The sequence below is a fragment of the Centruroides vittatus genome, unplaced genomic scaffold (assembly GCF_030686945.1).
Source record: "Centruroides vittatus isolate TY-2023 unplaced genomic scaffold, ASM3068694v2 contig_453, whole genome shotgun sequence".
NCBI classification, from domain to species: Eukaryota; Metazoa; Arthropoda; class Arachnida; order Scorpiones; family Buthidae; genus Centruroides; species Centruroides vittatus.
In genome coordinates, this window is record NW_027122249.1 from 1,334,680 (window position 1) to 1,467,866 (window position 133,187).

The 133,187-nt window shown below is 31.9% G+C and overlaps 2 pseudogenes; one reads left to right on the forward strand and one right to left on the reverse strand.

Annotated features, from left to right (window-relative positions):
• Positions 1-904: 904 nt before the first annotated feature.
• Positions 905-50,003, forward strand: LOC136977331 (ATP-binding cassette sub-family C member 4-like; annotated as a pseudogene).
• Positions 50,004-54,737: 4,734 nt separating this feature from the next.
• LOC136977332 (ATP-binding cassette sub-family C member 4-like) lies at positions 54,738-109,471 on the reverse strand (annotated as a pseudogene).
• Positions 109,472-133,187: the final 23,716 nt, after the last annotated feature.

Below are 133,187 nucleotides of genomic sequence, written 5' to 3' on the forward strand. Positions count from 1 at the left end.
CATATGACATGTAGTGTAAATTATCACATGATTTTCGTTTTGCAATTATTTGATTTACTCACTTCTTATTATTTTCTAATCCCCTTACCCGATCTAAACCAAATTTCACATCCTTATTCTCTGAGACCCCGAGAAAAATACACACTTTCATGAAATCTGGACACACCGATATTTTCCCGATTTCATCTTTTTGCTCTTTTTGTGATAAACATAACCATACTTTTCATTTTAACCTTATCCTTTTTACATTTTGGCTGGAAAATGCCAGTCATATTTGTTGATTAGTAATAACAACAAATAATTAAGAAATCTAATACAAAAATACATTTTTAAAATACTCAAAACTAATCTCATTATTTCTAAACACTCGTGGAATTTCCAATTAAGTTCAAATTTAGATAAAATATTTTATGAAAATCTCTACTTATAAAAGTATAAAATTAAAGTTTTGCTTATGGAATTTTCGTTAATTTTATTTACTGTATGAAGTTATTTAGGGGATATTTCAGAGAATGGAGTACTTGAGAAATGGAGATTTAAGAAGAGAAAATTTACATTAGAACTAAACTGTATCATAGATTCAAATTTTGCAGTCATACTGTATAATTGAGGTTTCTCACTGTTACATATTCACCTCCTTATACAATAACTTTATATAACAGAAAATATAGCAGTACATTTGTTATGATAGTAGTCAAGTAAATGTAATTAATACACACAATACTGTTTAATTTAAAAGGTTTTAGGCAACTCGCTTTTAACGAAAATTTGCAGTGATTGTCATTAATGATGTAAAGTGATAAATATAGTTAATTATAATAAACAAAACAATAAACGAATTGTTTACTTTCCAGTTGGATTTTGCCGTTAATAAGGAAAGGAAGAAAGAAAGTTTTCACAGAAGATGATTTATATGAAACGTCAAGATATCATACCTCAGAGTATCTTGGAGATCTTCTTCAAAAGTAAGATTATATAGGTTATTAAGGTTATTTATAATTTAAAAATGAAGGCTATATTAAATATTTTTCAAATTATACAAGATGCATTAATAATAACTGGAAATCTGGTAATGTTAATTATAAGTATTCATATAAAGAAACTGGAATTACAGTGAATTATTTACCGTGGTTTTCTCTTGAAATAACGTTATTTATATATACTCCAATAACCACCACCTTATAAGTTGCTGAGGGAATTTTTAATTAAGAAAACTAACGTTTTCGATCTATTCCATAGATCATCTTCAGGTTCGAACTGACGAACAAAAATAATTCCAAAGAATGGAACACAACATATTTAAATTCAAAAAACCGTCATCGGAGCAACTAATTAAAATTAGAATTAAAGCGCAAAAAATACACAAATGTAAACTAACAAACACATAACAATACCAAAGTTATTAGTACACGCTAACATCATTTAACAGATAATAAAATATCAAGGTTCTCCAAATACGAAACACATCGCAAATCATGAGCCATTTGTAAGTCTCTTAATTGCAAACTTCCAAGCTGACGGTACATTTATGTATTTTTTGCGCTTTAATTCTAATTTTAATTAGTTGCTCCGTTGTCGGTTTTTTAAAATTTAAATATGTTGTGTTCCATTCTTCGGAATTATTTTTGTTCGTCAGTTTAAACCTGAAGATGATCTATGGAATAGATCGAAAACGTTAGTTTTCTTAATTAAAAATTCCCTCAGCAACTTATAAGATGGTGGTCATTGGAGTATATATTTTTGCTGAGTACGTTTATGTTTAATGTTATTTATATAAAGCAAATAGGCTGAATATTACACTGTTTAGTTTGCAGTTAAACCATTCTTGTCAACTTATGTAAAAGATTCAAAAGTTTATTTATTTATACAATAAAACATCTCAATTTTATCATAAAATATTTTAAGAAATTTATCTTTCTAGAGGAAATAAATAGAGTAAATTTAAAGTCTTTTAATAGTCTCAACAAACGGTGTTAGATATATTGGGTTTCGCAGACTCGGGGTTTTTATTGTAAAACTGGGAATTACAGAAATTTCATCAAAAATTATAAATATATATTCAAATTCTACATTTTGTTCTCTTTTCAATCATATAAAAAGGAAAAGTGTTTAATGATAAGTACTTTCTACCCCTTCTATCACGGATAAACAAATAAATAATAACAAAAGTATTCAACCAATACATATAACACATAAACTACACAATTAAAATATAAAATACATTTTTAAAATGGAAAGATGTACTGTACATCGCATATTAGTCATAATTACAAATTGTTCAGAACAAAATATAAAAAATTATACAGTGAAACCTCGGTTTTCGTTGACTTCGGTTATCGTCGGTTTCGGTTTTCGTCGATTTTTTTCGTGAAAAACTTGTCTCGGTTTTCGTCGGTTGTCTCGGATTTCGTCGGTGTGCCCACGCGATCTCGCCGAAATCAGAGGGTGTCTCACGTTTTCCTCTGCATTATGGCGTTGTTCAAGCATTAACCCGCACGTCTAGCGAAACAATTCAATTGCTTCCATTTCCTGTTCGTCGTGGTGGCTCGTGTCTCGTTAGGATTGATCAAATCTGGACCAATATGATTGTTCCATACAATCCGTTGGATTTGAAAGAGAAAGCTATAGACGAGCGGGGACGCTGATTGGAGGACCGCCGGCCACCGGCGGCAGGACCGAAGAAAGTTTCCAGAGCCAGCAGGCCTTTGAAGAAGAAGGTGAGGAACACGATTGAATTGAGAAAGGAAATCATAGAAAAATATGAGCGGCATTAAGATTGCTGAAATCAGCCGCATGTACTGTACGAGAAATCGCCATCCACAATAAGTTCCATTGTGTCGAAAAAGGAAGCGATAAAGGAGGCGAAATGTTGAACAGTTATTATTAATTTGGATCAAACAAAAACAGTTATATGGCGATTCTGTTTCGGAGACAATGTCGAATGGCATTTAATAATAATTTCGATCGTTGATTCCAACACTTCTCGCCGTCTTTCATACGCGAAGAAGAGTCTTCACAAAGATAAATAACATGTTAAATGTTCATTTATTTATTATATTAGTCTTATATATTCATTTTATGTTCATTTCTTATTGTTTTTAGTATTAAACGCTATATTCATTCTCTAAAAAATGTGTTTTTGGTGCGTATTTTGGAGTCTCCAGAACGAATTAATCAGATTTACATTGATTCCTATGGAAAAATTTGTCTCGGTTTTCGTCGGTTTCGGATTTCGTCGATTGTTTTCGGACGAATTATCGACGGATCACTGTACATCGTTATGTTACATTTTAGTTTAAAAATTTTTCAGATTCGGAGAAAAATGATGAAAAAAGCGTATCGAGATATAGTCAGAGAAAAAAAAAGTAAAAACGAAAGTTGAATGGAATATATTTCTCGGATGTATTTGCAAAATAACCAATCTGAATAAATGAGAGCATTAAAAAGTTGTAATATAAGCTATAAAAAATGTAATAGATTTGGAAAATGATATAAATCCTAGCCAATAGGGTAATAAGGCTAAGATGTTCAGTATAAAGAAACATATAATTTGATGAAAGAAAAACATACCTTATCCATAGCACAAGAAATCCTATCCAAAAGGGAAGGTGCTGCAATTGTCGAAATAAGTATTTCATAAATAATTTACGATTTAGTTAAAACAATGTCTTAAGTGGAGAGTGAGAGTATTGCAGAAAATTTAAGGTTGTACAGTTGTAACTAAGACACTTATTGATTTACATAAAGTAAATCCTTATCATAAATAGCTAACCTTAACTTAAAACGAGTTTATAACAAGTGATTTACGTACTAATTCTGTACAATAATCAGTTGTATTTTATTGGTTGATTATTGGTTATGTTTTAATGTAATTTGGTTTGCTTTCACGAGAAAATTGCAGTGAAATCAATGAAATTTTTTTAAATCAAAACTCATGTTGTTCAATCCAAAAATTTTTTTATCGTTACAAAAGTGAAAATTTCAGAATTTTAAGATATAATTATATTTTTGAAACGACCGTAATAATTTCACAACTATGCAATAAAAACTAAGGTTTGTAAAACTCTGCAGAACTAAAGTTATATGCAAATTACTTGGACTAACACAAGATTAATGTAATTTTATTCAAAAAACACAAAAAACTATAAACATACTAAATTTCAATTTGGTGTAAATTATCTTAATGAAGTATAACTGTATTTTGTGATCCCATTAATGCTCTTTGGCAGGTGTTCCTACAAATTAATTTTTATTTAATATTTCTGATATGGTATACTTTTTGAAGTAACATAAGTTTTCCGTGTGTTGTAAGATGTTTTCTGAATATTATTTTCAAATTGTGACATTTGATTTCATATATTTTTTACTCTACAATACATGAAAGATGCATATTTTATCCTGATTCAAAAATGGCTGAGAGTATACAAAAAATTGCATGAGTCATCTATAATTATAATTTGTATAATTATAAAAATAGAATGTTCATACATAAAATGTACAATATGAAAGACGTATTTTCTTACATTTAATAAAGTGAATAAGTTGACATTCAATAAAGTGAAGCACAAATTCACATTTGTGCTTTACTAAAATTAGCAAATGTAAATTCAATACAATGATAAACATGATATAGTCCAGAAGCAGATAAATCTGCAATAAAGTTTATAAACATATAAAATATATAAACTTTATTGCAGATTTATCTGCTTCTGGACTATATCATGTTTATCATTGTATTGAATTTACATTTGCTAATTTTAGTGAAGCACAAATGTGAATTTTTCAGATTATATTTCCTCAATGAAACCTGTGACTTTTTAAGTGAAGCTGGTGAATCTGATAGGGGACTGCTTAATGTAGCTGTTCTACTTCCAATTGATCATTCCGAATCTGAAACAGACGAAGATAGCGATTACAGTGATAATGTATTACGTCAAATACTGTATGATACCATAGTTTGACATCAGATAGATACTATAAAATTAGACTTATATTTGATATTTTGAATAAGTTTTCAAAAATTCTTGTATCCGGAAACATCTCAGTATAAGTGAGATAATCGTGACTTACTATGGAAGACATTTATAAGAGAAAAACCAATTACTATCAGATTCATCTTCTTCATTCTATACATTGTAGATGGCTATTTATTACACTGCAGATAACTACTTATTATATGTTGAGCCAAATTGTAGACACAGTACATATTTTCTTTCTTCGGGTATAAAACTATTATGATTTGGTTTTTTGGCTTATTGAGGCTTTTGTCATGTGTACAAGGAGGTTATGTGTTTCTGATAACTACACTATTGCACTTCTGTTGATCTTTTTCTGGCTGAAAGAGGACTTGGAGGAAAAACAATAATGCGGAACAACAGAATATATAAGGCACGTCTAACAGAAAAATCAAGTATGCAGCAGACAGAAAGGCGAACGTAAAAAATTGTTGTTGGAAACATTAATTTAGTTTGATGAAACGATAGCCAAATATAGTAACAGTTGTTAACATTGCGAAGAGTTCACCTGCTCTCAGGACGAAATGTTACAGTTTTAAAGAAAATAAGTGGATATTTAAGCCAGCCAAATATAATCTTTTTGTACAATCACTTCATAGATAGCTTTGGTGCACATGATCAATATGTGACTATCTATAGAGTTCTCATCAGATGAAAATAGTGGTGGTTGCCATATTTGCTTGATGATTGAATGCTACAGTAATGAATGCTTAAAGAATTTAATACTCTCGACAATAATAGTCCTTTTACTTTAGTCATCTTTTTGTAGCAACGTGTCCTACAATTACTTGAGCAATATAAAAAGGAAGATAACTCAGACTGTAACCTTCAAATCTGTAGATCAGCCCACAGCTATATCCGTTAAAACAGAATTAATCACTCTGTCATCAGAAGTGTCAAATCGAATTCTAATTGCAAGCACTGAGCACTTCGAACAAATTTCATACGTAACAGATGCAATTTAAAAACCGTTTCATACATTGTGAATTTAATATTGTATCATTTTGAAAGTCATAATTCCTGCCTTAATTTAAATTGGAGAACAAAATACAAATTTCTAGAAAAGAGTATCATTATTACCCAATGGAAGGAAAACCTACCAACTGAAAATTTTATCTAGAATGCTGGAAAAAAATGCAGAACCATGCGTATCATTAAGATATGCTTACTTTTATAGTTTCTAATAAAATTAATGTATTAGGCCTAGATGCACTATAAATAACTTGTAATTCATGATAGTTGAAAAATATTGATTTATATTTGTTTTTAATATTTTTGCTTCATTGTAATTTTTATTTCAGAGAGTGGAACAAAGAACTAAACAACAGAAGTTCAAGCATACTGAAAGCTTCATTACGATTTCTTGGATTGAAATACATAATAATATATTTACTTGTACTCATCCAGGTATTACGAACAGATAAAACATTTCTTAAGAGAAATGTTAGTACTAATATTTATACATTTTTTTCAGGAAACAGCGTTAATTGCAGGACAAGCATACTTATTGAAATTAACAATACATTATTTTGAGAACGGGCTAGAATGGAATCAATATAATGTTTATATAACTGTAGCTGGATTATTTGGCTTAACAGCGATTTTTATGTTTACAGCTAATACTAACATGTTTATGTCAGAATTATATGGAATGAAATTAAAGGTAGCTCTTTGCACTCTTGTATACAGAAAGGTAAGTATCTATTATAACATTATAACATATAACATTATACAATTATAACATATCTTAAATAGAGTATTATATTTATATTCTTCATATAATAATATATTGTAATATAAATGAATCAATAAAATTTACATTCATAAATGAAAAGCGTTTATAAATGCAATTCTCTATGAATTCTATGTTTTTATTTTTGTTTTTCAAAATAATATGATAAGAATTTTGAAGGAATGAAATCTTACTTCATATATTTCAGCATTGTGAATTAAAAATTACTTTCTTCTAAATGTTTCAATTATGAAATTGATACTGTTGTTTTGTTGTTTATTCACTTACTTCAGAATTATTTCACTTCATATTACTTTTGACATGCTACATCGTTATAATAGTATAAACAATAAAATTTAGTTAACATGGATACGAGAAGATACATTTCATTTTTGTCTATTTTGATGTTTAGTGCAGAAATTTTTCAGTAAAATTTACTGTTCTCGATGATTAAAATAAACATGCTAACGATAAGAATGTCACGCTATCACAACAGAGATGGCTTTAATCTCTGGCGAAACATAAAAACTATTAATTCTATGACTATTAATTGCATTTTGACAGTTACAACGACTTACATATGAAACACCAATTTTGATAATGAAAATTGGTGTTGACTAAATATTACAATAGTACAAACAGCAAATTCGACCTTTCGAACCTTGGTGGCATTTATTCTGATACAAAATCTAGAAGTAGAAATATTATTGGGTTGACTAAATATTACAATAGTACAAACAGCAAATTCGACCTTTCGAACCTTGGTGGCATTTATTCTGATACAAAATCTAGAAGTAGAAATATTATTGGGTTGACTAAATATTACAATAGTACAAACAGCAAATTCGACCTTTCGAACCTTGGTGGCATTTATTCTGATACAAAATCTAGAAGTAGAAATATTATTGGGTTGACTAAATATTACAATAGTACAAACAGCAAATTCGACCTTTCGAACCTTGGTGGCATTTATTCTGATACAAAATCTAGAAGTAGAAATATTATTGGGTTGACTAAATATTACAATAGTACAAACAGCAAATTCGACCTTTCGAACCTTGGTGGCATTTATTCTGATACAAAATCTAGAAGTAGAAATATTATTGGGTTGACTAAATATTACAATAGTACAAACAGCAAATTCGACCTTTCGAACCTTGGTGGCATTTATTCTGATACAAAATCTAGAAGTAGAAATATTATTGGGTTGACTAAATATTACAATAGTACAAACAGCAAATTCGACCTTTCGAACCTTGGTGGCATTTATTTTGATACAAAATCTAGAAGTAGTTTAAAGATAGAAGGTTTTACTTACAATGCTTCAGTAGTGCTTTCGAAGGAATCACTTTTACCTAACTCTTTGGTGTCATTGAATACAGACATAGTATAATCATTTTATTTCTTATGCTGAATCAATGAAGATGACATAATCGACTTTATATGTAACAATAACACTATTACAATTATCCCAATCTCAAAACATTAATATTTTATTCATCATTAAATGTTTAGTTAAATAAATAATTTAACTTTATTCAAAAGTACAAAATTTAATCCATTTTTACTCTGTTAAATATTATATTTTTAATTAAATCATAACATGAGTTTTCGAAAATATTTATTTACTTTTTTATAATACTTTATATGCAGGCAATTAGGTTAAGTCTTTCGTCGCTAGAAAAATCGAATGTGGGACAAATTGTAAATCTTGTAGCAAATGATGTCAGCAAATTTCAAAATGTAAGTTGAAGAAAATTTTTTATAGATTGCAAACACATTTATTATATTAATACATTACGTGTCCTAAATAGAGATTCGGGACGATAAAAATATCTCTTATACTGAACTCAGAAATTAATATGGACTTTTTAAAGTTTTAATGCTTCATTTGCTTTCAATGTAATTTGAATTTGTTCTTGTAGATAATAATAAATCCGAAGTCAGAATGGCTATCAAGTCGATCTGTAATACATAAAAATATAGTAGAAGCTCGTTAATTTGACATCTGTAGAACCAGTGCTGTCAAACTATCGAAAATGTCGCAAACTTCGATATGTTATACGCATTCTGAATTTTGAACACATTACTATATAGTTTGTACAACTTCTCATGGTACTACACTCTTTCTGTTTATTTCTTCACAACCTTTGCTTATTCTGAAGATGATTTTCATGGCTACAGTTTGTTAAGTTTGATTGAAAAACTAGCAAAATGTTATTGTTCTGAAATAATAACACTTGAAGTTTGCATTTAACTCTCGTGCCAATATTCAATTCAAGTGTTATCAGAAACCTTATAAATTTTTACCTATAAATATATAGAAACCATCATCATAAGAAGTCATCATGAAATTCAAATAATGATATCTATGTATTTGCTCAAAGCAAATACACGGAGATCATTTGAATTTTAAAAGTGGTAGGTTCGAAATATTTAAGTTTTTATTGAAGATATGGTAATACTTTATAATAAATGTCCACCTCTTCTAGAAATTTCATAGACTTTCGTAAAAGAATTAACAAATAGTTTGGTGTCAAATGTTAATTTTGTCTAGTATCTATTCCTAAAATAAAGCTGTTCTCATTTCTCTGATATTTGACTACGGGCACATTTATCTCTTCAGGATACGACTATATCTTCTTAGTTGGGTATACCAATTGTCTGTCATCACTCTTGCTTCTTTTGTGAATGAAATTCGGTAATGCTGTTTTTCAGCTCCCTCTTGTCTATACAAGATTGTCTATGGTGCTAAGTTTTTATTGCTTTTTTTTCTGACAGATTATTCAAAAAGTTCATTTTGGTTTATCTAAGAAACACATCAGCTTTTATCGTTTGTTTATATATGAATTCCGTTTCATATTGCCAACGTTATCGCAATGTTTCAAGAGCTTCTTATGGAATCTGACGAAGGATATTGTTTTGTAAATGTCTCATAAAGTAAATATTGTAAAAATTGAAAATTAATCGTGGACAGATTATACTTTACAAGGTATTTCAAAATTGTCAGAATTCAGAAACGACCAACATATCTCAGCAACGTTGATGTTGAAAAGATGATGATGTTACTTGTACTGCAAAACTTCTTCTATTGGTAATGACCAGAATCTCCAGATAATTTTCATTTTTCAAAACAAAAACAAAAAATATATATATATATTATTTTCATTCTAATTTGTTCTTTAAAACAATAACTTTTTCATATTAAAATAAAAATTAATACACACTTGCATGTACAGTATATGGAACATGACTGAAAAATAAATGTTGTATGTCCATGAATTATTAGAATCGATTACGTGATACAGCATGTTCATTAAATTTTTTTAAGGTTTCGGATCACTTTAAAGACAGTATATTGTGAGAATACGGGCGATGGGGGTGTGGCCATCTTATCATCAGATCGGGAGGATCCGCTCACATTGTCACTGGATGACTTCAATTGTAAAATGATCTGAGTGGACGGCGGCGCGTATTCTCTATAAGTCGTCGGAGGAGGAGGCCATCTGAGTCACTTTTAAATAATTTAATCAAATAAAGCATAAACTAGAGTTAAATACATTAAATACATGGGTCTGCGATATAGGATCTAAATTTCCTAGTAACAAAGAGAGAGAGTTTACAAACAAGTTATATTACCTTGATGGACATTGCTGTTGATAGTGGCACAACGATGCTGTAGGACACAACCAGGAGGAGAGTGGTGAAGCACTGTTAGGCTTTTGCACACAGGTCAAGAACTCCGACTGAGTGGAATTTACCCATTTTTATTTCCGAATCTATCCAATCACCACTTGGAAAATTCATCATCTGACCGGAGGATCAGATGTGTCATTAGGACAGATGGTGTGAGAAAATCAAGATAAGGTGTAAAAAAAGGAAACTGAATTTCCCTTTTTCCCGAAATATGAGTTAGTCAGCAGCTTTTTTCTTGATGTTGCTTTCCTTTTTTGGGTTTCTTTTATTACATTACAATTAAAAATAAAATTTAATTTATTTAAATATTTAATAACTTGGCCTTAAAATATTTAATTTATATAAATATATATTTATATAATTATATAATTTATATAAATTAAATAAATATTTAATTTATATAATATTTAATAAATTGGCCTTAAAATATAGAATATTATTGGAAACATTGGAGGGGGTACATTAATAGGCTTGTCCAGCTTCTTACAATATTCATGCTTTGTATAATCATCACATTGAGAAAATTATGAAACTAAATTATTCAAAATCACATAGCAACATGTGCATGTTCACTAGGGTTTCTCCAACGGTATCCTGGGATTCTGTTTCTTAACCCGGAAAGTATCCTGGGAAATTCTTCTCATAGTGGAAAATCTTGCAAATTTCTTAAAGTTCACTTTTTTCTTATTTTGTGTTAAGGTTGAGGAAATTTTGCAAATAGAAAGTATAATTAATTCATAAACTATCAGAATATATTTGTATTTACCCCTTAAGACCTTAACCTGAGATATCTCGGGCTGCACGTGCAAATGCGCAGAACTTAATCCAGTTGTCTCAGGCATAGGCCTTAAGAGCCTTAAAAAAAAGGGCCTTGACTAATAACTTTTTCAAAAATGTATGGATCAGCATATATACATCGTTATCTATGATCTCTGCAAATTTCATGAATTATTTTGGCCGCGAAAATATTTTATGACGATTTTTTAATTAGATAATTAATCCGCGCTATTAGTTTTTTATGGGAGCTTTTTTATCAAATTAATTAAATTTTTCTAAACTTCTATTTTACCGATTTGACTTCTGTAAATTTTTTTAAAACACTATTGGATTTTTTTATGACATCAGCAGGATTTTTTTGTTTTTTATCTAGTAAATTTTTTCCCATACCTTTTTTTCGGTTCCCTCGTATTTTAGTAGCATAAAAATCGAAAATGTTGTTATATTTAAACAGATGCGGTAAGTTAGCTCCCCTCCAGCTTTATACCAATATTCCCCTGAAGAGTACATGAGAACTACCCAGGAAAGCTGACTGCAGCTGTTCTCAAGATCAACCTGTTTGTTTAAAATGTAGACCTCGTGTGAAATTTCACGCATTATTAAATGAAAGAATAACAATAAGTGCAGCTAAATTTTTCAAAGAAAAGCATTCATTTTAAATTATTTTTAATTTTTTATATAGTTTTTCTGTAAAACCACTTTTTTGGGGTGTTTATTTCGCGGTAATTATTTCCCGGCAATTTTTTTTACTGTCAGATTCGCATTTAAGTCGAAATAATTATTTAATATAAAAAATAAATTTCTTAGAAAATTTCCAAGTGCCAACAAAAAGGCCAGAGGGGTTTATTAATTTTAAGCCTGCTTATTAGTTTTTTAAATTTAATTAAAAATTCTTAAATTAAACTGGGCAAGGGTACAAAGGAAGTATGCAAGTATGACGTTTTTTCATAAACCTGATTATTAAAGCAAAACGAACTGACGAATTATCGGGCTATAAGCTCGATGTCGCTATTAAAGCAGCTGAGATAGACAAATCAAGAATATGGCCTACCAGTGGCCAAGTAGTTTCCGTTGCCGCTCATAGCGGTGATGACTGAACCCTAAACACTGGAAAGTTCGGTCGTGGGTTCGCGCCGCAATTTGACAGGCTGGCTGCTTGGAGTTTTCCGGGTTTTCTCCTTGCCGATAACGATTAAATAGGAGGCCAGTTCCCTATAAAAAGTCCTCCCAGAACGCATTTTTCCCCTCGCATGCGTTTAGGCCGTTCGGATACGACTGGCTCGTCGGTCGCATAGCGATCACTAATGTCTATCGGTATCGGAGAAAGGCCCTATATGAGCTAGTATTTTCATATTAACATTCAGAAGAAGAGAAAGGAATCAAGAATACTAGAGAGCAAAAGAAGTACTGCAACACATCTCGAAAACGAACTAGAAATCTTCGAGGCTACGGGTGAAAAAACACAAAATATCTGTCTTCTCTTAAATCTATCTGCATTAAATAGGATTTCACCGACATCAATTTAATCGGAAAAGGCATTTGCGGTAGCAGGACTTTTCATTTTTAAAAATCTTATTATAAAAATTTACAATAATATTTTGTATTATGTTATATTTACGATTTATATAAAAAACAAAAACTACCTTTTAAGTTTGGAGATTGATCAATTTTTTTCTTTAAATTTTCAACTCTATTCAAAAGTATTTTTTGTTGTTGTTGTTGTTGTTGTTGTTGTTGTTGTTGTTGTTGTTGTTGTTGTTGTTGTAAACAGTTTACAACAAACGTTAATAATTTTTTTCTATTTGCGAAAATTTCGATTTAATTCAAAGGTACAGTACTTTTAATACATATTTTACACAGCATTATTCTTATTATTTTGAAGATTGTAGGACGTATCAAGTTATTAAAAAATGGGAACCAGGTCACTTTTATCTCGAAATCCTGGGACAAGCAAAAAACCGGAAAATGAGAAACCATAATGTTCACAACACACAACAATGACTGTCACATTCAATACATATATAAATTATATAAATTGTTGAAATCAACTAGTAATTCGTCATTTTCAACAATCTGGCAACAGTGTTTTTGTAATTTGCAAATTAGTGGAATTTTACTGTAAAAAAAAGATCCTAAAAACCTAATATATTCATAATACAGTAGAGACTCGTTAATCGGAACCCCAGTAATCGGAATCGCCGATAATCGGCACGATTTTCAGTCGGACTGTGTCGTGCTGAATCGAACGTTTTTGATACTAAATTTACTTCTAAAGTATAATTTTCATGTTTTTATATTCTTCAATATATTTATTTTGTTTGTACAAAATGCAGAAATAATTTTTAACGATACGATAGCCTCGATTATTATTATAAAAATTTTCGTTAGGCTTAAAATCGACGAAAATTCAACACGAAGCGACACGCAACGGAGAAAAATTTGAACATCAGACAGGTTAATATATTTATTCGTACATAATGTGTAATCGGAACAAATCCTTAATCTGAACAACCCCAGTCCCCAATTGATTCCGATTTTCGATTCACTACTGTATATTTTTTATGATTTCTAATATACTTATACAGAAATTTATATTAATTACAATTGTGCATATGTAACATTTTCCTTTATTACAGAAATTTTTCACAATTCCATATTTATTTGCAAATCCTTTTCTCAACATTACAATGCTAGCGATGTTGTGGCAATATTTTGGATGGACTATTTTAGTAGGGTTCTTGGCCATATTTCTCTACCTTCCTGTACAAATTGCATTGAGCAAAATCTACTCAAAATTGAGGTGATTATTATAGTCAGTTATTTAATTATAAAATATCTAAAAATAAACATTTAATAAAATAAAAAATGCATTATTTAATGTTTATCAGTAAAAATGGAATATCGATACTTAACAATTATAAAATGTTTAATACTTAATCGAAATCTATGCCGTATGAGCTAATATTAAGAAGGTATTACAGCCTGTAAAGTTGTTGTCAGGTTACCGAGGAATTAAAGGCAGAGTGCATAGAAACGGACAAAGTATCATTAGCAACCTGGATAAATTCGTTATGAGAGTCTTTTTCACAAAATTGGATGTTATTCTATTAAAAAAGTAATCGAAATTTTCAAAACAGAGTGGATTTATTGAGTGGTGCCAAAGGTGGACACTTCCACTGTGTTAATTAGTGTGGAAAGTAAAACAAGCATACCTTTAAATTGACATAAGAATGTATGATTTTAAGACTTATGACGATATCATAACAACGCAATTTACTACTTATTTTGTCTATAATACTAAAATACCAATAGGTAAATTTTAATAAATTTGCAGTTTATTTACAAATAATGATTTTTAGTTCACAGATTTCAATTCAAAATTGAAATCTGTAATACTTACAACTTCGAAATGCTCGAAAATGACTGTTTCAAAATAAAATATCCTCGATTAAAAATTTAAAATGGAAACAAATTAAATTCCAATCTGCTCTGCAAGTTATAAGCAAAATGTTGCCCTAAAAATTTGCTGTACAAAATAGTGATAATAAATTAAGCAAAGAAATAGACTGCTAGTCAGCGATTAACCGATTGCACATAAACTAGGTCTATTGTATATAATGTTAGTGCAATAGAAGAGATTAAACTAATGAATTTTTTCTTATTTTAATGTAACGTTCGCTTTTAATGTTAGGTAAATTTTTAGCAATTAATATTTATTAGTTTATAATAAATAATAAATACACAGGGTAATTTACCAGTGACGTCAAGTAGTTTTCTCAGGAACTGTTACAGATAGGAAAATGAGACTAACAAGCAAGTTAATAAAGCTATAGTAGGACAGTTTTTGGTGACTTTGAATGACCTTGAAAATCAGCGGTCTTTCTGATGTAAAACAAAGTAGCATTTTTTGAATTATAAGGGATGATTTTGAGTCATAATATAGACTGAGTGACATACGAACAACTTTTTATATTAGATCACATTTTCTGAAACGTAACAGTTTTCAACAAATTGGCCAGTATTGCCCTGTAAACTAAGTTTATCAGTTTATGTATGAGAAAGCTTTACATTACAGAAACAAGATAGTAATGTAAAAATTTCAAAATTTATCTAAGTTAGAAGCTGAGAATATCTACCGTTTGAGCATAGACAGGCATTTACTCTTCCAGAAAAAGAATTTAATTCATTTTGTAATTTACATGTACTAATTTTTCCTAAAACATTCTGAAATTCTGACGTTTATGTTTTTAGTTAGAGGATGATGAAAGCAAACCATTTTCTTAATTCGGATTCATAAAGTCTGGCACAAAGATTTACAGCTTGTAAATAATTTCAGTGGCATACACCTGAAGCCATCAGTATATCAAACGCCTCTTGATTTCAATAACTCATTTTTATGAAAATAGGGGAAAAACGAAATACATGGAATACATGGAATTTCTTAACACCTGTAATAAAATTGCTATTTAATTTATTCAAAGCCTGCTTGTTTAATTATTTGATATAAGAAACTGATGAACTTAGTATTTACCATAGAAACTCTCAGGGGACAATTCAAATTTTAGCAGACACTGGCCAGTATCTTGAAAACTGTTTAAACAAATGTGACCTATTAAAATGTGTTTATCCTGACATGTACAGTTAATATAATGACTCAATTGCACCCATCATAATTTAAAATAAAAATGGCTCTTATTTCAAAAACTGCCGATTTTCTAGGTCATCCAAAGTTTCCAAAATTGTCCTGTCTGCTCTATAAACTCGATATTAGTTTCGTCTTTCTATCTCTGATAGATTTCAAGAAAAACCTACTTACCGTCGCCAGTGAATCAGCCTGTATATTTTTACAAATGTATATACCTATATTTAATACATATGTAATAATTATAGATTAAAAGCAGCTATATTAGGAGATGAAAGATTGAACCTGTTGAACGAGATACTTGCTGATATGCGATTAATTAAAATGTACACTTGGGAATTGCCGTATGCAGCATTAGTTGAAAAAATCAGAATGTATGTGCAAAATTAAATCTATGTAAAACCTGTCTAAAACGAACCCTTCGAATAAAACAAACACCTGCGTAAACATCTATTCAGACAATTTTTTTGTTAACTTGTTTTAAACCTATACGTTTGCCAAATCAGTGGGAAAATACTCGTTAACATGTGATTTCGATTTACACAGGTTTTACTGTATATTCTCACACTAATTTGATTTTTATTAATTAATTATTTTAAAATTTCTGCAATTTGTATTAATTATATATTTATATTTGCAGGAAGGAAATGAAAAAAATTCGAATGTTATTATACACACGGGGGATATCATTAATGATGGCATATCCTATATCGAAATTATTTACTTCCCTTGCCTTTCTTGCGTTTTTTTCTTATGGAGGAGAATTAAACGCCCAGATTGTTTTCGTCACTATGACATTTTCCATTTACATCTACCACAGCACTGTTAATATATTTTCTCAAGCAATTAATATATTCGCGGAAATTTTGGTTTCACTAAAGAGACTTCAGGTAATGAACAGGTTTAAATTCTTCCGTTTATTATATAATGGATTTCTTACATGAATTGAGTTAGGATACAAGTAATGTAAGAAGTTAAGTCTGTAACGGATGTAGTCTGGAGGGTCGTCGCTCGGATTCTTGATACTGTCAACTAGATTTTTTGTCTGAAATCTGAAGCGCTAGTAGAAGCTCTGGGGCAGGTGCGAGAAGACTGCAGTCAGACAGAATAAAGTGGACAGGCGTCAAACGGCACTTAGCGTTCACAGAAAGTTAGAGCAAAGCAGGGGTTAGAGCAAGTCCGCGGCTCCAAGTGTAGCACACAGGTAACAATTCACAGTTAGGAGATATTGCCTCTTCTGATCTTGAATTTTTGGTACGTTTCCGCGGCAAATTATCATTTGTGATTGGTCCTCAATCTCCTATCTTGCTTCCTGATTTGTCCTATTACTGTCCTTCGGTGAAAACCGGGACCAGTTCGGGTAGAGAAAGGTCCGTTTTGGATGGTCTATCTGACTCCATTCTTCAACTCTGACTGGGAGATGTTGACAGAACCAAGGAATCTGTGCTCGTAATTTAGCTCGTTGTTTCCATTCTCCTGTCTGAATTTTAACCATCAGGAGCAATAACTCCCTAACAATTAAGGCACCGGTTGGAAGACATTCAGCGGTTCCGACTCTCCCAGATAGCAAATGATCGTCGCATACAGCTCTCCATTAAGACTGAGAGGTATTTTGGGGCTAGAGAAACTTGTTAAAATCTCTCTCTGGGATATAGAACTAGGCACGCGACATAGCTTACAGATTAGTCGCCAATTTTGTGTAAATAATATAGCTCATAACCGCATTTAACCTTAGAACTTATATAACCTCCTGTAATCTAGATTTAGTTATTCAACAAATGCTTGTTTTTATGTTAAAAACCTGTTTTATTCGGCACCTATCGATTTGCTTATCTCCCTTGCCACTCGATTTAAACCATCCAAAAGACAAAGTGGGCGAGTTTTACCAACTCGACGTGTAAGTGGCAATTAGGGTACTGACCCTGTGCCCTCGTATTCTCACATAAGCATAAGGGATTACAATAATGCCAACTGAAATTTTTGTAGAAGTTTGTCTGTAATTCAGAACAAGTCAACAAAATTTTTTCCAGAAATCCAATCACAGTAACTAGCTCTATATATTACTGTAATGCGATTATAATTTCCTGCGTAAAAACCCTGACACTATACGTTTCTATGTTTTTCGTAAACTCTCTTTGCCCTTAAGACTACGAAATGGCTCATTTTCATGCCCATTATGAGTTTGGCCAAGCTTACAATGTGAAACACCCGGTTGTAAAGTATTTTCATAAGAGATCCTCTAAGTAGATTTCCTCATTAAACATTTTTTTGGTACTTGCTATTCCATGTTTGTTTCCACGTTCCACAGAATGGAGGTATTTATGTCTTCCAATCCGGCAGCATCAATAGCAAAGTTTTTTTTGTTTTTGCTCTCGTTTGTCCATTGTGTGATGCGTTTATAAAAATTATATCGAGAACGATTCATATTCGAATACACAGGACTAAGTGCATAGTATATCTGATTGCCGTACAGTGGCGTAACGTGGGTGTCAGCCGTCCGGGGCGGAGGAAAATTTTGCCGCCCCCTTATTTAGGTATTTTTACAAGATATTATTATTTATTGTGAAATTTTGCCGCCCCCTAAAAGTGTTGCCCGGGGCGGGCCTCCCCTGCCGCCCCCACTACGCTACGCCACTGTTGCCGTATACAAACTTTCATTAAAAACACTAATATTTTTCGAATTTTAATTTAGGATTTCCTTCTCCTTCAAGAGAACGAGAACAATGCTGTCGAAATTGTAGAAGAAAGAGCAAGTTCAACTAAATGTGGAATATGGATAAATAATGTCACAGCTGCATGGAAAAAAGTAAGACTTAGCTTCTATTTTAATTATACTCTTTACCTCTTTATATACAAAGGATTGCAGAATATAACAGAAACAATTTACGAAATAGTGCAAATATTTTAAATTAAAAAATACTGCAATAAGAAAAATGTTTGAAAATTATGAGACAAGTTTGCAAAAAGTGAAAAAAAAAATTGCATAAATATACGGCCATTTGTCATAAATGAAAAACATGGTTGAATATTTAAAAAAATTTATACCAAATTAAGAACGTTTCTAATATCTATGAAACTAATCATTAGCCTTTTTATATTCTTATTAGCACTGAAATAGAAGATTAAGTAGGCAAATGTCTGGAAGCAGAAGTTGTAATCTCATTTCTCATTGAACTCCACAGATACACACCAAAAAGAGTTATTGCTAGTATTACCACTGTAAAAATAAAAATAAATAAATAAAAATATGGATATAATAGTCATTATAGGTGTTAAACGCCATATCATGTTTCGTTTCATTAAACTTGCAGTCAATGCATAACTTTCTCAAGTTTTGAAATATAATAACCAAATATGGTAACCATAACCAAAATGTTTCTCAACGATCTTATTTTCACTATGTATATCCAATTTTCATTCTAGTTTGTTATCCATCATAGTGTCATATTGGCATATCCCGTACTGAAGAATAAATAAAGTTGTAATGTTTTCCTCAATTTTCACCTCAACTAAATCAGTTTAGAAAGTGATTTCTGTGGTTAAAACAGTTACTACAACTTTCGAGTATGCCGTAGAAAACTAACGCTCTGATTTCTTCTCGTATGAAAACAGTAACTAGCACCACGAATAACTAATAAATCATGTGTATATTTAACACATAATGGAAATTTTATTACACACTGAAAATTTTATATTTTATAATTTTTATGAAGTATTTTAGATATTTTAGGTTAATTTAATATATACATTATCGTGGAGTAATTTATAGTATGTTAGTTTTCTTATTAATAAGGTGTAAGATTAGTTTTATGAAATTTAGTAACTTTCACTTTTAAAAGGAAACCGACACAACTTTGAATGGCATATTTTTAAACGTGCAGCCTGGAGAATTATTAACTGTTATAGGTCCTGTTGGATCAGGAAAGGTAAATGTCTTATTTTTGAAGTTTTATTTTAAATCAATTACCTGTTTTTCAATTTTAACAATATTTACCAAATTTATAAGATTTACTAATGAAAATGTAACCATTTATCAACATATAGTGCAAAAACAGTTTCCAAATTTTTGAAAGTACTTGTCTTCATTCACTCATTTTATCGAATTTATTTTCTTTTCATTTTAATTCATTGCAGGTAAGTAGGTATTCTATGTCATCTTAGTCAAAACAGCGAATCTCAGATAATTGGGCTGTAATTTGAACAAAATTGTAGAGTTATAAATTTCCACTATTCTACATCTGTTTGTCTGTCCATTCTTAATGCCGAGAACGGTGTTAGATATATGAAAGCCGAGACCAGAAGTAAAACGCTTACGGGCAGTAGGCCGCTATTAACTCTATTTGAATTTCAGATTTTGGCTGGAAGTCACATTATTTCAATTCAAATCAATATTATCTGGGACAATATTAGATATACGACCAGCATGATTTCAGAGTTAACAACAAAAGGATGATGTAGAGGGACAAGACACTGCTAAACTTAAATTTATTTTGACGAAAATTGCAGCCAGGTATTGTAACAATTTTAAAATAAATACTCGCTCGTTCATTTTCATTATCTTTGTTTGAGGAATCTATTATAGAATCTATCATTTATTTATGTTATTTCAATTGTATGTCATTGATCCGTATTTAGAACACTGTTGAATTTAAATTTTAAAAACTATTCTATTATATGTTCGTTCCTGATGGCGGCTGCATAGATAGACGAAAAGGTTGGAAAATTAAAAAATTTTTGCTGAAACAGGCTGAAACTTTTTATTTTTACATTTATTCCAGTTAAGAAATTTTATTATTATTATTATTACTTCCTTTACTCTGTTGTTCTGTTAAAAGGTTATGTTACCTATGGTTAATGTTACCTATGGTAGCCAAGATGGCGATGGGGAAATTCTAGAGGCCGACGGGGAAATTCTAGACCGCGGTGGGGAAAATTTTTCACTCTCCGTTCGAGATTGCGACCGCGATTACGTCATGATTTCGTCATCAACTGAAGATATCCGTAGAGGGCGCTTTGATTCTTCGAATTGCGTGTTATCGGAATTATGCAAATTTTTCCTCCGAGTATGAGTGGGCGTCTTGTCGTGCCGAGAGATTTCGTTGGGTTTTTCTTACTTCTGGAATTTTTCTATTACGAGGTAATTTGTAATGTTCTTAATTTTATTTGCGAATTTAGGCTGTTGGAAAAGTTGTTTATATTGAAAAGTAGGCTAAGCGTTTTCTGTGATTTTTGGAATAGATATTTCGCAACCGAGTCATGGCGGATTGTGATTTAGAATCGGACGGATTTTGGAAACAGTGTACTGGACGACGTTTTTATCAGTTAATCGAAGCGGAGTATTCCGAGTTGGGATTAGACGAAAGAATTGATGGCGGACTGAAATTCGCCGTGAAATTAGGCCTCCAACACGCCGAGGAAGTTTGCGAGGAATGCGGCCAAACATGCAAATTGATTTATCGCAGCGACCGGAATTCTTGCGCGATGCGTTGCCGAAAATGCAGGCGGAATAGTTCGGCTTTCGATGGAACGTTCAAAGGGAAATGCGGCAATGTTTCGTGGGCCAAGCTGTTGGCATTCATATGGCACTATATTGGTTTGGAGTGCACGACGAGTAATTCGGCAATTTCCTCGGGCGTTTCTAAAAAGGCAGGAATAGACTGGGCTAACCACGTACGTTTCGTTATGTTAGTGTCCTTACACAATCTGACATCGTTTAAAATAGGAGGCGTCGGCAAAACAGTGGAAATAGACGAAACAGTGATATGTAAACGAAAATACGAGAAAGGAAGAAAGATGAAAAGCACTAAATGGGTCGTCGGAGGTTTGTGCCGGGAGGACAAGACTTGTTTTATATGCCAGGTTAATGACAGATCTGAAATAACTCTCAATTGGATCATTTCGAAATACGTTAACTCCGGCAGCTCAGTGTTCACAGACGAATGGAAGGGATATAACCACATCGACGATTTAGAAGGTATAGAAATTTCTCATAAAACAGTAAACCACTCTGAAAATTTTGTCAACCCGATTACAGGCGTTCATACTCAGAATATCGAAAGATTGTGGGGTCACTTAAAAAACAAGAAGAATTTGCCGAAACATTACACAGAAGATTTGTCGGATTCGTATATGTACGCATTCATGTATAAGAAGTATCACAATTGGACGTTAAAAAATCCCGGCGAAAAATTCCACACCTTTATCAAACACGTCAGAATGATATTTCCCGGTCGCGGAAAAGTACCTAGTTGGAAAGAACCGGAGACCATTCCGGCCGCTCCCGCACCTATTGCCAAGAAGAAAAAGGTGGAAAAAAACGAGAACATTGTTAAAAGAAAAGCGCAAAAGAGATCCTCTTCTCATGCCGGAGAATCAAGTTCAGTCGACGGGAAGCGAAGAAAAAGAGGAAAGGCTCAGTAACAAAGTAAGTGCTCTTGTTTTTTCGTTCGTGTTTTTTAGTATTCTTAATATAGACCGTCGGGTAGAAATAACCTTCACGTCGCCGTTTAAATGTACGGTAGAAAGAAAAAATTTCGCGGTCGCCGCGTGCAATATACGGGGGGAGGAAAAATCCCTGCCGCCGTCTAGATTGTAGGGTAGAAAAATTTCCCCGTCGCCATCTTGGATACCATAGGTAACATTAACCAAAAAGACTAATTCTTTAAAATTTAAAAATACCACTTCAGATCCAGATATAGGTCTAAACAATTTCGTGTTCAAATCTTTCTTGACGTAACATATCTAATCCCAACGTAAATTTAATGTAAAATTATTAAATTAATAATTTGTAATTTTTTGTCTCGAAACTGTTATCTTAAATTATTCATAATATAAACGTTATTCTTGTTGCATATTTAGCAATAAGGTCTGATGATAACTAATGATTTTTGAAATGTCTAAATTTTGTTATGCTAGTAGCTTCATACTACCGAAGCATAATTTATGAAATACAGAAATGTAAGTTTGTGCTTGATTAACGTACCCGCAATCGAACTGAGTTCGATCGGTTTACATAGCGTTACACAGAAAATGGTGTTTTAGACCCTCGGAGAAAAAAAATCGGCGAAAAAAAAATGTTTTTTTGGACTTTCGGATGTATTTTCAGTCCCCAAATTTTTTGAAAAATTTTTTCCCGCGCGAAAAATTTTATTGCGATTTTAATTAACCCTTAATGACGGGCAATTAACGCTTAATTGTTTTTTTATGGGATTTTTTTATAGAACTTTATTTATCCTTCTAAACTTCTAGCGCACCGATTTTACTTCGGTAAAGTTATTTAAAGCTATTTTCTGATGTAAAAAACAACATCCAATAGTTTTTTAATTTTTTTAATTAATAGATTTTTTTATAATTACGTTTAATTAAGTCGGGGGGGTCGGAAATTTCAATAAAAATCGTAATTAAAAAAAAAAGTTTTGAAATATCCAGCCATCTAGTATTCACCCTACTTTTTATCCTTCTCCTCCCGAGAGTTTCATGAGAATGTCCCGCGAAACACGACACCAGCTGTTCTCAAGGTCATCCAGCTGTGTAAACAATGACTCATCAGTGTCAAGTTTCGCGCTAAGGCGAGAAAAAGGAAATTGTACTTTGAAGTGTTTTCTTCAAAATTAACACATTTCTTTCGTTTTTTTTTCGTTTTTAATATTTTTTAATGTAATTAAACATAATTAATTCAAAAAATTTAAAAAAAAAACGCAGCGGAAGGGGTTAAAAAATTTAAAATTTCAGTATACTGATTTTCAAAAAAAATTAGTTTTTTGTACACATATTATTACTTAATGTGAAAAGTTTTCTCAATATGTATTCTTCATGTCTGGATATATAAATAGTAAAACATTTCATAACATAAATAAAAAATAAATTTTCTCACACATGTAACATTACCGGCATAATATTCTGCACACACAATTTACCACTTTTTATGGTTTAATTATTCGTACATTCATATTTAAAAGTTTCTTTTATTAAGTTATGGCAATGCAACATTTTGACAATCTGCCTAGGGGGATGCCTTTTTAAGAGTAACTGACTCATATTCAGGTATTACAGAAATGGAGAAAACCCAGAAAATTCCTCGTGGCCAGTTCGTTCTGGCAAGGAGGGAACCCACGCGTGAACTTTTACGGCGATTGCAGAGACAGAGTTTACGTTATACGACGTTTAACAACAGAACAGCCTACAGACGTTGGCTGGCTGAACCGCGGTTAAAAATGCATTGCAAAGACGACGACCGTCTATTTCTGAACGTCATCTAAACGAATCTCGGCAAAACATTGGCTGTTACTTTCTTCGCCATTACTCCCTTGTTTTAGGAGTAATTCAGCCAATCAGATTATTCGTGTGACGTCAGAAACATGGCGACTGTGTCGAAAACGTGTAGGAACTTTTCGGAAGAAGAGAAGAACGTCCTGGCGAAAATTATTAAAAATTATCTCGTAATTGAAGAGAAGGGGTATGGTAACCGTACTCTAGCGTAAAAAAAAACCGCATGGGAGAAGATTCAAAACGAATTCTCTTCGTCATTTCCCTGTAGAGTAGCTCGTACAATAGTACAATTGAAAGGCAAGTATGAATGTAAAATATTCATTTCAGATTATAAGATGTTAGTTAATATTTTTAACATTAATAATATCGAAGTAGAATAATAATTCAAAATTTTAATAAAAAGAAAATAGAAAGTTACGACTATTAATCACCTAAATTAAATTTATTACAATGAAAATTACTTTGTACAATCTATATTTATGTGAAAGAGTAAGGAGAAAAAGTCCGAATTGTAGAACTCTATTCTGAATCAAGATTTCATATCCTACTAATCCCTATTTCTATTTATTAGATTAATAGATTATGTAAATATACAAATATTAAAATAGCATATTTAATTTAAGAAAAATTTACTAGAAAAGTATATCTTATGATCTATGTTATAGGTTGCTGGAAGCGATTAAAAATAGATGCCAAAAAAGAGGCAGATAATAACCGACGTACTGCACATATAACAGGTGGAGGACCAGCACCATTATCATTGAATCCCTCCACACAAGTGGTTTTATCTGTTTTGGGTGACAATATTGAACCATTACCCAATCCAGATGATCCACCATCGCCACTTATCGTTACATATCAAAATATTGAATCACTTACAGCTACAAATGGACACTCTAATTCAACAATATTTTCACCTGTAGTGATAAGTGATGTAGCTGTCAGGGAAAATGTGAACGTGGCAGATGATCCACCACCACCCAAAAGACAACGGTAAATAATATTCAGATAAAATAATACTAAATATTAATAATTACTTTCTAAAAAATAATGATTTATATTATATTTATAGCATCAATTCATTAGAGAAAGCCCAAATCCAGCTAATAAAGAAGGGCATAAAAACAGAGAAAATGAAACAAGATACAGAGAGGAAAAAGCAAGGAGCAGAACAACTTAACATAGAGTTATTAAGTTTAAAAAAGTTGAAACTTCTGCAAGAACTAAAATTATTAGAAAATAACTAAATGTATTTAATAAATATTAAAACGGCCCTTTTCAGGGCCAACAACTTTAGTTAAGAGTGGTCATATCATATTAATAAACAATTAGATGATGGGAGAATATCAAAGAAAAAATATAAGAAAATAAAGATTATAATTATCATGACTAGGGTGAGATGTCATCATTTTTAACTGTCATGGTGGCTTTTTTGAATGTTTTATTAAATGTTTTATTGAATGTTATATAAACATTTTCAACAATGCCTGATGGAACTGTGCTTAAGGAGCAAGAAATACATAAAATTTATTATTTGAGTGGTTCAGGCAAGTCTCTGAGACAAATTTCTGTTGTTGTAAATAGATGTACGAATGCTATTCAAAATGTTTTCCAACAAGGTAAAAATTATGGGCAAAAAAGAAAGTCAGGACAGCCTAAATGTTTAACATCAAGACATGAGAGAGAAGTTTTTAAGCTTATAATTAATAAAAGCAAGTCAACAAGGCAAGCTGCTGCTGAATTACCAATAGATTTATCTCATGTGACTGTTTGGAGAACTTTAAAAAACAATGACAATGTAATTTATTTAAAAATGAAGTTGAAACCACCTTTTAACTGCCAAACACAAATCAATGCATTTAAACTGGGCTAATGACAAGATGGGATGAACTGAAGAATGGTTAGAAATAATGTTTAGTGACAAGAAGAAGTTTAATTTAGATGGCCTTGATGGGTTTTCATATTGGCGTAATTTAAGAAGAGAAAGCAACGTTAAAATAAGCCAGCAACAAGAGGCTGGGTCTGTAATGATTTGGGGTGGTTTTGGAGGTGAGTGGAATGGATGGAGAGGTAAAACTGATTTAGTAATTGCTGACAAAAATATGTTTTAAAACATATAAAACTGTTTTCTATCAAAAAGTTTAAATAAATTTTGAAAAATCACAAAATTTGTGGTGTTCCTTATACTTTTGTAACAGAATGTAGAACAGATTAAAAATCAGTAATAAAATATGAAAATTCCATATTGTAAAATATCTAAGTAATGTGCTAAGTCCAAAATGTAAGTTTTAAACAAAATTTTGAAATTTGTAAATAAAATGAAGACATTAATTTATATTTTTAGCTTAGCTTTCTATGAATAAATTCTATAATGACTTTAAAACTGTTTTTAACCACATTATCAGATTTATGTTGACATTTTATGTATTTAATTTTAGTGTAAAATAACCAAATATATGGTAGAACAAACATTAAACATAGAAATCATAATTTAAATCTTTTTGAGGAAATATGGATGAATAAATGGATGAATGTATGAATGTTTATCTAATTTGTTACATAGGTTATGTTAAGAAATATTTTTATTTAAAATGAATAAAAAGAGAATTATTTTGTCTGTGATAGGCTCACTCTTTATCAAAATTGTATGGTCCTGAAAAGGACCTTTTGTGAAATTTCTACAGTACTGTTTCATTTAAGTGAAATGTTGCAGTACAATAGATCTTCGAAGAGCAGACCCTGAACTTGATTGCTCATTCATGTTGAACTTTCTTCCTCTCTCTCTTCATTTGAATGCTCAATCAGAAACTCCTCCTCTTTAAAATCAATGGCCCAATTATGTAAAATTGCAGTGGCTATTATTATATTGAGCGTGTTGTCTAATTTCGTTCTTAGACAACTTCCTATGCAGGGAAATCGTCTTTTCCACACCCCAAATAATCTCTCCACGATATTTCTTGCTCGTGAATGAGCTTTGTTGTACCGTCTTTCGCCGTGATTCTGCGGATGTAGAAATGGGGTCATTAAATAAGGCAAACAAGGATAGCCACTGTCACCAACCAGATATCCATTACAATATCCTTGATGAAGTTTTTCTTTGATGCTACTGTTAGAAAAAATTCTACTGTCATGCGTTGAACCTGGCCACCGAGTAACAATATTTCTAATTTTCATCTTTCCATCACAGATGACCTAAAATATACATTTAAACATGCATCAATTGTATATTTTCATTAAAGTTATCAGGTTGAGATATCAAAGATATTATTTGATATTTTTATTTTCATATGTCAAAGAAATAGTCAAGAATATAACTGTTCATAACAAGGCATAACAATTTAGAACGTTAGAAAAATATATAGGCCATTGCATACTTAATAGTCATTTAAGCTACAATAAATTAGTTACAAAAATATTTGTGGAGAACAATAAAATTGTATTTTATTGAAATTTTACTTAAATATGTTATTTTCTTAACCTCATAATTAAGTAAAGATGATGATATATGTAAATAATTCTCACCTGGCAGTTAATAGAATAATAGGATTTTCTATTATAAAAAACTTGAGCTCTACTGCTGTCAGGACACTGGATAGGTATATGGGTGCAATCAATTGCCCCAATAATACCAGGAAAGTTATCCTTAGACAATACCGAAAAATCATGTTTAATAGATGGAAGTTCCGATTCTGTCGGAAATACGATTTCGGCATTCTTCAAATGAACCAATGCCTTTGAAACGTTTTGGATGGTTCTGATAAGGATATAACGATAATTAATAAAGAATGCAATATATAACTTATACAAACGTTAAATAAGACCTCATTCTTATAAACGTCTCTAACACTATACAAAAACTTTTTAAAATTTATTTAATAATAGTTTGATAGATACCTGCATACAGTAGAGACGTGAACTCCGATAAGATCACCGGCTACCCTCTGGTAGCTTCCGGTGGCATAAAATCGTAATGCCGTCAATAATTGTTGTTCGGTAGTTAACGGCAACCCTCTTCCATCTAGATGCCTAATTTCGTCGCCAATACGATTTAAAATGCGAACGAATCCAGATTTAGAAAATCTATACCGAATTCGAAATTCGTCTTCGGAATAGATTTTCATAGGATTATTCCGATCTCACATTACCCTCTCTCTTCGTAATTGTCGAGATGAATAATGTTCTTGATTCGTCCCGTTTGTAAGATGTATTAAATTGAGAATATCCATTATAACACGACCAACAAATGAATATGGCGTCTTATACTCAGGTAAAATGCTCTCTAAACCTGCTATCGAGGGATTCTAGAAAGTAGGTCAAATAACTTGTTTCTAATCGCTGTCTACATTGTGGCAAGCGTGAAACTCTGTCTCTGCAATGAAATTTTTCTGAACCGCGGTCTACCCGATCTGTAAACCGCCGTCGGCCTCTAAACGCTGTCTCTGCAATCGGCCCTTAGGTTTCAGGGAACAGTGCCGCTTGGCCACTGGTAGGCTATTAAAAGTTTGTTTTACATACAAAATAAGAAATGAATAAATGTAATTTTTCAGCTTATGTTATATTTTGATAGTATATGTTACTTGTTTAATATATAGTCGATTCATAATAATAACAATTAATAATTTTAATAATTCTGATATTAACACGTAAGTACATTTAAAATATTTATATGCTCATATTATTTATACAAAATATTTCACATAATCAACTGATTTATTAATACCATTAGACGTCTTTGTTAATGTCCATGTTGGGAGAGATTCCTATTACTGCTGGAAAAGTTGAAGTTAAAGGAAAGTTTGCTTATGCTTCTCAAGAAGCTTGGGTTTTCAACGAAACGATAAGAAAAAATATCTTGTTTGGTGAAGAATATCAAGAAGAAAAATATAAAATAATCTTGCATATAACGGCTCTAAAAAAGGTAATAGAAGTATTTTTTCCTTTCATTAGAAGAATTTTGCAGTACTTTTGCCTGGAAAAAAAAAATCGTTTGATCTCATAGACGAATTTTCACTCGTCAGTGTGATCAATTATGTATTATATTAAACAGAAAAAGATTGATATAATACATAATTTTAAGATATCATAATATAAAATAATTAAAAAATAATAATTTTAAGGACACCTCTTCAGTATCGCAATCATGGAAAGCTATTTAGGAATATTTATAATACAGCATGCAAAAAGTCTAGATCTCATTTTTTTTTGTATCTTTGTGTGAAACATATTTGTGAGATAAGTAGGGGGCCGCTGGGACGATCCCTAATGACCATTTATTCCGACCGGGGTGGTAAAGCCCGATCTCCATGTCGTCGGATGGCTTAAAATGATAGGAAAGCAAGTTATTGAGTGAGGAGGAGCGATTGGTAAGCCAATAGGTGTCCATTTCTCAAATAGAGAGGAGACAGGTTTTTAACGAATAACAAATAAAAGTTTATTATGTAACTAATTCTATCACACATACCAGATATACGATTAAATGCGCTTAAATGCGCTTACATATAAACTCCTAGAGAGTGGAGCGACAAAAATTTCTATTCAGCTCGCGATGTGCATGCCTATTTTCCTATCTTTGATGCTAATCTCGGAGAGAGAGAGTTTACAATAATCTACAAATACCTCTAGTTTTGTTATTCGAGGATATGACGTTCGCTCGATCGGAGGGAGAAGGATTCGAGATCGATGACAGTACAGCTTATGGCAAGAGTCCTCCTTGTCGAGTTGTATGGGCTGGAGCTGTCCGTTTATGGATGTCCACTGATGTTGGCACCTTGTCGTCGACTACTTTAGGGGACTAATTAATATCTTCTATGAGAAATCGCCTTCCTTCTGACTTTGTATGGGACGAACGCCCGGAACTTCGGTGTCTCCACCTTTTATGCAGTTTGCCTGGGAAAATGATCATGTGATCGACTGTTGAGAGAGTCAAAGGTTTATTCTCAGGTGCGAGCAAGGTTTCTATCGATGACGCTTGATTGCAGCTGTCCCTCTTTCACAATCGAATGTTTTCTTTTTGACACCTTGTTGACAAAATTCCCACCCACTTGTTTACAGCGAACATCATTTGATTCATATCTAACGCGATTTTTTTTCTAACGATCGCTTTAAGAAATTAAGTTACAAATTTTTCGTAAATATGCGCGAAATCAGAAAAAAGGCCTACGCTCAAGCCCACGGGCTCACATATTTATTAATAATAATTATTGCATTTAGCACAAAATGACATTTTAATTCTTTACTGCCAAATTACGCATACCGGATTACCGAAATGGTAAAGAGCAATGCAGTGGCGTAGCTAGGGGGTGCGGTAGGTGCGGTCCGCACCGAGCCCTGGAAACCGATAGGCCCATGGGGGCCCCAAAATCACGAAAAAAAGACCCGAAAAATTTTTCACAGCAATCAGAACAAAGGAAAATTTGGCATTTGGATGCTCGAGCTAGGACCCCTATTATACAGGAAAACCAGCAATTCAACTGTAATCTAGTTATACACTATATAAACCACTACCAAAAATATTTTAATCCGTTTACGTAAACAAAACAAAAAATAACTAACGCATCATTCATCAAACGAAAGAAATTGAACGTCCAAACGCAATGTTTTTAACGGAATAAATAAATTCAAAAGCCGAAATTTATAGAAAAAATTACTTGTTTTCGTTTGCACGTTCCCGATTACCATTACGGAAAAAGGACACCCCTGCCGAAAAAATTTTTCGGGGGCCCACAAATCTGGTTCCGCACCGGGCCCGGAGAATCTTAGCTACGCCACTGGAGCAATGCTCTGTAATTGGTGCTCAAATTTTAGGCTCAAAAAAGCTTATATTCAACTTGTTATACCTCGTTATTCTCTAATTGTACTACCTGTCGTAGTTCTAAATGAATATTGATAAACTTGACTACAAACTCCTACAAACACTCAGAAAGAACACCTTAAAGAGCAGAAAAACTGCTAGATTAAGATAAATTGCTTAACTTTCTATTGGATGTGTATAAAAATTGTATTTAGTTTGAATAGAGGCGTCCATGCATATTGTGTCTAACATAATTATATTATATTTTTACTTTTACAAATTTTAGGATATAAGCTTATTTCCTAAAAGAGATCTCACTGTGGTAGGAGAAAGAGGAGTGCAACTGAGTGGCGGTCAGAAAGCAAGAATTAACCTGGCAAGGTAGGACAGGTCTTACACTAATATTATACAATAATATAAAACGTCTGTGATATATAATACAAATATTGAAAGTACCAATTTAATGGAGATACCACAGATGTAATGTAACTATAAATACATTTAAATAAACTTATAGTAATGTTATATGTATTGTTTTTAAATTTAATCATTGCGTTCTGACAAAAAACTTTTTCCAAAAATCGACATTGCTCTCTTCTAATCGGTAATGCTTTTTAAATTGATTCTATTGAAACCGTGTTGTAATTTGTGTTATGGTATACTGGCACAATGAAGTGACTTTCATTCAACACTTGGCTGGTTTTTCTTCTTTTTATTCAGTTAGTTCAGTTCTAACTGAATAAAATGATGAAAAACCAGCCAAGTGTTGAATGAAAGTCACTTCATTGTGCCAGTATACCGTTTTTTAAATTGTTGCAGTGATAAATTCTTGTTAGTGAATGCTACTGGGAAGAGAAATGAAAATATGAAATATTGTATTAAAAAGCATTCTTACTTGTCATGTTAGATAATGCAATCTTAGATTAAATACTTCGTAAACAATATTAGAACCGTGATGTTCTTGTTTTCTATATTACTTGTGATGCCACCTATTCCAGCTCATATCATTCTACATTAAAATGTTCATGACGTGAAGGAACTTGAAGAATTCTATTTCTTTGTGCAAACTGTTAAATTTTCGCACATCTAGACATTTATATTATACTGCCATGCCCTCATTCACAGGTATAAAAGCACTTTAGTTTACTTTGACAGAAACGTGATGCATCTGCTATATGCATTCACCCTTGTATTTTCTGCATGTAACTCCAACTATTCTATCTATATCACCCATACAATTCTATTCTTTGCTGCATTTAATAGTTTTTGTAGAAAATGATAAATTTTTACAATTTCGAACTTAGCAGTTTACTGTTGTTTAGCTTCACATAGGTGAAGTGAGTATGGAAATGAAATAAACTTAAATGTAACTGAGAAAGGAAATAAAATGTATATAAATAAATATTTGATTTTCTTATAGTTTGGTAACATATCTAGCGTTTTCCGGCAATGCTATTTTATCATGGTGTAATATTTTTTATATATTTCAGAGCGTTATATCTAGATGCTGATATATTTCTCCTGGATGATCCACTGAGTGCTGTTGATGTTCCAGTCGCAAAACATATATTCGAAAAGTAAATATTTATGTGATATTTATAGTATAGTACAAAATATTTCAACGTTTTCTTCATTACAGATGTATAATAGAATATTTGAAGGACAAAATTTGCATTCTAGTTACACATCAAGTACAATTTTTAAACTGTGCAAGTAAAGTTTTAGTATTAAACAAGGTAATATATTAACTGTTTACTGCTTTTGTTTTTTAATTAATATTAACACTATGAATCTCAGAAAAGGTTAGGAAGTTGATTGAATTGATTAGGTAATGCCACAAAAATATATATACGTATATGATAGATGTTTATTAATATGTATGACCAAAATATATATATTTGATATATATATATATATATATATATGCTATATATCAAGTACAATCACGGTAAAACTATTTTTGTTAGTATGTCATAAATTCTATTGTAAGTACGTTTTGAAATCGTGGAAAATCTATCAGGCCAGTCTGTTGCTCAACTACAAATTATTAACAGTAATGATCAGTAATTGACATCCCTTTGGACACTGGTAATTTTCAGAAGACTTATTTATATTTATATTTTATATATGTCAATACATATAAAATAAGAATTTCATTACCGGTTAAATAATATATTCGTAAACTAACCAGTAATTAAATATTTGTTCTCAGTACATTTATAAAAATAAATAGACACATTAAAATTTTGAAGCCAAATAGTTATTTGTACATATTTTACTGTATGTACTGTACATATATGCCACTTAATTTGTCCGTTATGACCCTATATATATACATACGTTACTGTGAAAGACCAAAATTAGAGAATGTCGATATTCTCCGGTGAATGTCGACACACAAAATACATCGGCGAAAGACCGAATATTATGTTATATTATTACATATTCGAACAATCGCTGGTGTATGTTGAATAGCACAGATAAGCTTTGGTGAAGGTCGAAAAGACAAGCCGAGAAGCCGATGTCGACAGAGAGGATTTAGCGACAGTCTGTCGCTAAATCCTTTGTTCTGCCGCGATTGAAATCACGTGGCATTTATTTCTATACTCTGGAATACTGCTGTTTGTCAGTCTCATGCACGTTTTGCTGGTGCGTGCAACTTTTTATTAAATTTATATTTTTTATCCGATACCCTAATTTATATTGAATGGATACTGCAGTGAACCATGAACTTTTTTTTGAAAAGTTACGTGCATTAATTGCAAGAAAACGAGAAGACAATTGTTTTTAATTTTCTGAAGAAAAGTACTCTAAAATACTTTTGAAGTGATTTCTGCTAAAACTAAGTGCAGCACACCTTTGGATTACAGATGATTAAAACGTTTTGATGTTTTAGAAAGTAATGATGAAGAGAAATTAATTGTACCATTAAAACCAAGAGAAACGAATATACAGTATTATGTTTCCATTGATGAATTGTTCAGTATACTATCTGAAACTCACAACAGAACAGGCCATGGAGGAAGAACACGTATGATTAAAGAATTGAAAGTTAAATACAAAATATTACATATGAAGTTGTAATGCTGTATGTCGGAATTAGAATCGTCTGGACGTACGATTCCCGCCTTTTTCTATTTCAAACGAGCAACGGTTGACGTTGGAGAAACGACCGTTGGTTTTAATCTACGATCGCTGATTGACCGCGGATCATCGGACCATAGCCGGACCTACAACAAAGCTAGGAAGCGCTGATTGGTCAATCAATCCTAACTTCAATCCATATAAAAAGGTCGAGTTTTGGCGGGAGGAGGTTGGTCAAACGAACTGGACTAGGTTTTTGTCTCGCTGCTTTATTATCGGACGTCGAAGGAGTTTGCGACTGACTGAATTGCTTCTCAGGGATTGCTTCGCAAGGTGTTTTTCCGACAGACCTGTAAGGATTTTGGTGGACTATTCGAACTTTAGTTTACTTTTGTGTGTTAAAACCTACATTTGTAAATATTTTAACGTTGTAATTGTCATCGTTTGTAATCATCATTAGTTTGTAAACTTTAATTGACGTTATAAAGTTCTTGAAGTTTCATGGTAAACTCGACTCTGTAGTTAAATTTATGCAAACAATGTCAAATGAAGCATAGTGCATGTAAAAAAAATATTGTTGTGAAACTAATAGTCAGTTCGGAGTTAAACTCAAGATGTCAAGTCGATCTGATAGAGCTGCAGTTACAAAGGGGTAGCAAATATAAGTTCATAATGGTGTATCAAGATCATTTAACGAAATTTGTCCATTTCGTTTTAAACACGAAATTTAACTTTTGAAAACTAAAACAGACTGAAGAGGTTCGAAGAAATTCTTCATACTTTTGAAGAAAATTTGAGCAGTGGCCGTAACGAATACCATATTCAAAAGGAAAATATTGAACAGGAGCTGCAACCCACCACATCTTCATATCAAACCCCGACTGAACAACACGAATTTATTTCTATAAAAAGAGCGGCTGCGAAAGACAATCTTCTACTGCAAGCAACAAAATGTTACGAACCTCAAAAAGAAAATTTCCTCCTGCTGAAATTGGTGATACCGTACGAATACAAGTCCCTGATGTCAACCGTGGCCGTACGGATGCTCGAAATTTGTTGGCAATTGTTGTAATAGAAGACTCCGACTTTTATAAATTAGCAAACGAAAAAAGTACCTTCAAGCAGTTTTATACCCGCAATCAGTTCGTAATTTGTAAAAAAAAAATTACTTTCCATAGATGAGATTTCTTCTCAAGAAATGTTGCTGAGAGAAGCAGCTGCAGCTAATTCGAAAAGTGGAGGGCAAGGCTATACACGCTGTGATTGCAAAAAGAAGTGTTTCACGACTCAATTGTGTTGTAAAAGCTGGGGAATCTTCTGCAATTCATTGTCATAACAGGTTAAGTTGTTGCAATAAATAAGATTGTATAACGTTAATTACATAATATATATGTAAGTTTATTATTGGTATTATTTTTCTTCTCTGATTAAGAATGTACTGTTCGTTTTAGATTCAACAGTTTATTTACATGTGCTGTCACTTAAGCTTTCTCCTACTTAGACATAAATCATATATTAAAAAGTTGTATTTTTATTTAACATTCACCATCATTGCATGCAGAATGTCGACATTTGCCGGTGTAAGTGAAAAGTAATGATATTTAGCAAATATTTCGTACATACACGAAACAACTACGTGAATGCAAATGTTGAGATTCACCAGAGAATCTCAACATTTGCCAGATATCGGTCTTTCGCAGTTACATGTATATGGAAAAATGCGTTTATGGTATATATATACATGTTATGGACCAAGTACATAATTTATCAAACTGACCGGTCATTATGAATACTGCTATCACCTAGTTGGGCAAAGTGATAACAATACGTTGAGGAGTGATCATACAACATACGCTAGCCATTCAGCACTCGCATCTGAGTTGCGCGTGCGTATTGCGTTTAGTGCCGAATTTTAAATTTATGCAACCAGTAGTTAATCTTGTTTAACATTTTAATTTTACTGGAGGCCAAGTCGATGCTGCTGCAACATTTGTTGCAAATCTAATACATGCAAATGCTACAAAGATAAAAATTATGTAATTCCAAATGTCATCAAAATCTTAATTGCTCGAATAAATAAACTAAAATACATTTAATTTTTTAAATAATTTATACCAAAAATAAAATTCCAGACGTTTCTTGTAAGTTGATTTTTCGTTAATATTAGTTTAATTGGTAAAATTTTACTTATGTGCACCATCATGGCAGCGGTCGCGACTGTTCGTGCTCTGACAGACTCCTCCCGGAGGGGAGCTGCCAGCAGACCGTCAATTGTTATAATGTCACTAGTTTTTGATTCACAGTAAGTCTTCAACATACTCATCATTAACTAGTATGTATCAATAACTAGTGATGTTAAACAATCGGTAGCCTGCCGGTAGCTCCTCTCCGGGAGGAGTCCATCAGGAGCACGAACAGTCGCGATCGCCGCAATGACGGTGCACATAGGTAAAATTTTACCGTTTAATTAATATACTTAATAGTACTTAGTTTTAACAGATTACATGTTCTTTTTACTTTGAAATAATTCACAAAAAATAAATATTTCTAAATGAAATAAGTGGAGTTTTTTTAATCAAATCAAAATGTCGCACACAAGATTAACTATTGGTCGCATTAATTTAAAATTTGGTACTACACGTAATACGCACGCGCAACTCAGATGCGAGTGCTGATTGGCTAGCGTATGTTGGATGATCACCCCTCAACGTATTGTTATCACTTTGCCCTACTAGGTGATATCAGTATTCATAATGACTGGTCAATTAATCAATATTTATTAGACTTTAGTCATTATTTATAACGACCGGGCATTATGAATAATGCCCTATCAATCACTTGGTCCATGACATACAACAATTTTCTCTTGTCTTGCTTTCCCTACTCTCGACCCCACGACTACGACTGCTTCTAATATGGCATATATGTATTGTTTTAATTAGAAAAAGAAGTAATTGTATTATATTTACTCTTATCATTATGTTTCAGGGAAAATGTGAATACATTGGTAACTACACACAAATGAATAATTTTAAAATACCGACAATAATTTCGTCCGAGCAAGAACTCCCTGAAAATAGCATGGAATTAAAAATGGCACTTTTAAATGATGATGATATAATTGACAGTACTCAATCTGATGTATGTGATGGCATTGAAGATAGAAACACCCGTAATGTAGTAAGAACAACTTGTTTATAAAACGCTTTTTAGTGAATATTTTCGCAGTAGAATAACTAATGTGTGACAGCTTGGATTTCTTAACATCTATAGCTTGCGAATTTCTAATTATAAAACGAATTATTTCAGGAATACAATACACTTTATAAATATATATTATCAATGTATATTAAATTGTGCCAGCCATTAAGGAAAAGCAACAGATATAAGAAATAATATTATTCTAAAAATAAAATCATTGTACGTTGATATTTTGAGAAAACGTGCTAATTACATCCCATATGCACAAATGACTTCCTGTACAAATTTACTGACCTGTTTTCTGTAAGATTCTAGCATATTTTCATTCTGAATCTACGCGACAGCACATTGCCTGTGTAATGCGTTTTTCTGCAACTTGAAAAATCAGAAAGGTTTTGAGTTTTTCAGAACTTTTAAATTTTATAAAAATTCATTTTTTATGAAACATTCGCGTGACGTCACTGAGATGCGACACATCTGACAAAGGGTACAGGATCAAAATTACAAGTTACAGTGTATTTGAATAGAGAAATAGCTTTACTTTATTATTTATTCTTCTACTGTCAGTGTCACTAATAGTTTTTTTTACTGTTCTACATTTATTATTTTTCTTCTGCAATTTTTCATTCAGTTAGTGCATAATAACAAAAGTTCAAAATAGCATTGAAAACTTCCGATCATTATGTGTAATGAACACAAATGTAATTTACAATTCTGTAGAGAAATTACACCTTTCTTTCTTTTATTTCGAAGAACGATTTTAAAATATTTTGTACGTGACATAAGCATGATTTAACGTATAATTTACAGAACTTTTCAAATGATTTCTTTCAGGAAGTTGAAAATGATAAAATACCACATGACAATGAAGCAGTTGAAACAGTAGGAACTTCAGTTTATAAAGCATATATGAATGCCGGAGCCGGTTTTTGCTTGAAGATTTTTATATTTGTTATGCTAGTTATATCTCAATCCATTATAAGTGTCAGTGACTATTGGCTAATCGAATGGTATGCTATTATTTAATTAATGTACGTTTATATAAGTGAACTGATGTTTTCATATAATGTTTAGCGAGAATTTTATACACACAAAGAAAAGTCACTTTTATTTCAGGATGTTAACAAGTTTGTACATTATCAATTAGAAAGTTATAACTTCAATATACAGTAGATCGTCGATTACCCGAATACCGATCAACCGAAACATCGGTTAACCGAAATCGTTCTAGTCGGCGAATTCAAATTTCCACTAGTGCTGTTTAGCGCCGCTTTCCTGTAAGCCTACAAGTTTGGCAATGGCGTTTGGAAAGTCAGTGGAATCATGCTCGACATTCCAAAGGCCATTGCCAAACTTCTAGGCATACATTAATGTCGCGCCAAATGTCCGACGTATACGTTTTCGCGTTGAAAAGTTTGGCCTCAACCTCGCTAATAATATTGAAATATTTTCTCTACTGCTTCATCAAGGTATGGTAGGTTTTATGAACAGTTCCAAAATATATCTGCATTACACGATATTTTGTTCCAATTTCTCGTTTCTCAGGAACAGTTTTCAACATTTGATTTCTCAGAAAATTAAAAAAATATGAATGTCTGGACTACGCTTTCCATTAATTCTATGTAAACTTGATCTACTGCAGAGTCAGTGGATTACATAAGAACTAGGAATGATATTAGCGGGATAGCCCTCTTATACATTTCATAACAAACTTGTATAAATCTATCAATCATTTTATCTATTTATGCGGATTCATTAGGCCTAATGTTCGGATATTTAGTAGAATTAAACATTATTCAAATGTAGCACTTTTATTTAATGCATTTAACTAACTTGCTTCTATTTCAGTGTAAAGAAATATTGAAAAAGTTACAAAATTCAGTTATTTCATGTTTAATTTTAGGATGCAAGATAAAACGCTCTATAGCCAAAGTGTAGATAAACTTGAAAATATTACATACAATACAAGAATGTTCGACAATAGTGAAGGAATAAATTTCTATCAAAGAGAAGTGTTCAACATATATGTTTACTTTGGATGGATATGTGCAGTATTACTAACCTCATTACTTTCTGGATTATTATTATACAAATTCTTTATAGTTGCATCTACCAAGCTTCACAACGATATGTTCCATTGTATTATTCGAACTCCAATATCATTTTTGGATAACAATCCCGTTGGTATGTAAATTATATACGTTTAGTTCATTTGAATAATTTGTGCTATCATTATTCAAATGTGTTCAAACTTTATTATTTCAGGTTATATTGTGCCTAAATTGTAGATACGCAGACTAAAATATTTTTGCACATTTTATATAAAGATATAGGCTTACTTTCGTCATATATTGATGGTGTGCTTTGTATGCATGTAAATCAGATTAACGTGCAATGAAGGCTGAATTTTGACACTACTGATTTAGTTCATACTGAAACACCTTTATAAATAGTTTAGAATTAAATTTATTATAAATAATAATCATATCAAAATAAATGTTTTATACAAGTATTTATACTAATAATATATTAGTAATTAACATTTGAAATTTTTACATTTTCTAGGAAAAATTTTAAACCGCTTTTCGAAAGATGTTAGTACCATGGATGATATCTTACCTATCAGCTGTTACATTTTAATAAGAGTAAGATTAAATTAATTTAAACCGTTTAAATTTATTTTTAAAAAATCATAGAAACACAGTAAACATGCAAGAGGGATGTACTGTACATTGTATAAAATATATAGTATATGTATGTACTGCATATTATATATATATATATACAGGTATCCCTTGGTGAAAGCAGTTAATCAAGTTAACCTCTCGATGCTATCGCGTTATCAACATCGCGTAAATTAAATACAGTGGTATCTCGGTACTAAACTAAATAATCTCGAACCGTTAGAACAAATTTTTGGTTAATAAATAATATTTTTATTTTTATTTTTTATCAGTAAAAATGTTTTCTGTTATCAAAATGAGTAACTAGTATTTAAAAAATGAAAACCATGGAGATCCCTTAGGAATTAAAAAAGGGCAGCCAATGACAAAGGGAAGCATGTTCCCTGAGTGCCCAATGTACCGGTGAGCCTGGTACTATTCAACATATTAATTGCCAATATTAAAGTACTTGTTTCAGCAAATAACAAGTTGATGCATATCGTGTTTGAAAAATTGTGCGAAATTTCTAAATTATTGCGTTTTTTCTTGAACTTCGTTATTGTTATCAGTTTCTTTTTTATCAAACGGCTCAAACATATGCACATTGGTAACAGTTTGATCAGATTGTGGGGAAGATGATCGAGATTCTCTTTTTTGGTTTTCTAAAATCAGACACTCCTCTGGTTCGAAGTGTGGGATCTTGTGCATTTCCGTGCAACAGTTCGTCTGTTTTTGTTCATATGCTTCGTTATCGATTATTTACGAATTTCCGTAAGTTCTTTATTTCCATGCAAAACTGGAAACGTTACCTTAAACCATGTTTTGATCGAAATTGGAATGTTGCGGCTATCACTGCACACGTACAGTACGATTAAACTTACTTTTTATAACTATACGATTATTTTTACATTATTTTTCGTATTAAACTTGATTTTTAACCACCTGAAAGTAAATACAGAAAGAATATTTCACTCCATGCATTGCTTTAAAATAAATTTCAGCGATTTCACGCAAAACCTATTTCAAAATTCTACATTTTGCAAAATTTACTATATATAGAAGAAAAAGTACAACTGACGTTTTAATACCAGTGTGAGAAGCTGGAAATTGAGACGCGAGGTTTAACCTGTTTCTCCGGCGTCAAGTTAGACCCACTCACTGTGTCAGTGGATGGCGTTCTTCGTTCTTGGCTTCTCTTATAGTTGATGCGAGTGGGAGGGGCCGCGAGGTCTCTTAGTGATTTAAATTAAAATTATACAAAAACTTTAGCTTGTATTTTTGGCAATGGAAAAATGACAAACAACCCTGGACATATTTAATAATTTATTTTATGGCATACTGAAATGATATCATATTCATATCATATCTGAATGATTCATACATATTCATTTATTTCAGGGACAATTTCTTTTAGTTGGCATGGCTGTTCTTCAAGTATTTCTCTGTCCTTATCTCTTCATATTGACATCTGTCCTTTCAGTATTATTTTTTGTTCTGTGGACAATCCACAGCCGACTGTTGAAAAGCCTAAAACAGATCGAAGGAAAATGTAAGTATTTGGAATATACACCAGTTTTTCTATTTAACAATGCAATTGTGTCTGATGGACACATTTTTAAATTGATACACATACAATTTCAAAAATGCGTATTTTATTATGAAATTTCTTTGTCTAATTGATGTGCTTTGTTTTATTTTCCAAATTATCCTACTAAATCTTGGAAATTTGTTTTCTCCTTATTTTATTAAGTTTGAGTAAACAATATAACAAACAGATGAAGTGCAGGATTAATCAATAGACAAATAAGGCAGGTATTTTTACTTCAAAAATGCTTGTGCTCTGTAAATCGTTTAACAGAATGTCATACTGACTGTGAAATTAGGAAGGTATTAATTTTTTCTGATTTTTACGAAATTTTAATATAAAACAATAATCATATAAATGATGTCATAAAATATTTTAAAATTTTACTGATGTGTCTTTGGGTTTCTTAAACATAAATATTTTAATAAAAAATTTATGCAACACATTCATGGATTTGGCATTAACGAATGACCTCTAGACAAACCCATATAACTTTTCATATAGTATGAGAGACAAGTTGCATCTAGTCAGATTCTCGGACAGCTTCAATATAATCTTGATTATTAATCGACAAATGTCCTGATAGATCATATAATGAAATTTGCAACTAGCATCTATTCGCACTGTAAACGTGTGAGCATGCAGGAATAAACCAAATGATATATGACACTTCTCCGTGAAAAAGTTTTATGAACATGCGTAATACTTATTCTTGTGTTTGCTTTAGCTTAACCGAGATGAAATTTCTCTTTCTTAACTGTTATTCTGCATAAATGTTGCAGTATTCATTGCTTGTATTTCATGTTACATGCAGTTCTGGTAAGTGGTTTGTTAGTTATAAATAAATTGTCATAAAGTATAAATTATATGTGTATTTTTAAATGATCTTTTCAAATTTATTATAATTTACTTAAAACATTTTTAAAAATTAATAAATCATAATAGTAAAATGCCTGCATCTTATTCAAACATATTGCAAATATATAAATAAAAGAAATTGTTCAATATATTCTTTACTTAAAAATATTTTTTTGTTTTTGGTGATCGTTTTCTGACATTTTTTAAATGTAATAAGTAAATAATTGTTGTATTTAAGAACGTTTTGCATATTTAATTGAATCATATGTAGAATTTTTTTTGACAGTGAGAAGTTCAGTATTTTCCCATCTAAGTATATCTCTTTATGGACTTTCAACAATTAGAGCCTTTAAAGCTGAAAGTAAATTTAAATCCACCTTTAATAAGTATCAGGATAAGCACACTGCAACTTGGTTCATTTATGTGACTTTAACTGTTTGGATTTCCGTATATGGCCACATTATTTGCTACATAAATCTGATTTTTACTGTTATTATTTTCAGTGTTTCGACTAATGCAGGTAGGTGAGTAGACTGTATTTAAATCACTGTAATTTATAGTAACATTTTATTTGTAATTTCAGCTTTAGATGATTCGGGAAGTCAAATTGGACTTGTTATTAATTACGGAATAGTAACATTCCTGTATTTCCAACACCTTATTGGATTTACATCTGAAGTGGAATTTCAGGTATCATATACATAACAAAAATGACAATTATTTAAAATGTTAAACGAAAAGCAAAATTTCTTATCAGACAATGTCAAATTTTCCGAACAAGATCATCTTTTTCCAAGATCGCATGTTGTTATTAGCATAAAGCTCACATTTTCTAATTATTCTTACCAACATATTTTAAGAGAATAAACCCTGATACAGAAATCCGGCTGTTCGTTTTACATACTAAGTATTGTTTAATTAAAATAGTTATTATTCACATATGTAATAATTAGTAAATATTATAATTATATCTAATAACATTATTATAGGTTTCCTACTATAAAATACATTACTTTTCTCAAAATTACCAAAAACACTTCATTTTTTAACCATCCACACTTATGTTTCAACAACATTCAAGACTAAATTCTACTAAACCACTAAATTATCTAGAAAATTAATAAAAACTATCAAACTTTAATTTATTTTAAAAACCGCTAATCATTATTATAACCAAAATTATTGAAATTAGAACAAGTTCATACCATAAAAGATTAAAAAGAAAATTTAATGATATGTGCCAGTTTTTTACATATTTTTGGTTTCCTTAAAACGCAATTTCCCATCGCTCGATTTATTATTAATAAACGTTTATAATACAACATATAATATTTACTTGCTGAAATTATTAATTAACTTATACATTTATCTTAGTTGAAAATATCGATCTATTCTTCTAATATACAATCTTTGTTAATTTTCTTATCTCATCGATAATACAAACAGCGAAATCGATAAGAAAATATGTTCATTTTTCTGCTATTTAATAAAGCATTATATACAGGTTGAGTCTAAAGTCACTTGAGTCCTTTTAATTCAGAAAATTACAGAATATATATCACTTTTGACAATGTAGTTATACAGTAAGACCGCAATATAATTTTATTCCATATTATATGTGGTTATTCTTCTTATAATTGCTACAACATTCTAGCATATCAATAGGAAAATTTTTCACATTTACTGCAGTTGCAACTACAGAATCACTGAACTAATTGTGTATATTTAAACCCTTTATTTAAGTTACCACTGTTTATGCTGGAAATATCCACGGTTGTATTTCACTGAATTATTCCATCACCTGTTCTGGTATTTCAATCACTTTCAGGATACAGTAATACTCAAGGAATAAATCATCTTCCTATAAAAAATTTAATATGTCTTTACTATCAAAAAATTATTTAATATATAATATAAAATAATGTCTGTAATGAGGGATTTCTTTAATTTCCGATTTATAATTACCGAAAATATTCAATATATCACAGAATTTTCATATAGGTCTAATGCAGAATGTAGCAATAGAAAGTAATTACAAAAATTAAGAAAACTATGTTGTCATTATAAGCCAATTATTACGTAAAAACATAGTCTGTGCTTATGTACAGAAAATATGTTTTTTAAATTGTAAAATATAAAATTTGAATGAAAAACTTACTAATTAAACTAGGACAAAGTGCAATAAAATAAATACTTCACACCTTTTATGCAAATCAAACAAAGTAAGAATACAGCTCCTGCTAACAAAAAAGTTTTAGTATACAATTTTATAAATGTTGCAAATTCCATTACACGCAATTAAACAACAATAACTAATTATTTACAGATAAATTTAACAAATGATAAATTAAATTTAACAATTTAATTTTTCAGTGTTTTATACACTGTGTTATTAAATGTATAGTTAATTTTCCAGATGAACTCGGTAGCACGCATACTGAACTACACCAAACTGAAATCAGAAGCATCTTACGAAAGTTTACCCGAAAAACGGCCACCGTCAGATTGGCCGCAGAAGGGAGAAATTCATTTTGATAATGTTTCTTTACAATACTCCAAGGACAAAAATACTGTTTTAAAAAACTTAACATTTCATATTCACTCGGGAGAAAAGGTAAAATACTTGCAAAATTCGAAAAGTATTACTAGTAATTATTAGGTAATATGTTTTTATTCCTTATTTTCAGATAGGAATTGTTGGAAGGACAGGAGCAGGAAAAAGTTCTATAATTGAGTCGTTATTTCGCATGACAGAGCCAACAGGAACAATTACCATCGATAGAGTTGACACTAAAGATATTGGTCTTCGGGATTTACGTAGTAAAATATCCATTATTCCCCAAGTAAATAAATCATTTAGTCAAAAGTAACTCCTAGTCAATAACACTTGTGTTCATTAATTATAAAAATAACTTTTTTTTTCTTTTCGTATATAAAATGTAATTATTTAAATAAGGTAAAATACATCCTTTCATGATATATACTATTTAATGGCTTGAGTGCTAAGCAGTTAACGTCGTGATGAATCACGCTAATTACGTGCGATGCCTAAGAGTACAGCGCATTCACAATTCCTGCAGATTTTTGCACTACAGGGTTGCTCTTGTCCGTTAGATGCCAACACTTTTTTATGTTTGAAAGTTGGCCCGCTATGGCAAATGTAGTATTACGCTCTTCATGAGTTAGAAAATTAGAAAGATATTGATTTTTTCACTTTTTTCATACTTTTAAAAATCAACATTTGAAACAACGGCGCATGATAACTGACTAATGCCATGCAAACGATGGAGAGTTAAATACATACCTTCGTTCTAACTATATTGCATGAAATTTAATATAAAAACTAATTGTAAAATACAAGTGTTTTATACAGCTTATGTGTATTTTTAGGATCCGATGTTATTTACTGGGCCACTTCGAAGAAACCTCGATCCTTTTAATGAATATCCAGAAGAAATGTTATGGAAAGCAATAGAAGAGGTTAGAAATAAATAATTATTACAACTTTTCTTATTTCGTTTTTTAAAATTCTTTTTAATGAATAATAGGTATATTGTATTAATTTATAAAAGTGTTTAAATTTTAGGTGCAATTAAAGCAAGTTATTGCTAAATTACCTGGAGGGTTACATACACATTTAACAGAAGGAGGAAGGAATTTCAGCGTAGGGGAAAGACAGTTAATTTGCCTTGCCAGAACCATTCTACGTCAGAATAAAATTCTTGTTATGGACGAAGCAACATCGAATATAGATAAGAGGTTAGAATACATGATATTCAAAAATTACTGATTTCAAGCATAAATTATTTTTGTTTAATATTTGTGATGTGTAGACAGTTGTTACAACGTTTTCAGAAATTCTTACATATTTCTTCTAACAACATTAAATAAGTTACAAACTAAACCCTATGAAACAATAATAATTCAATTAATAAATAAAAATATAAATACGACTTCTTCACATAGGTAAAAAGCCTTGCTTCTGTCCTTCTTTTCGCCATTACACAATCAGCACTCTGATTTATCACCATTTATTAAATGTAAATAGTGCCGGCCATGTTCCTTTACAATTTTTTTACTTAAATAATTCAATTTTTTTGTATACTTTACTACAATAAAGTACAATAATACAATAATTTGCACATTAAGAATTTATGCAACGATACCGAACTCTTCCTTGAAGCTAAGTATCAATATTTGTCAATCGTATCATAATCGTAGTATTAACTATTTTGAACGTGGAGATTGGTAATGACGTACGCTAGCATATACCAAGACAGAATAAGTGAACGTTTTTGCTATTTATGATTACAAGATTGATATTAAGTCGATATTAAGACAGCACTAATTATTTAAATGTTTAAACTTTAATCTACCGCTCTAAGAATATGGAATGGATACCGGACAAATCACCAGAAATATTTTATGCATGCACAGTCCAGGATATTGTTTGGCCCGCTTCTTATTGTTTGGTCAGTGTGGGTGTGGCCGAAGTTACGAAGAGTTTGGAAAAAAGGTTTCTTGTAGACAAACAAAATATAATATGTAAATATTCAAATTTATAATCGATTTTATGTGTAATACAGAATATTAATGTAAATAAGTGATAGAAAAATGTTGCATCATGTTGTACTGTGTGAAGATAAACTATTGAATATGCTTCTTCCAGTTGAAGTTTTGGTTGTCTGTGGTTGGTGTTCGTGACTTGTTAACTATGGAATAAATTGTCGTTTTCGTGTCTACTTCGTACTTGATTGTGATCTGACTTTTTCTGGCTAGTATGTGCAGTATCATGAAATGTTTGTTATTTGTATAACGTTTGCTTCGTGACTCGTACAATTTAGGCTTCAGCTATCCAGAAAACAAGGAATATGGTAACAGCCTACACATATAGTATGTGATAAAACAAAATAATTATTTGTTCGAACGACTGTATAATGCTCGTTAAAAAAACAACAATAAAAAGATTTATACTACTTCAATGAATACATACTAATTATTTATATGATTTAAATTGAAATGTAAACATTCTTAACCGTAAACATGGGCAAATCTAGGTTTTTTGGGGCCTAGGGCTTATTGAAGTACGATGGAGCCCCATTTTTTGTTAGATTAAGAATCTTTAAATTGAGGTTTACTATTCGTGTTTAATAACATCATAATCAGCGTTGAATTATATTTATTTACGAAATGGTGTTGAATGACAAACTTTATATCTTATGTAAAAAAACGTATGAAATAAAAAAATATTTACATTGATTAATTACTGGCCAATTACGTTACATTGATTGCAATAATACAAATAATACTATAAATTATCATAATTCTTATATTCTTAATATTAATTATGTTTTACTATACGATAATTGCTCATTGTTAATGAAAAAGTATTAAAAATTTATGATAATTCAATTTTTGTGGGCCCTTGACACTTGGGGCCCAGGACTTAAGCTCTATTAGTCCCAATGTAGATTCGGCCCTGACCATACAATACAATTCTTTCACATGGAACATACAAGCCAGAGAATGTAATACATTATTTACAGTATTATTTCAATAAGCAATCCGGAGAATATTGCGTTTTCATAAAAATTCAATTTGATCATATAAACCTAATACGTACGAAAACCTTTTGTATTTAGTTTTTATTCAATCCTGCGCGTTATCTTTTATTATTATATCAACTATAGGATCGACAAAACTCACAAGAACTGCTAACAGTTTTTCATGGAGACAGACAATTTAGAAATTCTTCATCGGTTGTCTGTTTCCATCAAAAACTTTTGTTCTTTTTCTGAAGTCAATTCCGGAGCCCCAAAGCAGCGGTAGACTGATGCTTTAATAATATCTGGCTTCTGGCCAGTGATTCAATTATTGCTGTATTCTTTAAGACAAACGATTACCCCGTGGAAAGTTAATAAAAGCAGTGCATACCAATTACATGTGTTGGAGAAAGGTTTTATTGAACATAAGAGATTGGTCATGTGAAGATTCTTAGGTTTATTTCACATGTTTATCGTCTAAATAGAATCCAGTTTCTTACTTAGTAAACTTTCAAATGCCATGCATTGATTGACAGTTTGTCCAAGTTTTTCCTAGTTTTATCAACCTAATCCATTTAAAACAAACTGATTAATATTTTACAGAAACATCTAAATAATGTATACTATCTTTTCATGTTCTACTTCATACTCAACATATAACAATTACTCAAAGCATAGAATATAGAAACAAGATCAAGAGTTATTTGGTGTAATTAAATAAATAATGTAAATATTATTTTTTTACATTAAGTAACTTCCATTGTTATATGAGTTAGATAATGCCGAAATATATTATGGAAATACAAGTTACATACTGCTTTTGTTTATAAAATGTTTTCAGTAAAGTACTTATTAACAAATTGACATTCGTACGTATGTTTGCATCAAAGTATTCACACAATGAAATTATTGATATTAAATACTTCGAAGTCATTAAACTTAAGCGATAAAATTTTCTATTGAAACTTAAATGAAATGAATAATTCCGATTACAATTTCTAAAACTGAGTTGAAATAATTTATATCTACATTTATACTGTATTTAAAGCTCCTTACATTTTATATTACGAAGTGTTGTTTCTCACACATGATTACATAATTCATTGCAAATTTCCTATCTTCTGCAGATTGTATATAATGTAAATGAACAGTAGTATTTTTCATACCTCACTTCCATAACTGCAACACATACGTAAAGATAGAATGAAATATCGCCATAAGCTCGTAACAATTTAAACTCTAGTAGCTGAGGTAGTTTCATGCTACACCAACAAGCTGGAATTTGTGAATTTGAATGATTTGTTTAAATAGAAGAAAGTGTTTTTTTTTAATCGAAAGTGCTTATGGGAAATTATTCTTTGGCAAATCTCCCAGATGTTAGGTTCTATTAATTCAAACCAATCCAATCAATTTTATATGCTGAATCTTTAATAACAAGTCTACATTATGCAAATGATAAACTGTTCGCCTTTGCATCATACGTTTTAGTAGTGAGATTCTGAAGTATGAGTTTTTATTCGTATTTTATCATTTGTACCGACATAAATATTCAGATTAATAAAGTACTTTTTTCTTTATTTTATGTCCAGCACCGATTCTCGTATACAGAAGATTCTTCGAGAGAAATTCGAATCTTGCACAGTATTGACAATAGCTCACAGATTACACACAATTATCGATTCGGATAGAGTTCTGGTAAGATTCTTCTTTATAACAAAATAATACAAATATGTGCTTTTAATTACACATTTCAAATTTTAGGTTATGGATGCAGGAAGACTGCAAGAATTTGATTCGCCTTATGCATTACTGAAGAATGTGAATGGTACTTTTTATAATTTTATAAAGAAAACAGGAAAAACTTCAATGAATGAGTTATACAAAATTGCCGAAGATAAATATCACGCTAAAGAACGTTTCGAAAGTACAAGATGATAAAATAATGAATCGTCTTCGATAATGATTTTTGTAGATTTGCTATTATGAGTTTCATCATAATACAAGATATGCAGAAATATTTTATTCACAATTCTGTTAGAAATATTTCCTTCAAATGCTATTTTCATATATCATGTAAGACTTTAAATTGTTAGAATCTATATATTCGATATTATTCGTGAGTTATACATGTGTTAAGTTTGCACATGCGAACATTACTCAAATGTAATCAGTAGCTTTTACAGACAATATTTTCAGAAATATTCAGGATAGTTTATTTTTCTGAAAAGAACTGAATATTAAAGTATTAAACAAAAGTAAAAGGCATTATTGGAAGCCACAAAATAAATTTTGTTTAGGCATTTCATCAGTAAAATTTTAATCAAAACAATTCTAATAGCAAATATGTATTTCAGTAAAAATTTGGTTTATGGCAAACGTTTAAATAAAATAAGCTTGTTCTGAACATTCTTGTATCTATTTATCTTTTATTATCTTTTATTTTATTTATCTTCTATGACTAGTATTCATAATATTCGAATAAAATAAGTTATTCCAAATTAAAATATAAAATGATACCAAACATATAAAACGGCATAATTAATTGAGGTGAATACCATAGTTGAGTTTTATTGCCACTGCAAGATTACTATTTTTATTACGAGTTTTGTCGTCTGCAATTTGTGAGGTCATAGCATTCGTCAACATGAGTTTAGTAGCATATAGTCTGTGAGATTACAGCATTATTCATACAAATTTAGTTGCAGGACAGCTGTGAGACACAAATCGCTGCTTTTGCTTGCATTAACGTGATTTTTCTTATCTCATATTGTCGCGTGAAACACAGCATATGAAGAATATAAAAATTAATTTTGTCAATACAAACTGTACTAAGTGCAAAATTGTTGCTTATTACTTAACAGTGTAATTTAGATATCATGATTAATGGCTATTGATAAAATTTTATATTTTTTTAATTTATAAACCTTTATGTGTAGGTATCCGATATAGTTAATTGCCTACTTTTTATAGTGGATGCATTGATTTTCTTAGATTGTTTTATGTGGAACTGTGATGTCAGTGAAGTTTTAGTTTTATCGGCTTTTGTTGTGAAAAGTGCCGAGAAACCCATACTATCATCTAAATCTACCTAAAGATTGTTAAAGAAAACATCTTAAATTTGTGACCTCATGTTGGCTGAGGAGTGGCCTTAAGAAGCGCGAAACTTGCACAAAACACAGGTGCATGTATCAACTGAAATAAACTTAAGATGAAGATTTCCAAGTGTCCGAGTGTCTGCAGTTTATAGTGTTTAGGAGACAACAATAATTACCGACACGGTTTCAAATGCGTTAAAAAATTTTAATATTATATATACGTATGTATTAGGAACTTACTAACCTATGCCTCAGTCATCGTTCAACGTGTTATTAATCAATGTTTTATATAGTAAAAACAAAATACCAGCTAAAAATATTGTATTTATATTGTTAAATAGTATAACGAAAAAAGCCAATTGGAGCCAAGCTTTTTGACGTATCAGGCCTATAACCCTACAGGGCAGAGAGTGTTCTACAGACCCATTAGACCCCCAACTGATATGCGAATGACTTGACCCGTAATTCATGTAATTTCTTTCGTAGTTCAACAACTGTTACATTCTGTAAATTAAGTTTTTTTATGCAGATTAAAACGGCTGCATAGTGGAAACTACGCGGACATTTTAATCTGCATAAAAAAAGTTGCATTTCTTATTGAAGTTAAGTATACATCAAGCTGACACTAGCTCCACCAGTGAAAAGATCTAAATTATGCATGACCCATTGGGGGTTGGCGTACTTGGCGCGGATTTTGCGCAACCAACTGTTTCCATTTCTTTATTACTTATTTGCATAAATCTGATGACTTTACCATCAGATTTTCAGACAATAATTTTCACTAAGTAGATCTAGATATTTTGTATTATTTAAATTTATCATGCTTTATGAAAGAATTATTTAAAATTTTTAGTGTTTATAGAGAAAAGTTCTAGCTTTCGTGGCGTGATTATGTTAAGTTTCTCGCGTTGGCATAACTTTTCGACAAATTTTTTAAACTATACTTACGATCGTTACTATACTATTAGAGTAAACGTTAAATCTACTGTTTGTCCAAGGTATTGGCAGGCCCAAAGTGGAGAAACCCTAACAGATTCATTTAATTCTGACTCGAGATAATTGGTAGTTTACAGTTAAAATCGAGAGTTGAGGCGTTACAATTGAAACTTGAGACAGTTGTCTTAAAATGGCTACCTACAGTAGCGATGACAAGGGAAATGATAAAAAATTTACAATAATTTGAATACTTGCAATCCTTTCAACGTCTATGTCGTGATTTCCTTAAAGGGAAAAGTAATAGTGACAGAAGAAATGATTTGGAACAATTGTATGAAGATGAATTTATTTCTCCATGCTGTATATAAAGGATACAGAAAGATGTTTATTAGATCGATTTAGTAAAATACATCCTCCACATCGTTCAAGAAAAATATTATGACACCTCTAGAACAAATTCTTATAGCTTTGCTTATGCTTTCCTACTAAATCTAGTAATAATTCTTTCTCGAAAGTGCTGAAATTACATCGTGTAGTGTAGCCATGTGTTTCCGCCATTTTCTATACACGTGTTTTCTTGCAACCAATCAAGACGCAGCTCACAAAAGATTTCTTATTTAACCTCAAACGGAGGATTGTTCTAAAACATTAACTCTAGGATTTTGCTACTCTGCAGTCATGCTTTTATCTGAATACGGAAGATGGATAACTCGTAATCTGACTTCGGGATAATTTAAACTGGACTTTGCCAACTTTATGTTTATCTCAGTCCACAGAATACGGCTGTCAGTGTTTCCTTTTTCGTTTTTTTTTCGACGTTCACTTGGACAAACATGCTGGTACAGCAGTAATGTTTACTAAATATCTCTATATATTTTGTATTATGCATTATCAATGGTTTTCATATCCAGTGTATATATTTGAAAATCTTTTAAATACAGTCAAGCCTCCGGTCACGAATAAAAGTTTGTACGCCATATCGCTCCAGTTTCCGTATGAAAATTCGGTTTCAGAACAAACTACTCTGCAAGATTGTGCCACAGATGGTCAACTCCCTTTACTTCCTATGTTCAAGAAAGTCAACGGCCTGATCAATCGTCGACGAGACTACCGATTCAAAAGTTAGTGTTGCCGTGATCGTCTGGCTTCAATAGACGTCACAACACGAACCATCGATGAGGTTGTTATTCAAATTAGATTTTAATTCACTAGGAACGAATTAAATTTGTAAACCGAAGTTTAATTGTATATCTATAATAACAATTATAAATTACATATTTTACGGCATTAACTAAAACTGACTGATGTCGACTGTGTTCAAATTATTCATCTTCAAAGAGAACTTGACGTTGGATTTGCCAATATTATTTTTCCTTCTTAGGTATCGCTGGATGGTAAACTAGCAACATGACGTTATTAGAAGCTGTTTCAAGTCTTGTATCTATTGGATGATTAAACATTACAGATCAAACTGAAGTACAATACCTACTTATCTTCAGAGCTCAAAAGAGGACTCAGTAGCAAGCATTCGTTCTGGTGCTGTAAGTGCACAATCTGTAGCCAGTGAATTATTATAAGAGAGCTATCATATGTATCTTCGGAAGTTAGTACAAGAGTGAAAAGTTTTATCAAATATGTCTTTTTCGTGTTATAGCTAAACACAAAATTCTGATTTGCACTAAGTTTCATGAGTTACGTAAAGTGAGAATTTTAATATTACAGTTTACTCACAAGAATGTTTTGCTTAACATTTTAAAAATTACTTTCGTTATATCTGATAGCATTTTCATGCGTCATAGTCATGCGCATAAACCATGATTTGTTGCCAATAACCAGTTACCTAGCTTAGAAAATAAATATCTAATTATGTTGCTGAATAAAAAGACAAACATTTTGTAAACAAGAAATAAAACAATCTAAGAAAATCAATGCATCCACTATAAAAAGTAGGCAATTAACTATATCGGATACCTACACATAAAGGTTTATAAATTAAAAAAATATAAAATTTTATCAATAGCCATTAATCATGATATCTAAATTACACTGTTAAGTAATAAGCAACAATTTTGCACTTAGTACAGTTTGTATTGACAAAATTAATTTTTATATTCTTCATATGCTGTGTTTCACGCGACAATATGAGATAAGAAAAATCACGTTAATGCAAGCAAAAGCAGCGATTTGTGTCTCACAGCTGTCCTGCAACTAAATTTGTATGAATAATGCTGTAATCTCACAGACTATATGCTACTAAACTCATGTTGACGAATGCTATGACCTCACAAATTGCAGACGACAAAACTCGTAATAAAAATAGTAATCTTGCAGTGGCAATAAAACTCAACTATGGTATTCACCTCAATTAATTATGCCGTTTTATATGTTTGGTATCATTTTATATTTTAATTTGGAATAACTTATTTTATTCGAATATTATGAATACTAGTCATAGAAGATAAATAAAATAAAAGATAATAAAAGATAAATAGATACAAGAATGTTCAGAACAAGCTTATTTTATTTAAACGTTTGCCATAAACCAAATTTTTACTGAAATACATATTTGCTATTAGAATTGTTTTGATTAAAATTTTACTGATGAAATGCCTAAACAAAATTTATTTTGTGGCTTCCAATAATGCCTTTTACTTTTGTTTAATACTTTAATATTCAGTTCTTTTCAGAAAAATAAACTATCCTGAATATTTCTGAAAATATTGTCTGTAAAAGCTACTGATTACATTTGAGTAATGTTCGCATGTGCAAACTTAACACATGTATAACTCACGAATAATATCGAATATATAGATTCTAACAATTTAAAGTCTTACATGATATATGAAAATAGCATTTGAAGGAAATATTTCTAACAGAATTGTGAATAAAATATTTCTGCATATCTTGTATTATGATGAAACTCATAATAGCAAATCTACAAAAATCATTATCGAAGACGATTCATTATTTTATCATCTTGTACTTTCGAAACGTTCTTTAGCGTGATATTTATCTTCGGCAATTTTGTATAACTCATTCATTGAAGTTTTTCCTGTTTTCTTTATAAAATTATAAAAAGTACCATTCACATTCTTCAGTAATGCATAAGGCGAATCAAATTCTTGCAGTCTTCCTGCATCCATAACCTAAAATTTGAAATGTGTAATTAAAAGCACATATTTGTATTATTTTGTTATAAAGAAGAATCTTACCAGAACTCTATCCGAATCGATAATTGTGTGTAATCTGTGAGCTATTGTCAATACTGTGCAAGATTCGAATTTCTCTCGAAGAATCTTCTGTATACGAGAATCGGTGCTGGACATAAAATAAAGAAAAAAGTACTTTATTAATCTGAATATTTATGTCGGTACAAATGATAAAATACGAATAAAAACTCATACTTCAGAATCTCACTACTAAAACGTATGATGCAAAGGCGAACAGTTTATCATTTGCATAATGTAGACTTGTTATTAAAGATTCAGCATATAAAATTGATTGGATTGGTTTGAATTAATAGAACCTAACATCTGGGAGATTTGCCAAAGAATAATTTCCCATAAGCACTTTCGATTAAAAAAAAACACTTTCTTCTATTTAAACAAATCATTCAAATTCACAAATTCCAGCTTGTTGGTGTAGCATGAAACTACCTCAGCTACTAGAGTTTAAATTGTTACGAGCTTATGGCGATATTTCATTCTATCTTTACGTATGTGTTGCAGTTATGGAAGTGAGGTATGAAAAATACTACTGTTCATTTACATTATATACAATCTGCAGAAGATAGGAAATTTGCAATGAATTATGTAATCATGTGTGAGAAACAACACTTCGTAATATAAAATGTAAGGAGCTTTAAATACAGTATAAATGTAGATATAAATTATTTCAACTCAGTTTTAGAAATTGTAATCGGAATTATTCATTTCATTTAAGTTTCAATAGAAAATTTTATCGCTTAAGTTTAATGACTTCGAAGTATTTAATATCAATAATTTCATTGTGTGAATACTTTGATGCAAACATACGTACGAATGTCAATTTGTTAATAAGTACTTTACTGAAAACATTTTATAAACAAAAGCAGTATGTAACTTGTATTTCCATAATATATTTCGGCATTATCTAACTCATATAACAATGGAAGTTACTTAATGTAAAAAAATAATATTTACATTATTTATTTAATTACACCAAATAACTCTTGATCTTGTTTCTATATTCTATGCTTTGAGTAATTGTTATATGTTGAGTATGAAGTAGAACATGAAAAGATAGTATACATTATTTAGATGTTTCTGTAAAATATTAATCAGTTTGTTTTAAATGGATTAGGTTGATAAAACTAGGAAAAACTTGGACAAACTGTCAATCAATGCATGGCATTTGAAAGTTTACTAAGTAAGAAACTGGATTCTATTTAGACGATAAACATGTGAAATAAACCTAAGAATCTTCACATGACCAATCTCTTATGTTCAATAAAACCTTTCTCCAACACATGTAATTGGTATGCACTGCTTTTATTAACTTTCCACGGGGTAATCGTTTGTCTTAAAGAATACAGCAATAATTGAATCACTGGCCAGAAGCCAGATATTATTAAAGCATCAGTCTACCGCTGCTTTGGGGCTCCGGAATTGACTTCAGAAAAAGAACAAAAGTTTTTGATGGAAACAGACAACCGATGAAGAATTTCTAAATTGTCTGTCTCCATGAAAAACTGTTAGCAGTTCTTGTGAGTTTTGTCGATCCTATAGTTGATATAATAATAAAAGATAACGCGCAGGATTGAATAAAAACTAAATACAAAAGGTTTTCGTACGTATTAGGTTTATATGATCAAATTGAATTTTTATGAAAACGCAATATTCTCCGGATTGCTTATTGAAATAATACTGTAAATAATGTATTACATTCTCTGGCTTGTATGTTCCATGTGAAAGAATTGTATTGTATGGTCAGGGCCGAATCTACATTGGGACTAATAGAGCTTAAGTCCTGGGCCCCAAGTGTCAAGGGCCCACAAAAATTGAATTATCATAAATTTTTAATACTTTTTCATTAACAATGAGCAATTATCGTATAGTAAAACATAATTAATATTAAGAATATAAGAATTATGATAATTTATAGTATTATTTGTATTATTGCAATCAATGTAACGTAATTGGCCAGTAATTAATCAATGTAAATATTTTTTTATTTCATACGTTTTTTTACATAAGATATAAAGTTTGTCATTCAACACCATTTCGTAAATAAATATAATTCAACGCTGATTATGATGTTATTAAACACGAATAGTAAACCTCAATTTAAAGATTCTTAATCTAACAAAAAATGGGGCTCCATCGTACTTCAATAAGCCCTAGGCCCCAAAAAACCTAGATTTGCCCATGTTTACGGTTAAGAATGTTTACATTTCAATTTAAATCATATAAATAATTAGTATGTATTCATTGAAGTAGTATAAATCTTTTTATTGTTGTTTTTTTAACGAGCATTATACAGTCGTTCGAACAAATAATTATTTTGTTTTATCACATACTATATGTGTAGGCTGTTACCATATTCCTTGTTTTCTGGATAGCTGAAGCCTAAATTGTACGAGTCACGAAGCAAACGTTATACAAATAACAAACATTTCATGATACTGCACATACTAGCCAGAAAAAGTCAGATCACAATCAAGTACGAAGTAGACACGAAAACGACAATTTATTCCATAGTTAACAAGTCACGAACACCAACCACAGACAACCAAAACTTCAACTGGAAGAAGCATATTCAATAGTTTATCTTCACACAGTACAACATGATGCAACATTTTTCTATCACTTATTTACATTAATATTCTGTATTACACATAAAATCGATTATAAATTTGAATATTTACATATTATATTTTGTTTGTCTACAAGAAACCTTTTTTCCAAACTCTTCGTAACTTCGGCCACACCCACACTGACCAAACAATAAGAAGCGGGCCAAACAATATCCTGGACTGTGCATGCATAAAATATTTCTGGTGATTTGTCCGGTATCCATTCCATATTCTTAGAGCGGTAGATTAAAGTTTAAACATTTAAATAATTAGTGCTGTCTTAATATCGACTTAATATCAATCTTGTAATCATAAATAGCAAAAACGTTCACTTATTCTGTCTTGGTATATGCTAGCGTACGTCATTACCAATCTCCACGTTCAAAATAGTTAATACTACGATTATGATACGATTGACAAATATTGATACTTAGCTTCAAGGAAGAGTTCGGTATCGTTGCATAAATTCTTAATGTGCAAATTATTGTATTATTGTACTTTATTGTAGTAAAGTATACAAAAAAATTGAATTATTTAAGTAAAAAAATTGTAAAGGAACATGGCCGGCACTATTTACATTTAATAAATGGTGATAAATCAGAGTGCTGATTGTGTAATGGCGAAAAGAAGGACAGAAGCAAGGCTTTTTACCTATGTGAAGAAGTCGTATTTATATTTTTATTTATTAATTGAATTATTATTGTTTCATAGGGTTTAGTTTGTAACTTATTTAATGTTGTTAGAAGAAATATGTAAGAATTTCTGAAAACGTTGTAACAACTGTCTACACATCACAAATATTAAACAAAAATAATTTATGCTTGAAATCAGTAATTTTTGAATATCATGTATTCTAACCTCTTATCTATATTCGATGTTGCTTCGTCCATAACAAGAATTTTATTCTGACGTAGAATGGTTCTGGCAAGGCAAATTAACTGTCTTTCCCCTACGCTGAAATTCCTTCCTCCTTCTGTTAAATGTGTATGTAACCCTCCAGGTAATTTAGCAATAACTTGCTTTAATTGCACCTAAAATTTAAACACTTTTATAAATTAATACAATATACCTATTATTCATTAAAAAGAATTTTAAAAAACGAAATAAGAAAAGTTGTAATAATTATTTATTTCTAACCTCTTCTATTGCTTTCCATAACATTTCTTCTGGATATTCATTAAAAGGATCGAGGTTTCTTCGAAGTGGCCCAGTAAATAACATCGGATCCTAAAAATACACATAAGCTGTATAAAACACTTGTATTTTACAATTAGTTTTTATATTAAATTTCATGCAATATAGTTAGAACGAAGGTATGTATTTAACTCTCCATCGTTTGCATGGCATTAGTCAGTTATCATGCGCCGTTGTTTCAAATGTTGATTTTTAAAAGTATGAAAAAAGTGAAAAAATCAATATCTTTCTAATTTTCTAACTCATGAAGAGCGTAATACTACATTTGCCATAGCGGGCCAACTTTCAAACATAAAAAAGTGTTGGCATCTAACGGACAAGAGCAACCCTGTAGTGCAAAAATCTGCAGGAATTGTGAATGCGCTGTACTCTTAGGCATCGCACGTAATTAGCGTGATTCATCACGACATCAACGTAGAAAGAATAGATATTTAAATAATACTATCAATATTTTTTACATTCTTCGATGTTCCACACTGTCTGTACTAATTTCATATCTATTTCAATGGGTGAATGCATTTATTTTTAAGAATTCGATTTTCTCACTATTATGCTGTTACTAGATCCTGAAACAATACGATTACATTTTGAATTTTTGCATTTTATCTTTTTTCTAACCATAAATTACTCTGAAATTCTAAACAAAAAAATGCTTTTTATGTTTATTCTAATGTAAGTTAATTCAAAAACGAAAACGTAAACATATCAAGTGTAAATTCGCTATAAATTATCTTAAGTTTTACAGATTTTCATTAAGATTATGTGAAATTTGAGAAATGCCTGTTATATTTATTTCTCTACTGTTAACGTCAATAAGCCGCATATTGTTTTATAAACTCTGTAAACAAAAGCCTTCTTGGTGAGAGTTAGATCAAATGACAATGTAATTGTTTTACTTCACTACGAAAAATGTTTTCTTTAAATGATTGAAAAGGACACCACTATATCTCTTTCACTGTGTATAATTTGTTTTAGTTCTATAAATGACTAGTTTACTTTTGATTCTGTAACTCACGTCCTCAGGTACCAATCAATTTCTGCCAAACAGTAGATGATAATCATGCTTCTGTACCTTAGAAATAATTTAAATGGGTGTAATGTTTACATCAGATAAAAAGTTTAACAGGTGATAAAGAATATCAACATTAACAAGTCTGCATTTTCTAGGGATCCCAGAATTTCGATCATATTGATAGACGTGTATTAGACATTGGCGAGATACTTTTGAAATTTTTATACTTAGTTTTAATACAATAAAATCTCACAAATTAAGTTACCGAAAATGACGAGTTTTATGGCTAGGTAATGATACTAATGATGCTAGTCTAAATAGTGGAATTTTCTTAAAGTATTATATGGGCGAATTCATATACGTATTAACTACGTACGATTAGGGACAATTTGTATTTATAGTTAAATTTTAATTTAAAAAAATATTGGCTATTCAGAAGAAACTTTCAAGTTAACAACATGTACCGTGACGTTTTGCAATTGTACCTTAGAAAAAGAGTTTTATTCTTTGTTAACACACAGAGTTTATGCTATTATCAAGTGCAACTAGTGAAGAACAATAAGTTCTTTCATCCTAACATAAACTTATATTCTGTTACATTTATCAAAATTATACAGTAATATAGGATAAAATTTTTGTGGTGATAAATGTTGGTTTTACTAAAACGCTGAAATATTACTAACAAGAGAGAAAGGTAACGCTATTCTGTGAATGGTTTCATTTTTAGGCTATCATATTACACTCTTATTTCGACATAACATATTGTTTATAAATAGTATAAACTACAGTTTATTTGGTAGTCAGGCCATAATTATTAGGTGTCATGTAGGGGTAATATAATGATAAAACTTGGCAATATATTGACAGGTAAAATAAGTTCTTAAGAAAACATTTTTATTTCTCTTTTATTCGCACTCATTATCACTCACTGCCAGACATCTTCCCTGAACATGTATCTCACACAAATAAGTGTACTGTACATATGTGGTTATATCTGTATAAATTTTTGTAATCTACTATTGTAATGTTACATATGTACAAGGAATTTATGACACTACTCATGATCTCATGGAAACATCATCAGTATTTACGTTTAAGGTAAATTCATTTCAAAACTACGGAAATATCGCTCCTTATTTTGTACCAAAAGTCGGTAACAACATTCACCATAAGCAAAAGAAGTAGTAGCAATATAGTTACTTTCATCAACTTAACAATAAACTAAAAATTAGGAATTTTCCAAGTTCAAACTTTTAGCCTTTATTTATTACTCGAACATTTGTATCAGTTTAATGTTTTAAAATAAATCACCTGGATTTATTTTAAAACATTGAACTGATAAAATGTTCGAGTAATAAATAAAGGGTAACCTGCTCTCTTAAACCTTCCGTTTTCCAAAATCACTATAATTAAGATAAAAAAGCACTTCCTCCCTATCAGTTGATATAAGAGCAAAAACTATCATTAAAATTTATTTTTTCCACTATATGTAGTCAAAATCTTAACATACTATCAACAGAAGTAAATTGGTTACTGTTTATGAAAACATCATCATCTCGTTATTAGTATCACCAAATTATTAATCATTTACTTTACAGTGAAACAAACTATGCACAGTCTATCATTTGTATTTTACAGAATTAGAAATCAACACAACTAATATGTAGGCTGTATCATTGCAATTATTTTCAAAAGTAACACAGTAACAGGCAGTTGACTAATTCTAAATATACCAAGAGTAATACAATATAATTACTGAAAACATTGAAAATAAATAATATTTTTCTTTACACGCATCGACTGATCTTTGTTTCCGATATCGTTTGATGTTAAAACGGCCTTTTCATCAACTCCATTATGAGTTCATCCAAGTCCACAATTGAGAGGTCAGGTATGGACCGACACATCTGTTTTTGATCGCGGATCCCCCATGACAATAAGCCGACAGCTTAACAACTTGGTCATCATGCGTTCAAATATAACATTAAATTATGTATTTTTCATAATTTACATGAAATTTTACTGAAATGGTTTTAACATACCTGAGGAATGATTGATATTTTACTACGTAAATCTCGAAGCCCGATACTTTTGGTGTCAATTCCATCGATTGTAATTGTTCCTGTTGGCTCTGTCATGCGAAATAACGACGCAATTATAGAACTTTTTCCTACTCCTGTTCTTCCAACAATTCCTATCTGAAAGTAATAAAAAATAATTAATTTCAGGCAATAATTACTAGCGATAATGTTTGCATTTTTCACATATTTTACCTTTTCTCCCGAGTGAATACGAAATGTTAAGTTCTTTAAAACAGTATTTTTATCGTTGGAATATCGTAAAGAAACATTATCAAAATGAATTTCTCCTTTTTGTGGCCAGTCTCTGAGTGGTTGTTTATCGGGTAAACTTTCGTACGATCCTTCTGATTTCAACTTGCTGTAGTTCAGTATGCGTGCAACCGAGTTCATCTGAAAAATTGATTTTTTCTCAAATAACACAATATATGAAAGTTATTCGAGTAACAATATATAGTATATTTCTTGTTTTACTTTCCCGGCTGTAATGTATGCATAACAAGAGAAAGTATAGGAATACAGTAGTGTCAAATTCGATCATCCGAGTTTTGTTGCAAATCTCAATGTTTTGAGTCCTCTTTAACCAAAAAAAGTGAAAATAACTGCAAAAAATTTCTTGTGTGTGTATGTATCAATGTATGTATGTGTGTGTTGGCGTGTGTTGGTGTCTATTTCGTTTAATAATCAGGATGAAGTAAAGGTTAAACAACGAAATTTGGCATGGTGGCTCGTATAAGAGGACATTGGTTTTATTAAATTTTGGTGGCGAAGGGTTGAGAGGATTGGGGATAGAGGAGGTCGTGTATATCCAGAGAGGTAAGTTTTAATGAAGATTTTATTCATTATTAACGTTTACACTTTTTTAAAACTCATTCCTACCCTCAAAATTAAGCTTTTTTCCATTTTAAGTACGAAATTAAAAATATTCGATTTTGTTATAAAATTTTTTATAACAGATGGCGCCATATACAATTTCCTTTTTTTGCTTAATGTAAAAGATTTTTTTTAAATAAAAACGCATAACGGCCAGGAATGTTTCGCAACTCTCGTTGCTAGATATTTTAAAATATGTATCTCGGATTTTCATTAAGTTTATATACGATACGATTTTGTATGTGTAACTGGATTTTTGAAATACCTATCCTTTTGTTATGAAAACCGTAAAAACCATTTTCTAATAAAAAAACTGGAGATACATACAAACCATTTTGAGTTCTGGAAAACATATTGTTGTCTTCTGTTTCAACTTGGCTAAGAGTAAAAACACAATTATGAAAATAAAATTTACTATCAGCCTCAAAGTTATATATACGATCTGGTACGTCTATTATCTTTTTCAATTTTAGCATCAAAACACAACTCCTGTATAGACAGTTAAAGAGTTATTCTCTATACACAATACTCTTGTCTTTTGTAGAATCATCAGTATTACGTAATTTTCTTTGTTTTTTTGCATTGAAAACACTATTATCTCCACAAATTTGTTATTTACTATCTCAGTTTTTTATTTGTTTCTATTACAAAATTATTAACACCTGCATCTAAATTGTTAATATACATTTATAGATCAGCATTTTCATTAACGAGTCTTCTTTTTAGTTTATTTGCATTTTCTATGGGTAAATTGTTAAAATGTTCATGCTAATTATTAATATCAGAATGTAACATTTCAAAATCTTCATTTAATCTATTGTCTGTTCTTTACTTGTAGCATCATTTCCATCGTTTGTATATATTTTTTTTAAGATTTCATTTTCCATACGATTATTATCATCAAATGTCAAGTTGCAACCATTGACTTGAGGACCAGAAGAACTGTTTTTTATTCATCATAATAATATCCAAAAGGATACCAAATCATTTATTTATCTTAATGCTTTGATAGTTTTAAAAGTCTTGTTATAATAAATATTTATATTTTTTTAATTTTTTCAATTAAATTGAAATAAAATTTGTAAGGTTAGGTTTAGGTTAAATTTAGCAGGTTATTGTGTCAACTGTCAAAAGAATTCATCTTTCAGATTATGAACCTTATTGTATGCTGTTTGATTCGGAATATCAAAATGAATTATACGATGGAATCATCCATAATTTGTATAACTAAGTAAACATTCAGACCCCGTATTATTAGTTTTTCATTTAATTAGTTTTAATTCTGGCAGTTTGCAACTGACATTATAATCTTCTGTCGGTTGTTTATCGTTTGTAATTCTAAGCCAGCTTCAATTAATATCTATGTTATCAAAATCAAAATAATATTATTTTGATCCTGATTATTTTCCCATTCTTGATATTGTGGAATTACAAAAATACTTTTGATTTCATCTTTGGTTGTGTTTTCAATAATTGTACCATTAGAACCATTTTGGACGTTACTTTTAATTAATCTTTCTAAACACCATTTAAGTAAATAATATGTGAAAAACCTGAATAAAGCGGACGCATTTCTTTATGGGGATTTATTCTGTTAAAATATACTGAATAAAATAGAAAGTATAACTGTGCTTTAATTCCAATAAGAACCTGTCCCTTTCAAAAGTTTATTTTTTGTGAAAAATATAATATGACCCATAAAGTTTCATCTGTTTGTATCATTCTTGAATAAACTATCAGCGTAATTGCGTAGAAAATACCTGAAATTCCACTTCAGATGAATTCCTGATAAGGTATTGAAAATACGTAAGTATTAATATTCCATAGTTTATAAGAAGTCCAATTTGGCTTCCTGTATTGTCTAAAATTAAAAATGTAGATTGAAAGTTACATATTTTGTACAATGTAGGCAATTAAATATATTATCCTACCTGCATTAATTGAAACAGTAAAAATCACGACGATAATAATTAAATTTATGAAACAAATGAAGTGACCGTATACATTAATCCATCGATATAAGGCTACGTAACTGAACCATGTTGTAGTGTGCTTATCTTGATACTTATGAAAGGTGGATGTAAATTTATCTTGAGCTTTAAATGCTCTAATTGTTGCAAGTCCGTAAAGAGAAACACTCAGATGAGAAAATACTGGACTTCTTGCTGTGGAAAAAGTTTATATGAATAATACAATTATTTAAACAAAACTTTTTAAAATGTAATAATCATGTACTTTTTATAGTTGAAAAAGCACCAATAAAATAATTTTTATACAAAATATACATTGGAAAATAACCAAGATATAAATTTAGAAATGATACGTATAATTTATACATTCATGTTAAAACTTAAGCATTAACCATTAACCTTGCATTCCGTCAACGAATACCGTCAGTCACGTGACGTCTCACAGTTGTCCATTTTTTTACAATGTGAAATTATTGACAGTGCATCAAAAACTACAATTAAATATTCATTTTCTGCCTTTTACATTTTATCTATACATGTAAAATACTCCCGAATTAAAGAAAATGCGTTTTTTATGTTTTATTTTACAGTGATTTAATCTAAAAATTCAAAATAATAAATCCATGAAATTTCAATTCTCTATAAATTATCACGTTTCATGGATTGACATTGAATTAGTGTGAAATTTCAGAGCAATTTGTTATGTTTGGTGGATAAAGCAGGAAAAGTTAATTACTTTCTGTACAAAGATTGAGTGCATTCAGCCAACCCCTCTACTAACGCTTATAAACTGCTAATTGTTTTGTGACAGTAAAAAAAGCTCACTTCTCTGTTAGAAGCCAATCAAATATCAATGCCATTGTTTTATTTCATTAGGAAGTATATTTTCTTTAACATTTTGCAGCTAGTTTTGTTAGATCGGGTTTATTCGGGTAACTTTATGTTTAATTTTTTTTTAATACAGTCAGACAGGAACTTTTCAGGCAGGAATGGTAAAAGATGTACTTTATTCGTTAGAGAAATTTCGGTAATGATAACGATATAAGATATTTATTTTCAATTAGAAATGTATTTAAATACCAGATATGTGTATTCAGTCTATTAAATTTTTTCTATGTTCTCTGGATTTTGGCTGTAGATAGGGTTTAATGTTTCTATAGCTTGTTCTTCTCTCATTATAATTATTTCGATTTAGCATAAATTAGCTTTTATTACGAACAAAGCAAATTTATGCTAAATCAAAATATAGTTTATCATTTGCAAAATGTATTAAATATTTTATCATTCATTTGTCACTACAGTGTAAAGCAAGAAAAATCATGTTTTCAAAAATAAACACGTTCGTCAATTCAAATGAAATCAAACTTAGTCCAGATATAAAAAACAAAAAATATAAAATTTGGTAGTTTTCTAAAGAGCGTGTAAATATGTGACACCAGCATATTTTCTGGCATAAAAATTAGTCTCACAATGTAAACGATGTGTTTTATTTGCCACGAGAAAAGAAAAAACTGAAATATCTATGTTAAAAAAGGCTGCATGGCAATCCACAGAGGCCACACGACTAATGGAAAGTTCATATATATATAGCACGAGTATATTCGCTACTGTACTGCAGTAATAATAAATTCTGAAAAGAACTAATGGATACAATGTGTAAATACGATAGGCTACATATTATGCACACAATTGAGTTAAAAACAATAAACTGATGTATATTTAAATTACTTACATTTTCCTTCTATATGCTTTACGCTTTGTAACACTCGACTATAAATTGTCCGTAAAACGTAAAACACTATTAAAAGAAGAATTATTAATATCAGTAGATAAGGAGAAAGGATTGCTTGAACAACAAATATGCCAGCAAGAAGGAAGTATCCCTAAAACAAGAAGATATACTGTAAGTGGCTAATAAATGAAAACATATTTATCATTTCGTATGTCGTAAATTCATTTGCTTATTGTTACTTATAACTGAATAATGTGACACATCAGATAGAAAAGTACAATTTTTATTGGAATTTGAATAAAATTTATCACAAGATGAGATATGTGCATTATTATTAAATTATTTCAAATATTCTGCACATTTTTCGAAATAATTAATAACAAACGAAATAAAAACACAGTTATAACATAACGCATAATTAATAAAGTCTAATTTTAATGAAATTAAATATTGAAAAAATAATTAAAGTAACCTTGTCATTTTATTAAATACCGTATTTTACGGACTATAAGACGCACTTTTTTCTTCGAAAAATTGCCTCCAAAATTCAGGTGCGTCTTATAGTCCGTAGCGTCTTATAGTCCGTAAAATACGGTAATTCAATTTATATCTCTATCAATAACCCGCAGTGTCAGTGAGATCTCGTTTTCCGGCATTAATTGTTTATCTAAATTTTGAAAAATTGTAATAAGTTTTAGAACTCTACCAGTTGTAAATAATGCAATACATATGTTTTCCAATACATGAAAAATTTCTAAGCAAAAAAATGATGACATCTCAGATGCCGAGTAACTTGACGGTTCAAACAAATAAGGAAAATTACAAAGGCACATACTTCAACCCTTGCACGTAATAAGCAGGATTCAATAAAATGTTAATTTAGACTAACTATAGAATACAGAAATTCTATTCCTTATTATCATTGCTCATTCTTAATGTATGTATTAATTTCAATGCACTTCAGTTAAATTAATGCATTTATTTTTCAAAATACGAATTTTTTACTGTTGCATTATATATTACCCCCTTTATCTTCCCAATCTGTCAACCATAACCATCGAAATTTATTATCATCAATCCCCAAATAAACCAAACTCCCTGCAAGAATTTCAGAAATTTTTGACAAAAATCGCAGGAATTATTAAGCTTCGAAGAAGTTGAAAAAATCGTGCCCCCAACACACTCGTACACACGCATCAGCATCCACACAAACCGAAAACCCCTCATTTTTTGCATTTTTCAATGTTTCAAAGTCCCCTGAGTCCATAAATGTAAAAATCTTGGGTTTTGCCTAAGCAAATTTCTGCGAGTGTACGATTGTGTCACATGACTTTTCTGTGAAACGCTGGTATATCATTAATTCCAAAGCTAGGCACACATTGCAAAGCATATGCATTGCATTTTCTGTGATGCGAAAACTTAGATCTTCAAGACTGTTTTTTTAAAAATATTTTCCAGTATAAACTCTAACAATTTATTTATAATTAATATCATTTTAAAAATTTGCTGGGGATTTTTGACTTACACATATTTCCTCCCATGTCACCTAGGAGGTTTAGCTTAAAATTTTTGTTCAGCCTTCTGCATGTCAGTCAAAATATCTCCAAGAGAAAAATTTACACCATTTTTAAACCACTAGCATAGGGATATCCTGTTACTACATTACATTTGTTAAGTACATTGTCTACGTAGCACCAATCTGATTCAAAGATGCATGTAGTGTAGACGTAGTCACTTTGTATTGCATAAGTGATAAATAACGCTATCTTGGGTACAATAGGATGTTGATAGCTGCTTCATATTGAATACGATCAAAACATAATTCATGTATAAGCTGTCATTTCAAATTTTTATTGAAATAATAAAATCATACGTTAACCAACAGTTAGGTTGTTGGTTACGACAACGAATTTGTTGCATGACAATGCAAGATGGCACACTTCGAACCAGACAATTGCCTGGCTTTAGAAATGCAAATGGAAAATTCTTGTTTATATACCCCGCATTCCTATCTTGGTTTCTCAGATTTCCATTTGTTTCAGCTATTAAAAAAATATTTTTCTGGTAAAAAAAAAACATAATAATAATAATAATTGATAAGGTGATGACGTTCAAGAAGACAGAAACATTCTTTTAGAAATTTGGAGCAGTCTTTTTTTAAAAGAATATGAAAATCATGTATGTCGCTTGGATAAACACATTAGCATTTGTGGTGATTATATTGAAAAGTAGGTTAGAGTGCGTGTTATACTTGTTGTGTGTTACACTTCTGTATAAAACAGTTTATATCTAATTCACAAATGTATCTTAGTAAATGGAAATCCCTTTTATATGTCCATTAGTTATAATCATTTATTTTACAAAAGTTTAAATATTCCAAATTAAAATAAACTTACTCTTATTAAAATGCAAAAGTTTAAAGGTAAAGTATCGTCAATGTTACTAACATCCTTCGAAAACCGATTTAAGATATTTCCTAGAAAATATAAAAGGTAAATATGATTTAGATTAAATATCGTCTTATCTGGTACTTCGAACGACTCTAACATAAAACAATCGAACTCTAAATTGGAGAGGAATTAAACCTGGAGATTGAACTACGTTTCAAAGTTCGTATTGAAAAATGAGCTCGCTGCCTAAATGCCATCTGTTGTGCTCCCAAATCGTCTCGCTCTCGCTGGAAAAGGATCTCTTGCATTACAATTGTGGGTTTTTGGTGTTTTTTTTTCGCTTTATTTTTGGTGTGATGGTTTTACATAAATATATAATCCCTAGTTATTAACCATGGCATCCAAGAAAAGAGTGAAAGCAACGAAGCCAAAGAAGGTTGTAGTATCGATGATTGATGTGAAAAAGTAACTTATCGCGAAAAATAAAAGCTGTACAAATGTAGTTAATCTAGTGGATGTATCTGGAACCCACCATCGACTTTGGCATCGTGTTGCCAAAGTCGATAGTACACGCCGTACTTAAAAACTTGTATGCAATAAAACCAATAAATGAAATATTATTAAGATGGAAAAAGTCGTTTTAGTGTGAATAAATGAGAAGAAATTCATATCATCTCTTCGAGCGAACTATTTGCAAGAAAGCAGCTACATAGTGAACTTTGAAAAATAAGACATTATTATTTCTCATTAATGTAGAGTAAATACAATAATTATTTTACTATAAAGTATTTTCTTATTTCATTTATTGTTTTCATATTTTAATTTATTATATTGGGCATTTAATTGTGTTAATTTACCTTAAATAATGTGTGTTGTTTCTGGTTTAGCCAAAATGGGTATTGTTTAGTGTCTGGAAATTGATTAATTTATATTTTATTGCATCTAGAGGAATAAACTGATTCAAACTGCGTCATTTCAGCCGCCTGTACTAAAAAAAATTAAAAGAAGAAATTCATGTAAATTGCGTCAAGTTTTCTCACATTTTTTAGGAAAACGCCTCTTCAAGCTTTATCCAAATACATTTAACTCAATAATGAATTTTAAAAATATATTTTTCATACCAACGGGATTGTTATCCAAAAATGATATTGGAGTTCGAATAATACAACGGAACATATTGTTGTGAAGCTTCCTAGATGCAGATGTAAACAACTCATACACTAATGATCCAGAAAGTAATGTCGTTAGAAATACTGCACATATTAATCCAAAGTAAACATATATGTTGAATTCTTCGCTATGATAAAAATTTCTGCTTTCACTGTTATTATGAATTCTTGTCTTATCTGTAATATTTTTCAGTTTATCTATATTTTCACTATAAATTCTTTTATCTCGTAACCTGAAAAATAAACATAAAATAATTAAATTTTTTTGGTGTTGTGAAATTTCTTTTACTAATAGAAATACAAGTATTTAAAGAATGAAACAAGCTATTATGAAAGTCCGAGTTTCTTTGTGTACTGTTCTTTCAGCACAGAGGAAGCAGTGTGGTAAACATGTATTTATTATTGGTGTTTATTAGAAAGTTTAAAACTCTTTCATTATGAAAAATGTTTTGTTAACGAATGCTCTTAACTAGAGTTTGAAATTTCTTTATTGCTAACTTTTACATTAAAATTACAAAAATAAATTTATCTCTATAACAATTCTAAATGAAAATAATTTTTTTCCATTCTTTCAAAAATATTTATTCAGTTTTTTTTTCTTTTAAATATTTAGAGATGGGAAGTAAAACTACATTTAAGTCATAATATATGTTCATCGATAGTAAACTCTTAATATGTTATCATGATAGAATAAATGGAATGTATAGAATGTAACGTTTTCCTCAAATGTTTTATTTCAAAAACGTTTTCACACATAAAAAGTTACATTGGTTATCATAAAGTCCTACCATTTTATTAGCCAATAATCGCTCGCACTTGTAATTGATTGTGATATAATAAATGTCACTAATATAATAATCTTGAAAAGAAAACCACTGCTGGCATTCAGATATTCTTTATAAATTGAAATTCCTATTGCCCCAACTCCATCATCATGTGGCATTTCGTTATATTCAGCTTCCTGTAGAAAATAATTTGAAAAATTATATAAATTACTCAATGAATTATTTATAATCTGGAACAAAATATTTTAACATGTTTTGAAAAATAAAAAATCTGATAAATAATTTTTTGTGTAATTTACAATTATATGAACAAAACAAAAACAATTTAGTGTTCCCTTGAACACTTCTTAGTTATATACCATATATTTAACAAAATGAAAATTTGCAGATAAAAAAGTAATAAGAAATACACCACAATAAAAGGTTATCAGTGAAAGATTCACAATAAAAAAATTTAGCAATGAGTTGCATAACTTTCCTGGCTCTTATGAGATTTTATTAAAAATATCACTTCCAGAATGAAAAAGGATAAGAGAAAAAAAAATATAAGAGCTCTTTTGTATAACGATTGTTTTCTTTCTTTTTATTGTTTGTCTCTCTTTCCACCCGCCAATCTTTTTGCACATTTTCATAACATTTTAATGCCGCTAATTTTTATTCCATCATTTGAATTCATTTTACTTCGTCTATTTATAATATTTTTATTTATTTTTAATTCTCCTTTAGTCATATTTTCTTCATTTAGTATTTTAATCTCAATCATATCTATATCACAATTAGAATTATCACAGTGTTCTGCTATTGCTAAGTTTTTTTTTATAATTTAAATTCGTATAACTATAATATGCATGCAAGGTATATGACCAATACCATATAAAGACTTTTCTCTTTGATAATAAAATTTTATTTAAAATCCATAGATGCAATACGTGTTAGAGCAGAACTTCTCAAACCTTTTGTGTTCACGGTCACTTTTCTTATTTCAATACCTCGCGGACTGATACGTTTGTAAAATTAAATAAATATAATAATAAAATTGATCAGCACTGGTTTACAGACCAATGTTAGTAGCACTGTGTTAGAGCACACAAATAAAAAGTTCATTCAGTCACATGCAAATCGTTTTAGAATTAAGTTTAGACCCAAAAATTTTTTATTAAACAGTATATACCACGTATTTCATCATCGTCATTATTAGTTTATTGTTTATTGCACTTAAAATAATATGAGTAGTACCGTAAAATGTAGGCTTCTAATGAACTTAAATTGCAGATGTATCTCGTAATAACAATGTCATCTGTATAAATAAAACTATTTTCTTTCAGAATTATTTAAAATAAATCATTGTTCCTTTTTTTCTCATTCGTTTCCTTATTTTCCACAACTATATGTCTATTTTCATTTTTACTTAACGAAAGGCAACTGTAACATATTACAGTAATCCCTCTCTTAGATTGGAACTTTCGTCTTAGCTAGGGACAGAGTAAAGACATTTACTTGCATTTAACAATATTTACTTACATTTTTGAATATACGAGGTATGTGGGCTATATGAAAAGAGCAATAACTGTGGATCAATAAGTAACCAGCAAAAAGCAACAGCATGACTAGTCTCGTGGGCTGGTTATTTAATGATTGTTCCTTGTATTAATTTATTTGTGAAATAAATTAATAAAACTGATTAATAAAACCACTGGTAAGATGTTTTTCTGTTATAAAAACTGACTTTTATGCAGTTCAAAAGTAAAAACAGAGTACAGTATACGGCCACATTAAATACTGACTGCTTTTACATGCAAAATGTAATAATTACTACAAATTAAGATAAGTTTTAATCTATTCAAATCCTATTTCTTAGATTTAGTCTTACATCAGTCATAGCTAATAAATCTGGTTGAACTGTTCATAGAATTAAACTTAGTTAGGAAATAATAGAAATATCTACTTACACATACCGTATTATGAGAGTATGCTAACCAACTGAAATGAGTTATCATGTAACTCACGAATGATAAGAGATATACTTCTGAAAGTTAGCTATATGAAATAAGACATTTATTTGAAAAGAAAAAGCAATCATCTAAAAAACGATTAGTGCAATTTCAAAATGTGTGCATTGATAAAAACTACAATGCTCTTAAATTTAAAAGCCGTCTTGCATTCAAAATTTATTTTTCTAGAACATAGGTTCATCGTAAAATTATGCTAGATCGCATAGAACAATATGTGTTGTTCTATGCGATGAATGAACTTGGCTTATCATTTATGCAAAGAAAAGCTTTGAAGTTTGTGTCTGGCCAATTATCACTTTTCATGGGGACAACTGTCACACAATCTGAAACTGCTTATGTCGCCGTTCGATGTTGGACACAAAAGACTACTTTACATCTACGATTACTTCTTTATTTTATTTTAGTTTTTAATATATACTTATATATTTTCACTTTCACATACAACAAATTCTGCTTTTACGTAGATAACGTTTTTGAAAAATTCTTGTAGTTTAAACAAAATATTTCAATTTTAGTTAAGAATAATTGTAACTTACTTATTGGAAAAATTTAATACATTCATATTATTTGTAATTATACAGCAAAACCCGTCCAAGACAGAACCATAAAGCTGTGCTAATATACGCACAGCTTAGTGGTTCTGTTTTGTAAACTATCTTGTAAACTATAGGTTTCTACTAATCAGACTTCCTTCATTTAATTCTTAAACCAGCTAAACACTTTTTGATTGCCTCTAGAAGTTTATTAAAATCGAAGAAAAACTGTTTATCGAAAAAGTATTGAAATATTGCATTTGAATTTATGAAATAATCGAGAAAGGTACGAATAAATTAAATTATTAACAGTAAAATTCAGATTCTTTTTGTTTCTCTAGTAAATGAGTAGATGAATAAAGAAACATTTTCTCTGTTCTATTTTTTAAATGTGTATTTATTATTGACAGTGTGGCTACATAAGGATGCGAGTCACGGACAGTAAACGACGAGGTGGTTAATAGGATAAATTCCGTTTTAGATGTGGTGTCGTAGAAGAATGGAAAAAATTAGTTGGATAGATAGAATAACCAATGAGTAGGTTATGAGTAGATTTGGAATGGAAAAAGCCTGATGGTCAGCGTTCAGAGAAGAAAAATAGCCTTTTCTGGATATATAATAAGAGGATCCTCGAAGGAACTGATGAAAATTGCAGTTCAAGGAATGGTGAAGGGCAGACGGAGAAAGGGAAGACCTAGGCTAACGTGGCAAGTCAACATTAAAAAACGGACTGGCTCAAGCTTGGGAAAAGCCTACAAGTGTGAAGAATAAACTGTCCATCAACAGCGCTCCTCTGTAAAGAAGACGCCATGTAAATAAATAAATGAATGAATAGTGTTATTACAAAAATTCATACAATTGGGAAAAATTCTACTATGATAGTCTTTTTCTAAAATAACTATTATATTCAGTAATTGTCAAAATGATGAATATGTTAATCAATGTTTGATATTGATAGCAATATGTTGATGTAACTATTACTTATATTCTTTATAACACTTTATTACTAAAAAGAAATAATTCTATTTTATAATTAGATATTCACTATGAAGTTGAGAAAATCAGTCTGAGAAATGAAAACTGACACATCTCAATTACTCTACTTTGAAATTATTCACTCAAATATTAATTGTTCAATAAATAATTCTTACTGCATTACTGTTGTTACTATATTCGATGTCATCATGCATATCGGATTCAGTACTTTCGATTATTTCATCATCGTTGAAGAGTACAGTATGTAATTCCATGCTATTTTTTGCCATTTCTGACTCTGAAGAAATTCCAGTAAGCATTTTTAAATTTTCAATTTCATTGAAATTACCAATGAATTCACATGTTCCCTGCAATGTATAATAATATGTATAAATGCAATTCTTTCTGTGTTTTTAACGTATAAAATATAAATATTTGTAAAATTGTATACAAATAAATATTTAACTTTACAAAAGTTCTTACATGCTTACCTATTTTCACTGATTTTTCCATTAACAAATATGTAATTACCGGTATATTTATAGGTTCATTTCATAATTGGTAATACAATCACTGTTCTGTATATACTGCCATATATAGACTATATGTATACAGAATAGTTTTTAAAAGAATTTTTCTTGATTAATCGCTTATATATATCAGTACGCGTATATATATTATATATAACACCAGATAAAACACCACCATATATAATGTAAATTTCATAATTTTTTGAGTTATTCTAAACTTTATAGTGTTTTAATTGACGTGTTATTATAACAGGTTATGAATTCGTTTTTAATTCAAAAAATAGTTAAAAAACAGGACTTGTAAGTAATACATTTACCTTATTTAACGCTAAAATTTTGCTTCCAGAATTTAAAAACTGTAATTGATGTGTAACTAGAATGCAAATTTTATCTTTCAAATATTCCATTATACACCTGAAATAAATAACAAGTTGAGATATATTATAGTATATAAAAACATTATTTAGATATTTACTTCTCGAAGATATGTTTCGCCACTAAAACATCAACAGCACTCAGTGGATCATCAAGGAGGAATATATCGACATCTAGATATAATGCTCTACAAAATATAAAAATATATCAACGTGATAAAATAATTTTACAACCAACTAGCAAAAATATTCTTAAATATCAGACAAAAATATAAAGCGATTTTTATATATTTTGGACTTTCTGGTCACTTATGTTATCTTATTTTTACACTCTTCCACGTGCACCCGTGTTTACTTTGTAGGTCAATGAACTGCAAATATTACAGTTTATCGTTCTTGTTTCAAAAAAAGGTAAAGTAATTTTTTTCAATCAGTTTACAGCATTTTTGGCACGTATTTTCTCAGGCAGAAAAAAGGGCATCGGAGACGTAGGATATTAGAACTTGATGTCACTTGCACTAGATTACAAATTTACCAATCTAAAATGATAGAATATTTTTTTCCAATGAGATATCTCTTTTTATTGGAATACAATATTATTTTTAATCTACACTTTACTGTCCTGTAATGTTAACAGGAAGTGGTAACATTACAGGGCAGTTACCAGTTCCTGTTAACATTACAGGGCAGTAAAGTGTTTAAAATTAAGAAAACTGTTTCAAGGGCAGTAAACTGTTCGAAATTAAAAGAACATCAATGAATACAGAAAAAATTTGAATAATCGTTCTTCTTAGCATGTAATAATTAATTTCCAAAGCAATATATATCTAAGCATCACTTTAATTTTTTTAAATGTATTAATTATTACATTTCCATTAAGATTTATTTTCTATATTGTTAATGAAATATAATATTACAGTAAGACCTCTGTTACCTTGCTAGATTAATTCTTGCCTTTTGCCCACCGCTCATTGTCACTCCTCTTTCTCCTACAATGGTGAGATCGCCTTTGAAATAAACTTATATCCTAAAATTATAAAAAATAAAAACAGAAATAAATTATGTTTGCAGAATATACAATAAAACTTTATTTAGAGTAAAAATAATTTTTAGTCTTTTTAATTAAAGGCTATCAAGTATAATGTAATTGCAAAGATTGACAAACACTCTAAGGCGGGAAGAGTTAGTACACCACACCCCACCCCCTACTATAAGTATTGCTAATTGTTTTATAACTCTATAAACCAAAGCATTCTTTCTTCTTAAAATGAGTCAAGTAACAAGGTAATAGGATTTATCGCACTTGGAATAATATTTTATGTAATAGTTAAGAACTTTGTGATGAATTCTTTTTATGTAAAAATTATAAATGTTAAAAAGTAAAAATGTTTTCTTTATAATAAATTTAAGAAAAACAACTAATTATTGATAAGATAGTATTGATTAGTCTTTAAATACATACTTAGTTAAATAAATTATTGTTTTTTTACATATTACACCTTTCATAGATCTCGTAACAACTTGCCCCACCCTGTTAACAACTTGCCCCGAACCGGGTTAAGTTGTTACTTTCCGACTTTAGGTATTGTATTATTAATTATAAAAAAAACTTACAAAAAATCAATCCCAAAAACTGTATTTATAGCAACGTTAGATATAATACTAAATTTTAATCTCTTAATACTTATTCTAGAATTATGTTTCCTTAACAAAATATAAGGTTGATTAAAAAACGGAACTTGTAGCCCCGGTCTCCCCTACTTATTTTTTATTTTTCGTTATACAGTCGCACAGTTTAAAAAATCGAAGATCTTAATTCAAAAACACTCATATACCTATTCTATATTCTATATACTGAATATATTAAAAGCAAGCAATTCAAAGTTTTCTTATAAGAGGATAGATAATACTATTTGCTTACCTTTTCTAGAGCTGTTACATGCAAGATATTTCTGTATTTCTCTTCTTGATATTCTTCTCCAAACAAGATATTCTCTCTGATAGTTTCATTGAACACCCAAGCTTCTTGAGAAGCATAAGAGATCTTTCCCTTCACTGTCACTTTACCAGAAGTTATAGGAATCTCTCCCAACATGGACATTAATAAAGACGTCTAATTAAATTAATAAATAATGGGATTAATAGGTATAAAATATTTTTGTATGGATGATGTAAGTGAATAAATATTTCGAAATTCTTCACAATACTATTCCCAATACTAATAAATATTTCAATTACTAACAGCATTTATTAAAAGTCGCACACCATGTAGGATTAAAACATAACAATAACTCAAAGATTAAAGTTATTTAGCCTTGCAGCTAGCTCTGCCCAGCATTCCATCGTTTTGTCAAATGAGAGCAAACAATGAGATTAGAAGTATGGATGCTCCACTTATTGATTGCACCATTAAGGAACAACGTGCCATGGTGCCTTTTCTCTGGGCAAAAAGAATAAATCTGTAGAAATCTATCGCCGAATGTTAGCACAGTATTGAGCACGCATCATGCATCAACGAAAGATCTACGAGTGTATAGCTCGTTTTAAAAAGAGAAGAAACAAGTGTAACGGATGAAGCCGACCTGGTTGCCCATCGACATCAGGCACGGAGCAACACATCCAGAGAGTGAATACCTTGATCAGAGAAGACTGACGACTAACTTTAGCACATATAGCGGAAATCGCTGACATCAGTTATGGATCTGTACAAGCCATAGTGCCTGATGACTGGGGGTGCAATAAAGTTTGTACGGTGATTACCCAAACAGCTTACAATTCAGCATAAACAGCGCGTAGATGTCGCGACCTGGTTTCTCCAACGGTATGAATAAGATCTTAGTAACTTGGGACAAATCTTGACAGGGAACGAGACACGGGTACACCACTAAGAACAAGAGACAAGAGGAAAAGCTTCGAGTGGAAACAACTCTCGTCTCCTGTTCACAAGAATTTTAAACAATAACCATCCTGAAATAAACTGGGAAACTAACGCTCTTCTGGAACCTATGCTGGAACCTATTCCGATTTCTTTCCAAGCACATGGTGAAACTGAACAGTGCAACATATTGTTCTTTGCTGCAAGATCAATTGAAACCTGCAACTTGTCAAAAACGACATGGAATACTCTCCGAAAGGGAGCGACTGCTCCACAACAATGCACGGCCGAATACAGCAATAGCAACGGTACGGATTCTGCAACGGTTTGGATTTGGATCGCTTCGGCATTTCACTTACAGTCCCGATCTAGCACCGTATTTGGCATCTTGAAGGAGGCACAACGCAGTCGCAGGTTCAGCTAAGATGGTAAGGTGCAGCATCAGTGCAGACGTAGTTTCATGAGCAACCGAAAAGCTTCTTTTGAGAAGGGATGAAGAAACTCGTTGAACGATACCAGAAGTGCTTCACTGTGCAGGGGACTATGTAAAAAGTCACATGTGCATTTGTTCTCCATCAGTGGAAATAAAACTGTTATATGGAAATCGCTTTTATTTTCTGATTTACCCTCGTATAAAGGCCCACATTCACTTTTACTTGATATTTTTATTTGTTGGAAATCATTTCATGTTAAGTGAACAACAGAGGAAAAAAATCCTATGACAGATTATGCACAAGAAAATGTTACAAAAATAATTCTCTAACAAACTCGCTGCGAATATGATGTAAATAATGCCTACAATTTTGTGTGACAACAGCATAGAATATACATTTTCCTTTTATGTATTAAAGTGAAATCAACATAAAGTCAGAAATCGATAAAAATGACTTAAACAAGGCGTTTAAGTATAAAAATTTGAAAATTAATTTCATTACAAATCTTATAATATAATCGAGAAGGGTTGATGATGATGATGATAATAATAATAATAATAATAATAACTCTCCCGCAGTAACCACCTGGTCATAGTGGGAGAGCCGGGTAATTTTACTGATTCATAGAACAATGCAGGCTGGAGTACAAGCTCCTGGTAGGGACACCCATGCCAGTAAGGTCTATGGGGAGAAATGAAGCTAAGAGTGACGACACTCACATTCTGTGGAGATACTTATCATGGTAGTAACTATATCTAAGTTTTATACCGGACGTCTCCCAGGTTAACAAGTTCGCGTATGTGAATCAGGCATAGGCTCATGTTTGAAAAATATGCTACAGTCTCCTTCGGTTCCCGGTGGCGAAAAGCAACGCCAGCCCAAGCATGACTGTTGCAATGCCCTCAACAGATGTGAGGAACCAATCTAGCCTTTGTGTTTCTGTAGCAATGCATCCACAGACCACAAAGGCTAGAAAACCACGCCAACAGATGAAATGGACAATGGAAATGAACGAGTTTATCATCCGTACTTACAACACCATCACAAAACTCGAAACAAACGTGACATCATACAGACAACAACTACATCTTAGATTCACACAACAATATCCTCACCTCACTGTCGCTGAACAAAGGGTCGTTGACCAAAAAAGAACAATTATACACAACAACCTTATTCCACAAACAACACTTGAACTTATCAAACAACAGGTTGCCGATTAAATGCATCAACAGACAGAAACATTTAACATTAATGAAGATCACGTAACCTATCCGGATAATCTAGCAACAAGTAGTGATAATGGCACACACACAACAACTACCACTATTGATACTACAGACACTTCCTCATCCACCACTGATAACATTGATATAGATTTAGTTAATATGCTCTCACTTATGTTTCAGGAAACACTCACTAAATATACAGGCACAGAACCCACACAAAGTCCACGAATACCAAAAATCAACACATCAAACGAAGTAGGAAAAACACTAAATTAAGTAAACACTCACTTACTACCACACTACATTCATTCAATTTCTACACTCTCAGACATTCATACATTAGTTTATGCTAGGGCAGTCACAGTTGTGACACACCATGGACTGAAAATACAATCACAGACAGATACACAGAAAACACAGTTCTATCACAAGCCTGCCTGGCAGAGAAGAATAGAAACACAAATAAATGACATTAGACAGCAATTAGGCAGGCTGACACAATACACTAAAAACAACATAACAACCCAAATTAAAGAAACAGCTCAAAAATATTTTCAAGAAAATAAAAACACACACAAAACATGAACATCACAACACACGCATTACAGAATACATTGATACACTAAAACAAAAACTTGCAGCCAAAGCACGTAGACTCAAACAATACAAAACATGTACACTACGAAAACAACAAAATAAATTATTTACAAACAATGAAAAACTCTTTTACAGACAAATTGGTAACAAAACAAACACTGATACACAACACAGTGGCACACCAACAGAAGCAGAACTCATAACATATTGGTCTTCTCTTTGGTCCAGTGTTGTCACACACAATGCTGATGCAAGCTGGATCGAGAAAGAGAACAGAAACTTGCACAACGTACCAATTATGTCTTGTGCTGAAATAAACGTACACAACATCCGCCACACTGTGAACAGAACACACAACTGGAAGACACCTGGTGTAGACAACATTCACAATTTTCTGGTACAAAAAGTTTACATCACTGCACCAGGAACTAGCTAAACACCTAACACACATCATCATCAATCCACAAGACATGCCAAATTTTCTTACTCAGGGCATCACCTACATGAAACCTAAAACCAACAATACCACAGACCCCACACAATGCAGATCAATTACATGTCTTCCAACACTCTACAAATTATTGACATCCTGTATCGCAAACAAAATATACAAACATGTTGAAGAACACGACATTCTACGGAACAACAAAAAGGTTGCCGTAGAAATCACAGGGGATGCAAAGAACAGTTACTCATAGATTCAGTCATTCTACGGCAAGCACACAAACAACACAGAAACATACACATGGCATATATAGACTACAGAAAAGCATTTGACAGCGTTCCACACAGTTGGCTGCTACATATTCTACACATGTACAAAATACATCCATCACTCATTGCATTTTTCCAAAACACTATGCAGCACTGGAGAACAACACTACTTCTCAGGGTTAGTAACACTTCCATACAAACAAACCAAATTTTCATTAGGCGAGGAATTTTTCAAGGAGATTCCTTGAGTCCTCTCTGGTTCTGCTTAGCCCTGAACCTATTATCCAACATGTTAAACAACACGCAATATGGTTACAATATCAGACATGAAAAAACAACACAGTTTACACTGTCACATCTCATGTACATGGAACGACATAAAACTTTATGCATCACACAAAAACAACTTCATCAACTCCTACAAATCACACATTTATACACCAAGGACATACAAATGGAATTTGGCCTAGATAAATGCAAAACACTTCACATAGAAAAAGGAATCCTGAAGAAAGAAGATTTTGCACTTGGAAATGGAGACGTTATTGAATCCATGGAAGAGGGCGAGTTCTACAAGTATTTAGGATTCCAACAGGCCAAACTAACAGAACATACACAAATAAAGCAAAGATTAATTAAAGAATACCAAAGTAGGTTAAATGCTATTCTCAGAACACAGTTAAATGCAAAACACACAGTTAAAGCAATAAACACATATGTCATCCCAGTACTCACATATTCTTTTGGAGTTATACATTGGACTCACACAGATCTCGAGCAACTCCAAAGGAAAACAAGAACAACACTCACTAAGAATAAACATCATCATCCTAAATCCGCATAGAAAGACTAATTCTCTCACGTAAAGATGGTGCACGTGGCCTGATAGACGTAGTTAACCTTCACTACAAACAAATACAGTTACTGCAAGAGTTTTTCTATACAAACCAAGAAATATCACAGATACATAAAGCAGAAACTCTAGTAGACTCGAATAACACACAATTAAACTCACATTCACAACATTTGGACACGACACAACATGTAAAAAGCACAGACACCATAAGGCAATCGTGGGCTCAAAAGGCACTCCATGGCAGGCATCCTTATGATCTGGCCCAGGATTTTGTTGACAAAACTGCGTCAAACAGCTGGTTAGCTCGGGGATGCGTCTTTGGGGAGACGGAAGGATTCATGATTGCCATACAGGATCAGGTCAGAAGTACTAAAAACTACAGAAAACACATACAGTAGAGCGTCGAAAAGTGCAACCAATTGGGGACTGGGGTCCTTCCAGTTAATGATTTGTTCCAGTTTCCGACTTTGTACGAAAAAATACATTAACTGTCCGATGTTCAAATTTTTCTCCGTTGCGTGTCGCTTCCTGTTGAATTTTTTCTCCGTTGCGTGTCGCTTCCTGTTGAATTTTTCTCCGTTGCGTGTCGCTTCGTGTTGAATTTTCGTCGATTTTAAGCCTAACGAAAATTTTTATAATAATCATCGAGGCTATCGTATCGTTAAAAATTATTTCTGCATTTTGTACAAACAAAATAAATATATTAAAGAATATAAAAAACATGAAAATTATACTTTAGAAGTAAATTTAGTATCAAAAACATTCGATTCAGCACGACACAGTCCGACTGAAAATCGTTCCACTTTCCGGCCATTCCACTTACCTACGTTCCAATTATCGACGCTCTACTGTACTCAAAGATACAACATTAACAAATGACACATGCAGAAAATGTCATATCATGCCAGAAACTATACAACACATCACTTCCGGTTGCAAGCTCTTGATACAGACAGATTATTTACACAGATATAATCAGGTATCAAATTTAATACACCAAGAGCTTGCAAAGAAACACAAATAAGTAGACATTCACGAACCATACTACAAATACATTCCACAGACTGTATTGGAAAAGAACACGCACAAAATGTACTACGACAGAGCCATAATTACAATAAAACAATTTACCACAACAGACCAGACATCACACTCATTGACAAACACAATAAAATCACATACATTATAGACATATATATTCCAAACACTCACAATATACAAAACACATGCACTGAAAAAGTCAGCAATTATACAGAACTTGCCAGGAAACAAGGTATCTGTGGAGGATGGATAGAGTGCTTATTGTACCTGTTGTTCTCTCCTCTACATGTGTAGTACCACACACACTACACAAAAGCCTGGAAACATTACAAATGAGTAGAAATCATATACTTCACACTACAGAAGGCCACTATATTGAATACATGCTACTTTGTTAGGAAATCCCTGAATACAGAGACTGACACTGACACACTTACTTTATTTTAGTTTCGTTTTGGTTGTTATGCCTTGACTCTGGCCCGGCATTGTACACAGCCACTGGCGTCAACCGAGTATAACCCACTAAACCCAACATAATAATAATAAGCGTCTACTGGTGCCTGGCCCGAAAACATAAAATAGAAGTTCCTATCCAATGGTGGAAGGAAACATTAATCCAGCTGCAAGTTAAGGAAAATGGTACAGCCAAGATCTTATGAGAAATGCCTGTCAAAACTGATGTCACTGTATCTCACAATAGACCGGATTTAATTTATTTTGATAAAAATCGCAATAAAACATTCTTAATAGATATAACTGTTCCATCAGATTATAACATTGGTGCTAAAGAAATTGAAAAATTAAGTAAATAGCATCTTTTGAAATCTGAAGTCAGCCGTCTATGGAATACACAGACGACTGTCATCCCAATAGTAATAGGAGCAACAGGAATAGTAGCGAAAAACATAAAAAAATACATAGATCAATTAGAATCGAACATTGACATCAGCATTCTTCAGGAACAGGCAGCCATACACACATCTCTTATACTCAGTAGAGTGCTTGATAATACTATCTTTGTTGTCAACACACCAGATCCACTCAAGCATAATACTCCGCAATTTTAAGACATACAGTAATCTTCAGACACGCAGCAATCATCAGATACGCATTATTCATCAGTTAATCCGGAGTTACCCAATACGACTGTTGAGACTAGTACACAATGCTTATCTGGAAACCTCTTAAAAGAGGAAAAGATAGGAGAAAGGAACTACTTGCACGTAAAGTGCATCTAATGCAGTAAAGGGGTGAAAACAGGTACCTTCTTTCCCGAGGGTTACGGGACAAGGTATTTTTTACTCCGATGTAAATCGTGTAGAAATATAAAATAATAAGCGCAGAGCCCAAATGATCAGTAGTTTAAAATTGATATTTAGTACACGGTTAGGGTAGTCATGAGAATGTACACTAAGAAGGGACTTTCGAAAGTACATTAGTACAGTAAAATCCGAATTCAGAGTTAAGGATTACACTGAATTCGGATTTTACTGTACTATTTTAAATGCGATTTTTTGCGGGAAATCGGACATGTTTTTAGACCGATCTAAAATTTCTCTAATTAGTCCCGGAAGAGGGTGAAACCTAATTATTGCACCCGGTAAAACGGGTAAGATCGGCTATAATCAAGTAATCATAATTTTCGCTATCATTACTTTTTGCCCGAGCGACGCCGGACTCATCTGCTAGTAGATAAATAATTACAGTTTCTTAGTTTATTTTTTAATGGTTATTCTAATCAGCCTGAAAATTTCCATGCATATAGTTGATTTACCATATAAAACTACAAGAAAGAAGATATTTACCTTTCCTGATCCAACAGGACCTGTAACAGTTAATAATTCTCCAGGCTGCACATTCATAGTTATGTCATTCAATGTTGGTTCGGTTTCCTTTTAAAAAGAAACAATTACTAAAACACGTACAGTACAACTAATTTTAAACCGCATTAGTCAAGAATTATAATACACTATAAATTAATTCATGATAATGTCAATATTTATCCTTCAAAGATGAACTTATGACAAATTAAAAACTTTGAAATGAATTAGTATGTAGTGTTTTAATACGAATTAAATATACATATTAATGAACACAAAATGTCATTAAGAATAATTTAATGTTATTACTGGTGACTCAAAATCGAAATATTAAAGGTTGTAAAATTGTGAAAAATAGTAAAAAAATATATGATCAGAAGTAACAATAGAAAAAAAAACTTAAGAACATATACATATAAATATTTTAAAAGTCTAGGTAAAGAGATAATTAACAAGAATATGGGTTTGAGGTTACATGAAAATTGGAATCGAATCATACTGTGAAGACCCGAATATAAGTATAACGAGATTTGATTTAAATTTTTTATTTTATTTGCCAACCGATTTTTGAAAGTTAGGGTTAAATCAAACAGAAACAAAGAACGGAAAAACACCCGACAAATTTTCTCGTAAAAATTAATCATAAACCTTCGTTCCCACGGTAATACTTCCTTGTAGAAGATGAGTTAACTGTTGAAAAATAATTATATCATGTAATTCACCATTGGTCAAAAAGGACTTCCACCCTTGACGTGCATCGTAAAATCTAGAAACCGAGATCCCGAAATAAAAGGAAAACGAACGATGACGCAACGGGAGAAAAGTTTCGACAACTGTCCAGTGATTGTGTGTGTGCCGTGGACTATCATCTCCCGCTATTGAAGCCGTCCATCCCAATATTCTTCAGTCCATTTTGACTCTTATACCCAAGCGAACTCTTGTTCTTCGGACTTTATCAACAAATCTCAGGATCACTAAGGTATTTATCATACTCGCGATGTTTTGTAAACTCTCTCTCTCTCTAGTCAATCGAGACGCGGTTTAATAATTCGATTCGATAATATAAATAATACTTCCAAATATGTTAATTGATGTATTTCATATCAATCCTCAAAATAAACAGGTATTTTTATTTAACTATAGAAGAGTGTGCGTTTCTTCCTCCATTATCATCATCCGGCATTCCACGATTCCGAAAATAACGCGTATCTATCCGCGAAAAATTTGATAGATTGGTGTCAGTTCCTGACGTGAACAGGATCCTACAATCCTCATCCGCAAATAAACATTGACCGCTCGATCTCTAGTCATCCTTTCGACAAACGAGGTCGGACCTCAACGTCTTGTGCCGTTAAGAGGTAGAGAAGGTAAAAATCATCTTCCATCTCCTACCCTCGGTTAACCTCACAATACCAATATTTAAGTAATGCATGTGTATTGAAGTTAAAAGTAATTAATAAAGTTGTATTAGTAATGCGAAATGATGATATACCTTAAACAACATAATGTAAACAACAAAATTGACAAGCAATGCAGTTAACATACGTTTATTTACTTGAAATACAATAGTACAATCTCACAATATAATCGAGATGGGTTGATAATAATAATAATAATAATAATAATAACAACAACTCTCCCGTGGTCACCACCTGGTTGTGGTGGGAGAGCCCAGTAATTTTACTGATCCATAGGGCAATGCAGGCTGGAGCATAAGCTCCTGGTAGGGACACCCATGCCAGTAAGATCTATGGGGAGAAATGAAGCTAAGAGTGACCACACCCACATTCTGTAGAGATATTTATTATGGTTATAACTAGATCAAAGTGTGATACCGGCTCGGACGTCGCCCGGGTTAACAAGGTCCGCGTTCGTGGGTTAGGCAGAGGCTCACGTTCGAAAAATAGGCCACAGTCTCCCTTGGTTACCGGTGGCGAAAGCAGCACCGGCCCAAGCATGGCTACTGCAATGCCCTCAACAGATGTGAGGAACCAACCCAGCCTTCGTGTTTCTGTGGCAATGCATGCACAGACCACAAAGGCTGGAAAACCACGCCAACGGATGAAATGGACGGTAGAAATGAATGAGTTTATCATCCGTTCTTACTACACGATCACAAAACTCGAAACAAACATGACAGCATACAGACAACAACTATACCATAAATAGAAACACATACATCACACTACAGAAAGCCACTATATTGAATACATGTCATATTGTGAGAAAATTTTTGAATACTGACACACACACTGATGCACTTCTTTAATTTCTGTTTTGGTTACTATGCCTTGACTTTGGTCCGGCATAGTACACAGCCACCGGTGTTAACCGAGTATATCTCACTTAACCCAACAAATAATAATAATAAGCGCAGAGTTCGAACGGTCAGGAGTTAAAAGTTGAAATTTGGTATACAGTTAAGGTATGTCATAAGAATGTACACTAAGAAGGGATTTTACGAAATTCCTTTTTGTGGGAGAGGAACAAGTTAAGGCTTACCCTGAAGAACTCAAGTTCTACTGTACTATTTTAAATGCGGTTTTTTGCCTTTTTGACTACGTTTTAGTAGGGTATGCTATGAGAATGCACACAAAACAAGGATTTTTGGAAATTCCACTCTCCGAGGGAAGAGGAAAAGAGAGTTAGTTTTAGTCAGTATAAAGGATAAATAATAAAGGAAAGTAAATAGTTGCACATATAGTATACATTTTGGCAATTAAATATTTTAATCATTTCCACTTTTCGAATAACTCAAAAACAATATATTCAAAATAAACGAATTCGAACGAACATTTGAATTTATTTTAAATTCAAAAAATTGAAATATAATGTTTCAAACAAGTTTTTTTTTAGATTTTAGAATTTAAAATTAATCATTTTATTCAAGTAAAGTTATCATCAAGTAAGTTAATTCTACATTATAATAAAAAATTTTCTGACTTTTTATTTTATAGATTATTTCATTTTTAGGTTACTTAAATAAAAAATCTTTTTAAATACTAAAGATTTATTTACTTAAAAATTCAGCATTGATTTTAATCAATTTTTTCTATTAGATATCCGATGAATAAAATAGTGAAAACAAAATTGCCCATAAATTTGATCCTAATCTTATAATCAAGATGGGTTAATAAAAATAATAATATTAAGTGCAGAGCACAAACGGTTAGGAGTTGAAAGTTGAAATTTAGTATACAGGGTAGGTCATGAGAATATACACAAACAAGGGATTTTTCGAAATTCCCCCTCCGCGGGGGAGATGGAGAGGGTTAAGGATTACCCTAAATTCGAATTTTACTGTACTTTTTTAGATGCGGTTTTTTGTGTTTTGCGGGAAATCGAACATATTTTTAGATCTATCTAAAAGGGTCTAAAAATATGTTTCGATTTCTCGCAAAAGGCAATTTTTTAATTAGTCTCGGAAGACGGTAAACCTGATTTTTGCACCCTGTAAAAACGGGTAAAATCGACTATAATCTAATAATAATCTTCGCTATCGTTACTTTTTGCCCGAGCAATGCCGGACTCATCTGCTAGTATATTAATAAATTGAAGTGTACAGTACCTATAAACATAAATTTCAATCTGTAAGGCCGTTACTGTTATGTTAGGCTACAGTTTAGTAGGACTTTTTCCACGTTTATCTAGCCCCCAAAAACATTATTATAAACCACTTGCCTACACTATGCATGTGTTACCGTTCAGTTTGTCACTGTTTCTTTCAAGATACATATAGCTTTTTAAAAACATAAAGGTCTTACTGACCGGGTGTTTCGTATTATGTGTCGAATGCAAAGGTATTAAAAATGGATGTTTCGTATTGTGTACTTTTCATAGCTTTCGATTACTACATTTCACGATAAGGAGTTTTTTAATGAGATGACTTATACAAATTGTAAACAGATATTACTATCATTTCATAAGTACTATGAAATGAAATTTGAACTATATCTTACTTTTCTCCATGCAGCAGAGACATTGTCCATCCATATTCCAAACTCGGTTAAATTTGATCTTTCCTCTACAATTTTCAAGGCATTGCTGTCTGTTTCTTCAAGGACGAGATAATCCTAAATTAAATTTTGAAAAAATTAGAATTCAAAGTGGAATAGTGTATTTTAAAAAAGTAAAAGTTAAAAAATACTTTAAAACTTATCTATAAAAACCAACCATGAGAATATCGATAAGACTGAGAACTATATTTTCTCGTGATTGGTTTTTTATAATTTATAATTATTTATTTCAAATAATAGCCCGATTATTTACGGCAATTGTAGGAGTGTATTTGCTAAGTATCGGGTTTCGATTATGTTTATATCAATGACGGAATATTTTTAATGAGAAAGTAGAGATTGAAGAATTGAGAAGAGCTTCAAGTGTGCTTGACATTGTGATACTGTTTCTGCAGCACCTGACAAAGCCATTCTTACTCGATGTTGCCGAAGTCGGACTTCACAGCCTTATGGAGGTCTCGGTTGTTCTTATTCCTTTAGATCTAGAAGTTACCTGACCAATTTTACACTTATGCTTAGGCATTTTTGCGACGAAATAGTGAGTCATTTTAATTCTTCGTTGATAATTTAGTCCAAAGACGAATTGTACGTACGTTAATTAGATGAGCGATAACACTTTCTAATTAACGTGCTCGTTAGATCGTTATTTCCGTTGCATAATAGAATGTCACGTGGTTACTATGGAAATAAGTTTTTTAAAGAAGTGACCCGATGCGGCTATCATTTTTAAAGATTTAAAACATGCCAGTTGTCAAAATATGTAAAAATGCAACTTAACAGAAATTCCCTCGTCGATTGCAGGAGTTTTAAGGCATTCAAACACGCACAGTTTTTATATTAGTAATTTAGCAATCAGCTTGTGTCAGTATGTTTTTTGTCACATGGTATTCATTATCATGATAACATTCGAACTCTTTGTAACAATACAGTTTCTCAGAGGTACAGAAGTTTTCTAAAAGTAAAATACCATATTAATTCTCTACTTTATTCAAGTTACATTACATTGTTAATACCCAATGCCTTTTCTCTTTTGATAATAGAGAAGTCTCTAGCTTAGTGTAAAATTCTGGCTATTATATCTCCAATTTTGGAAGTTTATCGTCTAAGTCCTCTAAGACGTTTTTGTATTTACATCTGAATTTACAATAATATTAATTTTCTTGATTAAATATTAACATTCTCAAATAATTTGTGAATCGATATTATAAAAATAAAATTTGAACTAAATTACTTATATTTATAATAATTTTGTTGATCATTATCTTTTATTTGTGTACATTATTTGAAACCTTTAATTACCTGGATTCTCTTCAAGGATACCAAAATTTCCGCAATAAAATTTATTGCAGAAGAAAATTGATTAATAATGCTAGTGAAGATGAAAAAGGAGAAAGACATGGTGACAAATACAATTTGGGAATTTAATTGTCCTCCAGTTAAAAAAAATGCAAGATATGTGACAGAAGTAAATAATTTCGATATGGGATATGACAACATTAATGACATCTCTCTGGTATATAAAAACATTCGTATTTTTTTCATTTCTTTTCTACAAATATAAACAATTAATTAATACAAATTGTAAAAAGTTTAAAAGTGTTAAATAATTATTAACAAAATATATGTGTAACTTCAGTACGACCTGTGAAAACCAAACCCGCTTGGTACCCGCTTATTTCCACTTTGGAATACTACTGTTTCAAAAGGGTTTCTTTTCATCATAGAAAAGCACTTCATTCGGAAGACGTTTTTCTTTATAGATAAATTACCATTTCATTTAAATTCCAGTTTAGACAGGTTTTACTGTATACCACTTACATTCTGATTTTTTCAATTAATGCAGCATATGGCAGTTCCCAGGTGTACATTTTAATTAATCTCATATCAGCAATCATCTCGTTCAAGAGGTTTAATCTTTCATCTCCCAATATTGCTGCTTGTAATCTATTATTATTATATTATGATTTAAATATAAAAATTTTCCATTGTAAAAATATATAAAATTAATTACTAAATATTTTCCTAACATTTAAATAATAAATTATTTATTTCTTTTATTTATTTATTTCTTATATCAAAATTATATAACTTAAAATAATAATTACCTCAGTTTTGAATATAGTTTACTCAATGCAAGTTGTACAGGAACGTACAGAAATATGATCAAGAATCATACTAAAATAGTCCAGCCATAATATTGCCACAACATCGCTATCGTAGTAATGATGAGAAAAGGATTTGAAAGTAAGTACGGAATGCTGACGATTTTCTGTAATAAATAAAACTGTTACATATACATAAAATAGCTGATATTTTATTATACTTAATGTAAATTTTATTACGAGACCCATCAGTGGCCAAGAGGTTCTATTCCCTAAATACGGGGAGTTTAGTCGTAAATTCGCGCTCGCCAGGACAGGCTGGACGCATGGAATTTTCTGGGTTTCCTCCACATCTGTAACGCCTGAATAGGGTTAGTTACCGTTATCAAGACCTCCCGGAGAACATTATTCGCCGCATAACGACCGTTATAAACGCATACAACTACATTACATTCCACTTTACCACAGGGCGATATAGCCTAGAAGCTCATGTCCAACTAGCTGATACAAGACAAAATTTTATTATAAAGTATAATTATCCAGGAAATCATAAACTATATTAAACACATTAAGAAGGCATAAACTACCTTTTATGAAGGAAAATAGCGTTAGGCGCACGGGGAACAGGTGTCGACACACCATTTTAAAATGCGTTTATTTTTTTATCTATTAAATGCTGGAAAATAATGTCCTCAGTACCTTCCTTTTAAGTACTGAAGATCGCACTGAAAAAATTTCAAATTTGTACAAAAAAAATTTTTACACGAAGCCACACCGAAATTCCAGAGTAACCCTGATACCCCGCGCGCCTAACGGAGGAAGTTTAATTAACGCGACTAACCGAGGGGGTGGAACCGACGGGGTTATCAAAGAACGTTCATTGCTTAATATCGGGTCAGTCATGATAGAAATGACCAATTGGAGCATAGAAGGCGTATAAACAGGATTTTTAAAGCCAATTAACGGCAAAAAGACTCCCATAGAGTTGGCATTAAATGTTTGAAAGGTAGAGTTTCCCAGGAATATTTATTGTTAAACGGTTTTGAAAACATGTTTATTTGTCTAAATACTGTCAAAGAACTTTTCATTAGCAAATTAGAAGTGAAAAAACGATTAAAACAAACGATTTTATAGCGATTGTTTACATAATTCGAAGTGGTAATCTGAGGTGGCGTCGTATTTCGCCGGAATTTTCCGGTAATTGCTTTTACAGATGAATGATTTGTAGATCTGATAACAGAAAAAGAAATTAACCAATTACAGTGTAAAAGAAGTTTACTATCAGTGTTATCTGCCAATAATCTGCCTTTTTACCTCTAGTTGCTGTAGAATTTTAGGGGGTGTATTTTTGGAAACATTGAAATATTTTTGGCCCGGATTTTGGGACAAAGCATTTATTGGTTGCGATAGTTAAAAGACACACAAGAAAGCGAATCAGAACTTAGATTGCAACAGACTTCAGTTTGTAAAAAACACTTCTAAAATTGACAATTTTTCCTGAAAAATTTCTAAAACTTAATACTTTTTTGTTTTCGTTATAAATAAATAAAAAACGATATATTTTGAGTAGTTTTGTTGATTAGGACTTCAAAAGCATATTCCCACAAACACCTAACATCACAAAACCACGAAAAAAACTATGATTTTTTAAACTGGCTAAAAAATGTTACCCATGCACCATGACGGGAGAGGGCGCTGTTGCGCCTAACGCGAATGTCCTGGATTACAGGGTTTTTAATTTTCGAAAATCAATAAGTTGTATGTGACAGACATTGCGTTACTGTTCATTTTATATGAGAATGCGAGTGCATTGTTTTCAATCATTTTTCTCCGCATTTTAGACTTCTCTTCTATTTTACATTCAATTTAGAAAAGTACACAGTATATAAACAGAAAACAAGTATCTTGGAATTTTATCAGTTTATTTTTGAAAATTTTATGAATACTGTACATATTAATTATTGATATTTCGTATAAGTGTACCATTTTTTTATTAGTACCGGTAGATGTTTTAACTTTGTTTATATCCTGTAATTTTATATGTATTGTAATACAGTAAGACTCCACATAATGCGGGGGATGCGTTCCTAGACGAAAAGGCGCTAAACAAAACAGCGTTAAATGAGATCATTTTAACACAGTAAATAGGGAAAAGGGAACACGCGACCAAAAATAAACAGATTTTACTTTAATTTTAAGTTATTTTTATATTGATTTGCATAATAATATATGATAAATAACATATGCACACAGAAATGTAAAGTTCATTTTTTGAGCTGAAGGTCCTGGCTCTTCTGAAATTCTTTATTTTTGCGATAAAGTCGTGTAGTTTCATTTGACACTTTTTTCTTTCCTTAAGCAAATGTCGGTATCAGAAGATCGCATCCAAACCGCCTCGTTTTGCTTTTGCACTCTTTTAAAAATCTAGATCATTCGCTACAAGTTGATCAACGATTTTGATTATCGTTACCAAACTTTTACTAAGGAAATCTGTAGAGAAATTCTTTGGGTTCGTCCTTTTCAGAATCGCTATTTTCCAGTTCTACATGAATTTCTTGTTCTGCCAGTTCTTGAAGGTCGTCGTTGTTAAGGATCTCACCAGAAACCCGCAGTAACTCCTCAATATCCTGCTCGTCTACATCTCCTAGTCCTGCTGGAGTTGGCAATTTAAGATTAAGATTAAGATTAAGTTGGCAATTTGGTAAACTATAGGCTCTTCTCGTTGAAAATTCTTTTTGGTCGCAAATTCCTCTTTCCCTATTTACTCTGTGTAAAATGACCTCGTTTAACGCTGTTTCATTTAGCGCTTTGTCGTCTAGGAAAGCATCCTAAGCCCTAGACAAGGTCTTACTGTACCAAAGTGAAAACATTCGTATTTGGAAGTTCTCAGAAGCATCCAGAATCTTGAATCTACAATCACTTTTTTTACAGAATCGCATATGTACAACGATTTTTGTCAACCCTTACATGCATCATTAAACAGCATCTATATGTTGTTCCTCAAATTTGGAGAATGAAAATCCGTGTAATGCATCATCTTTGAACTTGCAAAATTTTATCATATTACGTTACAATTTATAATAAAATTTGGAATTGTTTTGTTTACAGAACAGTGTCAAAGTGGAGATCCCGTGGAAACACATCATACTTCATGATAGCATGGGTAAATGCTCAACAAGTTCAGCTGGAAATAAATCATGAAAAAGCCGAAATGTTTCTCAATAAAACCAAAAGATGATTTTTCTGTATTTTTTGCACAAGTAAAGTTTTTAAACCATTCAATTCTTTAAGATCATACAGTACACATCATTTACTGTATTGACTTAAACTTTAATACCAATAACTTGCTTCTAATGAAAAGATATTCTAGTAAAAAGGTTTTATGGAAGATATTAGTTTCCATTAACAATTCACACTTGACAAAATACCAAGTATGTAAATTTCCGTTTCCAGCATTTTTTGTACTGTATTTTCTGATCAAACCTATGACACATACAAGAACAGTGGTCTATTAATTCCATTGGATGAATGCATTAAAAATTGCACCCAGATACTAAACTATATTTGCTTGCAATTTTTATACAGCATAATAAATCGCAAATTTTAAATATTCCTATAATACGTGATCCAAGTATTTGCAAAAAATATGAAAGCAGTTATTCTAGCACATTAATTAACTTTTTGGCATGTTTATCAGTTAATTTTAGCAAAGTATAGCCATTCATTGAATCATTTTCAGACAGCATGAAGAGTGTGCATAAAGAGAATAGAACAGTATACTGGCATGCACGAGTACACATCGTTACAGCAATAACTGCAAAGGTCGAATTGCATATAACTTATCTAATTATGCAAAAATACAAAATGTTCAGAAATCCGGCGTTTTTGATAATTCGACACAACATTGGTTTTGAAGGTGCCAAATTAATGAACTTCTACTCTATTTCTGTGTATGACAGATCAAGTTTGTAAAGACTCTCATTTCTGATTTTCTATTATTTTCAAAACAAAATTCGAATCAAAATTTAAAGTAGATATAATTTATTAAATATTAAATATTTTGAATATTATATATTAATTTCTAGTTGAATTACATATAGGAGATATTATTTTTACAGTCACGTAACACTATTTACACCTCATGAAAATATTAATATAGTAAATATATTGTTATTCTTTAGAAAATTACATTTAACTTACATTATAAAATTTGCTGACATCATTTGCAAGAAGATTTACCATTTGTCCTACATTCGACTTTATTAGAGACGAAGGACTTAACCTAATTGCCTGCATAAAAAGTTTTAAATAAAATAATCAGAGTTTTATATAAAATAATCAAAAATCACTAATAAAACTTAACTTTTTACACTTAATGAACTATCAAAACCACATTAAATTGCTGAGAAACATTTTATTAGACAAATACAAACGTCTTCTGCCTTCTGCAAGAGGCCATCTTCTCGTGTAACGCTTTTTCAAAATGAAACATTTTAACGAAGAAACGTTCAAACACTCATATTTAAATTTACATCAGATAAATTAACATTAATAACATTAACAAAAACACAAAGATGAAATATTTTAAACGAACGCAAAATAATTTAAATATTAAATTAAAAATTAAATAAAAGAATTCAGTCTGTACCTGCCTGTATATTTTGATGAATTTTCTTTATTTTACTTTATTATTTATATTATTTTGCCTTTGTTCTAAATATTTCATCTATGTATTTAAATGTGAATTTGTTGGGCTACAATTTGAAAAAAACTGTAGACCTATAAATTTCCACTGTCGTCCGTCCGACTGTCTTTTCTTAATCTTAAGAACAGAGTTAGAATAAAGAAAGACAAGACAAGATATGTAAAATATAAGGCCAGGACGCCCCGATTAACTATATAAGAACTTCCCATGAAAACATGAAGACACGTTATTTCAATAGAAAACTTTGTCCCGAAAAGTGTTAGATAGATGATCAGCACGACTTTATTGTAGCAGGAAAAATATGATGTACAGGGGCAAGCCAATACTAATCTGATGTAGAGAGCATATATTTTAAATTAAATAAATTAAAACTATAATTAAAAATTGTAGCTCGGTATTGTGACCATGTCACAATAAATAATGTGATTTTCTCATTTTAAATTTAAATGTGAGCGTTTGAATGCTCGTTAAAATGTTCCATTTTGAAAAAACGTTCGAACTCAGTTACACCTAAAGATGGTCTACTGCATTAGGTTGAAAACGTTTGTGTTTGTTTAATAAAAACGTTTCTCAGCAACAGAAGTAGGTTTTGAAAGTTCATTAATTAAACAAATAATCATTTAAAGTTGTGTTATGTGTGAATGAAAATATATAACTAATTTTTTATAAAGTGTAATTATTTGCATGAATAAATACTACATAAAAAATAAAGGTACTCTGTGCTTAACGGGACACCAGTCATTTTTAATACTATTTTTAGAGAAATCGATATTTTATTTCGTAATTCACACATGTTTATACACATGTTTAATATATTACATGTTTGTATACAATGTTTGTAAATTTCATATCTTTGTGAAATAAGATTTATCTATAAAAAATGTGAAGTTAAACATCTATCTAAAAGTGGATTGCAAATTGAATGGCACCCAGTTAACGGAAAAGTATCTACGATTTAATAAAAATTAAAACTAATATTACGACGTAAATACAAAACGGATTAAATCAATTGACTGGTGTCATGTTAAGCACAAAGTACAAAAATGAAATATTGATGTTTTTATTAGGGTAATTAGTATAATGGAATGTATGCGGTTGATAGAGATTTAATCATCGATGCTGCATGAAGAATAGAATGGTTATAATACAGGGCATTGACATATGTGAAAGATTTTTTTTGTAAATGCTTTCTGAATCGAACAGTAGTTGAGGAATAAAATTATTTGTATGTCGAAAAGTTTATATTTATGGTTAAAATCTTTACAGTATTAGAAAACATTGAGATGGAACATTGATGAAGAGCCTAAAACAAATGACAAATAATGCAGATTATCACAATCTAAGCCATTTAAATTTGTGGCAATTACTGTTAGGTATTAGTGTCACACTCACTGCTTTAGCCTGACATAGATAATGAAATATTGAATATTTCAGATTTTCAAAATTTTATTTAAAAAATCAAGTTTTGAAAGAAAACAGCTTATATCGGCTGCAATTTTTAAAAATGGCAGACCTATGCATTTTCACTGGCATCCGTCCATCTGTCTGACTGTCCTTAGTTAATCTCAAGAACATAGACATTGGACGTTTACACCAGGTATGGAATGCATAGTGGCAATATGCCCAGATTAACTATATAAGAAACTTTTATTTAGACCAGAAGTCACATTATTTTAATTCAAATAGTTTCTCCTGAGCAGAGTTAGAAAGATGACCAGTATGACTCTGTTGTTAACAGTACAAATATGATGTACAAGGGCAAACAGTACTAAAATTCAGAGCATTGTGACAAAAATTGCAACCCGATGTCACAAAAAAGTAATTGATAGTTTGATACTTGATACTCACTTTTCTGTAAATTACAGTGCAAAAAGCTACCTTTAATTTCATTCCATATAATTCTGACACAAAGGCAGTAGCATTACTTGTAAACAAGTGAATCAAAATTATGCCAAAAAATCCTGCAATCAATACATATATATTGTGTTGATTCCATTGAAGTCTGTTGTCAAAATAATGTACTATTAATCCCAATAAGTATACTTGGCCTGCAATTACAGCTGTTTCCTGTAAATGTATGTAAATATCATTATTTTAATATGTGCTTTAGGTATATTAAATCAATTTTCACAGTACCTGGATAAGTAAAAGGAACACTATTATTAAGTATTGCCATCCAATAAATCGTAATAAAGCTTTTAGTATGCTTGGATTTTTCTTCTGTAGTTCTTTGTTCCACTCTCTGAAAAAAAATATCAAAATTAACTTAAACATTCAAAACAATATTTCAGTTACTATTTATTAATTATTGTAAATTTGTAGCTTATGTAAACTGTTTTAATATTATCAATTTTATGAGACTCAGCACTACGTAATTTGTTAACTACAGCATAACATAACTTTTTAACCATACCATTTTGTCGAATAACTGTCAACTTTCACACCTGGGAGTCAATCGTTTGTTAAGTTCTCAGCAGATAAGTGACGCTTTCTCATAACTTTCTGATCTATTGTCTCAAGTTCATCAGTTGAATATAATAATACGGACCCGAAATTTTAGGGAGTCGTTGCTTGTTCTTCTGACAGTGCAATCATCGCCAGTCACTCGCCCAAAAGCATTTACTTTATTGCCTCCGAAACGGATTAAAATCGTTAGTACCGTCCCGTTAGTGCCAACCCGTTAATGCTTCCAAACGGTATACCTTGCCATCGCCCTAGTGGAATAACTTCATCTCTAAACCTGGACAACCGAATCCTTCTAACTTCAAAAGTAATTATCAACTCGCGAAACCACTGTAAACTCTCTCTCTCTCTCGAGAACTGCAAATTTAGGCCTATCTAAATCCGGTTTAGCTCAATTTATTATACCCACTATCGATAAACTGTATGTTATGTATTTTCTGTCCTTTAAAATAAACCAATAAACGGTTGTTTTAACACAGTCTCTGCGTAAATCACTTCCTGCCCGCTAACACTCAGTCTCCATCCCGAATCCGATCGCCCACACACGCAGCCGCTTGAGTGACCTACGTTCAAAGATCGACTCAACTCGCCGTCTCGGCTTCCGTTGTCAATCGAGACACGGTGGTGTCTATCCTGACGAGGCACTAAAGAGGTGCCGACTCTTCGATCACAATTTATTATGAAAATAGAAAAAAACTATCATCTTATAATCTGAAAAATCCAGTAATATTTCAACGTGGTATTTTTCTGCGAAACAAAATGTTTATGGACAAATACTGTAAAAGTTCCTAGCCCGTAATAGAGACAACAGTGAGAAGTATGGACATTCGTATTTCTACATGTCATAAGATTATAATCATAATGCAGTGTAGTCGTGTACTGTATCATCGTCAGAGTGATTAATTAAATATCATACATAAACAAATCAGAAACATGCAGCAGCAAGTGTTCTTTAAAATGTACAGCAATGTGGGCATAGAGCATAGTAGTATAGGATTGACAGCCTCTGGAATAATTTTGTAAAGGTTTAACAGTTTATAACTTTATAACAAAACCTCACTCTTTTTGATGCCCTTCAGATTTACTTTTTCGCATGATTTAGAGAGAGTTTCTGGGATAAGTCGCGTCGGTTATTTAAATTTATATATATGTATATATATTTTTAAACTAATATTTATTTAAATTTTATATTTTAATATTTATACAACTTTTATATTTTAAGAGATTATTTTCTGATCGGTGCCATCTGTCGACAAAATTATTATTTACATATTAAGCTATTTAATATGTAAATAATAATTACATTGTTTGGCTTTTATAATTTAGAGTTTCCCAGTATTTTACTGTAAAATTTAATTTAGTAAACAGGAACAAAGATAAGCTATTAAATATAAACAGGACAATACAATAATTTTTACATAAATTCAGAGAAGATACAGAAAAAACGAATTATATCAAAGATGGGACAAATAAGCTGACATCCATCAAACAGAGTTTATAATTCATTGTCATTTTTTGCTTGTTGTTATTTCAACTGTTTTATGTTGGTAAAAAGTTAATATTTTAAGATAAAAGTACATGTTCTTAGTGAAGAAAGATAAAAGTTTCGAAATATAAATTTCCATCCACGACACATCTATTATTCAAGTATCGTGAATGGAAATTTAAATTGTATTGTGTACTTATAATCGACCCTACTGAAGCAGCCATAGTATCTGGCGAAATGCATTTAGGGAAAAGTTTACAGTAATAAAAAGAATTTTTCTTTGTTGGAAACTGGTTTGTTTTTTCGATCTTTTAATTTTTAATTCTACTTCATTTTTTATAAATGTTAATGACTTCTTATCGTCCACAAGTCAGAAAGGGGAGAGAATTTAAATTTTCATGTACTGTACTAGTCTATAGTACAATTAAGTAAGATTAATAACAAAATCTGACTCCATTGTATTTTAAACAATTTTAATTTTTTAAATTATAATTCATTGTATTTTTTCTGTGAGAAAAACTAAGTTTTAATCTAACAAGAACGTTTCAACTGACAGATCAAACTTTTTGATATTTTAGCCTATTCATTTCATAACAGTTTCTCACAGATTAATGTCACAATGCATAGTTATTTAAATCACAATTTGTATTTTTGGCATACACAATAATCACCTTTAGTTAAATTTCAAATAATGTAATCATTAATGTGTTTGAAATTTAAAAGAAATAAATGAGATATTTTTTTGAGATGAGATGAGATGTTTTTAATTTAATCACACTTCTTATTACAAATACATAAACTTACTTCTGAAGTAGATCTCCAAGATACTCCAAAGTGTGGTATTTTGAAGTCTCGTACAAATCTTCTTCTTTTAAAAATCGCTTTGTTCCTTTGATTATTACTGGGAAAAGCCAACTGAAAAATAATTTATCTGCTTATTGTTGTTGCTTATGATGATTTTCTTGTACTAATAGTTGTAAAATTGCCATTATTATATCTATGTAACAATATAATAAACAATATTAATCGATACAAATTATTCATGACAACCACTGTGATTTTTCACAACAGCGATTTGTCAAAATCATTTTAAACACAACGGCATTGTGAGTATTGCACCCTTACTAACTGATATCATTACAAATATAAGATAAAAATATGTGATATAAAGTCACAAAAATATTTTTCACACATCATAATTTCTTCCTTTCTAACAGATTTAATAAAACAACTACCGTTCGAAACTTGTTAAAATTCGTATACTTCAAGCCATATTTCTCTGTTTCTATACATTTATTTTTATTTTGTGTGTCGGGATGGAATCGAGTAGAGACACGATTCCCGCCTTTTTTGGACTGGTAACGGTCATCGTTACAAGAAGAAGGTTTAGGAAGCGACCGTTGGACTTTGAACGCGTGATCACCGGTTGGTTGTCCGGCCAGCCATCGACGACTATAAAGGGTCAATTTCGAGGAGGGAAATTCGAGTTTCCGAAACTAAACGATAGACTTGGTTGTCAAGGAGAAGTTCGCCCAGGGACGTTACGCTATCCCTACAGTTCGTTAGCAGTATCAACTATACATCGAATTCGTCTGGGACGTCAGTCAATGCATCAAAGCCCACAACGAGACAGGACGCAGCGTTCTGTTTGTTCGATATCGGAAGATAGCTATCACCCATCAACCATCTAAATCGTCGCAAGGTGTCTTTCCGACAAACCTGTTCAGCAGTTACTTCTAATTGAACCTTCGGCACTTTATCTAATGTTATTGATGCACCAAGTCGGTCGCCAATCGCGTACACATTCTATGTTTTAAACGTCACTTCGTATATAAATATAGACAATGGTTTGACAACTTATGATAAAGGATGAACAAAATTGTTAAAAAATCATCAAACAAAATATTGAAAATTATGCAAAAAAAGATCAGCATGTGACCTACTTTGTCATAATTTTTTTAGATTTAAACTTTATAATACTTTGTAGCGCTTCTATTTGTTTAGTAACTGCTTTGCAATGACTAGATGTACTGTACTTGCAACTAGTTTCACACAGACTATAGGGTCAATTTCATTCCGTACAAATTGTACCATCTGTTTCAAGTCTTTCATCTTTGCTTATGGCTGTCCCTTGGCTAGTTTGCTATTTATTTCATTCCATACACAGATCATCAGTGGAATTTAGATCCGTACATTCATATACAGGGTGGTTTTTTTATCTTGAGACAATGAAATAACTTAATTGGATCTCATTATTTTGGGAAAAAAGTATAGACAAAAGTTTTAGGGTTTCGAAGGGCCAATCAATTGGTGACCTTTGATGTGACCTTGAACTTCAAGGTCATTTGAGGGTCAAGTCTGTTTTTTTCAATGGGAACACATTTTTGACCACATTTTTGACTTGGAAAGAGTGGGAAATTCCACAACCGGATATACCTTTGACCTTATGGTCTAGGTCAGGGGTCGGCAGTAGTGGCTCGCAAGCGCATGTGGCTCTTTGCATAGACGTTTGTGGCTCTTCAGACATAAGCTCTTAAATTAACAATATAAATTATTATTTAAATTAACAGTATAAATTATTATTATTATTCATTTGGCCAATAACCAATAACAATATAAATAATTCAGTATATTATTGTCACGGAATGCCTGTAACAAGCACTAGGGGTGTCCTTCAATACAGTTGGTCGGTGATCGGTCAAGCAGTTAAGCCTCGACCTTAGTTGATGTTTCTTGTGTTTCGATTTCTTCTGCATGTGTGTGTACTTATCATGTTGTTTTGCAATTGTTTGAAGCTTTTGGCAACAAAGACAAATCCACAGTTAACCCTTTTTTTAAATTTGTGTTTTTTTGTTTTTTTTAATTTACACATATCACTTTAGATTTCAGAAGAAATGTTTATGTAACATTTTAACATAAGAACGTTCGTAAAAAGTTCTCATAGACACGGTTCTTATGATAGACAAGAAATTATCTTCCACTCCTACCACATTAATTTTGTTTTTTTCAGATTGTGGTTTATTTAAATTTTTACGACTCAACCCATGGACAAAATAGTTTCAGCTATATCTAAAAAAGAGAAAAATAGTTGAAAGAAATCGTGCTTTTAATAAAGAATGAACCGAGTTATATGCGTTAATTCAAAATATGGATGGTCTTCCAACTTGTCTAATCTGTTACGAAAAATCGCAAATAATAAAAAATCAAACTTAGAGAGACATTTCTCTATAAAACATAATACATTTGCGAGCAAATATCTGGCAGGTGATGCACGGAAGAGAGCTGTTACAGAACTTCAGCGTCAAAATCAGAACTCGGGTTCCGTATTTGATAACTGGACACATAGTGCAAATATCGTCAATCATTCTAGCTTTGCGGTCTCTCTGGAAATCTGTAAAAGAGGAAAACCGTTCACAGATGGTGATTACATTAAAGAGTGCTTTGTGAAAGCATAAGAAGAGCTTTTTTACGACTTTAAAAATAAGGAAGGGATCACGAAAAAAATAAAAAAAATTGCCTCTATCTGCAAAAACAGTGCAAGACAGAATTTCCAAAATGTCTTCGAATGTAACAGAGCAGCGAGTCGAAGATATTAAGCTGGCTTCTGCAATATCAATTGCGACTGATGAGTCGTGTGATATTAAGATGACCAACTTTTTTAAAATGAAGAGGACACAAATAAATTGAAGGAAAAAATATTGTAAATAAAAGAAACGTTTTATACATTGCAACAATAATACACTATAATAATCTATATTGCATGCGTATGTGCCGTGTTATTTTTCGGCAAGAAGTAAACAAAGCTACTTGCATGCAGTGCACTCTGTCAAGGTCTCCTGTGCAGAGCACATATGCGTTTCATAATTGCGTCTTGCTGCACTGTACCAAGCCTTGATGAACCATCATGTCAAATACAAACACATCACACCACATTACATGCAACGGATCGGCTCGGCATCAATCGAATATGGAGATTTACAGATTATTCTTCAAATATAAAAAAGGAGGACTTGTAGGAGGAAACTTTTCGAGGGAGAACAAAACTTACAAAAGAAGGACTGTCCTCCCTAAAGGAGGACGGTTGGTCACCTTAGTGATATTAGTGATACAGCACAAGTAACCCTCTTTGTGCGATATACGTCGGCACAAGGTCTCAACGAAGAACTTCTTGGACTGTTGCCGCTCAAGGGACAAACACGCAGAGAAGATATTGCGAATGCTATAGAAACATATCAGGAAAGCACTTGAATTGACCTAAATAAAATAATTTCCATTGCTACTGATGGAGCTAAAAGTATGACAGGTGTAAACAAAGGAGCAGTTTCAATTTTAAGGAGAAAAATTGACCACGAAATTCTCACGTTCCACTGCGTCAAGAAGCGCTTTGCGGTAATGAACTTCGTCATCAAAGTAACTAACAGCATCTTGGCCAAACCACTCTATCATCGCCAATTTAAGGTACTTGTGGACGAAATGGATAGCGAGTACCTAAATTTACTTCTGCATAATAACGTTCGCTGGCATTCCAGAGGTAATGTACTGGAACGCTTTGCTTCATGTTTAGAAGAAATAAAATTGTTTCTAAGCGAAAAAACATCAAACATCAAGAATTGGAAGAAGAAACATGGCTACAAAAATTACATTTCATGGTCGACATTACTTCACATCTTAATGCTTTGAATATATTAATGCAAAACATAGGAAACATTGCATATACATTATTGGAAGAAGTACAGTGCTTTGAAAATAAATTACAAGTTCTTACCGAAGATATAGAGAGAGGTGAATTACTTCATTTCAAGAATTTAAGATAGTATCGTGACAAAAAAGCAGTTGTTTTGATGCGATTTATTTCAGCAGTGTATTAGGAAAAATGAAGAACGGTTTTGGTGAACGTTTTCAACAATTCAGAGCAAATAAAGTTACACTAGCTTTCATCGTACGTCCTCTCAAAATAAATGTCAATGAACTTAACACCTTTCAACACAGATGCTGGTTCACTCCAGATGCAGTTAATAGATTTAAAAAGCAAGGAACTGTGGAGCAACAAATTCACAGATCTGACCAGCCGCTTGGAAGAACTCAAAAGAGAGAAATCTAATTTAATTTCTCAGCACAAGTGGACATCTATAAAACAACTGTCTAAAATAGAAACAATAATGTTTGATACATGGAATAGTTTGCCTGACATATATGACGCGTTAAAAAAACTTGCTTTTGGTATTCTCACAATCTTTGGCTTTACATATGTATGTAAACAAACATTCTCAACTATGAACCGAATAAAAAATAAACTTAGAAGCAGAATAACGGATGAAAATTTACAATCATGTATTCAACTAAAAATAAGTAGCTATTTGTCAGATATAGTAAAGCTATCAAAAGCGATGCATGGACACCATTCTAATTAAATTTTTTAAATAAAACATCTCGAACTTTTTTTCCCTAAAAATCCATATCCTATACATATATATATTACATATATGCGGCTCTCTGGTACTTTTGTTATCCTGTTTCCATGACAATTTGGCCGAAAGCAAGCATTGCGATAGTGAGAGGCAAGGGACTCGCTGAAAATAAGCATCTCAAAGGGAGCAGAAAACTATTATGTCCACATTGTTACCCCCGAGTAGTGATAAAAGTAGTGAATGCTTTTAAAGTTCAAAGTAATAAGGTCATCAAAAAATGTAACTTTTACCTCCCTGCTTATTCCAGTAATCAAAAGTATGGTTTCCCATTAGAAAAACCTTATAATTTAGACCTTAAAATAATCTTGACCTTTAACCTAGACCATAAGGTCAAAGTATATCTGGTTGTGAAATTTCCCGTTCTTTCCATTGCCAGGGTCAAAAATATGCGTTTCCATTGAAAAAAACAGACTTGACCCTCAAATGACCTTGAAGGTCAAGGTCGAGGTCACACCCGAGGTCAGCAATTAATTGGCCCTTCAAAACCCTACAACTTTTGTCTATACCTTTTTCCCAAAATAATGAGATCCAATTAAGTTATTTCATTGTCTCAAAATAAAAAAAAACACCCTGTATATCTGAAGTGATAATATTTTCAGATTTAAAATATTCTTTTATTTTTTAGCTGTATGCATCAGATCATTGTTATCTTAGAAGACAAAAATTTGTTTTAGACCTAATTTAATTGCTGATGAAAAACATTTTCATGCAATATTTTCATGTACTATTGTTTTTTCATTCTATCATCAATAAACACCAGATTTCCATTTTTTTTTTTTTTTCTTTTTATCATCACCTACAGGAAGAACATGGCCCAACATCAAGACAACAAATACCAACAAAGGATAAAAGGTGAGATCCATAAAATCCAATCGAATAAAAGGATGAAAAATTCGCCCAGTGTTTTTTAATCTACGTCACTACATTGTGTCTACGAAAGAAAGAAAGACCAGATTTCCAGTTTTTTTTTTTTTTTTTTTTTTTTGCTTCTCATACACCTGCATATCATCGAACTATCTTCATGTCTCACAGTTTGTCTAATACACATTTAATAAAAGTTTTTTCTGTGTCTCTACAGATTTTAGTAGCACTAATGTTGCCAAGCAGGTTGAACATATTTTTTGTCAGACCAAATAACATGATTCCATAAATAACTGGACTCTCAAGATACTTTTTAGCCTCAAAATTCATTTCTTGTTACTTATCCATGATGTTTTCCAAGCAACACTAGCATGATAACCGAGTCATTTAATCTATTTTAAACAGCCTGAAGTAATTTCTAATTTATTAGCTATTTTAACTATACTTATACTAGCATCATTTCTTAATTTATTCTTGTTTACTGTGAAGCCCACCAATGACAGAATGGATAAAACCACTGAACACTGATAGCTGGCTATTCATTTGTGAAGGAAACCAGGAAAACTCCACATGGCCAGCTCGTTGGCTATGTGGAGTTTTCCTCGTTTTCTTCACGTTACACCTAAGTAACACCTAAATAGTGGCATGTTTCCTATAACGGATGTCCTGGGAGGCATTCCTCTAGGCAGATTGCCCATGTGTCACATCTCCTTAAACGAATAAACCTGTACTATGCTATATTTGTTTTTCTTCACATTCCTCTTCCTTTCTTATTTACTGCTTTTCCATTGAATTTAAATTTGAGAATTCGAGCTTTGACAAAAAAGAACCGGTCATCGATTTTGTCATACTTGTTCGATAATTGTTGTCATCTACCTGAGAAAATCTCCACTTCCACTTTCTCGATAGCGAAACGACGCATTTCCGTGATCTGCTGACCTCTGCTGGCCAGGCGTGATCTGCGTGATCTGCTGGCCAGGCGATAGAGAGGGGAATATTGTAATTCGCAGCCGAAGTGTAAATCGTCGTCTGATTATCCCCAAAGCAAGAAGCTGACACCCTGTCCCTAACGTTAGTCGTCGCCAGTTCCTTGACCGATACTCTGCCTCTGAAACGGATTACACTATCGACTCGGACCCGAAATATTAGTACCTCTGAACTGGAATAACTTCGTCGAAAACCCGAAATAATTTTAGAGCCCATCACTTCAAATCTACTCCCGGAATGGGAAATTTACCTCGCTGTCTAGCCGTATTTACATTATCCAGAACTGTTCTAGCGTGCCAATCTTCTCATTTATTCCACCTTCCTAAGGAACAGACCGAATCCTCTCCTGCATCAAGTTTACAACCGGATTCTTCAAACTTCAGGTATTTATTGCCACGCGAACCTCATGTAAACCCTTTCTCGCGACCCCTTTTGTCATTAGGTCTCTTAAAGTTAATTTCTAACGGAATTTTAATTGTATCGTGTTTTCTTTGAAATTAAATCGTTATTCGTTGTTATCCTGACATCTGAGTGATTCACTTTCGTCCCTCAATCCTCCTCCATCCCGAATCCGATCGCCTGCGCACGCGGCCGTTCGCGTGACCTACTTTCTAACCCGAATCAACCCGCCGTCTCAGCTTCCGTGTCAAACAAGATACGGTGGTGTCAGTCCTGACGAGGTGCTGACCCTCCGATCACATAAATATATTAAGAATATTTCTGACAGAACCCTTGACCACTCCAATGTTTTTACCAATTTTATAAGGACGTGCCAGGATCAAATTGTCTGATGACACAATATCTAATGTAATTAATCACTCATATTTTTCAACTATCCGAAATATAACTTTAAAATTCATATCAACCAAACATAATTTGATATTCTAAACTGTAATTAAAGAATAGTAAGATATATAAATGTGTTCTATTAAATAATATATATATATATATATATATATTTATTTATTTATTTATTTATTTATTTATTTATATTATATATACTATTTTTTAATTACAGTTTAGAATATCAAATTATGTTTGGTTGATATGAATTTAAAATTAAATTTCGGATAGCAGATTAAAGTTGTATAAAGTTCGAATATATATATAGGCTATATATATATTCGAACTTTATATAACTTTATATATTCGAACTTTATCGAAAAATAAAAAATATCGAATATATATATTTGTACTTGAGAGAAAATTCTCATATTCGTGCAAGACTAACAGAAATAATTATACAAAGTAGTAATTATCAAAATTTAAATAAAGGAAATAAAGAATTTTTTGTACTGAACGCTAGAATATAGTTGTTGACAATATTCGTCGCATAATTTAAATATCGCGTATTACACGTGGCAAATAACATGGTATGTTATTTGCCACGTGTAATACGCGATATTTAAATTATGCGACGAATATTGTCAACAACTATATTCTAGCGTTCAGTACAAAAAATTCTTTATTTCCTTTATTTAAATTTTGATAATTACTACTTTGTATGAATATTAATATACATTGGAACCTCTCAGTACGACCGATTCCAAATTAAATTTCAGAAATGTCTAAATTAAAAATTAATTACTTATAATTATTAAATTTAATACGAGATGGCAGCATAACGACTTACCTCTAGTCAAATTAATTAATTTCTGATATTTAATTATAGCCTTTACATAGCCCAAGAATTTGGCATATTGTTTGCTGTGTTTATCTGTGAATTTTTTTTCTGTGATTTTTTTTTATTGTTTTCTGCAAATCGAATTTGCATTCCAGGTTGATTCATTTCTTGCTAGAAGAAAAGATGATGATTCACGCTCCCTAACAATGGATAACCTTGTATATTGTATAATTTTCTTTGAATAAACGTTATACATAAAATATTTGAGTATTTTTTCGACATGGAACGCATTATCGTATTTTACATTAATTTTTATGGGAAAATTCTAAGCGTAAGATTCTTGAACGAATTTTGCTCGTTAAGCGTAGTTCCACTGACTGTACAATCTTATAAATTATGAAGGATTGCTTAAAAGATAACAAATTAATTTTTTAATTATATTTTGCATAATACATTCATATAAATGTAAAATAAAACACATATAGAATAGACAGTGTATTAAATGTACAGGAAATAATTTGCAAGTTAAGTCTATTTAAGTGCTTATAAATCCTTTATCAATATATATTGTGCACACAAAAAGTTTTGCTTTTTATTCTATTTTGTGACAGTAATAAAATTAAATATAAACATAATACAAAAGTCCTGTATATACGTATTTTGTACATATTAACGAACTATGTTATAAAAAAGTTTGTTTTCTAAAAGAAATACATTCTCAATACAAGATAGAATATACAAAAAATTAGCAGTTACTTATAAAATTTCAATAATATTACATACCAGAAAAATACACGAGAGAAAACACCAGAAGAATCGTATGGGTTACCATTCTGTTTCTTCTCCATTCTATTTTATAATAATTCGCATCTGTGATGCCCTATACATTTTCTCTACACTATTACTCGTCAAATCTACATGTCTATCAGATAGAATATGGTTTCTAGAGTATTAAAGTGTACAGGTTTAGTCTATTATTTGTACTGTACGTGAATATCCTTGAAGTTTCATCAACTTAACATAAATAGTTTAATCATGATTTGAAGTAAAGAGAAAGATTCGTCACTGATAAAATGAAAACTTAAAATATTACAAAATGGCGAATTCTGTGAAGCTTGATAAATATATTACAAATAATATAAAATTCACAATATTCGGTATTTATACCATACATTATACTTGTAAAGATTATTTAAATTATGTGATAAGAAGAAGCAGTTATTACAAATTAATTTATGTTATCTAATTTGTATAAATAAGTCAAGTTTTAATAGTAAAGATGATGTTTACATAAAAATCAATCAAAGATTTCTATGTCAGATAAGAGCTGTTTTCTAAGCAAATCAACTCTATCATATAAGTAAATTTAATTATTTAAGAAACCGTTCTATGCAGCTATTTCTTACTTATTGTCAGTAATTCGTTTCTGAAAATAGCAAATTACCACCAATATCTGGTGGTTGTCATTTTCCTCCGCTAGATCAGGAAAATAGGTGTGTTCTCATATCAAAAAGTTCAACCTGGATGGGTCTTATGGATTTTAGTAATAATAGTTCAATCTCAGAAGTGCATAATTCGTCATATCCAAAAGACAGTTCAGCAGAGGTACATAAAGGCTCTGTGAGCCTTTGAAGTTGGTGTAAACATTGCTGGTATTTATTGGTTGTTGATGAAACTCCACGAAGAATCAGGACCTTACAGAAAATTATCTGCTGCTAGATATTACAATCATTAGTGGCGCAAAATGATTTTTCTAAAAGACAATGCTGTATAAACACTTGCTAGAATTAGACAAACAGCAGACAAAGATGGACAGCAATATATAAAATAAGCCTGACAATTAACTAGCAGTTTTTTAACAGCGAAAATCTATTATTGCAGGAACGTTTATAACATTGCTTACATCGAGAATTGCAAAATATTCGGGTTTTTTTCTTTATGTATGGATATTAGTGTGTGTGTGTATATATATATATATATATATATATATATAGGCCTATATATATATTACCGTCAAACCCGATTTCAGGCCAAACTAGTTTCGCCTAGGACAAACTAGTTTATCCTACGCGTGTTAGGACAAACTAGTTTGGCCTAACACGCGTAGGATAAACTAGGCCGCTAGGCCGAACTGATTTATGTACTATAAATAGGTGCCAGTGTAAAAAAAAATGATTTTGTGTAATTCGAAATGCCACTACAGTACACTCTGTAAAAATAAATAAAAGATTAAATATTTTATATGTTACGCTAAGAAGCACAAATAAGTTCAATTTTAATTTTAGTTTGATTCTAAAAGTTATTTTTATTATTACGTTTGAATTTTTGAAAATACTTTCGAAAGTTAATTACCTAATAAAAAAATACAAACTGATAAGTACTGATTAGCTTATTTTTATTTTATAGTTTTGTACAAGTGTTGTGTCACTTCTAATCAATGCCGTTTTTGGTTAATGTTATCCTAGGTATTGAAGATGGCGGCTCGTCTCCGATTCCAGCAATCAGCGATTCCAGAAGACGGAAAACAGTGGGGACGCACGTTCTAACCTAATCTAACCTATTCTAATAATTATGGTAATTTATTTGAATAGGTTAGGTGAGGTTAGAACTTGAGTCCCCACTGTTCCCTATCTTCTGATTGCTGGAATCAGAGACGAGCCTCCACCTTCGATACCTAGAGTAACATCAACCCCGGTTTTTATAATTAAGTAGATTATCTATACATATAATCAAGACGAGTTGATGATGATGATGATGATGATGATGATGATGATGATGATGATAATAATAATAATAATAATAATAATAATAATAATAATAACTCTCCCGTGGTCACCACCTGGGCGTGGTGGGAGAGCCCAGTAATTTTACTGATCCATAGCGCAATGCAGGCTGGAGCACAAGCTCCTGGTAGGGACACCCATGCCAGTAAGGCCTATGAGGAAAAATGAAGCTAAGAGTGACCACACCCACATTCTGTGGAGATATTTATTATGGTAATAACTAGATCAAAGTGTGATACCGGCTCGGACGTCGCCCGGGTTAACAAGGTCCGCGTTCGTGGGTTAGGCAGAGGCTCACGTTCGAAAAATAGGCCACAGTCTCCCTTGGTTACCAGTGGCGAAAGCAGCACCGGCCCAAGCATGGCTACTGCAATGCCCTCAACAGATGTGAGGAACCAACCCAGCCTTGGTGTTTCTGTGGCAATGCATCCACAGACCACAAAGGCTGGAAAACCACGCCAACGGATGAAATGGACAGTAGAAATGAACGAGTTTATCATCCGTACTTATTACACGATCACAAAACTTGAAACAAACATGACAGCATACAGACAACAACTACACAATAAATTCACACAACAATATCCTCACCTCACTGTCGCTGAACAAAGGGTCGTTGACCAAAAAAGAACAATTATACACAACAACCTTATTCCACAAACAACACTTGAACTTATCAAACAACAGGTTGCCGATCAAATGCATCAACAGACAGAAACATTTAACATTAATGAAGATCACGTAACCTATCCGGATAATCTAGCAACAAGTAGTGATAATGGCACACACACAACAACTACCACTATTGATACTACAGACACTTCCTCATCCACCACTGATAACATAGACATGGATTTAGTTAATACGCTTTCACTTATATTTCAGGAAACACTCACTAAATATACAGGCACAGATCCCACACAACGACCACGAATACCAAAAATCAACACGTCAAAGGAAGTAGGAAAAACACTAAATTATGTAAACACTCACTTACTACCACACTACATTCATTCAATTTCTACACTCGCAGACATTCATACATTAGTTTATGCTGGGCAGTCACAGTAGTGACACACCATGGACTGAAAGTACAGTCACAGACAAAATACACAGAAAACACAATTCTATCACAAGCCTGCCTGGCAGAGAAGAATAGAAACACAAATAAATGACATTAGACAGCAATTAGGCAGGCTGACACAATACACTAAAAGCAACATAACACCCAAATTAAGGAAACAGCTCAAAAACATTTTCAAGAAAATAAAAACACATACAAAACATGAACATCACAACACACGCATTACAGAATACATTGATACACTAAAACAAAAACTTGCTGCCAAAGCACGTAGACTCAAACGTTACAAAACATGTACACTACGAAAACAACAAAATAAATTATTTACAAACAATGAAAAACTCTTTTACAGACAAATTAATAACAAAGCAAACACTGATACACAGCACAGTGGCACACCAACAGAAGAAGAACTCACAACATATTGGTCTTCTCTTTGGTCCAGTGCTGTCACGCACAATGCTGAAGCAGGCTGGATCGAGGAGGAGAACAGAAACTTGCACAACATACCAACTATGCCCTGTGTTGAAATAAACATACATGATTTCCAATACACTGTTAACAGAACACACAACTGGAAGACACCTGGTGTAGACAACATTCACAATTTCTGGTACAAAAAGTTCACATCACTGCACCAGGAACTAGCTAAACACCTAACACACATCATCATCAATCCACAAGACATGCCAAATTTTCTTACTCAGGGCATCACCTACATGAAACCTAAAAACAACAATACCACAGACCCCACACAATACAGACCAATTACATGTCTTCCAACACTCTACAAATTATTGACATCCTGTATTGCAAACAAAATATACAAACATATTGAAGAACACGACATTCTAACAGAACAACAAAAAGGTTGCCGTAGAAATCACAAGGGATGCAAAGAACAGTTACTCATAGATTCAGTCATTCTACGGCAAGCACACAAACAACACAGAAACATACACATGGCATATATAGACTACAGAAAAGCATTCGACAGTGTTCCACACAGTTGGCTGCTACATATTCTACACATGTACAAAATACATCCATCACTCATTGCATTCTTCCAAAACACTATGCAGCACTGGAGAACAACACTACATCTCAGGGTTAGTAACACTTCCATACAAACAAACCAAATTTTTATTAGGCGAGGAATTTTTCAAGGAGATTCCTTGAGTCCTCTCTGGTTCTGCTTAGCCCTGAACCCATTATCCAACATGTTAAACAACACGCAATATGGTTACAATATCAGACATGAAAAAACAACACAGTTTACACTGTCACATCTCATGTACATGGATGATATAAAACTTTATGCATCCACACAAAAACAACTTTATCAACTCCTACAAATCACACATTCATACACCAAGGACATACAAATGGAATTTGGCCTAGATAAATGCAAAACAGTTCACATAGAAAAAGGAATCCTGAAGAAAAAAGATTTTGCGCTTGGAAATGGAGACATTATTGAATCCATGGAAGAGGGCGAGTTCTACAAGTATTTAGGATTCCAACAGGCCAAACTAACAGAACATACACAAATAAAGCAAAGATTAATTAAAGAATACCAAAGTAGGTTAAATGCTATTCTCAGAACACAGTTAAATGCAAAACACACAGTTAAAGCAATAAACACATATGTCATCCCAGTACTCACATATTCTTTTGGAGTTATACATTGGACTCACACAGATCTTGAGCGACTCCAAAGGAAAACAAGAACAACACTTACTAAGCATAAACAACATCATCCTAAATCCGCCACAGAAAGATTAACCCTTCCACGTAAAGATGGCGGACGTGGCCTGATTGACATAGTTAACCTTCACTACAAACAAATACAGTCACTGCGAGAGTTTTTCTATGAAAAACAAGAAATATCACAATTACATAAAGCAGTAACTCTAGCAGACTCAAATAACACACCATTAAACTTACACTCACATCATATGGACACAACACAACATATAAAAAGCATAGACACCATTAAGCAATCGTGGGCTCGAAAGGCACTCCATGGCAGGCATCCTTATGATCTGGCCCATGATTTTGTTGACAAAACTGCGTCAAACAGCTGGTTAGCTCGGGGATGCCTCTTTGGGGAGACAGAAGGATATCACGATTGCCATACAGGATCAGGTCATAAATACTAAAAACTACAGAACACATACTCAAAGATGCAACACTCACAAATGACACATGCAGAAAATGTCACATCATGCCAGAAACTATACAACACATCACTTCTGGTTGCAAGCTCTTGGCACAAACAGATTATTTACACAGACATAATCAAGTAGCAAATATAATACACCAAGAGCTTGCAAGGAAACACAAATTAGTAGACATCCACGAACCATATTAAAAATACATTCCACAGACAGTATTGGAAAACAACACGCACAAAATGTACTACGACAGAGCCATAATCACAGATAAAACAATTTACCACAACAGACCAGACATCACACTCATTGACAAACACAATAAAATCACATACATTATAGACATATCCATTCCAAACACTCACAATATACAAAACGCATGCACTGAAAAAATTAGCAAGTACACAGAACTCGCCCAGGAAATAAGGCATCTGTGGAGGATGGATAGGGTGCTTATTGTACCTGTTGTTCTCTCTTCTACAGGCGTCATACCACACACACTACACAAAAGCCTGGGCACATTACAATTGAATAGAAACACATACATCACACTACAGAAGGCCACTATATTGAATACATGTCATATTGTGAGAAAATTCCTGAATACAGACACACACACTGATACACTTCTTTAATTTCTGTTTTGGTTACTTGCCTTGACTTTGGTCCGGCATAGTACACAGCCACCGGTGTTAACCGAGTATCTCTCACTTAACCCAACATAATAATAATAATAATAATAATAACTCTCCCGTGGTTACCACCTGGTCGTGGTGGGAGAGCCCAGTAATTTTACTGATCCATAGGGCAATGCAGGCTGGAGCCTAAAATCCTGGTAGGGACACCCATGACATTCTGTGGAGATATTCATCATGGTAATAACTAGATCAAAGTGTGATACCGGCTCGGACGTCGCCCGGGTTAACAAGGTCCGCGTTCGTGGGTTAGGCAGAGGCTCACGTTCGAAAAATAGGTCACAGTCTCCCTTGGTTACCAATGGCGAAAGAAGCACCGGCCCAAGCATGGCTACTGCAATGCCCTCAACAGATGGGAGGAACCAACCCAGCCTTAGTGTTTCTGTGGCAATGCATCCACAGACCACAAAGGCTGGAAAACCACGCCAACGGATGAAATGGACAGTAGAAATGAACGAGTTTATCATCCGTACTTATTACACGATCACAAAACTCGAAAGAAACATGACAGCATACAGACAACAACTATACCATAGATTCACACAACAGTATCCTCATCTCACTGTCACCGAACAAAGGGTTGTTGATCAAAAAAAAACAATTATACACAACAACCTTATTCTACAAACAACACTTGAACTTATCAAACAACAGGTTGCTGATCAAATACATCAACAGACAGAAACATCTAACATTAATGAAGAATACGTAACCTGTCAGGATAATCCAACAACAAGCATTGATAATAACACACATACAACAATTACCACGAATGATACTACAGACACTTGCTCATCCATCACTGATAACATAGACATGGATTTAGTTAATACGCTCTCACTTATATTTCAGGAAACACTTACTAAATATACAGGTACAGATCCCACACAACGACCACGAATACCAAAAATCAACACGTCGAAGGAAGTAGGAAAAACACTAAATTACGTAAACACTCACTTACTACCACACTACATTCATTCAATTTCTACACTCGCAGACATTCATACATTAGTTTATGCTGGGGCAGTCACAGTTGTGACACACCATAGACTGAAAGTACAATCACAGACAAATACACAGAAAACACAATTCTATCACAAGCCTGCCTGGCAGAGAAGAATAGAAACACAAATAAATGACATTAGACAGCAATTAGGCAGGCTGACACAATACACTAAAAACAACATAACACCCAAATTAAGGAAACAGCTCAAAAACATTTCTTCATCCTTCTCCCTCTCTATTTCAGCTATTTTCCTCAACTTTTCCATCTTTTTAAGTGTAGTCGGTTGACGACGGAGCATTGTGTCTACACATGCATCCTTGGACATCTTACGGCACTTGTACTTCGTGTCAATGGAGGTCGTCCTTTCTTTGTCGGTGAATGAGATAGTGGACCTGGATTTTGTTCTATTCCTGCCATTATTAACTTTAATCTGATTACTATCCACAAACAGTTTAACAATAACCACCAAGTTATCAATAGATTTATCTTTTTGGCACACCAAAGATACTCCAACGCAATTTGCGCCATCTTGGTCGAAAGTCTGAAGCGCCCCCCCATACACAGTATAAAAAAGGGGAGGCTATAATACTTAAAACTTAAAAAAACTTAAAATACTTGAAGCTGCACCTTGTACACTGGGCGAGTTCTTTGTACTTGCTAATTTTTCCAGTGAATGTATTTTGTATATTGTAAGTGTTTGGAATGGATATGTCTATAATGTATGTAATTTTATTGTGTTTATCAATGAGTGTGATGTCTGGTCTGTTTTGGTAAATTATTTTATCTGTGATTATGGCTCTGTTTTAGTACATTTTGTGCGTGTTGTTTGCAAGCTCTTGGTGTATTATATTTGCCACTTGATTATGTCTGTGTAAATAATTGATCAGTGTCAAGAGCTTGCAACCAGAAGTGATGTGTTGTATAGTTTCTAGCATGACGTAACATTTTCTGCATGTGTCATTCATGAGTGTTGTATCTTTGAGTATGTGTTTTCTGTAGTTTTTAGTATTTATGACCTGATCTTGTATGGCAATCATGAATCCTTCCGTCTCCCCAAAGAGGCATCCCCGAGCTAACCAGCTGTTTGACGCAGTTTTGTCAACAAAATCATGGGCCAGATCATAAGGATGCCTGCCATGGAGTGCCTTTCGAGCCCACGATTTCTTAATGGTGTCTATGCTTTTTATATGTTGTGTTGTGTCCATATGATGTGAGTGTAAGTTTAATGGTGTGTTATTTAAGTCTGCTAGAGTTACTGCTTTATGTAATTGTGATATTTCTTGCTTTTTATAGAAAAACTCTCGCAGTGACTGTATTTGTTTGTAGTGAAGGTTAACTATGTCAATCAGGCCACGTCCGCCATCTTTACGTGGAAGGGTTAATCTTTCTGTGGCGGATTTAGGGTGATGTTGTTTATGCTTAGTAAGTGTTGTTCTTGTTTTCCTTTGGAGTTGCTCAAGATCAGTGTGAGTCCAATGTATAAATCCAAAAGAATATGTGAGTACGGGGATGACATATGTGTTTATTGCTTTAACTGTGTGTTTTGCATTTAACTGTATTCTGAGAATAGCATTTAACCTACTTTGGTATTTTTTAATTAATCTTTGCTTTATTTGTGCATGTTCTGTTAGTTTGGCCTGTTGGAATCCTAAATACTTGTAGAACTCGCCCTCTTCCATGGATTCAATTACGTCTCTATTTCCAAGTGCAAAATCTTCTTTCTTCAGGATTCCTTTTTCTATGTGAACTGTTTTGCATTTATCTAGGCCAAATTCCATTTGTATGTCCTTGGTGTATGAATGTGTGATTTGTAGGAGTTGATGAAGTTGTTTTTGTGTGGATGCATAAAGTTTTATATCATTCATGTACATGAGATGTGACAGTGTAAACTGTGTTGTTTTTTCGTGCCTGATATTGTAGCCATATTGTGTGTTGTTTAACATGTTGGATAATAGATTCAAGGCTAGGCAGAACCAGAGAGGACTCAAGGAATCTCCTTGAAAAATTCCTCGCCTAATAAAAGTTTGGTTTGTTTGTATGGAAGTGTTACTAACCCTGAGATGTAGTGTTGTTCTCTAGTGCTGCATAGTGTTTTGGAAGAATGTAATGAGTGATGGATGTATTTTGTACATGTGTAGAATATGTAGCAGCCAACTGTGTGGAACACTGTCGAATGCTTTTCTGTAGTCTATATATGCCATGTGTATGTTTCTGTGTTGTTTGTGTGCTTGCCGTAGAATGGCTGAATCTATGAGTAACTGTTCTTTGCATCCCTTGTGATTTCTATGGCAACCTTTTTGTTTTTCCGTTAGAATGTCGTGTTCTTCAATATGTTTGTATATTTTGTTTGCGATACAGGATGTCAATAATTTGTACAGTACAGTGTTGGAAGACATGTAATTGGTCTGTATTGTGTGGGGTCTGTGGTATTGTTGTTTTTAAGTTTCATGTAAGTGATGCCCTGAGTAAGAAAATTTGGCATGTCTTGTGGATTGATGATGATGTGTGTTAGATGTTTAGCTAGTTCCTGGTGCAGTGATGTAAACTTTTTGTACCAGAAATTGTGAATGTTGTCTACACCAGGTGTCTTCCAGTTGTGTGTTCTGTTAACAGTGTATTGGAAATCATGTATGCTTATTTCAACACAGGGCATAGTTGGTATGTTGTGCAAGTTTCTGTTCTCCTCTTCGATCCAGCCTGCTTCAGCATTGTGCGTGACAGCACTGTACCAAAGAGAAGACCAATATGTTGTGAGTTTTTCTTTTGTTGGTGTGCCACTGTGCTGTGTATTAGTGTTTGCTTTGTTATTAATTTGTCTGTAAAAAAGTTTTTCATTGTTTGTAAATAATTTATTTTGTTGTTTTCGTAGTGTACATGTTTTGTATCGTTTGAGTCTACGTGCTTTGGCAGCAAGTTTTTGTTTTAGTGTATCAATGTATTCTGTAATGTGTGTGTTGTGACGTTCATGTTTTGTGTGTGTTTTTATTTTCTTGAAAATGTTTTTGAGCTGTTTCCTTAATTTGGGTGTTATGTTGTTTTTAGTGTATTGTGTCAGCCTGCCTAATTGCTGTCTAATGTCATTTATTTGTATTTCTATTCTTCTCTGCCAGGCAGGCTTGTGATAGAATTGTGTTTTCTGTGTATTTGTCTGTGATTGTACTTTCAGTCCATGTTGTGTCACTACTGTGACTGCCCCAGCATAAACTAATGTATGAATGTCTGAGAGTGTAGAAATTGAATGAATGTAGTGTGGCAGTAAGTGAGTGTTTACATAATTTAGTGTTTTTGCTACTTCCTTCGACGTGTTGATTTTTGGTATTCGTGGTCTTTGTGTGGGTTCTGTGCCTGTATATTTAGTGAGTGTTTCCTGAAATATAAGTGAAAGCGTATTAACTAAATCCATGTCTATGTTATCAGTGATGGATGAGGAAGTGTCTGTAGTATCATTAGTGGTAATTGTTGTATGTGTGTTATTATCAATGCTTGTTACTGAATTATCCTGACAGGTTACATGATCTTCATTCATGTTAGATGTTTCTGTCTGTTGATGTGTTTGATCTGCAACCTGTTATTTGATAAGTTCAAGTGTTGTTTGTGAAATAAGGTTGTTGTGTATAGTTGTTCGTTTTTGATCAACAACCCTTTGTTCGGTGACAGTGAGATGAGGATACTGTTGTGTGAATCTATGGTATAGTTGTTGTCTGTATGCTGTCATGTTTGTTTCGAGTTTTGTGATCGTATAGTGAGTACGGATGATAAACTCATTTATTTCTACTGTCCATTTCATCCGTTGGCGTGGTTTTCCAGCCTTTGTGGTCTGTGCATGCATTGCCACAGAAACACTAAGGCTGGGTTGGTTCCTCACATCTGTTGAGGACATTGCAGTAGCCATGCTTGGGCGAGTGCTGCTTTCGCCACCGGTAACCAAGGGAGACTGTGGCCTATTTTTCGAACGTGAGCCTCTGCCTAACTCACGAACGCGGACCTTGTTAACCCGGGCGACGTCCGAGCCGGTATCACATTTAGATCTGGTTACTACCATGATACACATTTCCACAGAATGTGGGTGTGTGGTCACTCTTAGCTTCATTTCTCCCCATAGACCTTACTGGCATGGGTGTCCCTACCAGGAGCTTGTGCTCCAGCCTGCATTGCCTTATGGATCAGTAAAATTACTGGGCTCTCCCACCACGACCAGGTGGTGACCATGGGAGAGTTATTATTATTATTATTATTATTATTATTATACTGTATATGTATACCAACTGAAGAGGAACTATTCCGATAGTTTGAAATGCATTTTGGTTATTTCATGTTAATTGCTCATGTAATCAATTTTAATATACAACCCTTCTCATTTTTTTAAATGTACTCCATTAATATCTCGGTGTATATTATTAACAGTGCTTATTATCACTGTTGTGATAAGTTTTTATTATCTACCTCACATTAGTAGCTTTTTAATTAATTTAAAACTGTATTTATTGAATCTTTTATTCTGAGATTTCGTGATGACATCAGAATTTTCGGATCTATTTTGGTAATAAGTCCGCCCCAAGTCAGAGTCGTAGTCGAATAGTAAGGCAATGTCGGAGTCGGTAGATTTTTACACGACTCCGCAGCCCTGCTATAAACATAAGGTCAGGACACCAATGTTCCCTATGGAGCCGCCATTTTGAATCCATAGTTTCAAGGTCACGGTAGATTTCATGCTGTCTAACGTCGTGTAAATTGCACGTTTCTTCGAGTTCGAGCCACAGAATTCCTTCTTTTGAAATTCCACAGAATTCCTTAATTTCAAATAGAATATTTTTTCATTTAGAAGCTACTCTTGACACGTAAAGGCTTTAACTAAGTAAGTTTTAAAATAAAAAGCTATGTCAATGGTTCATATAATAAAGTTAAAGGATAAATTTATTTAGTTATGCACTTTTACATTAAACAACCTGAAAACAAAGCTCAGATTAAGCGTTTTTATAAATTAAAATTAGATGAGAAAAGAAAACTATTCTCACAAACTTTACATTTTATGTAAAGTAAACTTTGAAAAGTGTTTGCAAGAGATAATAATTTCTTTCATATAGGAATTTCTTATTCATATAAACAAAATTTATCTATTTTTATAGAGAATTAAACAAGTATACAGTAGAGCGTCGTTTATCCGAATCAATTGGGAACTGGGATTGTTCGGATAACTGATTTTTTCGGGTAACCGATTATGTTCGAAAAAATATATTAACCTATTCGATGTTGAAATTTTTCTTCGTTACGTGTCGCTTTGCGTTGAATTTTCGTCGATTTTAAGCCTAACGAAAATTTTTATAATAATAATCGAGCAGTGGCGTAGCGTAGTGGGGGCGGCAGGGGCGGCCTGCCCCGGGTGGCACTTTTAGGGGGCGGCAAAATTTTACAATAAATAATAATATCTTGTAAAAGTACCTAAATAAGGGAGCGGCGAAATTTTCCTCCGCCCCGGGCGGCTGACACACACGCTACGCCACTGTAATCGAGGCTATTGTTACAATAGCCTCGATTACAAATTAATGTTAAAAATTATTTCTTTATTTTGTACAAACAAAATAAATATATTGAAAAATATAAAAACAAAAAAATTATACTTTAGAAGTTAATCTAGTATCAAAAACGTTCGATTCAGCACGACACAGTCCGACTGGAAAGCTTTCGGTTAACCGACGTCTCGGTTAACCGGCTTTCGGACAAACGATGCTCTACTGTATTTATAAAAAAATTTTAAACAGCAGACAGTAGACAATACTAATAAATAGAAATATCAACTTCAACTTTATTTATTGTTTATTTTATAATAAAATTATTATTATGCAACAACTATTCATTAGAATATGCAATTTGTACTGTTACATTACTCTCAATGATTATGAAATATAATTTAAATGTCTGTGATGTAAATGTAAATGAAAGTTTTAATTTCAATTACTATATTTTATTTAAAATTTTAAAGTGTGTTTTTAGTCCACAAACAACATATTATAACATTTATTCTGTTTAATAAATCTTTATTCTAATGTTTCTGTTATTCTGTTTAATAAGTTACATAATGTTATTCAACCTGTCAGAAAACTAAAACTTTACCACAGTCTATAGACTAGTATTGATCTGAGAACCATATTTTAATGTAATTTAAACAAGGTTAATTACCAACACTTTAATGATGCATACCGCAAACATTTTATAATAAGTGTTAAATATCAAAGCAGTTTATATACTGGATTTTTGCTTTCATCTAACAATATAAAGCATTTAAAAGAAATCTCTATTAGTAACCTGATACTGTATTTTCCAATTTCATTAAACTGTTACTTTAGAAAATGCGACATGTTCAAACTGAATGGCAGTATATGCAGCAAATAGCATTATTTGTATATAAAAATATGAATTTATAAAAGCAATAACAATTATAAAATATGCACTAAATTTCTGTTGAAGTTTTCTTATTGAATGTATGTGGGTGTGTTTTCTTATTGAATGTATTGTTCTTATTGAATATGTATGTATTAGGCCAGGAACACACATGCGTAAAATTTGGCGTAAAATCTAGCGTAAAACAGAAAGCGTAAAAATTTTTCTGAAATTTTGGCTGAAACAGAACTGAAAATAGAGTAGAGCATGTCTCTACTTTTTACGGCGTAAAATTTTTACGCCAAAATTCCTCCAATAAAGAGAAGTCTTTTCTGTGACGTCAAAGTAGACACGTGCTTTTTATTCTAACAATGGCGGCAATGAGTGTTAACCGTACAATTGTGACGGTCTCGAAAAAACAAAAAATAAATGAAATAGAGGAGTTTACTGAATCCATTCGACCACATCAGTATCATGTATAAAGCCACTATATTTAAACAACGTTTATGGATGGCTATAGGTGCAAAATTTCAAACAACAGGTAGGTCTAGTAGAATTGATTTATAGGCTTAGTATTTAGATTACACGCACGTTCTTTATTTGAATTCGGAATACAAGTGTATTAATTTAAATTTTCTATATTACAAGAAAGGAAGCGGAAAAAAATGGAAGGTACAGTACAAAGGAATAGATATATGATAAGAAAAAATTAATAAAATTAGCACTGTTGATGGCAGTGGTGTTTCCTATTCGGTCAGAATTTTTACGTATGTGTGTTCTGGCATAAAAGCGTAAAACAGAAACTGAACTGAAAGCTGATTTCTGATTCAGTTTTCTGCCACACAATTTTACGCATGTGTGTTCGTGGCCTTAGACGACCAACATTCCTAAACCGTTAAGACAATAAATTTACGAGGGGTTGTGGAAGAGACCAGGTGAACGGGAGAGCCGAGTAAGGGGAGAAGTGAGGCAAGACGACAGTGGGTGACGGAGCAAAAGAAGGAAAGGAAAAAAAGACGTTTCGAAGGCGAGAACATTATCGTTCTATTAAGACGGTTACGACGGTTACGAACTCTGGTCTGAAAGATTATTGTCATTTCTAGTTCTCCAGTTCTATATTTCTATCACCTATTCCTACATATATTCAAGCAGTTTTGTATGGCTGTTGTTCCTGATAAAACATCAACTAGGAAAGAAAAAATGATTTTCTTTAGTCTTCTAAGCAAGTAATCATAAATTATAAGCCTATGTAATATTACAAATCTCACACAGCAGAAATCTTCGCAATAATTAATAAATATTAATAATAATTTAATTAATATAAATAAGATGTTTTTCAAAAATAAATGATTAGTGAACATTTATTATGATAATATCATGTGGTTCTTGTGATAAATATATATATATTTTAATCTGAAAAAGCAATGTTTAACGTCCTAAAAACATTTGTTAAACCAAAGCTTCTCTTATTTGGAGGTAATTCTCTTAATCTTGATGTTTTTCTTCTTAATTGCAGACAGAGTGGAGGATTTCAAACATCAAAAAGGGTTGAAATTGCATTCCATTTCAATAATTTTCTTTCATCCGCTCTTTTAAGTTTAAATTGTGACTCCTCAAAATGTATCTAAAAATTTAGTTACATTACATTACAAAAGTTATTTTAAACACTTTGTAAATTTATATTTTCAACATTATTTTATCCACTAACCTCACACAGCCTGGAATTCTGTTGGTTTCCGTTTATCTGTTCTGCAATATTGATGCTATTTAGCTCTCCTGAATTTGTCAGCTGCAAAACAAAACAATTTTACACCTTAAGCTGTCGAATTTTTACAATTCGGTGCTGAACACCAAACCATTTTAAAATATATATAACAAGAAATCCAACTAATTGAGATCAAAAGAAACAATTAGCTTCTCTCTGGAAACATCATACACATAACCTCAAAAAGATTTAAAATGGAGTGCATCACGGTATTGTGTATAGACCTTATGTTTATAGACCTTGCCGGGAAAATTACGCAACTCGTTGCTGGACATGAGAAACCCAACTCACACAAAATTCCCAACGTGCAAACGGAGCAATTTTCAGACAATTGCAACTTTTCTTAAAAACAGGGTGATTTAATTTTTACAAAACGTACTAATTTCGTTATTTTTTAAATTAATTTTTCGATTTTGTGTCGATGCGTCTATGTGAGCCTGATCTGGTATATTATATATCAGGGGTGGCCAAGCAAGAGCAGGGCCGGTTCTAGGGTTTTGAGCGCCCCGGCCAAAACAAAATTTGGCGCCCTTTCATACAAGAATATACAAATTTACTGCAAATTAAAAAAAAAGTAAAAAAAGGCAAAAAATCAAAATTACACAATAAAGAACTGTGTAAAAAATTTATTTATTTAAAGCACGGCAAGTGTTGTTAATGCAAAGTTTACAGAAAGACAAAGTTATTTAACCATTAAGGCGTATGACAGGCGCCAGTATCACTGACTATTAATAGTTTTGTTGATATTTGTAATTTATAAATTTGATCTCGTCCATTTTTTGAGTAGATTGTTGTGATACGTGATACTGATTACAAATTATCTTTTCAAAATAAATAAAAATAAACTTTTTAGAGATTAAAAAGCATTTGTCTGCATCAATGTTGTGTGATAAAAGCCATAAAAATTCTTAGGTTTCATTATTTTAATTAGTAAATTTTTGTTTTTGTCTATTAATCTTTTTTTGAGTTATTATGAATTCTGACTATACAAATAGTTTTCTTTGAATAATTGTAATATTATTTATATCTATTGACAATAATAAAATAATTAGCGTTGTGACCTTTATTTGGTATTATTAAAGAAAAAACAATTTATTGCTTGCTAAAAAAATCGATGTCTCATGAAAAATGATCAATTTTAATTTATAAAATCTAAAAAAATAATAAATGTAAAAAAATATTTTATTTTTATATCGGCGCCCCTCAAAATTTGGCGCCCCGGGCAGTGGCCCGGCTTTCCCGCCCCTTTATCCGGCGCTGAGCAAGAGTTTAGTGGGAGCCGAAATATAGGTTTTGCAAAATGCATGGGAGCAGCAGTTCTGTACTGTCGTGGCAGATAGTATGGTAAGGCGCGTGATTTTATTATATAATATAAATATAATATAAAACAAATATTGAATTTTTTTAATAAACATATTTTCACAAAATTATAAAAATAAAATTCTAAAAATAATAATAAAAAACAGAAATGAACACTTTCAGCAAGAGCCGCATGTAACTCAAAAAAAGCCGCATTTGCCCATGCCTGTTATATATACTACCACAAAGCTTTTTTGTTATTCCTGTATTTTGTGTTTTATACTTTTATACTGATATTTATACTGATATCAGTATAAAAGTATATATATATATATAAATGATTCCTGTACGCAAAAAATAATTCGAGAGAAATTCAAATCTTGTACAGTGTTGACCAAGCCCACAGATTTCATACAATTATCGATTCGGATAGATTTCTACTAAGAGTTTTCTGTTTATAACATAAATAAATAATGGATACAGGAAAACTAGACTTTCCGTACTCAATACTGAAGAATGTAAATGGAACTTTAAATAACACGGGAATAACTTCAATGAGCGAGTTACATAAAATTGCCAAAGATAAATATTTTGTTGAAGAAGGTATCAAAAGAACAAAACTAAAAAACGTGAATCATCTTTATATGTGTAGTGTTTTGTTTTTTATTTAAAATTCGGTTTTTAGAAACATCTTTCTCTGCTTCTGTTTGTGAGATTTACTGTTAAATTTATACATGCCAAACATTACTCAAAAGAAATCATTAACTTTTTCAGACAATGTTATCAGAAATATTCAGCGCTGCTTATTTTAAAAAATGACTGAATTTTTAAGAATTAGAGAAGAGTAAATGGCTTTATTGGAATAATCTAAATAAATTTTATTTATGAATTTGACTAGTACAATCTTAATTATGTGTACAATTTCAATAGTAAATATGTATTCCATAAACATTTACTTTATGTCCAAAAAAATAATAAATTTGTTATCAATATTTTAGCGTCCGTTTATCTTTCATGACTAATATTCAACCTGAATGACCGCTTCCACACATACTCCTTTTACTGAGAGCAGAAGCGCCTATGACAGCTGAACTAGAGAAAGTGACAGTTATATCTCTTTCCTGACAAATATTTTTATTGTAGCTTTTTGTATTTTGTGGTTGTCATTATTAAATTTGCCTACTTTCTCTATTTTATGTTTCTTTCTTATTTCTCTGTAACTCTGCTAATATGGATCAGCTATGTTCCTCTGTGCTGATTCATCAGCCATCTTTTGGAGCGCAATAACGTGACACGTACTTTCATCCCCCTTTCCCCTGTGCTAAAAATAGCCGTCAATCAATGAGAATGTGGATGAGAGGCTGGAACGTTTTTCATGCCATTCAACTCTAGTTTGTCGTTGGTATTGCAGCCCATGTAACTGCTGGATGGATAAGGTACTAAAGATGGTTGCTGTGACAGTTTGCTATGTTGTTGTTCTTAATTACGCTCTCAAGCTTAGTCCACACTGAGCGAATAGCGAAAGCGAATGCAAAAAGCGAAAAACGATTTTTATTCGCTTAACGAAATTGACCCTATAACCAAAAGCGAAAAGCGATTGCGAATTTTAAGGAGCCAATCATTTGCAAGCAAGAGAAAACGTCATCTCGAAGAACAAAATGGCCGCTTCCGGTATTCCGTCGTTAATTAACCACGTTTGTTTATTTATCGAGAAAGAAAGATACGTCAAAAAGAAAACGATACTGGGTGAGAGAAATATGAAAAATCCGTAATTACAACATTTACTCTATTGCGTAGAAAATTTCTGTAGCCATCTTGAAAACAACAAGAACTATGTGACAACTAGCGGCAATACGATTGGTGGCGAAATTTTCGCTAGCGGAAAAGCTCCACGGTTTCGAACTTCGAAGCGATTCGCGAAATGGTAAAATTCGCCGGAAACGACGTTGTGTCTGACGTGTTATCCGCTTTGTTTTTTGCTTTCGCAAGCGAATCGCCCTCAGTGTGAACTAAGCTTCAGTGTTAAAGTCGCACTTGCTGTTTGATTGGTGCTAACAATTGGTTTTATGGTTGCAAGCCAGTGCAGGTAGTAGATCCGTATAGGACCATGGTTGGTATTATCAGCAGATTTTGCGCTGCTATAATCCGTGTTGGGATACCACATGCTTGTGGTATTTCTTTTATTCTTTTATCGATTATTTCTTGCAAGACCAGAAAGAAAAGAATAATTCAGCTATAGTTATTCTGCCGCTACCAAGCTGGTGAGGAATGTATTCAATGTCAGAAGTATCAGCGTTTGGCATATCGTTGAAATATGTGCTTGTACAGACACATTTCTGTGTAAAATTTTTGCGAAATAGTAGAGCTTAGTTCACACTGAACGCGATTCGCTGGCGAAAGCGAAAAACAGAGCGAATAACACGTCAGACACAACGTCGTTTCCGGCTAATTTTACCATTTCGCGAATCGCTTCGAAGTTCGAAACCGTCGAGCTTTTCCGCTAGCGAAAAAATTTCGCCACCAATCGTATTCCCGCTAGTTGTCACGTGGTTCTTGTTGTTTTCAAAATGGCTACAGAAACTTCCTATGCAATAGAGTATATGTTGTAATTACGGATTTTTAATATTTCTCTCATCCAGTATCGTTTTCTTTTTGACGTATCTTTTTCGATAAATAAACAAACGTGGTTAATTAACGACGGAATACCGGAAGCGGCCATTTTGTTTTTTGAGATGACGTTTTCTCTCGCTTGCAAATGATTGGCTCCTTAAAATTCGCAATCGCTTTTCGCTTTTGGTTATAGGGTCAATTTCGTTAAGCGAATAAAAATCGTTTTTCGCTTTTTGCATTCGCTTTCGCTATTCGCTCAGTGTAAACTAAGCTTGACTTTCTGCCTGTTTCTAGAAGCAGCTTCCTTGTAACATGAATTGTGTAGGTAATATTGACCACAGTGGTTCATATTACCTTCACTTTGAAGTTTTTTTTTTTTACATTACGGCTTTTTATGCTGAAACTAATATACATTAAATAAAAATTTATTGATGTAATTATTTGTCTCTAAGCTTTGCCCCTCCCCCTGGAAAATTTTCTGCAGACGCCCATGGTGCCACTGATAAGATGGCACCATGAATTGTCCAATAAATTGTAAGAAACCTTTTTCTTGAAAGAAATATTTACTCAACAGTTGAGGATGCCAAGGTGCCATGGTACAATTCACAAATATTCCTTTAAAAATTTTATCTGAATTTGATTATTCATTTTGAATCCAAAATAATCTATTTTGAAAAAAAAAATTATTCTTGTTACAATAGTTAACTTATGCAATGTAAAGAGATGTTTATTCATAAATATCAATAATTGCTTTTTTTAAATTTTTAGTTATATTCTACATGAGATCATTAAATATTAATTCAAATACAGCAATCCCCATTATTATGTTAATGGTTTATGCCAAGTCCGCATCATTTCAATTGTGTTAATTAATACGAATTTTGTTAATACAAAGTATCAGTTTTTAAGTTTCTTGTACTTTGTACTTTCTACTCTTCATATTAAAATATTTCGAATAAGTATCGACAGATGGAGCCACATCCGAAAGTAGCAGTTCTTTTCATTGATAATTGGACTTTTTATTGTTATACTTGAAATTCAAATAAATCCATTTTCAATCCTGAAAGTTGATTTAAAGTGGTTGCTAATTCTTTCGAATCATAAATGTAAATTATTAAACTTTAAATGCGCCCAAAGTGAAGAGCCAACAGAGACAATTGCTTGTCCTCAGATTCTTTCTTTTAGCTTATACAGTCAAACCTGTTTTTATGCGGGGGATAGGGACCGCATTAAAAAAGACGCATTAAAAAAAATAGCACAAAACTTCACGAATGGCTGTAAAAAATAGTTTTCGCAACACAATTAAAAAATATTTTTTTATGCGGTCAACAGGGACCGCATAAAAAAAGTCTCACATAGAAAATAACTCAAAACCGTACGAAATAGAATTTATTGACAACAGATGTCAGCACTTGACTGCATCGCCTGGTCTATCGTCTGTTTTACATATTTTTGTCCAGGTGGTGTTTTGTAGACTTAAAAAGTAAATTATTTCATTTTTCGCATATTCATGCAATAATATTACTATAATAAGTGCATTTATGCTATAATAAGTTTATCTGGCTATAATAAGTCAACGTGAGACATGACGAATCGCACGAGACTAGTCGCCAACTATACCGCACAAATAAAAAATCGCACAAAAAAAACGCATAAATTAAAAATTCGCATTAAAAAAATCGCACAAATAAAAATCGCACATAAAAAGAGCGCATAAAAACAGGTTTGACTGTATTTTTTTCAAATTAACAATTTTATAAAGCAAAAGCTGTAAGATTAAATTTATTTTTATAGTTATTTAACTGTAAGTAACGTGCGAAAAAGTCGTTCCTCTATTCTTATTTAAAAGATTGAACTGGCGGAAGAAGACAATGCAACTCGTAGATCTTCTATCAAGAAGAGAACTTCTAGGGAGGATTCGTTGTGAGCAGCTGCTCCCTATTTAAGTGTTATAAACGTGAAAGAAAACCAGGAGAGTCCACGTGGCCAGCCCGTTGGACAGTCTCGACCCTCGTCCATGATGAAAACTAGGATCCATTCGGGCCACATGTTATAAAGTAATTTATATATGTTTCTACATTACTAATAATAGCATAATTTCTTAATTCCTAGTACTGCATCTTGTCTGGTTAAGTTTTTTATATATTAATTCACTACACTTGATTAAATAGTGATTTTATTCATAGACTTATTACACCCGGAACAGAATATTTTTTAATATTCTTCTACATTATTAGCTTTGATTTCTCCAATATGCATTCCAGGCAGGGCCGGATCATCGTATAGACAAATGAGACAAATGTCTAGGGCTCGGTCAAACTGTCTATTTTGAAAAGATTTGTAAATAAGATGGTTTACTTTTTGTTGGATAACTGTATATAAAAATATATTGCTTTTTATACGGTTATTGTGAATTCTAAAATCTAAACAAAATGTGGGAGAGGGAGGGGGCCCGGTAAGAGGGAAATGTCTAGGGCCCCGAAGTGAGTTAATCCGGCCCTGATTCCAGGCCCTGTTCAGTAGGAGTTACAATTATTACATTTCAATTGTTGAGAAAAAAAACTCAATTCTAAGCTCATTACTTTTCCGGCTGTTATATATAACATAGAGAAAGTATGGCGATCAGCCAAAAATGATCCCCAAGAATTTACGTTTTTGGGCTTACGACACCTTGAAATGTTGCCGGGAAAGTTAAGCAACTCGTTGCTGGATATATTTTTTTCTAACCTTAACCATTATCGAGCACCGAAAAATCTTGTACCTAGTGTAATATCTGGAAAGAAAATCATTATTAAATAAAGCGCAGTTATTTAACAAATAATTTCTTAAATTTATTAAATATGTTTAAAATATCTTTACAGGAAAAATTTTTGTTTTATTCCTTTTTTATTCCTTACGCAACAATCAATTTTATCTTTAAAATTCAAAAAGTAAATTTATCAAACGAATCTTTATAAGAAAAATAAGATAAGTTAACGTTAATTACATCGTGCATCACATCCCTTTTCAATCTATTTTGACATAAATTAATAATTTCAATAGGAATTTTATGATACTTTTTCCTCTTTATTGTTTATATGAAGATTATACTGTTTTTCCTGCAATTGTGAAAGACTGTTGGACTTTGTTTCTTTTTATTTTATTTCTTTATGTAAAAAAATCCAGCAACGAGTTGCGTAATTTTCCCTGAAAAAGCCAAAATTGTATGTGACCCATCTGTTACCAGATATTACAAAAAAAAAGAGAATTATTAAGTTTCAAAGTGGGTGAACAAAATCGTGCTTCCTACACACACAGAAAACTAACGTGCAAGGAAAAAAATCCAAATTTTTTGGTTCCCAAGTCCAAAAATGTTAGTATATTTGGACATGCTCCTGTACATATTTTTCCTGTTAACAATAGCCATGACGACCATCTAACTCCCTTCAGGAAAAAATATTTGAATTAAAATAACATGATTTCCGATTCAAACCAGAAGTTTGTGTACGATTAATTAATCAGTGTCGCCTGCTTCTACGTGGTCTAGACTTGCATCTATCTAACTCCGTTATCGAGATTGACAGATAGTTAGTCGGACACCAGTGGGAATTTATAGGTCTAAAATTTTTGAAAATTGTGGTATAATGAGAGTTATGTTTTACGAACATGATTAAACTGAAGAGGGATGTAAAAATCCGAAATGCGTAGTTAACAAATAAAAGTATCATATGAAATATTGGTCTCTTTTTCTACTCGAACATTTACTAAAGTACGGTATGATGAATCTTTAAATTTAACCATTATAGACATGATAAAATTTTAAATAAATTAGTAAATTAGGTAGTTTCGTATCTTTGCAATTTTCTTCTACTTTAGTTTGAAATAAGTTCAGCGTATTGTCAATGAGATTTCTTTGTCTATGAAGACATTTCACGTTGCAATATCTTATGGTCTTCAGAATATTTTTATAAATATCCTAATCTAAAAGAGGGATGTAAAGGGATGAACATCTGTTACAGCATCATTAAGAAAGTATAATGTGTTTCGCCCAACTTTTAAGGGTGAACCCAACATGGCTTCATAAAGACTACACTTAATGCTTTGATATGATCTATTCTTCGTGAGCTGCACAAACGGTCCAGTGCCTAGTTTGGTTACTTTCTAACCAAGAATCACTCGGCTGTACTGCATTATTTGTCAAATCCATCATCCTAGACTGGCGATTATACTTAATGTCCAGTAAATTTGATTAATTAAGTGTGGTTTATTATATTTACCACTACGAACCGGCGATTATGGATAATTACAGGATTAATCACTTTTACCGCAACGTATATATTACATAAATGTACAAGAAACATACTTATATGAAACTTTCACTTTGATCTCTAACAATATCATATTAATTAAATCTTTATTCTCATTAAGTTGTAGTGTTACAATAGTTTTATTACTCAGAACTGACCTTGTGTACTTAATTGTTTAAACGTGGTTTCGATCTAATTTGTAGCTTTTCTACATGAGTAGGGCAATTAGGATCCTAGATGAAGACAAAAAGAAACATTTGTATATTATATTATACTCTGTTATATACTATTTCATACTGTATTTTTTAAAACAATTAATACAAAAGTAAAATTGGATTGATTGAATAACGAAACGCTAAACATGGGCGATCTGCCCATGTTTAGGACTTTCTTTGGGAAACTGCTCCTATTTAGCTATTAGATAAGTGAAGAACCCGAAAATTCCCATGTTTCCAACCTCTTGGTCAGGCGCGAACCCATC